This window comes from Cricetulus griseus, chromosome 3, assembly GCF_003668045.3.
Source record: "Cricetulus griseus strain 17A/GY chromosome 3, alternate assembly CriGri-PICRH-1.0, whole genome shotgun sequence".
Lineage (NCBI taxonomy): Eukaryota > Metazoa > Chordata > Mammalia > Rodentia > Cricetidae > Cricetulus > Cricetulus griseus.
This window is the reverse complement of record NC_048596.1, coordinates 278,652,046-278,779,659: the sequence shown is the minus strand read 5'-3', so window position 1 is coordinate 278,779,659 and position 127,614 is coordinate 278,652,046. Positions and strand designations below refer to the sequence as shown.

The window sequence follows — 127,614 nt, the reverse complement described above, 5'->3', positions numbered from 1 at the left end:
TACTCCTTTGACACACCAGCCTTTTCAGATAGTTCTTTAGAGCCAAACCCTCAGTGTCCGAACTCAAACTCCTCTCATTGTTAAGACTTGCCTTTTCAGGCAGGCTGGTAGATCGACACATAGCCAATGCTGTTTGTCTCCCTTTGCAGGACAGCTGGAGGCACGAAATGTCTATGTAGTCTTTATTGCCATCAACTTACCCTCCTTGGAGCCTTCATGATTTCTCAGAATCGCTCATGACAAAATGGAGGGTGTCTGCTCTTTTTTTCTTGTCTGCCTGCTTCCTTTCTGTTTTAATGGCTATCCAATCTTCTATGTAAGGGAGGGCCCTGTGGTGTGGGTAGAGTCCTGATGAGGAGTAGTGGTCGCTCTTGGCTATAGAGTCGAAAGAAGTTTTCTTGCTAGTCTGGGGGAGTGTCACGCAATCACACCCCTCCCACTGGAAGCCTCATTAGAGCCTAAGCAAGTCCTGGGGCCTTTTGGAGGGTCCTGTTCCTCAAACAGCAGAGTGTAGCAACAAACAACTGTGATTAGAACTGCACATTTGTTTCTCTACTGGGTATTAAGTTTGCTTTTAGCAGATTCTCAGCCCTGGCTTTGAGGCCAAATTGAAGAACCAGGCTTTGCTTGGAGTAAATAGGAACCAGATCCACAGATGTATGGAGACAAAAGAGAGTGTGTGGTTGTTGAGATGAAAATCTGTCAGTTCCAGCACATCACTGTGTTTCAGGACTAGAGTAATGGACCATCTGAAGCAATGGGTCTGAGGTAGGCAGAAAATGTCCCCTCAAAAGCTGGAACCTGTGACTGCCTCCTCCCATGACTGAAGGGACTTTGCAAGTGTTTGGTTGAAGAGTCACAGTTGGTGGCTGGGAGTAATTCTGGAGTATTCAGGTAAGACCAACACTGTGGGGAGCCACAGCCCCAAGATGGTGCCTGGCTGGATGCCAGGGAGACCGAGCTTAGCTGTAAACAAGCCTTATTTGGAAGCGCTTAGTGGATCTGGTGTGCCTCCTCCAGCTGTGACCTATCCGGGATTGCCAGGGGGCATGAGTTAATTGGGTAATGAGCTTGCTATCCGGGATTGCCAGGGGACTGGGAGGAATAGAAGCTGAGATAAGAAGTAGAGAGAAGCTGAGGTACAAGGTTCCTGAATAAACTGCTTGAAGAAGAGTTGTGGTCGTGTCCTTCTTGCTGGTCGAGACACAACACAAGCACAAAAGTCCTAACAGTGACAACACCCTCTTAAAGAGGAATGAGGAGTAACTGTGGAAGCAGGGTTAAAAGACCCTGAATTACTGACCCAGCAAGAAATGTGTGCATAGACCCTGCAGGCAACTGGATTTTAGTTTAGCCCAGCGACACTGCCATCCCACAGAATTATAAATAAATCTGTGTCATAGGGGACTGGCTCTTGTGGTACACACCTTAATCCCAGGACTTTAGTCAAGGCCAGACAGATAGGTAGGTGTACAATAGAGAGTTCCGGGTCAGCCAGAGTGACAACAGTGAAACTCTGTCTGACAAAACAAACAAAAAAATGGATTGTTTTAAGACTTTAAGTTTGTGGTAATGTGTTAAGCCAGCAAAGACAAAGCTGATACAACATTCATCCCTTAACTTGAGGAAGACTTTGCTTTGATTGACAGACCTACCAGGCCCTACTCCTGGACAGCAGACAGGATCCAATGACCATCAGGCGGCGTTAGCAAGTAAAGAGAAAGAGGTTGTGATGACGAAATGTCAACATGTCTGGAAATCAGCTGCACCTGGATGCTGGGCTCCGACAATTCAACAGGGAAGACAAAGGAGAAAAGGGCTGGAGAAGGAAGCTCAGCGATGCTCACACCTACTAGGATGCACACAGACACACAATAGAGGGACAGCAGAAGTTTAAAAATTCTAAGCGTAGCCAAAAAGAAAACAAGGAAACTTGAAAAGGAGTGGTTTGGGGCTGGAGAGATAGCTCAGAGGTTAAGAGCATAGGCTGCTCTTCCAGAGGTCCTGAGTTCAATTCCCAGCAACCACATGGTGGCTCACAACCATCTGTTATGAGATAATGGTGCCCTCTTCTGGTGTGCAGATAAAGAAAAGAAAAGGAGTGGTTCTCAGTAGAGATGAAGGAGCTAGCTCAGCCAAATGCCTCAGCACCTAATTACACAGACCTGCTGCACAACAGGCTCAAGAATCACTGGTTTAGCTCACCAGGAAGCGTCTAGAAACTTTTTTTGTGTGGGATGATATTTAATAGAGATTTGTAGCTGGCCCAAGTGCAGACAGTAGGTGTCTGTGGACAGCTCAGCCATAAACAGGGAGCCTGTATCGAATACCCCCCTAAAGCTCACAAGATTGGACAGATTCTAAGGGTCAAAGATTGGGTAGGGTTGAGGGTACAGCTTCTTCTGGACATGACAGTGTCATTGCTCTCACCAACCCGCATCAGCCACGGTTGCCTGCACGAGATCAAGCCAGCCAACATTCCAACCCCGAAGAGCTTGAGGGCTGGTGGGGGAGGAAAAGTCAAACTTGGAGAGTTCATCCCAGCATGGATGATGACATTCCCATAGCTGCATCAGATTGAGTTCCTGTCTTGGTTGACTACCTGGTTTATATGCTCTACCACCTCCTGAGCCAACAGTCAGCTTGGGTAGAATTAATGCAACCAAAAGGGGACTGTAGGAAGGTGTGGCTGGTACCTCAGGTGAGGGTGAACAGCTCTCCCTCCCCACCCCTCTATGAGGTAATGTTAACAGGCTGGAGCTTGAGGGCGCTGACAAGTAGTCACGGCTGCTCGGATGAAGATCTAATAATAGCCCTTCTGCTTGAGGACAGCATTCTCCATCTGCGACTTCCTCCATCTCCTACAGTCTTTCTGCCCATTCTTCCTCAATGGCCCTTGAGCTTGGGTGGCTGACTTAAGTCAACGGGTGATTTCTTCCTGCTCATTGCACTGTGTTCTAACAACTGTCACATCGCAGTTTGACCAAATGTGAACATCTACAATGACAATCACTGAAGCCGGGTGGGGGTTCTGATGGCAGTCACACGCTGCCCTGCGTGAGAAGGTATGATCACAATGCAATCTGACAGGGGCATCGTATCTATTTAACAATAGAAGCTTCCCTACTATGGCTATGACCTCGCCAGCCACAGGTTTCTGTTTCATGGAGTATTATTTTCAGATGTGTTACTTTTGTTTATGCTCTGAATATTTGTTTAATGATGCAAAGATGTGTTGGATTAAATAAAATTCACCTGCAGAAGGATGGGTCAGCAACTAGCTGACAGGAAGTTGTAAGGGGTGGGGGGAGCCAGTGGAAAAGGGTTTTTATAAGGAGGGGCGAGAATGAGCACTTCTTGGGAGGCCCGAAGAGGTGAGCTGCTTGCTATTCAGCCTCTTTGGGAAGCAGGATTCTACCTCAGCCTTTGAATCTTGAGCTCTTTAGGGGGACAGAGATTTAAGTAAGTTTCCTTAGTAGCTTTGAAAGAATCAGGTGCCTAAGGGAACAGAATTTCCTCAGGCTTTGACTCTTGTGCCTAGCCACTGCTGGTAACTGCTTGGAGTTACGATTGCTGAGTAGGATAGCCATGGCTTAAAAGCTGGTCACAATTAAAAAAGAAAAACAATGATTTCTGTGTGTGAAAACAAGGATTCTCACTTCATAGTTAGAGTGGGGGAGACTCAGATTATTGAAAGTCAAGAAGTTTTTTGCAGAAGTTGGGGGTCAACCCTGAATGGCAGGTGCTCTGAGTCTCAGAGCGACCAGCTCACAACCAGACACAGGAGGCGCCTTCCTTTGTGAATAGTAATGAAGACACAGTCTCACAAGTCATCACATTGTGGGCCTTTTACTCAACAAAACCCACACGTGGTTCATCTCCACGCTTTCATCCCATGGTAAAGCTCTTTAGAGCCATGACCTTGCAGGTAAGCCTGGCTGTTACTGCTCTTCTACGCTATAAACTTGTAGTTTGTGTGTGGGGGTGGTGGGGTGGGTAGCTTAGCAGAATTGGGAAGGCTGCTAGACTAACAGGTATTAGCAGGGACCTATTTTCATTTGTAACTGGGCCTAAGCTGCCTCAAGGCACCTTGGAACAAGAGCTATCAGGTCCCCTCCCTCCCTGCGACCTTACGGCCAGGGGCAAGTGGCTGGATGCATCCAGAACAGCTTGTGCCAACATTGTATCCGATAACACACCTTGCCTGGCATGCTAATAGCATGGCATGAAGAGTCCCCAACCTAGCCTGGGGTGACAATGTTCCTGGGGCAGCCTGCACAGTGCCTTCGAGCACTACAAATGCTAGTCAGCTGACTCCCCACTCAGTCCCAGTTTGGTTTTGAAGGACTTAAATATTAGCAAAAAATATAGCCCAGAAACTGACCAAGGCTACTACTATGACTTAGTGCCTGGAATTTACCAGCCACCAGCAATTACTCCCTTACAAGGCCATAAGATAACTGGGTACCAAGAATTCCCAGATGGCCACCCTCCCCGAGGGGCTCATGAAGGAAACAGATTGCTCCACGGGCCAATGTGTCAATCATTAACAATTGAGGGTCCCTGTGAAACAAAGAGATAGCTACCATTAGCACATCCTGAGGTCTGCAGGTTTTACAACTGGTGGGGTCAGAAGGCTATCTGATTCCCAGGCCTCTCCTCAAGACAAAGGGCTTCCTAGGAACCCATGACTCTGGTCACATATTCAAGGGACAGAGAATGGAGGCCCCTCCCTAAACTTATGGTTTTTGCCTTTAAAAACGCCTGTGACTGGGGGATGGGGCTGCTCTCTAGCCTGCATGCTGAGAGAGCCCGTTTGTACAAATGTCTACCTTTCATTAAAGCCTCTTGCTGTTTGCATCAAGTTTCTGCCTCCTCCCTGGTGGTTGGGGTGGCCGCAGTCCTGGGAAAAGATTCTGGAGGCCTGAGCTTCCGGGGGTCTTACAGTTTCTCCATGTCCTGCAACCACACCGTGCAGTCTTCAACCACAGGGTCTTATACCTTAGTTCCAGCATGTGAACCACAGCAGTGACAGTTATCTGTATTGTTTTGGTGGCCAAGCACCCTTCAGAATACGGAGCACCCTGACAGGCACTCCTTGGAAGTCAGTGCACGCTGGTCACGTGACTCTGAATTAATAGCCTATGGCTTCAGAGAGGTTTGTCCACCCACAACAGGTCTTTGTGTTTTCTAATAACACTGGTAGGAGTGTCCTTAACAACTTCCCTATGCTCTGAGAGAGTCCTGTCTAGAAAACGTTGTCTCAGTCACTGTTCTATTGCTGTGAAGAGACACTGTGACCAAGGTAACTTATAAAAGAAAGCATTTAAGTACTATTTGTAATAGCCAGAACCTGGAAGCAACCTAAATGCCCCTCAACTGAAGAATGGATAGAGAAAATGTGGTACATTTACACAATGGAGTACTACTCAGTGGAAAAAAACAAACAATGGAATCTTGAAATTCGAAGGTAAATGGATGGAACTAGAAGAAACCATTCTGAGCCAGGTAACCCAGTCACAAAAAGACAAACATGGATTTTAGACATAGAGCAAAGGATTACCAGCCTACAATCCACACCGCTAGAGAAGCTAGGAAACAAGGAGGACTCTAAAAGAGACATACATGGTCCCCCAGAGAAGGGGAAAGAGACAAGATCTCCTGAGCAAATTGGGAGCATGGGGGGAGGGGAGAGGGAGCTAGGAGAATGAGAAGGGGAGAAGAGAGGTGAGGAGGACATGAGGGAGCAGGAAGGTTGAGTTGGGGGAAGAATAGAGGAGAGCAAGATAAGAGATATTATAATAGAAGGAGCCATTATGAGAGAAATCAGGCACTAGGGAAATGTCTGGCGATCTACAAAGATGACATCAACTAACAATCTAAGCAACAGTGGAGAGGCTACCTCAAATGCCCTCCCCTGATAATGAGATTGATGACTGACTTATATGGCATCCTAGAGCCTTCATCCAGCAGCTGATGGAAGCAGAAGCAGACACCCACAGCTAAACACTGACCTGAACTGGAATCCAGTTGCAGAGAAGGAGGAGTGATGAGCAAAGGGGGTCAAGACCAGTCTGGAGAAACCCACAGCAACAGCTGACCTGAACATGTGGGAGCTCTTGGTTCCCAGACTGATAGCTGGGAAACCAGCATGGGTCTGATCCAGACACCATGAACGTGGGTGTCACTGAGGCCTTGGAAATCTACAGGACCTCCTGTAGTAGTTCAGTACTTGTCCCTAGCATAGGAATGGACTTTGGAAGCCCATTCCACATAGAGGGATACTCCCTCAGTCTAGACACATGGGGGAGGGCCTAGGACCTATCCCAAAAGATATGACTCTGAAGACCCCCTATGGAAGGCCTCACCCTCCCTGGGGAGCAGAAAGGGTATGGGATGGGTAGGGTGTTAGTTGGGGGGGCAGGGGAGGAGGGGGGAGAGAGGGAACTGGGATTAACATGTAAAATAATTTTGTTTCTAATTTAAATAAAAAAATGGAGGGGAAAAAAGCATTTAATTGGGGCTGGCTTACAGTTTCAAAGGGAGTCCAGGACCATCAAGGTGGGGGCCATGGCGGTGGAGCAGTAGCCAAGATCTGATGTCTTAACCACAAAGGGAGGAGGAGAGCTGGGAACTGAACCTCAAAGTCCAGCACAGTGACACACCTACCCCAACAAGGCCACACCTCCTAATCCTCCCTAACAACTGGGAAGCAAACATGCAAATGCATCAGCCCTGTGGGGGCCAGTCTCATTCAAACTACCACAAGTTGTTTATTGGAAAGATAAAAACGGGTGGGGGTATGGATGAGGTCATCAGGCACTGCTCAGTTGTTTATTGTTGTGGGGGTTTAAGGAGATGTTCAGAGTGAACCTGCTTCCTCACCCAGATAGGGAAACTGGGAACCCTTGAAAGAGATTCTGCAACTGTTCTCAAACCCCAGCCACTTATTAAAAAACGTGCAAAAGAGCCCCGCAGCCCCTGGAGAGACGGCTCAGGGGTTAAGAGCACTTTCAGAGGTCCTAACTTCAATTCCCAGCAACCACATGGTGGCTCACAACCATCTGTTATGAGATCTGGTGCCCTCTTCTGGCACGCACTGTATACATGATAAATAAATAAATATTAAAAAAAAAAGTGCAAAAGAATCCCAGCACTGGGGAGGCAGAGAAAGGATCTCTGTGAGTTCAAGGCCAGCCTGGTTTACAGAGCGAGTGCCAGGACAGCCAGGGCTACACAGAGAAACCTTGTCTTGAAAAGACAAAACAAAACAAAAAACCGTGAGGATAATACCAGTGTTCAGAGCCAGAACCCAGGGCCGTGCACCCCAATAGCCAGCAACGGTAAGTGCAGCCAGAGAAGCAGAGGCCGGAGGGACACCACGAGTTCGAGGCCATCCTTGGGCTGCACAGTGAGCCAGGTCCTGAAAGACAAAATCCTGCTTCGCCGCTACCTCGGAGGTCATCGTTTGCGGTGTGGCGGGTGGGTGGGCGGGGAGGCGATGGCTCAGGCCTGGAGGACTGAGCGCAGGGCGGCTCGCACAGGGCGGCTCGCACAGGGCGGCTCGCACAGGGCGGCTCGCACAGGGCGGCTCGCACAGGGCGGCTCGCACAGGGCGGGGAGGAGGGCGGCGCCGCGGGGCTGGGGCCTGGGCTGCAGCTCCGCCGGAAGTGCCCGCCCGTCTGCCCGCCCGCCGGGGCTGCTTCGGCGGAGAACGCTCTCGCACGGCGACCGGACCCGGCGCCCCGCAGCCCGCAGCCCCGCAGCCCGCGGCCGGCAGGTGAGCGCCGCGCCTCTCCCGCGGGACGCAGCGCGGGCAGCCGCCTGCTGCCGCCGCCTCCCGCATCCTCCTCCACCCTTCGCCATCCCCTCTTCTCTGTCTCTCCCGCCTCCCTCCTCTGCCCTCCCCGGCAAACCCTGCAAGTGGCCCGCGAGTCCCCGGGGTCGCCCGCCACAGGCAGCCGCAGCCGACTTTCTGGGATGCTCCTTGCCGGGGTGGAACTACCTAACAACTTGTTGCGTGCTAGAAGCGCTCGCTGGGGTTTTGATACTCTTCTGTGTTTAAAAATGTTAACGATTACTTTAAAAATGTAAGACAAGATTGGGAAACAATCCCAGTTTTGATGAGCCCCTTTCTAGCGATTTATGCATGGTGAATTGGTTGGGAAAGTCACCAAGGGCTAGCCATTTCCAGGTATCGCATCTCGAAGTCTGCTGTTTTTTTTTTTTTTTTTTTATTTAGCTTTCAAGGTTTGAGGCTTTCTTTGTCTGGTTACGGGGTCTCAGGGCCCTACTTTTTTTTTTTTTTTTTCCATACTGAGGAATGTTCTTTAGAAGTGGGGTAAAATGCACACCAGTTTGATGAACTGTTCAGCGGTGATGGAGTGACTGACCATGGAGTGAATGATGAATGGCCATCGCTCGGGTCAGATTTGACGGTTTTATTTCCGAAGGTGATGGCCGGGGTGCCTGGGAAGCTACAATCAGTAGTGTTGGGTGTTAGGGCATTGCAACTCATGCTACTCATCTTAAGAAAGAGAGGCTCAGTCACTTCCCCTTGTAAATAGAAAACAATAGTCGGTAGACTACTGAAGACTCTGTCAGGGCAGACACTCCTGAAAGTTTTCATGGACAGTAAGTTTCATTCTTAAGAAGTGTAAAGAAAATATGTTGGTTTTTTAAGGCCTAATTCTCCCTCTTAGGGAGTGCTTATTATGTTTTCCCACATTTAAATGAATAAGTTTTGTGCAAAAATAACAGAAATGTTGCTTGTAGGGAAGCCTGTGTGTGTATGTGTGAGTGTGTGTCTGTGTGTCTGTGTGTGAGAGTGTGTGTGAGTGTGTGAGTATGTGTGTATGTGTGTGTGAGTGTGAGTGTGTGTGAGTGTGTGTGAGTGTGTGTGAGTGTGTGAGTGTGTGTGAGAGTGTGTGTATGTGAGTGTGTGTATATGTGTGTGTGAGTGTGAGTGTGTGTGTGTGAGTGTGAGAGTGTGTGTATGTGAGTATGTGTGTGTGTGTCTGTGTGTGTGTATGTGAGTGTGAGTGGTGTGTATGTGAGTGAGTGGTGTGTGTGTGAGTGTGTGAGTGGTGTGTGTGTGTGAGAGTGTGAGTGTGTGTATGTGTGTGTGTGTGTGTGTCTGTGTGTGTGTGTGTGTGTGTGTGGTGGAGGTGATGAGACACTGTGACCTGTTCTGGCCTTAGGCCTTGAAGTCCGTGTGCTTTTTCCTTACTGGTGGCAAGTCTGGCTATTGATGGGGATGGGAAGGGTTTACATGTGTTTGTTTTTAGGGGTAGGGCACAAAGAGCAGGGAGCTCTTTCTATGTGTTTCCATGGCCACCTCCTGCAGGGAAGGCCTGCCAGTGTCCTGTTCAAAGTGCCAGAGTAGTAAAGATAGGACCTGGGAACAGGCCCCTGTGGGGCAGTTGGGGTGGGGGTGGGGGAAGGGAGTTTGGGCCTGAGGAGCAGCCCTGCCCCTGGGAGTCCTGGGTGCTGAGGGGAAAGAAGGGAGGTTGTGAGCCCTTTGCTTTTCCCTCGAGTTTCTTTACATGGTTGTCACTTTTTCTTCCTTTAAAAAAATTCAGGGTTTAGGACCTAACATGAAAAATAACATCCATAATTTCTTTTAGAAAGCAATTCTTGATTGGGAAAAGAAAAAAAATAAAGGTAGGAGAAGTGGCCTTAAAATACCTTTCCTGCTGGGGAAATGGCTCTGGAGTGTGAGTGCAGGAGCTTCGCCCCACCGTGAAAAGCCACATGTGCCCTGCGACCCCAACTCCCAACTGGTTGGACAGGACACAGACCCCAGGAGTCTCCACACAGCTGGTCCAGAAGAGTCAGTGAAATGCCCTGGCTCAAAAGTGAGTGAGAGATCCACAGAGGGGGAGATGCTGCACATGGAGGGGGCACCCCCCACATGTGTGCACGCCAACATGTGAACATGCATAACACACACACAGCCCCCCACATGTGTGCACGCCAACATGTGAACATGCATAACATACACACAGCCCCCCACATGTGTGCACACCAACATGTAAACATGCATAACACACACACAGCCCCCCGCATGTGTGCACACCGACATGTAAACATGCATAACACACACACAGCCCCCCACATGTGTGCACACCGACATGTAAACATGCATAACACACACACAGCCCCCTGCATGTGTGCACACCAACATGTAAACATGCATAACACACACACAGCCCCCCACATGTGTACACACCAACATGTAGGCATGCATAACACACATATAGGCTTTAGCTTTAATCTTGGAAACCGAAAGATTGAACACTTTAAAAATTCTGTGACAGTTTCACACCTAAAAAATCCCCACAGGATCCCAGGCTTTGAAGTTACTGGTGGAATTAGTTAGGGAAAGACTTGGCTTGAAGTTTTCAGGTGTTTCGATCCCCAGAGTGACTGGGATCTGCGTGCCTGACACAAATGCTCACATAGACTGTTACATGGTGACGGTAGCTTATGTCTCAGTCTGATCATTTCCATTTCCAAAGCTGGCGCCCCCTCCCTGTATGTGTTTTTACTTCTCTATAAACGACGTGTGTGTACTAATTACCCTCATGTTATTTCACTTTTAGCTGATATTGCTGCCATGTCAGTGGGGGGTTAGCGCATGCTTCAAATCTTTCACTTAATTTGGGACCATTTCCTGTGGGGTCTGCTTATATCCTGGGGGTTTTTACTTAGTGCAGGGCTCATGTTCAGAGCCTGTGCCTCGCCTGGCCTATTTTTGTGCTGCCTTTGTAAGTTTCATTTGTGGCTTTTACGTCCACCCTGACTGCTATTCCTTGTAAGGGCTCCTGCAGTTGAAATCCGCCCACGCACCCCACTGTAGTTGGGATGTGGCTGTCTGCCTCCCACCCTTCAGGCATGCCAGTGACTTTCTGACAGGGGGACCTGCCTGCCGGGGATGTCCACTTGTGTTTTACGATCTTGTCATACAGTTGGAGGGAAACCGTGAAGTACGAGTGCTTCACGGACAGTATGCATGCATGCACACTGTATGCAGGTGTCATGGCATGTTCATGAAATGCATTGCTCCCCTGTGGCTGGATGAGAAGGAACGTTCTTCTTCCTACCTCAGTGTCTTGTCACCCTCACCCTCTGGGATGCAGTGCCCCAGGAGACAGCTGGACTTCGGCTTAGGCGGTTGTCACATCTGATCCCCAGGAGGCATGGTAGCACTTTCTCCTTTCCAGAGTTCTGTGGTTAAACCTTTCGGGTGAAGGTGACAGTTTTCCTCGATACCCTCTTTAGGTTTTACAGCCGCCACAGACAACAGTCACCAGGTGAGCTGTTTAGTTTTTTTTTTTTTTTTTTTTTTTTTGTGTGTGTGTATGAATTTGGCACAAGCTGGGGCCTTCTGGGAAGAGGGAACCTCAATTGAAGATTTGCCTCCATCAGATTGGCTTGTGGGCTTTATCTGCGATGCATTTTCTTGATTAAGATTGATGTGGGTTGCTCAGGCTCACTGTGGGCGGTGCCGTCCCTGGGCAGGTGGTCCTGTATGGTATTCAGAAGCAGGCTGAGCAAGCCATGGAGAGCAAACCAGAAAGCAGCATCAGTTCCTGCCTTGAGTTCTTACCCTGACTCCCCTCAGTGATGTGGGAACTTTATAAGTTGAGTAAACCCTCAGGAGGCAATCTAGGACAGCAGGGTTATCTCACAGAGTGGTCTGCAGGTTCCAGTTAGAAACAGGCTCTCAGTTAACCATGCTAAGATGGCAAAATCTCTGTCTCTTTGGGGTAGAGGCCTTTCTCTTCTGCCTTCTCTTCTTCGGGAGGTGGTGACTAGCTCCTTTGGCGTGAAGGGGGGCAGCTTCCCCACTTCCTGGTGCTGGCACTATGGCTGCATTTAACAGGGAAGGCGTAAAGGGCTACAAGATGCAGCTCTAAGGTTTGCTAAAGTTGCAGTCTTATCTCTTTCTTACATGGTATTTATTTTCATGGTTTTGCTCTTATATTAAAAATATCTTTGTTGAAGAAGAATGAAATTAGAACAATGGGGGAACAATTCTACACCATATAACTTATCAGTGTCTTTGCTTTTATGCATTTGCCATGTATAGCTAGGAAAACATTTTCATGGACTGGATGGTTTTAAGCTTTTTATTTTCCAACAAAACAGAAACGTACTCCACTGGCTGTTCTGTAACGTTTTCAGTCTATAGTTTACACTGATGATTTTGTTTTATAGATTAACACTTTAGATTTTACTCTTTCTTGTAATTCCCTGTGTTGGTAAGCTCAGCTAGGCGATTCTTCTCCACACAATACTGGCCAGGGCTATAGTCCTTGGAAAACTCAACTTGGGAAGCTGAGACTTCATGATGGCTCGTTGGCTGTTACCAGATTTAAAAATTGTCCTGCTCATTTCTTAGCAGGGACAGGATTTTATTACCCTAGTCAAGTAATTGATTGGTCTGGCTTTCCTGGAACTGGAGAGCTGGTGTTTACTGTCTGTTCCTTTCTGTGGCTGGCATTGAGGCAGCAGACAGGCTATTCCTTATCCACCCTAGCCACGCCCCCCACACTCCCTGTGCCCCCTCCACACCCTCACACCCCTCACGCCCCCCCCCCACTACTGCTGCCCATATCCTTTCTGCATCACTTTTGCTAGGTCTCAAAGAGACAGGGCTGCTCTGGGCTCATTCTGATGGATACACTGGCCTTGCCCACCCTGCAGAGACTTTGATCAATGCAGAGATGAGCCTTAGACCAGGAAGCTGCTTTAAACGGCTATATCTGCTCTTCTGCAAAGAGTGAACAGAAAGCCTGCGTACAGGGGGCAGACAGCTAGCTGTAGGTCCGGCTGTTGGGAAAGGCTCTTCTGTGTAGAGGGGCTTTGGTGCAAACGCTGGAAGAAAGCCAATCAGTCACAAAAGAGCTAGGAAGATCAACAAAACCTCAGCTCCCAAATGGCAGGGAAATACAAACATTTCTCCAGAGATAAATGGGTCACTTTCTTTAGTGACTCCCTCACCAGGGCCATGTTGGCCCTATCTGGAGGGAACTGAGGAGAAGAGGTGTGGTCTCCAGCCTTCCTTAGCATCACCGGTCTCTGTGTCTGCCTGAGTCTTGAAATTGAGTGTGTTTGCCTTGAGTCAGAAAATTTGCATTTTCAACAATGGGTAACGATGACCCATCGATCACACTGAAGAACTGTTAACCAGGGTCTGGAGAGGTGGCCCAGTGGTTAGCAGTACTTGTTGCTTTTTCCGAGGGCCTGGGTTTGGGTCCCAGCACAGCATGGTGGCTTACAACCATCCTTAACTCCAGTGCCAGGGGATCTGAAGCTGTCTGCTGACCTCTGAGGGCGCCAGGCACTCACAAGGACAGGCTTTTCTTGTCCTTCCCTAAACAGTGTGGCTCCTGGGAGGAGTGTAGGCTAAGCCATTCATGATAGGGATTGCACCCTAAGAAGCGGTGTCTGCCAGGGTTCGTGGCATAAAGGGTGACTGCACGGTAGTGTTACCTTCCTGGTGGCACAGCACTTGTAAACACAGCACACACTGAAGCCAGGACTGTGCTGGCTAACACTTTCTTATGCACACAGGGTAGGGTTGTTTTGCCAAAGAGTCTTACTGTTTTGTAGCTCAGGCCAGCCTAGAATTTGCCATCCTGCCTTATTTATCTTCCCGAGAGCAGGGATGACAGGCATGACCCACCATGTCCAGGTGTATAGCCATGTTTTTACATCTCACTTTCTGGAAACTATAAACATCCAGAATTTGGGGAACCCTGGTTTACCATTGGGGGAGAGAAGAAAGCCACGTCCATGCTTCCTGGTGACTTCATGAAGGAAGTTAACTGGACTTGGTGGATTTGCCTTGCATCTCTTTTAGAGGAAGTTTGTGACCGTGTAATGATTGTTAATGTTTAAGCCCCACAATGGTCCTATTCAGGTTTCTGATTAAACCGTTCACTTCCGTCTTATATCTGGAAAGCAGTTATAGAAGCTGTGGTCATATCAGGAAAGCCACGCTTACAGAAAATGCCAGCTGTGGGCTGTGGACTGAGTTCACTGACTCAGAGGCAGCTGGAGACAGGGCATACTGATGTTTTACACTCAAAAGTGATGCAATTGATGGTCGGAGCCCCTGAAGAGCTTGGTGCTGCCTGGGCAGGATGTGCTCTCAGGATGTTGGCGTTTGAACTAACTGCTCTGTGGATTGCTGTCTGGGTATGGGTGGGGCCTATCCTGAGGGTAGGGACAGGGGTGTGTTATTTCTGCTTTGGTGACTTTGTGTCCTAAGCAGGTTTCTGTTGATGTGAGAACACTGTGGCCAAAAGCAACTTTGGGAGGAAAGTGTTTATTTGACTTACGGGTTATAGTTCATCACTGAAGGAAGCCAAGGCAGGAACTGAAGCAGAGACCATGGTGGAGAGACCATTGGCTGCTGACTGCCTTGCTTCCCATGACTTCCTCAGTTTGCTTTCTGACACTACCCAGGACCACCTGCCCAGAGGTGGTGCAGCTCATAGTGAGCCGAGTCCTCGTGCATCACCTATCAATCAAGAGATGCCCCACAGCCTTGCCCACAGGCCAGCCTGAAGGAGGCGTCTCTGCCAGTAGGTTCCTCTTCCCAGGTGAGGAGAGCTTATGCCAAGCTGACAAAAAAAAACTGACTGGTGAGCATGGCTAGCCTGACTCTTCTCATTTGATTGCTCAAATGTATTTGGTTATATGATTAAAAATCTGTGCAAAAGTGTGTTTTTTTTTTGTTTTGTTTTTTTTGAGGCTGGTTTCTTCGTGTAGCCCTGGATGTCCTGGAACTCACTGTGTAGACCAGGCTGGCCTTGAACTCAGAGATCCACCTGCCTCTGATTAAAGACCTGTGCCACCACCACCTGGCCTAAAAAAAGGAAAAATTTTAAAATGGGAAATACTTAGTGTGTCTGATAGGTCATCCCTTGTTCTTTGCTCCCTCCCTCTCTCCTTCCTTCCTTCCTCTCCTCTCTGCCTTCTTTCCCTCCCTCCCTTCCTTCCTCCCTCCCTCCCTCCCTCCCTCCCTCCCTTCCTTCCTCCCTCCCTCCCTCCCCCTGGCCAGCACTTGGGAGACAGGAGGCAGTTGTATTTCTTTGAGTTTGAAGCCAGCCTGGTCTGCATAGTGAGTTCCAGGACAGCTAGAGCTGCATAGAGACCCTGTCCAAACAGACCACCTTTAAATCAAGGTCTCTATCCGCACTGCCTGCTTGGTGCTGAGATTCTAACCCAAGAGCCTCATTTGTGCTAAGCACAGTCTGCCATTGGGCTACATCCTCAGGGTCCCTTCTGTTTTCTAAAAGAAGAAAGTAACTTTAGGCACAGCATACTGGCTGCTGATGCCCGCAATCCCAGCACTCAGGAGGCCGAAGCAGGAGAATCACTGAACTACGGAGTACCACCCTGTCTTAAAAACAGACAAAATTATCTTTTAAGAAAATAGTAACTCTTCCAGAGCGAGTGCAAGGATAGGCTCCAAAAGCTACAGAGAAACCCTGACAAAAAAAGAAAGAAAATAGTAACTCTAACCAGTTGGTTGAAGTTTTAAGATACAGTAAAGCCAGTGAGTGAGCATCCACAGCTTTTTCATGGCTTTTCTGATTTATGGAGACATTTACCCTGTTGTGGTGTCTGTAGTCCCAGCAGGTGGGTAGCTAGGACTGGAGGCTACGGAGTTCAAGGCCAGCCTGGTCTGCACAGTGGAACTGTTCTCCCAATCCCACTGCCAAAGACTGAGACTTTTTTTTTTTTTTTAAAGATTTATTATGTATGCAATGTTCTGTCTGCATGTTCACCTGCAGGCCAAAAGAGGGCACCAGATCTCATTTCAGATGGTTGTGAGCCTTCTTGTGGTTGCTGGGAATTGAGCTCAGAGCCTCTGGAAGAGCAGCCAGTGCTCTTAACTGCCTAGCCATCTCTCCAGCTCACCTTTCCTGCCTTTTTTTTTTTTTTAAAAAAACAAAAAACAAAAAACAAAAAAACAAAAAACAAAATAAAACCACAAAACAGTTTTTATGTTCACAGCAGGGAAGCCTGGACATGGGAGGGTTGCAGAGTTTAGACAGTTTAGATTTTTATAGTCTAAAGTGGGCCAAAGAAAAGTGAAGAATCCTGTCTGTTGTCCGTGTCCTCTGTGGCTGATCAGTCACTCAGCTGTGTGGCCTTGCCAGTCAAGCGTTGCCTCTCCCTCCTTGCAGCTGCTTTTCCACCTGAGACCCTTGTTCCCACCACAAGCAGGGTGGTTCTTGGCTTTGAAGTTTGCATGCCTTCCTGGGCGGTCATGCCCTAGTCTACAGTCAGGAAGGAGTTCCTTTTTCTTGGGGTTATTGTGTGAACATATTCTGCTGTGGCCACACTCCCAAGCCACCCACTGGTGACGTTTATCAGCCCTGCCTCAGTGGACATCGGAGTGAAAGGAGAGCCAGCAGCAGGCGCAGGGTTAGTCACTTCCGTATCACTGTAACCAAAGCTGTGGATGGAAACAATGAATCAATTTAAGGGAAAGTTTATCTTAGCTCCTGGTTTCAGGGGGATTTCAGGTTCTTATGGTTCCCAGCTCATCTCAGCCTGACTGCACATCTGGCTTCCATCCTGCTCCTGGGAAGGACAAGTCCTTTCTACGTGTGACATTGCGCATGATATAATTAACTCAAACCAGTTCACACTCACTTCCAGCGTGGCGTTCCCGAGTTGCTTATGGAGGCTTCATTGGGGGTGGCAGCTATTATGTGAGGGTGAACGACCAAAGCCTCCCCTGCTCTCTGGATAGCCTGGAGAGTGTCTGATTTCTCACAGATGGGGATACAGGTTTTGTTATTCCTGGTTGCCAGCGTGAGTAACCTCAGATTACACTGGAGATGTGAGTGCTACGATGCACCCATTATACAGATGAGCAATTTGGGAGTCAAGAGGCATGGTGCCGTGTTGAGCACTGAGTGGTGTCAGTCCACAAGCCTCAGCCTGGAGCACTGACCTCACCATTCAGGCATGTAGACCTGTGGCTGTGGGTAGTGGCTCTTCATGGAAGGGTCCATGTGTGATGGAGTGTATGAGTCAGAGGCTCCTCACGTTTGCCTTCCTGTGGTCTGACGCTTTGGGGATGGTAGACTTAGCATGCAAACTTGTGTGTTTTTATTTGGCAGATTCTCAGCCCTGGTTTTAAGATGGTGGGATTGGGAAATGGGCGTCGCAGCATGAAGTCTCCGCCCCTTATCCTGGCTGCCCTGGTGGCCTGTGTCATTGTTCTGGGCTTCAACTACTGGATTGCAAGCTCCAGAAGCGTGGAACTCCAGGTATGTTGTTTGTTTCGAGTGTATGGAATCCATTAAATGTTTAAAGTAGCTGGATGACAGCTCCATGGGCTCCTGAATCACTGTTAGTCAATGCCTTGGGTTCCTGTAGCCCCCACCAATAGTACTTGAGGTCCCAACCCCCTCCCTGGTCTCATGCCCCAGCCCAGTACTGCTTATTCTGTGACTATTGAGTTACAGTGCCTGTTGAGCACTTGGGGAGGCCTGCAACGCTGACCTACAGCGATGGACTGGATACCGCCCATTCAGTCCACTGGCGAAACCAAGGACCCTGTGGACATTCATTTTAGGTTAGGGGCCAATTCTGGATGAGGCCATGCAGTCCTGATTGTTGTTGGCTTGGTTTTTGTCAGCTTGACACAAGAGTCTTCTGAGAAAAGGGAGCTTCCATAGATGGGCCTGTAGCCAAGCCTGTGGGACATTTCTTCATTAGTGATTGACGTAGGTGAGCCTGTTCCAATGTGGGGTGGTGCCCATCCTGGAAGGAGAGAGGAGTCCCTGGGCAGATAGACTGTAGTTACACAGAAAGTGGCTAAACAGACAAGACGAGCAAACCAGTAAGCAGTACTCCTATGTTCTCCGCCTCAGTTCCTGTCTCCAGGTTCCTGCCCTGACTTCCCTCAGTGATCAGGACATGTCAGCCAAACAAGCCCTTTCTTCCCCAGGCTGCTTTTGGTTCTGGTGTCTATCATATCAGCAGAAACCTACCTAAGACACATACTGCTGACAGACTTGAAGTCCTCTGAAGCCTCCTCCTTCCTAGGTCATAGTTGCTGTTTTTGCTCTGCCAATCTAGTCCTGCAAGGAATATGCTCATCCGTCCCCTAAAAGTCTTGGTCATTGGCTGCCTCTGGCAAGTGTCTGATTAAAGTATGTTAGCAAGTCCCCACCTTGTGTCCCTCGGGTTAGCTTGCACCCACCACCCCTTCCCTTGCTCTGTTCTTTGCTGGGCTGTAAGCTTCGGTCCTGTGAGGTCTTTGTTGAGGGAGCTGGCATTATCTCTGCCGATGATATGGACCTTGGACTTCAGGGCTGTGGTCTCCTTGTAGACACGCATTGTGGAGCTGGAAGGCCGGGTCCGCAGGGCAGCGGCAGAGAGAGGAGCTGTGGAGCTGAAGAAGAACGAGTTCCAGGGCGAGCTGGAGAAGCAGCGGGAGCAACTCAACAGGATCCAGTCTAGCCATATCTTCCAGATGGAGAATGCCAACAGGTTGCACGAGGACGAGAAGGCAAGGCCCATGTCCCCACTGCCCTCTTCCGAACCACACGGTCAATGGGTGTAGATTTATGTAATTGCATGGAGGTGTGAGCATGCCGGTGTGACTTTGGGTACCGGCCCCCAGCTCCAGTGTTCCCAGCTGACATGTTTGCAGTGTCAGCAGCAGGGTGGGGGGGGGGAGACTGTGAGCAGAGTAAGGGGCAGGGAGGAGTGAGCAGAGCAAGGTGGCGTGGAATCTCCAGCTGCTGGCATTTGCCTGCTTTCTTTTCTGCCAGGCTGTGTCAAATACTGGTCCTAGACAGATTTGTGTGTGTGTCTTCAGAGAACTCACACACACAGAGAAGAAGCAGCCTATAAACCAAGGAGGATACGGAACATACATGCAAAAACTAGTCTCCCTAAGGTCTAAAAAATACCATCAATCCATAGAACAAAAGACCAGTGCCCTCAACGATTTCTTTGAATGGAAGGTATAACTACAGAATTGGGAGAGGAAGAAACAAAGGCTGTGCAGGAAAGGACGAATGCAAATTAAATATGAAATGTACTTTTAGGCAAAAAATAAAAACATCACACAGAGGGAAGGTATTGCTTTCTAGCACTTTCAGCAAAGGGACCCAGCACATGGCTGTAAGCCGCACCTTAGACGAGCTGTGACAAAGGCCTCCTGTTCATCAGTGTGCCTCATCCCCCGTGGTTTTTCTGAGGGTTATCCAAATCTAAGAGGGTGGAAGTCATTAGTGTACATCAAAGCCATGGCCACTTACTGTCCTCCTGGTTTGCTCTGTGTCGCACTCCCTCCCTGGCCATGGCTGCTTTGTTGGGAGGAGGCTTTGTGAGGGCTTTGTTCTCAGGTCCCAGTCCCAGTGACAAATGCCCGGAGAAATTGCTTCATGGAGCACTCTGTTCATGGAGCACTCTGTTCATGGGGGACTCTGTTCATGGAGGACTCTTCATGGGGCACTCTTCATGGAGCACTCTGTTCATGGAGCACTCTGTTCATGGGGGACTCTGTTCATGGAGCATTCTGTTCATGGAGCATTCTGTTCATGGAGCACTCTGTTCATGGAGCACTCTGTTCATGGAGGACTCTTCATGGAGGACTCTGTTCATGGAGGACTCCGTTCATGGGGGACTCTGTTCATGGAGCACTCTGTTCATGGAGCACTCTGTTCATGGGGGACTCTGTTCATGGAGCACTCTGTTCATGGAGGACTCTGTTCATGGGGGACTCTGTTCATGGAGCACTCTGTTCATGGAGGACTCTGTTCATGGGGGACTCTGTTCATGGGGGACTCTGTTCATGGAGCACTCTGTTCATGGAGCACTCTGTTCATGGAGGACTCTGTTCATGGGGGACTCTGTTCATGGAGCACTGTGTTCATGGAGCACTCTGTTCATGGAGGACTCTGTTCATGGGGCACTCTGTTCATGGGGCACTCTGTTCATGGAGCACTCTTCGTGGAGCACTCTGTTCGTGGAGGACTCTGTTCGTGGAGGACTCTGTTCATGGAGGACTCTGTTCATGGAGGACTCTGTTCATGGAGGACTCTGTTCATGGAGGACTCTGTTCATGGAGCACTCTTCATGGGTGACTCTTCATGGAGGACTCTGTTCGTGGAGGACTCTGTTCATGGAGCACTCTGTTCATGGGGGACTCTTCATGGAGGACTCTGTTCATGGAGCACTCTGTTCATGGAGGACTTTGTTCATGGAGCACTCTGTTCATGGAGGACTCTGTTCATGGAGCACTCTGTTCATGGAGGACTCTGTTCATGGAGGACTCTGTTCATGGGGCACTCTTCATGGAGCACTCTGTTCATGGAGCACTCTGTTCATGGAGGACTCTGTTCATGGGGACTCTGTTCATGGAGGACTCTGTTCATGGGGACTCTGTTCATGGAGCACTCTTCATGGGTGACTCTGTTCATGGAGCACTCTGTTCATGGGGGACTCTTTTCATGGAGGACTCTGTTCATGGAGGACTCTGTTCATGGAGCACTCTGTTCATGGAGGACTCTGTTCATGGAGGACTCTGTTCATGGAGCACTCTGTTCGTGGGGGACTCTGTTCATGGAGGATTCTCTTCATGGAGGATTCTGTTCATGGAGGACTCTGTTCATGGAGCACTCTTCATGGGGGACTGTTCATGGAGGACTCTGTTCATGGAGCATTCTGTTCATGGAGGACTCTGTTCATGGAGAACTCTGCTGCTCCCTTGGTTCCTGAAGGCAGGGCAGCAGCTCAGTCATGGTACAGGGAGCAGATGGTGCCTCCTTTACCCATTTATTCCATCCCAGCCCCTGGCCTTTGGCATGGTGCACCCACATTCGGTATGGCCTCCCCCTCTTAGTCAGTCTATGTAGAAAGAAGCCACGCCTCTAGCCACACTCTCAACTCTTACTAGTCTCCTAGGCATCTCTCAGTCTAGTCAAATCGTCAGTCAAGGTTCGTTGTCACTTCACGCTGATCCTTCCACAGCATTCTTCCCGCTCCTCTCAATAGTAGCAGAGATTGAATCCAGGGCTTGTCACGGGCTCCCTGCTCCACTTTTTCAAAATGGTTTTAAGTTTTGGAATAGTGTCCTACTAAGTTTCCCAGGCTGGCCTTGACCTGACTGTGTAGCCTAGGCTAGCCTTGAACTCAGTGCTTTTGTCTCAGCATCCTTGATGTTAGTGTTTTTATGGAAGATGTGGGCACAGCTGTCACTTGGGGGGAGATCTAGACCCACGGGCCAGATTCTCCCTTGTTTTCAGCCGCCTTCTTCCTTCTTTGTAGACACACTGTTTCTTCATGGCTCTACCTGAAGGTGGGGTTGCTGAGGGGCCATCTTGGTCTGGGAAGGAAACTGAATGGTGGGGACACGAAGGTTCTGTCTGCCTTTCCACCGCAGTCACTCCCAGCCCAACCCTTTGTGTCTGTGCTGTGGAGACTGACATGCCAGCTGGCTCTGTTTGATAGGCCTGCTCCTTCTGAGGTAGTCTCGCTAAGGAGCAATGCCCTGTGGTGGAGTTTTCTTAATGGTAGTTATGTTGTCTGTCTGTCCTCTGCATCATGGTAGCCAATAGTAACCTGAGGCAATCAAATGCTTGAGTGGGCAGAATTTAATTTTAACCAATTGAAATAAAATTGTCAAATATGGTCAGTGGCTGTATTGGCCAGCATAAGGGTGGGTGATTGATGAGGAAGTTGACTTGGGCTGAGGTTTTGGGAGTCATGTTCCATGAACAAGCAGACTCATGGGTGGGTCCCGGGAGGTTCTTAGCTTTCCTTCCTTTCTCTGTGAGGGTCACCCTCGGCAGGCACCTGCTCCCCTAGAGTCTCCCTGCTTGCTGCTCCTCTGCTGGGTTACTGGTCAGGTCATCATGCTATCTGCTGTTTGTGCCTCCCCGTGGGGCTTGAACTTAACCTGAGTTCACAGGAAAAAGACTTACAGCAATATGTGCTGTCCCAGACTCTCCAGGGCTCAAAGTCTACATAACTTTTAAAGGATTGCCCATAGGTTCCTGTGCCGCCACATTTTTTCTAGTTCCCAAGTCACCCCGAGACAGAGGCTGTGGTCTGAGATCTCCTGTTTTGTGGCATCAAACGTAGATAATCGGGCACTCTCAGCCTTTTGACTTTTCCTAAGTGAACGGGTTTGTTTGTTTGGTTTTTGAGACAGGATTTCTCTGTGTAACAGCCTTGGCTGTCCTGTAGCTTGCTTTGTAGACCAGGCTGGCCTCGAACTCTCAGAGATCCTCCTGCCTCTGCCTGCTGAGCGCTGGGATCAAAGGTGTGCACCACCTCATCTGGCTAGTAAAGTCAGTGTGATAAACCATATGATTCCTTTAAACAAGTTGACAATGATGTTGAACTATTTAAAAAAGATTTACATATTTTATGGGTATGGGTGTTTTCCCTGCATGTAAGCACCACAGCTATGTGCCTGGTATCCATGAAAGCCAATGCTCCTAATGGTTGAGCCATATGTTGAGCCCTAAACTAAACTGTATTTATTCAAACTTACTGGGATTGGGGGAAGTGACACCGCCTGGAACCTCACTTCTTGTCATTATACCTCTCACCAGATGGGCTGCCTTGCCCAGAGTTTGGTCTTGGACCCTTAGCACTGAAACCAGCTTACTCAAGAACCCTTGTCGTGGACCAGGGTGTTGAGTAAGTGTGAGCTGCCACTTCAGAAGCTCAACGGGACCCAGCAGTAATCTCAGCCTGGGGGTTCCACCCACATTTTATACATTTAGGGACAGGATCCTTGTATCCCAGGCTACCCGAGAACTGTCTGTCCTACTGCCTCTGCTTCCCAAATGATGGGGTTACAGGTGGTTAATCATTACCCTGGGGGCAAGAATGAGAGCACCATAATTCTGGAGCCAGATTTGAAGCAAGCTGTATTAAATGCTGACCAGGACGATGGTCAGGTCTGTACCAAGGAATCCCAGAGAATGAATGATGTGAATAACATTAGCCCAGTACTTAGAAAGCAAAGCCTACTTCCCGCCAATTGGGCAAGCGTACACCCTGACGTATCTTCTGCCTCTATGTGGTCAAACCCATCCTGTGCAGTTGGTGACAAACACTCTTGTCTATAGGAGTAAAAACATGTGTCTTGTTATCTTTTTTTCTTATTCAAATTCGTTATTATTTTTTATCAGTTAAAAATTTCAGTTATTTTAATACCACAGTTTCCCCTCCCTCCTCTCCTCCCACTTAGCCTCCCACCCCCACCCCACCCATCATACCCACCCCCTTCCCATCCACTTCTCTGTCTGTCTCTGTCTAGAAAGGGGTGAACCTGAGTTCACAGGAAAAAGACTTACAGCAATATGTGCTGTCCCAGACTCTCCAGGGCTCAAAGTCTACATAACTTTTAAAGGATTGCCCATAGGTTCCTGTGCCGCCACATTTTTTCTAGTTCCCAAGTCACTCCCAAGGGCATCAACAATGCGTGTCACATCAATTTGAGGCAGGACAAAGCTCCTTTCCCTGTATCAAGGCTGGGCGAGGCAACCCAGCTTAGGCGTGGCTTATTATCTCATGTGAACAATAGCCCCCAGCATTTCAGGAGGTTATCTGTCCTGGGGCAAGTGGGGTGTACAGGTTAGAGGCATTTCTGTGTTACACATTTCTTAAGCACAGTAATTTAAATTTAAATTTTGTTGTGCCTGAGTCACAAGGATCCCCAAAGAGACCAGGGAGACCGACCACCAATGCAAATGCACAAGGTTTATTAATTTTTTTTTTTTAAATTCTACCTCAGGAGGGACCCTGTCTAGCAAGCTGACACAGCAGCCTCCGGAGGTGGTGAAGTTCCCTGTCACTGCTAGGTTTTAAAGACAAAATGTTACAGGATTACATCAGTAGGTACGGGTTGGTTTCTGATTGGTTAACATTTGGGAACAATCAGAAGAATTTCTCAAAGTCATATTTTGGCATGAGATACCTGTGTACCAGGTATTCTCACTGGTCAGTGCTGAGAGGGAACATTCTGTGGTTTCTATGGCTTTGTCTTGTTACTTGCAGGTGGTCAGTTGTTCATAGATACCAGTAGTTTTTAGAACTGTGTCCTGGAGACTATAGGGGTGGTTTTGATCTCCCCTGGAGTTTCTTTTGTGTACAAACAGTTCCCAGGAACCAAGTACCTAGGAGGCTGGGGAGCAGTGAGGGGGTCTGGAGTTTCTTTGTGTTCAGTTTTGGCCCTAGGCTCTGGGAGGCCACAGGATCTGGAGTTTCCTTGTGTTACAGGCCTGTGGGTCTTTTCTGTAGCCTGTCATGGCTTGTAAAGTAGTATCTGAGTGACAGTCTGGTCCCTTCATTCCTAGAAATGAAGCCTTTTAGTTTAGTTTACCCCTTTCAATTAAAACTTCAGCCTTCACAAGGTGTGCACAAACTATGGTGCCTGACACCCAGATACTATTTGAAGATCATAATAAATTATAAAATTGGGTTGTGTCTGCTCCTTCCTAGTCTCTTCATTCTCCCTGAACTTTAGTGGTTGGCCTTCTAGCAAGTATTGCTGAACTTTCTCACAGCCGTAGCATTTGTTATGTTTGCTTTTCAGCCATTTACTCAGGTCTGCTGTCATTCTCCTTGTAGGCGGATTTCCTTTGCGGTCCCTGTTGAGTTCAGGCCTAGTTCATTCCTTAATATGACCACCTCCTCCCTCCTTAAACACAGTTTGCCCAGCCACACCTCACCAAGTGACCTTCCTTGTTTTCAGTTTATCTCTCTTGATAGAGAGTTACAGTGAGCTGCTCCCCGGGATCTTGGAATCTTAACACTTGTAGTATTTTCCCAAGTATAGTCGAGGTCCCATTATTGAGTTGTGACAGGAATTTAGTACATTCTGCTCACACTCAGAAAATGAAAAATGATGAGCTGGGCGGTGGTGGTGCACGCCTTTAGTCCCAGCACTCAGGAGGCAGAGGCAGATGGATTTGAGGCCAGCCTGGTCTACAAGAGCTAATTCCAGGACAGCCTCCAAAGCCACAGAGAAACCCTGTCTTGAAAAAAAAAATAGAAAGAAAATGAAAAATGATTGAATATTGAATATATATATTAAATTTGTTTTGTTAAACCATTGTTTACTCTATGAAAAACTGGGTGCATGTGTAAATGTTTGCACTGGTTCCCAAGGTAAACTTTGCCTTGTAAGTTATGGATCAAGGAGCCTGGAAGATTTAAGAAGAAATCCAGAAAGCTGACTTTCTGGATTATATAGGAAATCTATTTTTCTAGATTTATTTATTTATGTTCTGTTTGTATGAGCATCTTGCCTGTATGTATTTATGTGTACCACTCACATGCCTGGTCCCTGTAGAGGTCAGAAGGCATTTGATTTCCTCGCTCTGGAATTTGGATGGTTGTGAGCCACTGTTCAGGTACTGGAAATAGAACTCCAGCGAAGGCTCTTAACTGTGGTGCCTGCTCTCCAGCCCCATGAAACTGACTTTGGCGTGCTGTCTTGTGTCCCAAAGTGATCTCATTGTCACCGTTAAGGCTCTTAACTGTGGCGCTTGCTCTCCAGCCCCATGAAACTGACCTTGGCGTGCTGTCATGTGTCCCAACCGTTTGCTTTGAACACCTTCCCAACATCACCTTAGTTGGCCCTCAGGTTTTTTATTTTTTTATTTTTATTCTAAATATTTTTCATATGTCAATCCCTTCCCCCCCCCTTAGTTTTGATAATATTTCATTCTTCCCTCACTGCCTTCCTCCCATGTGCCTGTCCATTTAGGTTCTTTCATGATGTTCACTGGCACTTAATAGAAGCCCAAGTGTTTGGTTACTCAGTGATTGTAGATAACTTCCATTCAGTTTTCAAGGAAGATGAGATTTTTCTCAAGTATTTAGGCAATATTTAGATGAAATAGTCTTTTCCTAAATGAGACGGAGACACAGAGCAGCGTAAGTTGGCAGAGTGCTCAGACAGGAATGTGAAGGGCAGGTGGGATGAATCCTTGCTGACCGGTTGGTTAGTTTGTTAGGGGAATATATATATATATATATATATATAATTAGCAGGTGTTGTATAATAATATATATATATTAATTAGCAGGTGTTGTTGGCAGCCTTGTCTAATCATTCCTCCCACAAATAATCTTTCCTACATTGCTGACACTCACATAGAAAGACAAGTGGCTGTGTTCTGAGAGCAGATTTGGAAATAAGATGCAGCCTATCCCTTGGCCAAGGCATTGACCAACCAATACGGTTCTGTGTATCAAGTCCCAGAGACTTGGCTTTGATCTTTTAGTAGTCCTGGTTGAGTATGTCTTATCTAAAACGCTCAATACTAGAAGTGTTTCCAGTTTGAGATTTTAAAATTACCGCCCCCCCCCTTACATAAGTTTCCTGGTTGAACACCCTTAAACTGAAAATCTCAAATCCTCCAAAACTCTTGATTTATTGAACATTACCGTTTTGCATTTGGCACGATGGCACATGCATGCCTATTGCCCCAGCAGTTGAGGCTCACTTGAGCCCAGGAGCTGGAAGCCAGCCTGGGCAGTGCAATGAGATCCCACCCCAGAACACTTCTTTAATACTTTAGACTTTTGCTCTTTGGACTAGAGCCACTTAGCATATATATAAGTTTAGGTAAGAAAGACCAGCTGAGGGATGTAGCTCAGGAGCAGTGCTTGGCAAGCATGCTTGGGGGGTCTCAGGTTCAGAGACAAGTCTCTAGAAAGTAAATCCCACTGTCCACTTTTGTTGTAGAACAGTCATTAATTTTGTAGAATCCATATTGAAAGAACCCTCACAACAGTCTAGTGTTAACTCACTTTCCTCAGTCCCCAATAGTGGGCTGCTGTTTGCCATAACTGTTTGGTCATTTTAAACCCTTCAGGCTGACTGGGTGTAAATGTTGTAACCAGTGTCTACGTGGTACAGGCCTATCATTCCGTCTGGGGATTCATGTTTTATGTAAAATATAGAATTTCCCAAAGACTCTCTTTTATTTTCAAAGATAAAACACTATTATCTCAGTCTTCAAAGTGGCATACCTGAGATAAAAATCTGTATTTATTCAGAACCATTGGCAACCAGATTAATTTTAATCTTCTCAGTTACTGGGTTGGCTCACCCTTCTCATCTCAGGCCCAGCCACCAGCACAGCCTCCAGCCCACAATGTTGCTTCTCGGAGCAGGTGACTATTTTGAATCAAAGCTTTGCATTTGATTTAGGTGAATGGACATAGCCACACTCTGGTTTCTGTTCCTACATCTCAGGTTCTCAGGTTACATAGAAGCAGTGGTTAAATCCCTGTTGAGCATACTTTGTGGGAGAGGTTGTGTTTCCTGTACTTCTGTTGGCTGGAGTGCTCAAAGGTGTTGCTGAAAGCCACCCGAGGACTTGGCCATGTGTCCTGCCACTGCACCCGTCACCTGAGAGCTCACTGCAGGACTTGCCTGTCTCCCCCACACCTGCTTGGCCTCCTTATACTCACATCCAGCCAAGAGGAAGGCCTTTGGTCTATGTCTGCTAGTCCCGCCATTACAAATGATCACAAAGTAAGTGGCTTAAACCGTATAGCGTTTTCCCTTCCACATTTCTCCAGGTGTCAACAGGGTCCTGTCCCTAGGGACTGCAGGGACAGCCTTCCTCCTGTCCCCGAGCTTCCAGACATCCCTCGTACGCACGTTACTCCAGTTTACTCCTCCTCCTGAGCTTCCATGCCTTTGTCTCTCTGTTGTGAATTCCAGGCAAATGGGATAGGGGCTTTTGTTAGCCTCTTTAGTTCTGTGTGGATGCACCGTGTCTCTGAATGCCCTCGCTTACCGGGTTCCAGGTGATAGGGACTTTTAGATAAATGTCCCCATCCTTGCTGTGTCAGCAGGGCCACCCCCACAGAACTCGGTGTGAGAGCCACTAGTGAGGTGGGCCACCTGGGAAGGGTGTTACACCTCTGCCGTTGGGAACAGTACTATAGGGCTTCATTGTAGCCATATTTTTAACCCACCAGTAAAATACTGTCCCTCTGTGTGTACATGTCCATGTGTGTGTGCACACGTGTGCACTTGTATTCATGTGGAGGAGAATGGCGGTTAATGTCCTGTCTCCCTCAATCACTCTCCCAGCCCTTTTTTGTTAGTTTGAGTTTTGGTTTTGTATTTTTGGTTTTTCGAGACAGGGTTTCTCTGTGGCTTTGGAGGCTGTCCTGGAACTCACTCTGTAGACCAGGCTGCTCTCAAACTCACAGAGATCTACTTCCCTCTGCCTCCGGAGTGCTGGGATTAAAGGCGTGCGCCACCACTGCCTGGCGAGTTTTTGGGTTTTTTTTGTTGTTGTTAAGATTTATTTGTGTGTTTATGTCTCTCTGAGTGAGTGTATGTGTACGTGTGTGTGTGTGTGTGTGTGTGTGTGTGTGTGTGTGTGTGTGTACATGTCTGTGCAGAGGGGACGCCACAAGAGGGCTTGGGGTGTCCTCCTCTGTTGTTGTCCTCTGCGTATACCTTTGAGGCAGGGTCTTTCCCTGTCCTGGGCTTGTGTTTTGTCAGTTAGGCTGGAGGTAACAAGCTTTAGCAGTTGTCTGTCTGTCTGTATGTCTACCTTGGAGCTGGGGTTACAGGAGTGCATGTAATATACATGGGACTACGTGGGAGCCTGGTTTGTCACACAGCTGCTGGGACCTCAACTCTGGTCCTCGAGATGGTACAGGAAGTCCTCTCACCTGCTAACTCTCTCTCCAGCCCCATTTTTTTTGGAGGCAGTCCTACCCAAAACTTACTGTGTGGCCCAGGCTGGTCTCAAACTCACAGCAATTCTCCTGCCTCAGATCTGCAAGTACTGAGATGACAGGCATAAAACATTATTTCCTTTAAATAGGTGCATATAAGTGTACACATGAAAATTTGTCTTCATTTGTCTTATATTTACTTATTTTTAGTTTTGGGGTGTAGTCCTTTAAGCCAGCCTCTGGAGTGCTAGGGTTGTAGGCATGAGCCACCAATCCCGGCTTAAAACATGTTTGTAAAGACGTAAGAGGTCGCAGAGCCTGAGGTTCTCATATACAGAAACTTGTAAATTACTCACTGTGAGGCTCTGCACTGTTTCCCATGGTCGGTTGAGTTCATTCTGTTATGTTTCTGTCAGGAGGCTGATTTGGGGTCTGGTGATCTCCTGAGCAGGAGACCCTGTCAGGACAAAGGCAAACCTTCCTGTCAATTGCTCTGTTAGCTTGCCAAACCTTAGTCAGAAATAGCTTCCTAGTTAATCAGTGTCTGTGTTTGTGGTGTCCCTGGCTAGGCTGGTTCCTGGCAGCTGTGTGTTTGCCTTGACATTCATGGATTCTGGGTACTTGTTAATTAGCCTGAAGGCACAAAGCAAATCCTTAGAGTATATTTCCTTTGTGATGGAAATAGAGTTCCTGAGGGGAGACCAGGGAAAGAAAGGGCTGGGAAGAAAAGATCTGAGCTGGATGGAAAGGAAGCCGCAGAGGCCTGCTCATCCATCCAGAGAGAGCTGCTCACAGAGAGAGAGAGCTGCTCACAGAGAGAGAGAGCTGCTCACAGAGAGAGAGAGCTGCTCACAGAGAGAGAGAGAGCTGCTCACAGAGAGAGAGAGCTGCTCACAGAGAGAGAGAGCTGCTCACAGAGAGAGAGAGCTGCTCACAGAGAGAGAGAGCTGCTCACAGAGAGAGAGAGCTGCTCACAGAGAGAGAGAGCTGCTCACAGAGAGAGAGAGCTGCTCACAGAGAGAGCTGCTCACAGAGAGAGAGAGCTGCTCACAGAGAGAGCTGCTCACAGAGAGAGAGAGCCGCTGGTGAACCCTGGGCTTGAGCAGTGGGAGGCAGACAAGGACGGGGCCTCTGGCGGGAGACCATCCCTCAGTTTCAGCATGCTAGGGTCCACTGCGGTGCTGCCGATGTCCTGATTCTCTCTGTGTGTGACGCTATTCCTAGGGTGACTGAACAAATGTCTACTCGCCCCAGATAGGGAACCGGCCACAACCCAAAATACGGACACCAACAAAGTCCACTGTGGCAGACCTGTGAGTTTTACACTGGTTGCTCACAGGAGTAGAAAATGATTCAGACAGCTTTGCTTCTGCAGGGGAACCACTCATGCACACGTGTGTTTCCTGCTGGCATGAAAACCTGGCTGGGAATGAGTGTGGAAAGTGGAGCTGAGCTTTGCAGCCTGTCTGTGCATGATAAAATGTGCCTGGAGCACACGCTTTAGTGGTCCATAGCGTCCTCTACCAGACAGCTGTGCACGGTCTGAGTGCACTTTTTCCTACTGCACTTGGAAGAGCCTGCTGGGCTAGAAGTGGGTGTGGCAGGATGTCCCACTGCTTGTGGCTCTCCTGAGCAGAGGGTGGTGGTGCTGTGCAGAGAGGAGCCCTGGGGCCCTTCCCAAGGGTTAAACCAGGAAAGACTACGAATTTGTACACCAAGACTGCCAGGCCTGGAGTTCAGACTTGAGGGTTGTCAGGGGAGCCGGACAGAAAGGTGGTCCCAGAAAGGTCAGGGGGCTCCTGAAATGCCTGAAGTAAACGGAAACATTGAAATTAGACGGGAGGATTGAGATAGGGCGGCCGGAGGGACCCACAGCTTGTCATAAAGGACAGTGACGGAATTGGGGCAGAGTGAAAGCAGGTTAGTATAAGCCCTTGCAAGTATGTCTCCATATGGGGAAGAGCTCGTGTGAGCTGCGTCAGACAGCATCCCCTTCCTCAAGTGACAGGTGACAGCAGCCGTCATAGACACAGTCACCATGGTCACACCGAAAATCCAGCAATTCCTTTATGTAAACTCTTCAGCCATTGCTCACCTGTCTGTGAATTTGCTTAGCCTCAGAGTCTTCTCAGCACTGACCAGCTGTGGTACCACAGTGTTCCTGTTTCAGGGGGCCGTGGTGAAGGCAAGAGTGTTTGGGGTGAGCATGGATTTCAGCAGGATGTGGTCACTGAGGGTATCTACTGCTTGCTGCTCAGCTTCCTGCTCTCCTTCCCGTAGCCTCTGTGCTGTCCGTGGCACAAGCATTTGTTGAACACTTAAAATCTTTGGGTGAGATGTGCTGTGACCACAGTGTTGAGAGCTCAGAAGTTTATTCTGAAGACAGAGAAGTATTTCCTTAGTAATTTTTGTTGTAGATTACATCTTGAAATAATTTGGATATGTTAATGCAAACCACATTAAATAAAAATAAGTATTATTAAATTGGAGTAAAATGTATGTAAAACTCCCTATCCTGACCATTTGAAAAAGGCCAGAGAGACTGCTCAGCAGTTTGGAGCAGTTAAGAGCACTGGCTGCTCTTACAGAGGACCTGGGTTCGGTTCCCACCACCCACACAGCAGCTCACAGCTGTCTGTAACTCCACTCCCAGGGAGTCACACCCTCTTCTGACTGCTGTGTGAGCACTATGTGCAGACAAAACACCTGTAAAATACAGATAAGTTTTAATGTATCGGACAGTGCTGCGGCTGTACTGTTGTTGTTTATAGTGTTGTTCAGCTATCACACACATTTCCTATCTCTCTCTCCAGCCCTGAAGTCTCTCATCAACCGTCTGTGGTTTGTTCACTTTGGATCTGTACAGGGTCCTTTGTGTCTGTCTTCCCTCCCTGAGCCTTGTGCTTCAAAACCCTCCATCTTGTCCCTGTTGGAGAGCTTACTCTGAAACACTGAGCTAGTTTTCCAAGAATCTCATGCAAAAATAATTTGTTTCCAGACCAGCATGACTGGGATAAGCTTGTATGTGTGATAGCTAACAGTTTAGTTCCTATCTAATTCTGGTGGCACTGTACCAAAATCACTCAGAATCAAAGTATGAACTGAGTTGAATGTATTAATATTTAAAAATAACTGTAGGGCAAAAACAGCCAAAGCACTTTATGTGGTTGTCTGAACGAATGAATGTTCAGATGCCAGTACTGTTCCAGATACTGGTATGATGTATAAAAATCATGGATGCAGTTTTCCTTTCCTTATAGATACACCCCTCCCCAAACAAACAAGCTAGGAAACATTCTCAATATTCTTAAAAACAATTCAGCATTTTCTGTAAGTTTAAAATTCTGTGCAGAAAACTTGGTGGCACCTTATGGACGCATTTTCATGTTCTTCGGAGGCCATGATCTTTTGTTCATAAGTAAGCAGGAAAGGTGAGAAGACGTTTTCTTTGGCAGGATAAAAGCCATGCGGAAGCAGAGGTAGCTTCCGACTGCAGCAGTTCCCAGAAGCAAGGTAGCAGGGAAGGGTGAGCTCAGCGAGGGACATCTGTTCACCTCAATGTGCAGTGGACCTCTGTGTCACAGAGAACACCGACTGCACCCAACCTCCCTCCCCTCGCAGCAATGGAAACTGCCTTCCTTTGGCTTCTCATCTGAATGGAATCCAGACAGTGATGGTGCATGACTTTAATCCCGGCACTTGGAAGGCAGAGGCAGGCGGGTCTCTGTGAGTTAGAGGCCAGCCTGGTCTACAGAGTGAGGTCCAGGACAGCCAGCACTACACAAAGAAACCCTGTCTTGAAAAACACAAACAAAAATTTCCTTTTGTGACTGGCCTCTTCTTTCACTTACCCCCAAGTCTTAGCGGTTCACCTGTGTTGTTCATGTGTGCTGTGATCTCCTGCTTAAAGGCTCTGCAACATGCTGTCTGTACTCACACTCTCTAGGATCACACCTCACCTCTTGGCTGTGAGCCTCGCCGCAGTGAATGTGGGTGGTCTGAGGGTGCTCTCTGAATTCTTTTGCATGTATGTATGTTGAGGGATCAGGGACAGACTCATCCATGTAGATTATTTAGCAAATGCTTTTTTTTGCCCAGAGCAGCAGGAATTTTGAGCTGGGCAAGTCCTCTTCCTAGGGTGGACTCTCTTGGCCCCACAGTCTCCTCATTCTCTCATCATTTTACCTGTGTAAAAGAAACACTTATCTAGAAAAGTGTCTCCCTGGTAGAGCTATTTTACTAATAGCACTCTTGGGACTTCTCTACCATTGCCCAAATTACTCCCAAAGCAAGCACAGGGCTCAGCTGGATCTCATGTCTCGGCATGTGTTCCTGTCTGCATCTCTCTGCATGTGTTCCTGTCTGCATCTCTCTGCATGTGTTCCTGTCTGCATCTCTCTGCATGTGTTCCTGTGTTCACCTCTCAGCACACATTCCCATGTTCCTGAATGTTGCTCAGGAGTCTGCCTCTTTAGAACTTTCCTCTGTCCAGGCTCAGGAGATGTAGAGGCCGTGTCAGAGGAGGTTCTGGAGGACATGGGAGGGGGTGGGGAGCGGGTAGGAGCTGGCAAGTTGGCATCGAGAATGGATGAAAGTGCCCGTGTTAGCAGCATGTTGATTAGTGGAGTACTAGTTTGTTGGAGATGATGTGGTAACAGGCTTTCATGTTGCCACCACACTCATCCTGTGTGTGTGACTGAGTAGCCTTTGCCTGTGTGCTGCACACTCATCCTGTGTGTGTGACTGAGTAGCCTTTGCCTGTGTGCTGCACACTCATCCTGTGTATGTATGGTTAGTGTTGTCTCCTTTCTCTCATGTTTCTAATTATTTTTAGCATTGGTCCTCAATTATACTGACCTATTATACATGAGAGAGATTGTCAGGGAAATTGCTTCATGGGGTTGTGGAGGCTGGGAGTCCCAGACCAGCTTCCCTGTGAACTGGGGATCCCAGAATACTGGATACTGGGAGACTAGTTCACTCCCATGTCTGAAAGCCCCAGAGCCAGGAATGACGGCTGCTAGCCATAGCCCTGGAGTCCTTAGACCAGACCAGGCTCTCGACTCACAGCTGTGACTCAGGACTGTGCCCCATGTCCCATATCCAAGAGAGCCAGTGGAAATCCTTTGTCCTGTTTGCTCTCCCCAGCACCAAGCTCACTGGATGGAATCCACCCATTTTGAGGACAGGTCTTATTCTCTGGGTACACAGCTCCCACCAGTTTGCAGAATAAACACCCAGGAACACATTAGCATGTCTCTAGGGACTCCTCAGGCTAACATCACAGATGCAGTCCATGAAACTTGTCTGGCTCAGGTTGCTAGGCACTTGCAGGGCAGCTGCTGAGAGCCTGCTCTCTGGGGTGTGTCTGGTGTGACTGTTGATATTGAGCCACTTGAACAAAGTGTGTCTGGGCCCACGGCCCATCTCCTGCCATAGGGTAACGACTTGTCCAGCTCCTCAGGCTGTATGTGAGGTGCTGACAGCATCGTCTGACCCAGAGTCCTCAGCGTGTGCTGACTTCTCACCCAACACTCACATCTCTCTCCTCCTCTTTATTGTGTCATGGTTCCCTGTTGCCTCCCCCCCCCCCCCCACACACACATCCTGACTGGATGGGACTGTATCAGGAGCTGTCTGGGGTCTGCAGGCCAGGGAGAGGGAGAGGCTGTGCTGGTTGGGAGTGGTGTTTGGGAACTAGAATTGAGGCATCCATTGATCACTTCTGGGGTGGCTGGAAAGAAATGCGTAAGCAGGTACATTCCTTCACTGTGGATGGACAGCCGCAGAGTGCGGCTCCCCGAAGGCTGGCTGGGTTGCTGCTGGCTGGGTGCGGCTTCCTCCTGTGACCATGCTCTGAGGGCTGAGTTGCTCAGGTGAGCTGTCTGACTTGGCGGTGTTTGTCTTCCTTGCAGGCGATTTTAGTGAATAATATCACCACAGGCGAGAGGCTCATCAGAGAACTGCAAGGTAAGCCCCCTCCTGCCAGCCCAGCAGCTGCCCTGTCCCGACCGCCTCATGTGGCTCTGTCACTATAACCTTGTGTTAGCAGTAATTGAGCCATCCTTAGTGTAGTTTTTTTCCTGTCCTTATAAAATATCACTGTGACATTGCCAGGTATGGCGGGCACAATTCAGACCTTTGGTTTATATATCTTTAACAAATACTGGGAAGGGTGTGCTGAGTACGGGGCACTTGCCCAGCGTTAACAAGACCTAAGGTTCAACCCCCACCACCGAGTAAGTAATGGAATCGGATGAGCATTCCTAATCCAAGACTCTGAGCACCAACCTGTGGAAAATCCCACATCTGACCTCAGGCCAAGGTCAGAACACATAAAATTATTTAAAACTTTGTATGACGTGATCTTCAAGCTGTGTCTATAAAGCACATATGAAAAGGAAAAGGCACTTGCTGCTGAGCCTGATGACCTGAGTCTGATCCTAGGACCCACACAGTGCAAGGAGAGAACCTGACTCCCACAAGTTGATCTTTGACCTCCAAACATGCCCAGTGGTGCACAAATAAATAAAATGTAATAATGAAAAATAGGTTTTAATAGACATTTCAAATAGGATTGAGGTGCAGGTTTCTGTGGGGGAGAGTTTTGGTGGTTGGTGTTGTGATGGTGGGGGAGGGGCTGTTCTCTTCCCTTTTGCTCTCTTCTGTGCCATTTGTGCAGAGTGTGATTTTGTTGTGCCTTGTGTGTCTGAGTGTCACGGCAGCCACACAGAGACCAGTGAAGTGATTTGTCGTTTTGGCTTAGACCAGCTGAAGGCTCTGCAGAGGAGTTATGGCATCCTGCAGCAGGACATCTTTCAGTTCCAGAAGAACCAGTCCAGCATGGAGATGAAGTTCACCTATGACCTGTGAGTGTGGCTAGGGATAAGTCCTGCCCCCTGGGAGGAGGGTCTGGGTTCTGCTCATCAAAGGCCAAGGACAGAGTCCAGCTGCTCACTCTGCCTGTCACAGAGCTGGTATTCCATATGTATAGCGTGTGAGAAGAAACACATGACTTCTGGGACATATGTCCTTTAGAAAACCAGGATTCTATTTGGTAAGTGTCAGCCAGCAGGGCTCATTACACGGGTAAGAAAGGTATGTCTGTGTACATGTATGCGTGTGCACTCGGGTGCCGGGGTGTGTGCATACAGGTGGTGCTTGGAGGAAATGAATCGTCACCGTACCTTAACATCTACGTATCATAGACTTAATAATACAAAGCTCAGTAGTACCAATTACCTTGTCAATCTGAACACTTAAAAAAAAGTCAGAAGTGGAGTTGGAGAGGTGGCTCAGTGGTTAAGAGCACTGGCTGCTCTACCAGAGGCCCCAGGTTCAGTTTCCAGCACCCACATGGCAGCTCACAGCTGTCGGTCACTCCAGTTGCTCTTTCACCTACAGTGGCTTCTCAGTCCATGCTCAAGTCATTTGCACGGCTGCAGCCACCACACTAATAGTTTTTAAATTTACTTGCCTTATGCATACAAAATTCACATAGCTTCAAAGTGCTCATCATTTAAAAGCTATTTGGGATTCCTTTCCTTCCACAAGACACTCAGTGTAGGTTTAGCTTGTCACTAGATGTACATTGACAAATTCCTTGCATTCTTTCTTGTTTTATTTTTGAAATGTGTAGCCCAGGCTAGCCTCAAGTTTGTATAGCTCAGACTGGCCTGGAACTCATGATCTCCCACCCAAGTGCTGAGATCACTACACAGTTCTTCCTTCCTAACTGCTTCCCAAGAGTTAGGCTGGGTGTGCAGTCCCCAGCAGCTGAGGGTAAATAGGTGCCTCGCACGTGCCAGCCTCGTAGAACACCCTTGTTCTTTTGAAGTACCAGTGTCTTGCCTGATTTCCTGATTACTTCAAAACCCAATCCTGCAAAAAAAAAAGTGTGATGTCTGGAGCACATTAATGAGTGTCATAGCAACAGGGTATGTGCCCAGCACTGCACCAGTAGGCCGTGGCGCTGTGTGAACACTGTGGTGGCCTTGCACTGAGATGACTACAATCTCACTTGTCTCGCCAAGACACCATTATGTATCACGTGACTGTTACGTTGTTGTGCCTGCATAACTGCAGAAGACATGAGCAAACACTCAGGAGGAGGACTGTGAAACCTGTACCCACCTCGTGCCTGTTCCTTCAGAGCCTGGGCCGTATCTAGAGACGTTTCTCTCTGACTTGAAGGATAGTGCTACTGGAATCCATTGAGTAGAGGCCAAGACACTGCCAAGACAGATCCCACAATGAAACTGTGTCTGGTTCCAAACACTCACAGTAAGCTTGGGAAACTAAGTGAGTGAAAACCAAACATTTTACAGACAAGTGTGAAATGCCCTAGACTTACAGCCTTCAAAAGCTCATTGAAGCCAGTATTTCCTCCAAATCAGTAGCCTCACTTGCTAAGTGTTGACTCAAGATTTCAGCCTATCAGAAGTCAGCTTGGGGCCAAAGGGAAAAGCAATGGTCCCAGCGAGGTCAGTGGCTGTGATGCTGCCCTGGGCTGTATGTGTGAGACACTTGTTTCTAAGAGGCGAGCAGTCTTGGTGTGGTGGTAGGTCTGTCTGTCTGTCTGTCTGTCTGTCTCACAGGTTGTGCTTTGGGGGCCCTGCTGCAGATGCAGGAAACTCTGGGAAGTAATGGCCAGATATTGTTGTAACCTAGAAAGAGATAGCTGTCCTTAAGTCTCCTTGAATTAAGAGATCTGTGTGTTTGAGAATCTGAGGAAAGATGTAAATACCTTGTTAGCAAATTTGCAATGTGTATAAAATTGCACATTGAGGAATTGAGAGCTCTTGACCAAGTCTACAGCTGCCTAATTAAAGCAAGCTTTATTGAAAACTGACCAGGAAGTTGTCCACACCTGGGATTCCCAGAGAACGGCACTGAATCTGGTGCTCACAAAGGCAAAACCCACAAGGCTATAGTACTTCCCACTTTTGTTCAATCAGGGGCAAGCATACAACACGTCCTGTGAAGTTGGGACAACCAACCTTGTTTACCCAAGTACAAAAAAACATGACTTCTTATCTTACATGAACAACAGCCCCCAACATTTCAGGAAATTATCTGTCCTTGGGCAAGTGAAGCTTACAGGTCAACCTTAGCCCCCACAGTCCCTGTCATTAGTGTTAGACGCCCGGAAAACTCAGGTATCCGGGGTCCCAGGACACGACCACGGTCACCCCAATCACCAGGCAGATTCGAGAGCTTGATGCAAACTGCATGAGGCTTTATTGTTTTTTAACGAGCTAACCCCATATTAGCTCGGGTCTTTCACCCACCCGTCATGGGGGATGGCTCGAAAAAGACAGCTCGAACCCGCTGCGTACAGATCTTTATAGGGCAGTGTAAGGGGAGTGTCTAGGGGTACACACAGGCTCAGGATTGGTGTGCCTCTAGGCTTGGAGGGCTTGCCCTGTGTTGATTGGCTAACTGGTTGTTATGGCCCATAGGCCCTCCCAGGGTGGTTGCTATGCAATGTGCGTCATTGCTGTGTGCTTGTTCCGTAAAGTACACCCAGGGTCGTGAAGCATATCGCCACCAGCTAACTTCTGATTGGTTCCTTGTCATGAGGCAGGCACCTAACCTCTAATAACTAAGACAAGGTCATAGAGCATGTGTTACTGTCATGGCTGCCGAAATGGGGAGCTGGTCCCTTCAATTAGTGGCCTAGAGTTGTGTGCCTCTTTATTAATCCCTGAGTATCTGCTTGGTGCACATGTGTAGGCAGACTTTCTCTGTCCCTCCTGCCAGCTCCCAAGTCACAACACGAAGACTTAATTATGAAAGCTCAGCTGATAGATCAGGCTTGTTTCTGACTAGCTCTTATAGCTTAAATGAACCCATTTCTATTAATTGACTTTCTGTCTTGTGGCTTTATTCCCTTTGCTCTGTATGGCCCATGTTGCTTTCCTGCCTCCTCCATCTCTGGCTGGTGACTCTCTGCATCTCTGCCCTTCTTCCCAGCATCCTCTCTGCCCCCCAAATCCTGCCTAGCTATTGGCTGTTCAATTTTTTACTAAACCAATCAGAATGACACATCTTCATAGTGTGTAAAAAACGATCATTCCACAGAATGAAAGAGCTAGCCTGGGGCGTTCCGGGAGGAGTCACACTGCCCCAGTCTCCATTGTCTCTTAGGATGTGAGCTTCATGCTGGGAGGTCTGCTCATTTCCTGGCTGCTTTTGAGCTGGAATGTGGGGTGTGGATATTATTTGCGTGGCTGAGAGTTGGAGGGTGGCCCTTCCTGGCTGCTTCAGTGCAGTTCTGGTAGCTGAAGCTGGTACTTCCCCTCCGCAGACATTGAAGTTGAGGAGTGCAGGAAGGCCTGCTCGGCCATTCCTTAGACAGACAGCTGCTGTTTCTTTAGTCACTGTGTTCTGCCCCTTTTGCTAGTCTGTCACCAGCAGTTTAACTGACTGTGGGAATCTTTCCAGGGAAGTTTTTGCTTATTTCTCACCTGTCTGAGGTTCCTGTTATCACCCGGGTCCCTTCTGCCTATGGACTGTTATATCCAGTGATGCTCTGAACTGCCAAAGGGTGTGCTCCACTTTGGGGACTGAGGATCCAGAATGCTTCCAACTCGGAAAACTGCATAGAAAGAGCACAGCAGTCTTCTGTGAACTTGAGTCTGTCTCAGCTCTAGCAGCAACATGCACCTCTTAGCTTTCTCATTTGCTAAGCAAGTGGTTTTAGCTCTGCTCTGCCCTTGCTGAAATCCTCTTAAATTCCAAGTGGAAGGCTCCAGCCTCCAGTGCATCTCAGGTGAAGGCCTTTGACAGCCATATGACCTCCAGTCAGTCTGGATGCTGCCCAGAGTTCACCCATGTCCCACAGGTTAAAGGACACAAGCTCTTAAGACAGGCCAGTCACAAGGACTGTGTGTCCCCCAGCCACCCACGGGATGGTTTAAAAATTCAGGGATACCTGCCATACCCCTCGATACTTTGCCAGAACAGCTCACAGAACTGAGGACAACTTTACTCACTACAAAGCTTTCATTACAAAAGGTGTGATGCGCGGACAGACACAAGGAGAAGAGTTCTAAGACAAGGTCTGGGAATGGGGGCTCTGTCTCCTATGGAGACAGGGCCCAACCCTGTATCTGTGTATTTCTAGCCCAGAGGTCATGAAACGCTATGGTCTAGAGATAGTAGCTGGGTTTGTTAAGTAAGGCATGACGGATGGCACCATTGTCCACACGGGTGAACACTCCAGTCCCCTTCACCCCCCAATGAGTCATCTCATCAACATTACCACAGGTCTGGTCCACAGATCTCATAGGTGAAGATGCTCTCAACAGGAAATCACAAGATTTTAGGCACTTGTACCAGTAGTCAGTGTTTTGTAGGTGTGTGGTATTTAAAGCAACGTAACAAGCCTAGAGTGTACTTACCTGCAAGTTTCTTTCCTGCCATCTAATACTTAACAAGTCCTCATTTCAGACCATGTCCAGAGTAAGAAAGGGCTGTCCTGTCTCCTGCTGCGTGGATCGTGGGTGTGGGGTTCAGCAGGGATGGAGGGAGTGCTGGGGACATCCACCTGTCCTTCCATTTGCCACCATCAGGAGCCGGTGTGTTAACCGGATGAAAGAGGTGAAGGAACAGTGTGAAGAACGGGTGGAAGAGACGACCAGAAAGAGAAATGAAGCAGTGGTTTCCAGAGATGCGGGTGAAAGAAATGACCAGCCTCAGCAGGTGATCTGAGTCTGTTCTGGCCTCGGTGTTCAGGGGGTACACCTCCACTCCTCAGCTTTTGCTCCACTGACCTGTGTCTCTGTTCTCCCCATGGGTGTGGTTCCCTGTGGTACAACAGAGCAAAGCTTGGTGCCAAGATGCCCAGACCCAGCCATGTATGCTGCCCCAAGCTCAGAGTCCTTGTCTTTAACATCCCAGCCCTGTGTGGAAGAAGCCAATGCTATTTGGCTGTTTGAGGCTGTCGATTTCAGGCCAGGGTCAGCCTGGCCAGTGGTAGGGCCCATAGTACTGTTCCCACACACCTTCTGATACCAGAGCATCGTCTTTGCAAAGGGTGAGCTTTTGCTTTCACTGATTTTTGTTGATTTTTTTTCATTTTAATTAATTTATGAGTATATGTGTTTTTTCTTCTACTTACTTTGGATTTAGTTTGCTAATTTACTTGAATCTATGGTTTGGTGTTTGACATGAATTTGGAGTTCTCAAATCTTGATCATCTAGCTGTTTGTCTTATCCTGGTTTGATCACTACATATGTGTGACATGTAGAAGTTGTCCCCATGCTTCTAGCCTGAGTATGAGTGGTCTTAGTTGTCCCACAGTCTCAGGGATTTTCTTTCATTGTTTGCAGCCTTTGCTCTCTTTGTTTTTCACTTTCATAGGTTTCTATTTTACCTCAAAACCTGGGAAATTCTCCCTTGGCCATAGCTAGTCCACACACAAGCCCAACAAAAACTTCATTTACGTACAGCATTTTTATCTGGTAGTTCTTCTTTTCCCATAGTTCCTCTCTCCGCTTCATTGTCTACTTTACTCATGGGGCTCTCTACACATTAGCCATGTTTGGTAAGTCAGGTATCACTGTGCCTGGTTCTGATGTTTCCTCTGTCTCCAGATTGGCTTTTGCCTCACAGGGTGCCTTCTAATTTTTTTACCTGGCCATGGGACAGGATATGCTTCACAGAAGGATCTGTTATAATAGGCTGTCTACCGCCCACTGTAAGGTGTGACAAAGGGGAGACTCCATTTTGTTTGTCTAGCTGTAGGTATGAGCCTGTGTTTTGGATTATGTCCTGCTCCTCAGCACCCCCATCAAGTGGGACAGCCACCTTCCCTCACCCTGGTTGGCTTCTCAGGGTAACCAAGGGAATGGACATCTTTTTGAACACCTGGGAGTGCTAATTTCCATGTATTTGTGACTTTCTCAAATTCCATGTCATATGATGGGAGCATCGGTGTATGGTTTGGGCGGGTCATGCAGTCACTGGGGGCAGTGTGGCCAGCTGGTGGCACTTCTCTTCTGTTTGATGTCAGGCAGACAGGGTGGGCCTGTCCCAGTGTCAGGCTGAGTGCTGTAGACAGTTGGTCAGGTAACTTGGTTTATTGGCAGGGTTACATTTTCCCTTATTTCCTCCCTTGTTGAGTGTGTTTTCCGGAGGACCTGGACTTTTAACCACAGTCTACTAATTGTGTCATTTGACAGGGTAGACCGTGGTGTTTGAGTTAGGGGTTCTTACTTGCTGGTGATTCAATGAGTGTCCCATGACCGACTCTTGTAGTTCTGTGCTTATTTCAATTCCAGGACCTCAAGCCTCAGCCCAAGCTTCAGCAAATGGTCCCGCCAAAGGAACAGGTGCCACAAGGGAAAGGGGATGTGCCCACAAACAAGTCCCAGGCACCAGCCCCCAGTTCAGAGGTGTTGAAACCACATAAACAGAATGGTAAGTGGAGACAGCCATTGGTTATGTCCTCCCAAACCCAAGCAGCAGTGTATGGTTTGGGCAGGTCGTGCAGTCACTGGGGGCAGTGTGGCCAGCTGGTGGCACTTCTTTTGGGGCCCTCGATGGGGGACACAGGCTTCCACTCTGTCTTATTAACACCTTGTCCTTGTCAGCTGAGTGCCGAGTTCCTTGGCAGCTCTCTAAGAACAGGTACAGAGAGCACTTTAATCCAGGGTACCAGAGGATTGTGGGATTTAAGTGCGGAGACCAAGCTCTCAGTGGCTGGTGTGCCTGAGCTTCCATGGCTTGTCCTAAACAAATGACTATGAGAGCCTAGCACTCTGCCCTCGGGGTGTCAGGGTACCTAAATCCATGTTATTTTCTGATTTTTGTTTGTTCGTTGGGTTTTGCTTTGAGACAGGTCTCTATTTAGATCTGGCTGTCCTGAAACTTGGTATGTAGACCAAGCTGGCCTTGAACTCACAGAAATCCACCTGCCTCTCCTGTGTGTTGGGATCAAAGGTGTGTGCCACCACACCCGGGAATTTTCTGCTACTTAATCTGAGGATGAGCTGCAGTACGGAACCCTGTGGTATGGAGTGGAGGCCAAGGAACAAGCTCCCAGCCAGCTACCCCAGAGTATGTAGTGCACCCGGTGGCCACTCTTTCTGGAATTAAGTGGTGACACTTCATTTTGTTTTTTGCTTTTGTTCTGAGATAAGTTACAGTGTAGCCCAGGCTGGCCTCAAACTCTCTATGTAGCCAATGCCTTGAATTGACTTTGCTGCCTCCATCTCCCAAGTCCTGGGATTACAGGTGTGCTGCATGCATTCTTTGTAGTTAATATTACCTTTTTTTTTTTTTTTTTTTTTTTTTTTTTTTTTCTGTTTTGTCTGAGGCAGAGTATTCCAGGTTGGTCTCAACTGACTGTATAGCCCAACATTCCTAATGCCGAGACCCTTTAACACAGTTCATGTTGTGATGATCCCCAGCCATAAAATATTTTTATAACTATAATTTTGTTACTGTTACAAATTGTAATGTAAATAGTTTTGGAGATAAAGGTTTGCTAAAGGGGCGGTAAGAACCACTAATGAGCCAAAGCTAGCATTTGATCTGATCTTCCTGCCTCTGCCTCCGGAGTAATGGGATGATAGGTGTGTGCTCCAAACCCAGTCACAGCTAGGCATGGTGGTGCATGCCTTTAATCCCAGCACTCACTCTACAGGCTCTGATGGCAGGAGGATCTTTGCGTTCAAGGCCAGCCTGGTGTACAAAGTTCTGGGGCAGCCAGGGCTACACAGAGTAACCCTGACTCAAAACAGCAACAAGAAAAACCAAACAAAAACAACAAAAGTAAAGAGTGCTCTTGCAATCATCTATGTTCTATGCACAGAGGAAGCCAGTGAGGTTCAGGGTGGCAGTGAGAAGCACGGTCTGGGACCACAGAAGGCATCAGTCCAAGAACTGGCCCCCGTGAATGGCACAGTTGTAGGAGCTGGGAAACTTCAGACCACACAAGTGCCAGTTGACTTGTTGGCCAGGCCTCAGAAGGATTCTCAGGACCCTGAGCGGGACCAGCTTGTCATCCAAGGGCGGGAGAAGCAGCATCCTGCTGAAGGTGGGTGGCTCTGTGGGCTCCCAGGCTTCCTGCCAGCCATGTGGCTTTCTTCATTTTCTCAGCATTGGACTCACCTTGAATTTCAGCAAATGGCCTTTATAACTTGTTCACTCTTTAATTGTTTTCCATTATCAAGAGGGAAACAGGAAGGGTAGGTAGTGCAAAACATATATTTTATTTTTCAGAAATAATACAATGTCAGTGGGACTCTGTGGGTGTCTGACACCTTGATATGGGTGCTTAGCAGACAAAATGTTGCCTCGTGTCAGTTGGCCACCTGTGTGTCTCTCCTTGCTATGTGCTGACGTACTGATAGTGCCTGGCAAGTGACTGAAGGGGGGAATGAGGGTTGTTAGTGCATGTGAGGGACTATGTGACAGGTGAGTCCCACCTCTCCTCCCCTCATTAAAGAGTGGAGTCTTCCTTCAACTAAGAATCTTGGGTGTATTCTATTGCCTTAAAGATGTGGAAACTCCCCATTTCTTGGTGCCAGGAGCACTCATGATGACACAGGTGCTCCTGAGTGGACCGATACCAGACCTGAGGAATGTGTCTGATTCCTTCAGAACAGTGTGTCCTCTGCTGTTCTGGTTAAGGGTACATTTTGTCAGCCCCGTGCTGACTGTCATTGCTCAGAGACTTGCCCCATGACTATAGCAAGATGGGGGTCATGATGGGAGGAGGGACCCCACTCTGGGGGCACTCAAGTGTCTGACTACTGGACGTGCACTCACAGCTCAAGGTAGCATGAGCTATTGCTTCCATGCGCAGCAGCGATGATCTCGTGGAGGACACACCGGTTGAGAACTGCTCTGTGCAGTGTAGAGATTTTCCAGGCATTCCTTTTCAGAAAGGTGTCCTGTGCCCTCTCGTGTACACACACCTCAGATGCCGAGAGACTGTCGGCTCTAGTCTGAATCCTGTGCTTTGTCCAGGACAAAGCATGATCATGGACAGTCTAATCCTGTACATGGAATGCAGGCTCGTGGTACTTGATCCTTCCCTTTCTTGGAGTCATTCTAAGAAGCCACTGTCATTTCCCATCATTAACCTATTATTTCTTCAAACAGTGCTTTTCCTTAATCTTGTTGAATGCCTTTCTCCAATAGGCATTGAGTTTCTCAGTTTTCTGACTGAATCATGGCTTACTTAGGAATTTTTTTTCCTTTTTTGTGTTAGGAATGAAGCCCACAGCCTTTGTGTGCTAGGGTTCAGTCACCAGAGCTGAATTTTCTAGACTCTGTGTTGAAGGGGCATGTTTCTGAGTACTCTCCATGGCATTTGTACTGTGAAGAAGTCCATGAGTCAGGCTGTTTTCTGAGGCTGGGGTCTGGTAACAGCCTGTACTGGTGCCCGTGTCCCAGTGGCATCAAGAATGAAATGTGGCTGTCTCGTGTGCTGGCTTTACAGAGAGGGACCAGCAGAACCTGGGCGATGAATATAACATGGATGAAAATGAAGCAGAGTCTGAGAGAGACAAGCAGGCAGTCCTTGCAGGGAACGACAGAGATACATATGGTAAGACAGTCGTGTAGAAGTGGTCACCTTCCATCCTTTTCTGTCTTTTCTTTAATTAATGATAACACCATAATGCCCTAAGTAGCGGCCAGTTCGGGGAGATTCTGTTCTTTCTTTTTGGTTTTTGTTTTTTTGAGACAGAGTTTCTCGGTATAACAACTTTGGTGGTCCTGACATTTTGTGTAGTTTCTCCATTCCTTGCTGTAGTTGCTCTTGGCCTTTTAAATTACACTTATCTGTATAAGCACATGCATGGCACTGTGCGCACATGGAGGTCGAAGGGCAGCTTGTCAGAGCCAGTTCTCTTCTTCCATTGTGTGGGATGTGCAATCAAATTCAGGCAGAGTTCACTTTTGGCCCTGTATTTATACACACCTATGTACACAGGCATGTAATTACAAATAAAATGTTTTTAAATCTTAAAAAGTAGCAAAAGGATTCCCATGCATCTTCTCTCCAGTCCCCAAATGTTACTATCTTTAGTAATTACAGTCCAGTTGTCCACATGAAGAAATGTTGATGTCATACACTACCTACCTAATACATAGATTTGTTTAAATATAGTGAATGTCTGTCCAACTGATGTCCTCTCTGTCATCCAGGCTCACTCATGCTCCACAATTACTACCCTGCCTGTTTTGTGTCTGTAACTTACCACTCCATTTTTTGTTTTTCAAGACAAGGTTTCTATGTGTAGCCCTGGGTGTGCTGGAATTCACTTTGCACACCAGGCTGGCCTAAACTCAAAGATTTCCCGCCCCTGCCTCCCAAGTGCATGCTGGGCTGGGATTAAAGGTGTGTGCCACCATGCCCAGCTCACTCAATACTCTTTTTTTTTTTTTTTTTTTAAGATTTTATTTATTTATTAAGCATACAACATTCTGCTTCCATATATATCTGCACACCAGAAGAGGGCACTAGACCTCATTGTAGATGGTTGTGAGCCACCATGTTGTTGCTGGGAATTGAACTCAGGACCTCTGGAAGAGCAGTCGGTGCTCTTAACCTCTGAACCATCTCTCCAGCCCTCACTCAATACTCTTGATCATATTTTCAAGTGCACTGGCCTAGTCCGGTAGACAGTCCTTCAATTTGGATGTCTGATTCAACAGTGTGTTCTTGGAATTCAGTGTTTATCCTGCATGTCACTTGTTTCAACAAGGAAATTTAGGGTTTCTAGAAGGAGAAGCCCCAGTTTGAGTTTTAAATTATATTCATTTACTATATAGGTGATGATTTTTGAGGCATAGGGATTAACATGTTAGCAGGAGAAACACTAAGCAATCACAAGGTATCTCCATCTTTCTTTTGCATACATGCCGACCACACTGTCTGTCTTCTGGTTCTAGTGTAACAGCCCTGCAGTTGAGAACCCCGCTAGATGTCTGGCTTTGTGGTGGAAGCCTGTGATCTTTGGTCCTTTATACCAGGTGTGCAGAACACTCTGATCTTGTGCATTGCTCCCTGCAGAGTGAGGAGCAAAGCACAAGGATAAAATGAACAGCTTAAGACCTTGCTTGCCCTGGGGAGAGAAGGTGAAAAAGACATTCAACATGGCAGGGATTAAGCATGGCAGTTACACTGGCTTCTAAGTTTTGTGACGTTTGTGTATTTGTGACAAAGGACTGCCAATACCCCAGGTGGAAGCTTAAACTTCAGCTCTGGAGGATGGGCTTTGGAGTAGCAGTTTCACTGGAAGTTGCAGGCAGGTAGCTCTGGGAAGGAGTGTGTGCTGTTAGTGCTAACCTGTGGAGAAGGTCATACGGCACAGTGGTGTTTTCAGGGGCTTTCAGCTGTGGTCTGTGGCACACTATTAGCTGTACACATGGTTTCTCTTGCTGTCTTGACGGGGACACTATTCTAAGCTAAGGTATTGCTGTGGAAGATGAATTCTCTTTCTGAAAATTCTTTATTTTAAAGATTTATTTATGTATACAATATTCTGTCTGCATGTATCTATGAAAGCCAGAAGAGGGCACCAGATCTCATTACAGTGGTTGGGAGCCACCATTGGTTGCTGGGAACTGAACTCAGGACCTCTGGAAGAGCAGGCAGTACTCTTAACCTCTAAGCCAACTCTCCAGCCCATCTTTCTGAAAATTCTAAAAATGGACATGAAGTGAGACTTTCCCAGGCTGCTTCTCCAAGTGCTTAATAACTGGAATACTGTTTTTTGTTTTTAGTTTTTAATGCTGACGATCAGAAGAGAGGCCCAATAAATTTATCCAATGGGGATGAAAAGCAGCAGAGTCTCATCCAGAATCAAGTAGAAGTCCATATTCCTCAACAGGCCTGAACAGAGATCCTACGAAGACTCAACTGTGAAATGGACAAAGTAAAATGGGCATTGGCTGATGATTACTATGGGGTCTAATCAGTACATTTTAGCGAAGAACAATGGGACTGTCTCAGACAGTTTGGGGCTTCTTTTAAAGAGTCTACAAAGGATGTCAAAATTGGTTAAGCTTTCTTCACAGGTATTTCTGGAGCAAGTTGGGCAACACTGAAAAGAGAAAAGAGGTGGTCCTGTATGGGGCAGCAGAACCTCATCATTCTGCAGTGTAAGACAGAGCAGCCTGTAGGCCAGCTTCTCCCCCTTTTTGTGCTGCTGCTTGCCCGTGTCTGTTCACTGGTACCAAGAATGGCTCATCTCTCCTGTACATACTTGATTCTATTATTGATGGCCTAGAGCTCTCACTGTCAGCATAAACACCACTGGTCAGTTTGGACAAATCTCAATACAAAGCTGTTCTGTGCAAGCAGCAAATAGAGACAGCCACAACACCTGGTTAACTCTAGGACTCAGAAGGCTGGAGCAGGAAGACTGCTATAGGTTCTGGGACAGCCTGAGCTACATAGTAAATTCAAGTCAGGTTGGGCAAGAAGGTAAGACCTGTCTCAAAACACCAATCAAGGGCTTTCTTTCTTTCTTTCTTTCTTTCTTTCTTTCTTTCTTTCTTTCTTTCTTTCTTTCTTAAAGACTACTGGTTTGAACAACCTGTTATTCTTTTGATGTTCAGAACATTATTAAGTTACTCAATGTGAGTACCTATGGTCTCTACCTTGCTTTCTGTTTGAGTGGGCAAAGGGAAATCTCTAGTAAGGCACTGCCCCTCACCAGCCAAGGCTGGACTGGGCTCTGGACAACAGCTGCATGGGCAGCCAAGACGCTGGGGGAGCATCGCAAGGACAGAGGCCCAGGGACTTGTGTTGCCAAGGTAGTCCAGGAAGAAGGGCTGGCTGCTGTGGGATACCCAGGTTAAAGTTGGGGACGCCTACAAAGGGAAGAGAAACACACCAGCAGCCTTGTTCTCTGTAGTTTATGTGTGGTTTGAAAAACGCACAGGCTTCATGTAGTTCACAAAACCTGCTCAGTGGGTTCTAACCAGTTGCAGCTTGACTGCATCACCCCGAGGACTCCTGCTTCCCGTGAAGCTCTCTCAAGAGGGAGGCACTTCTCAGGGTTTGAGGTCATCTGCTGTTAAACAGAAACTGCCCATGTTGCACCTGACCCAAGCTGACAGTACTGGAGAACGCCTAGTGCCTTCTGGGGCTGGCTAAAAAAAAATCCTGCGGTCTAAGTGGAAGCCCAGGTGGTCCAGTCTTCCTATCCCATCATTCCTCTCTAAAAACATACATTTCATCTGCCGTGGCAGGTGTTGGTCGTCTCTCACTGCCCAAACAACCAGATTGGGTTCTTTTTCCACCCAGATTTGACATACAACCCTGTGTTTAGACTGCAAGGTCCTCAGATGTAACATCTTCACCATACAGTCCTTCTACTTCAAGGTTCCATACTCAAGAGGACTCTATTTTCTCGTGCCCCATTTCCTGTCTTAGCTTTAGTTCTGGTTTGAAGTGTAGACAGTGCTGACAAGCTGTGATTTCCTTTCAACAAGTAAAACAGGTGAGAACACTTTGGCCTCAGGGCTCTGAAGTTCCAGGCTGCCTAATGTCCATGCTTGACAGCTGAGCCAGACCACCTCTACTGGTGAGACGTCTGGCAACAACACCTTACCTCCGTCTTCACGAGTGTTGTGACCAGGTTCACTCAGGCATGTTTCAAAATAGTCCTAGGAAATGTTCTGACAAACGAAGGTGTCCTTGAGAGCATCTGCCTCGTGTGTGCGCGTGTGTGCATGTGCGTGTGCATGTGCGTGTGCATGTGCGTGTGGCCCTGCATTGCATCCTCAGCACCACTAATAAGTGTCAAGAGAGGATACCGAGAACTCAGGTTCCTTTTTACCATAAGCCAGGTGAACTGCCAATGACCTTAGGCCAACTGGAGAACCAGGTTAAACTTCATGGTAGCTCATTGTGCTTATTAGCACCGCCCCCAAGAGGACAAAAGAGGAACCACAGGCTTAGACACCTGTCATGACACACACCTGTGCAGAAGAGTGGGCAGCAAACAAGGATGGAACAAAGCCTTCGTCTTCGAGGGCTCAACTGGAACAGAGGCACGCACCACATCCAACAGACCCAAAGCTCAGCAGTGTACACGCTTCACCTGCTGCCAGCAGCAGCCGACACTGCAGTGTGATGTGGTTCTTAACTGCATGGTTGTGAATCCTGACAAACCTGTGTCTCAACACAATCGCCATGTTCTTTAGAAGTCTCCCCGAAAAATCTATTTCAAATTTCACCAGAATCTAAATGCTTAATAAACTCATGTTTCGGAACTTTCTCTGATCAGTTTTTTGAGGTTGCCTGGTGTTTACAGGGTGGTTTGGTGTTTACGAAAGGGTCTCATGTAGCCCAGGCTAGTCTCAAGCATAGTTCACAGCTGAGGGTAACTGAAGTCTGGTCCTGCTGCCTCTGCCTAAGTGAGTACAGTGCCACAGCCAGCTTGGATAATTGTGGCACTGCTCGATGGTGATGTCCACACCACAGTTCTCAGTGCAGCACCCATGCTTTTTTTTGTCAAGAAATTTATTAACCTTTACAAACACTATTTCACTCAATCATTCATTAAAAAATGTAATAAAATCACGTAATGTTCACCAATGCATTCCAGCCCAGTTACATCCATGGAGTATAATAAACCACTTTAAAACAGTAGTTTTCATTGCCACCAGGTAAGGGTGTTTAAAAATGAAAATCTTCCTTATAACAAGCTGTCATCCAGGAAATCCGCCTTATGTCACTGTAGGTCCCCAGAGTGGACACGGCCCATTCTTTCACACCAGCTTCACAACAGGAAAGTATTTGTGAACAGAGAAATCAAATTCGGGAGGAACCTATGAAGAAATCCAGAAAGCCAATGAATATATCTGCGAATGTTCAGGTAGGGTACAGCAACTACTTTAGACGTCCTGAGTCAGAGATAGGGCAGTACAAGAGAGACTGGCCTAATGGCAAAAGGCAAACAGGGAAACAACATCCAGACCATCTGTTATCTTCAGAGAAAGTTAAAGGAAAATGGGTTTCACCTGGAGACTGCACTCAGCCAGATCAGGACAACAACACAGTTTACTTTAGGGTTCGAGTGAAGAGGCAAAGCTACACACAACAGACAAATGCTACGAAGCTGCATCAGAGGCTGGCCTGGGACACGGCAGATCTTATTTATCAGTGTCTGAAACAGTCATGGGGCTGGGGAAATGGCTCAGTTGGTACAGTGTTTGCTGTGCAGGTATGAAACCTTAAGGTTTGAGTCCCAGCACCCATGTTAAAAAGCTGGGCATGATAGCACACACCTAAAATTCTAGTGAGGTGGAGGTGGAGGCAGCTCCACCTTGGGACTTGCTGGCCAGCCATGTTAGCTAAATTGGTGAGGTCCAGTTTAGTGAGCCCTGTTTCAAAAACTACTAAAGATCAAGTGAGGACAGGCCCAATGTCTTACCACATACCCTGCAGTGAAATGGCCAATGCATCTATGCGTGCACACCTATATACACAGCTTCTAAGTATGGAAGCATACTTCTCCTCAAAAGTCTGCTTTATACATTTTCTTTTAAAATATTTTATTCCATTTATTTTGTATGTGGGTGAGGGCCTGTTACCATGGTGTGTGTGTGTGTGTGTGTGTGTGTGTGTGTGTGTGTGTGTGTGTGTGCTGGGGAGATGTCTTTCCATCTGCAGGGTAGGTCCCAGTTGTCAGTTGTCACACTCAGGCACCCTGACCCACTGATCATTTTGCCAGCTCCTATTTCTGAGTTCTTGACACTCTGGCTCATAGTTTAACTGCCCCAAGTTGCAAGTAATTTATATGGGATCAGGAGAAAAAAAAAAGAAAAAAGAGTTCTAAGCCTCAAAATGATTTGAAGAAAAATGGTGATCTTTGCCTCTCAGCAGCTGAGCCCCACCCTAGGATGACTCTCACACAATGCGGTGACCTTCTAACAGCACACAGGGAACGCTGCACTCACCTTTGACTCTTTCTTGTGTCCTCCTGCTAAAAGCTTCATAACCACGAAGTTGGGCTTGGCGACCTTGAGGATCCGACTGACCTACAACAGTTAGAGTGCTCAGCGTCACTGCAACAACAGGCAGGAGCCATGGAAGCTGACGCTGTGCTGCAAGCCCCACTGGCACCTCCCACCCACCCACCAATCGTGAACCTTTACTCGCTGCCTGCTCAGCAGTCAGCAGTCATGGTCAGAACATGGAGCAACACCTTAGCTTTACCACTTATACCAAAGTTCTCTCATCAGTGAGGTCCTCACCGTCATCCTCACAGAGATAGAGGTGAAGACTCTGCCAGCCCCGTAAGAACTGCTTTGAGGACCGAGTTAATGTGCAGCCCCCAGCTGTATGTTTCATGTTCCACATACAGCTGTGGTTGCAGACACTGAAGAGCACAGCCTAGCTCTGCACTTGGGCTATGTGGCTGTATTTAAATCTTAGAAACACTCCTGGCAAGTAGTGAGTATTCCTGGAGCAGTAACTTTTATTTCTGACAACTGTAGTCTGACAACTGAAGCACATGAATCATAATAATGACGACTGCTCGATTTCTCTTAAGCAAGTTCCCACTGCTGCATTGTTGACCACTGTCTGGAAACAGAAGGATGGGCTGGGCTCTTCCATCCACCTGCCTAGAGGCAGGCAGCAGCTCCATTTAAACATCTAATGGAAAAGGCAGACACACAAGTTCAGAGCCTGCCATGGGTCTGAGCCCAGGGAGTTCCAGGTCAGTCTGGCTACAGGATGACACCTCATCTCAAAAATAAATACATACATAGTAATCATAATCTGGTGTGGCCCACACCACAGCAATCTTGCCACCACGGAAATCAATTCATTCAGCTGCTCAGGCCAAAACCCTTCAAGTCATCCTGACTCTCTCTATCCCACATCAGAAGACTTTAAATCCAAAGAGAAGGTGCCCTGTTGACACACCCCTACCACCTCTCACCTCAGTCACTGCGGCCCACCTCCTGACTTTCACCTTTGCAGCGCAAGTCAGAGTGTCCCCGTATCCTAAGTCACATGTGGCCATCCTCTGTTGATGCTCCTCCCGATTCTGCTCTGCACCTGGGTGCTCTGTCCAGAGGGGTCCATCCCAGCAGCTATGTGACCAGCTTCCCCTTCTAGACTTTACTCAAATGTGTGACTTAAGACACAGCTAGAGATGCACCTCAGCGGCACAGGGTTTGGACAGAGTGGCTGTTTCCTGTTGGGAATCTAGTGGTTGCCTGGCCAAGTTTTGAATAAAGGAATGAAATTTCCACTAAATGAAAGACATCTTCTATTATTAAACCTCCCTCAAATTTTTATAACCACCGTTTTTAGTAGCTGGAGTATATACTTTTTTTTTTTCTTTTTTGGAGACAGGGTCTTACTATGTAGCCATGGCTGGCCTTGAACTCACAGAGATCCTTCTGCCTCTATCATCACATCCAACTAGAATATGATTTTTATGTCTCCTTCCTGCTCTTGTCTCCAGGGCAGTCAGCGTCCCTCTCAGAGGCAAAGGCACTATCAGCAACTCTTAATAGAGGCCACTTGTCATATAATACATGGTTTCCTCTGAATCTTCAATGAAATGGCAGTGTACCACGCACAGTCTAACCTACCTTAATCTCCTTGACTTTATTTATGAGTGGCTGGATTTCGGTTATACTGTTTGCAATTCAAACCCTCCATGTGGATTACTCGTCTATATTCATCACTCTGTATGTGCGCATGTACCTGAAAGGTGATTTCCCACCTATCAATTCATTTGCAGGGTTATAGCCCCCAGGCTTTGTGTGACAGGCAAGCACACTATCTCTGTGCCCAGCACTGGTTATTTCTGACAGACAATGCTAAATAAATCACCCTGCACTGAATTGCATATCAAGGGTTCCCCCAGTGACCAACTCATGTCAAGAGTAACTCCTGCGCTAACAAGGTAAACAGAGCTCAATAACATTGACGGACAGTGTAAACTATTAAATCCTAAATATTAAAGCCTAAACCATGTTTGCTTTCAAAGTTTATTCTGGTCTATCTGTCTTAATGCAACAGCCTTTTTTACTCCAAGTGGTCAAGTATGGAATAATGTTCTCTGGTAACTGATGACATAGTTTTTCCTGTCTGAGACTTGCAATGGACGCAGGGCATGGCAGAATAAGACCTAATACCTTGAACACGACAGAGGCAGAGGCAAGAGATTATCACGCATGAAGACCAGCCAGAACTAAGAGTGAGATCCTAGGGTGGAGAGAAGATACTCAACATGCCAACAAGTAAGTTGGCAAACTTACTTGAAATCCTTGCATCTGACAGTGCTGTCCAGCCAACTCACTATAATCAACACCCACCTAGTGGCAGGCTGTGCTTGCTGTCAAGCGTGTCCACTAGAAGCTCAGTGCACTCACTCTTACCTCACGGTCTGGGTTGGGGATGTTTTCGAGGATCATTTTAGCTTGCTGGAAGTGCTTGCTGGCTGCCACATACAGCTCTGGAGACTGAGGAGGAGGGCTGTATTTATTGAGGTCAGACATTTCCTAAACAGAAGGGAGACTGTCTATCATATTTCATATAAACTTCTTAAAGTTATTACAGAGTTCTTAACAAACTACCCATCCACAGACATTCAACATGTCTCAGCCTGAGCCCTTCTGACATGCACACACCATATCTCAATTATCCTAATGACTTCAACACATCTCACAAGGCCAAATACCTTCTACACCACCAAGACTGCTACTTTAGCGCTTGTCCCACTGGCCCAGCAAGGTGGACTGGTACAAACACTACCTCTCTAGTGTGGTGTCCAGCCCAAGACCTTGCTCCGGCCTCCCCCATAAGCTCACCTTGAACTGCAGGTAGTGTACAGGCGGCGGTGTCATCACGCTGTTGAACGGGGCAAACCTGTGCTCATACCGAACCTGTTCACTATCAAGTTCAAACTTGGGCTTGCGCACCTTGCCGTCCATGTCAAATGCCACCATCGTCTAAAGGAAAAGGGAATGAGAAGCAATGAGAACAAACAGAGAAATCTATCTGAAAAAGTGAACTTGTGCCTCAGTACAGGGGAAAATGTAGCAACTCAAATACTTTTTTCCAGCACCCAAGAAACAGAAATCAGACTTCTCATCCATTTAAATTTATACACTATGCTTTATACAAAGAATTCCAGCCTCCAGTTGTTTCCCCATTACCAAGTGGCCAGCCCTGAAGTCATCTGCATACAAGCGGCATTGCATGGACTGGGGACGATATGTAGGAATATACACATACACGGCTTTGAGAGAAAGGGGGACATGAGAGGAGTTGGAGGGAGGAGAGGGGAAAATGATATAATTTAAAAAAAAAAATTCAGGCTCAGAGGGAACACACGGCCCACTCTAGCACAGCTCATGCTTCCGTTGTTGCTTTTAGAATTTATGTAAAAGATGTTGAAGGAACAAGTTCATATTATCACATAGGCCAGTGGCTTTTCCAGAGTACCCTCTTGGTTTATGTGACCTCAGGTGAGTTACCTCAGATCCTCCCTGAATCGTCAGTACAATTAAAGATTAATGCTCACAGCCTTGCAAAACTTCCCGCTATTGCTCACTACCAGCCACGCCAGAGCCCACCCCCACACATTGCAATCCCAGGGTTTCTAGAGCTATCCACCCTGAAGCAAGGTGTCAACTGCTTATGGACACAACGAGAATGGAATAAGGTAACCCTCAAACAGAGGGAAAACGCAGCAGGTGATGGTAGATGTGGGGAGACACTGTAACCACGCCTCCTAAGGGCTGACTACAGGTGTGCTTAACCATGCCTGTCAGGGTGTGGTCAAGGGGTGTTCAGGATGACGCGTGGGGGATTCTTAAGGTGCTGCAGACACGTGGGAGCCCCTTCTCTCTGGCTACACTAGCTTGCCACCTGTGGGCATGCTCTGGCTTGCGTTTGGGCTGGTGTTTATCTGAATAAAGAAATCTTAGCCTTACGGACTACGGATCATCTTTGAGAGCATGCATCTCGGAATAATCAACAGGTAGACCATGGGCGAATCAAGGGAAGAGGTGACCTTAAATACACGTGTAAGAATGATTGATAGTTAAAGCTGGGCGGTGGCAGCGCACATCTTTAATCCCAGCACCTGGGAGGTAGAGGCAGACACATCTCTGTGAGTTCGAGGTCAGTCAGGTCTACAGAGTGAGTTCCAGGACAGCCAGGGCTACACAGAGAAACTTGGTCTCAAGAAAAAAATAAAAGGAGTTATAGTTAAACAGCAAGTCTTGACTTTGCTACTTACTTTGAACATCCCAGCACACATGTTCTGATAGGCCTGGCTCATTGTGATCTCTCGGCTCAATGGGCGAACTGTAATTAAAGAAAAAAAATCTTCTATACTCTTTTCCCCTTTCTCCTGAAGTCTGTAGAAGAAAAACTACTAAAAACAAAAACTTAAACTTCACTTTGTCTTTCTAAATTTTATCTTACGACCAAAATCTACAAATGACACAACTGACCTGAGCTGAAAAGTTAAACAACCGTGTTCTCTAAGTAGCTAGCATATAGAATTTTGTCAAGAAGTAATAGCAGTCCCTTTGAAACATCTGCTTCCTGGGGTTCTTAACTCTGATTACCTGTCCACACCAACATAACAGCACAACTCAGGGTGGACTCTTTTCGGCTGGTTCTCTAATCTATTCTGCTTGTATGATCCGAGTGTTGCTTCCTGCTCTAAGACTCCCAGTGCACAGCCCTGGGAGGGAACTGAACAGCGCCCATCACTAACACTGGGACTCAGCCTACTTCTAGTTTGTGCATGATAGTGAGAGAAGCACGACAGAGAGAGGCATGCAGCTACTTCAGCTCACAAGGAGCTCTTCACCCACTTAACTCTATTTCAAGTTTACAAACAGTCCACAAAGCCAGGTGTGATGGTGCACACCTGCAATCCCAGCACTGGGCAGATAGGCAATTGGACTGCTGTTCAGGCCAGCCTGCCCAACAGCGAGGCTCTCCCTGTATACGGATCGAGGCATCTACAGCACCTTCCTCTCCCTGAACATGGAACAAGGCCTCTACAGCACCTTTCTCTCTCTGAATATGGAAGGAAGCCTCTACAGCACCTTTCTTTCTCTTCTTTGTCTTTTTGCTGCTACGGCCTTTCTGCTGCTCCTCCATTATCCTCTCCTCGGCCATCTGAGAGCCATCGGCTCGGCTCAGCGTTGACATCAGCCATGCGTACAGGAATTCAGAGAGGTACCTTAAAGGTCACAAAGTATCAGTTAATGGGAGATAGCTAAACAAGACAGCTTTCCCAACACAAGTATTCATAATAATGGAAAGATTTATTATTTCACCTTGATGAGAGGACTGAAGCCACGGCCCCACATGGACAAACTTTGTAATGCTTTAAAAGTTTGTACAACAGGAGGAGGGCCTAGGCCCTCCCCCAAATGATGTGACAGACTTTGAGGATTCCCCCATGGAAGACCTCACTATCCTTGGGGAGTGGGAGGGGTGGGTTGTGGGGGGTTGGTGGGGGACATGGGAGGATGGGAGGAGAAGGAAGGGGGGATTGATATGTAAAATAAGATTGTTTCTAAATAAAAAAAAGAAAGTTTGTAAAACAGTCTCTCTTTTTTTGGTGGTTTGATAAGTGTAGATCTTACAAGAAATGAGCACTGAAAGTGATTTTTCCACATTTTACAGCTTTTCAAAAGACTTCTGCATAATTATCTACATAATGCAAATTAGAAGAATACCCTTAAATATTTTTCACTATCAGGACACAATTCACCCCAGTCTATTAATTACTCTTTGCAAAGCAAATGAATAAAAAAACTGACTCAGAAAGTGTCAAAAATTATTGGCATTATGTAAAATTAAATATCTAGGTTTAGTTACTTGAATTTATTCAAGTTGCACAGTGATGTAACAGGTGATCTTTAACTGTACATTATCTGAGGGCAGGTCGTGGAGGGATGGGATGACATGAAATGTGTCCTTTCAAACACCAGATACTTCTCATTGTTATGAGGAGCTTTATCAACAGCTGCACAGTTATACTTAAGAAGAGCCAGAATGCTGAATTCTGTGACTCTGACCCTCAAATTGCCATCTCTGGGTCAGCAGCAGTACTGCCTGGGAAGGAGCCAGAAATGGAAATGCCTGGCTCCCTCTGTAAGTCTACGAAACTCAGGACTGACTAGCCAAGTGATTAGATGCCATAACAGATTCATCACTTGCTTTTGCTGCACTTTATAAAGGCCTGTAAGCCTTGGGGGTTACATTTATAAGCAAAATAAGATTATTCTGCAAAAATTGAGGAGCTAAATCTGTACTTCCAAAGCCAAGGAACTGTGTAGAAGGTAATAAGCAGCCCACTGCCGTTTGTGTATGCAGAATTAGAATTACAGCAAGCGTCATGTGGAGTTGGCTCAAGTCAGTTCTCACACTCAGCTTGCATAGCCCAGAACGGTCTATCAGAACCTCAACTACCAAATGTGGGGAAAGGAAGTCTTTCCCTTCTCAGGGCAGTGATTAAGTTAAAGGAATTCAACTGTGAGTTTAAAAAGCAAATACACTGAAGTATAACATAGCAAACATAAGGAAAGTTTAAAACTGGCTCCATCCCTTGATAATTCAGAATCATCAGGGTGCTGACTTCAGTTTTCTACACCTTCCCATGGCTAAGATGGCCTCAAATGGCCTCTCCCTCGAAGTCTTTATCTTTCTTCTAGTGAAGGTGTGCAGCCGTAATGTCCCACAAGAAAGCTCCTTCTATCAAGTGCGTCCACACTGTGGGCTGTTGGTGCACAAGTCACAACAAACTGGCCTCACGTTTCTCCACAGGTGCAAATACAAGATGTCAAATTAGCCAGGCAGTGGTGGCACACCACCTTTAATCCCAGCACTCAGGAGGCAGAGGCAGGCGGATCTCTGTAAGTTCAAGACCATCGTGTTCTACAAGAGCTAGTTCCAGGACAGCCTCCAAAGACACAGAGAAACCCCGTTTTGAAACCCCCGCCCCCAAATAGATGTCAAATTAACCCATTTTCTTTTAGCACTTTTCACAGAAATATGAAAACCATGTCACAGCACTGCAGATGTACATTCTGACCTAAGTTCTAATTCTCCAAATAGTTTACCAACTGTACCACAAGTAGAGTAAAAATGCACTGAAGGAAAAGAAATATCTCAGGGGCCAGTGAGATGACTCAGTTGGACAAAGCGACTGTCAGAAAGACTGACAGCCTGACTTAAATCAGGGTTTCTCTGTGGCTTTGGAGGCTGTCCTGGAACTTGCTCTGGAGACCAAGCTGGTCTCGAACTCACAGAGATCCGCCTGCCTCTGTCTCCCGAGTGCTGGGATTAAAGGCGTGCGCCACCACCGCCCGGCAAGCCCGTCATTCTTACGATGAGATGGTGGAGTTGCTTGTAGGATTGCTAGCATGGAGACCCTGCCTCAGCAAGGAGCAAGGAAAGCACCAGCTCCTGGAAGCTGTGTGGACAACACAGAGAGCACCCACTGCACTCTCAGCAGACGCACTAACAGCTGGCTGTTCCCCCCCCCACAGCCCCCGGCCTCACCAGTAGATGTAGTAGTACTCATGCATGCTGTACAGCTCCAGTTCAAAGCCGCTGAGCAGATACTGGATCATAATGCGAAGGTTGTGGTAAAGGACCCAGGTTCCTAAGCAGGCCAGGTGCTGTCTCTGGGGCTCCTGTTTCAGCAACATAGTGTGAAGCGCGGCATCAACCTTCTCTGCCTGTCAAGATAATTTGTTACATTATGGTCAATTATTTAGACAGCAAGAGAACTTGAAAACATGAGCAGAAAAATATAAATCTCATAAACCAAAGGAGTTCTGCTTTCAAATGCACTTCTGGCTAGGTGTGCGAAGTTTTTGTCCTGTGGTAATTACCATTTATCCAAATTACTTTTCAAAATAAACACTCATTTTCGAACAAGTTATTCTTGTCCAGACTAAGTGGGGTATAGGCTTGTAAACCTGCAGTACCATCAGCCTATACCGGAGACAGAGGCAGGAGGATCATGGGAGCCCAGTGGGTAAGAATAAGCCTCACAAAACAGTGAGGCCCCGTCTCACAACAAGCAAGCCTCAATTTGTGATTTCAGTCTTTGATATTAGCAATGGGAACCCCTGCTGCCCACAAGTCAGCTTTAAACTGTTTCACTGTGGGGTGAACTTGCCATGAAACAATGGAGGCAGAGAGGCAGGAGGATCTCTGTGAGTTTGAGTCCAGCCTAGTGTAGAGACTGAGTTCCAGGACAGGTTCCAAAGCTACAGAGAAACCCTGTCTCAGGAAAATAAATAAATAAAGTCTATAAACTGTTTTTTCCATTTCTTCATCTACACTTTTCCTCTGGAGTATAAAACTGCTACATTTTAAATGAAAAATAAGCATATCATAGTGAAAATTTAATCCTCAAATCACTGTTTTGAAGAATTGCTTTTCAAAAGTTAAAGTATGAGAAAAATAGCCCCATATGACTCATGATGGCCTTGAACTCATGATCCTTCTGTCTCACACTCCCAAGTCCAGTGACTGTAAGTATATATTCTTTTACAGATGCATGCTACTCCTGTAATCTATGACTTGCTGAATTTTAGAAAAAGACACCCGACTCTTACCTCATCTTGTAAGGTAGCAAACTCCTCAAGAATGTGACCCAGTTTGTCTCTCTGCCGGGCCCTGTTATGGCCATGGATCTGAACAAGACTACAAAATGGCTGTAACACACAGACAACTTGTTAACTGTCAATGTGAAACTTCTTTATCCCAAAGAAACAATATGCCAGGTCCTTAACCCTTGTTTACACACAGAGGCACATGTGGGACATGTACAAACAATCGCACTGTTCATGCTTCTTACAAGCGTGTCCATTTTTAAGGAATTCAGTATCAGAATTTATAAACAGAAAAAGGTGGTTGTTTGTGAACTATGATTACCTATGGAAAAAAACATTTCTTCAATATTTGGACATCTTCCTGCAATTTCTTTTCTGCTTATTTTAAACTACAAGCCAAGATTACAACGCTAACATTTCCATGGTGCCCAAGTGATGGCTCCCACCTATGGCTCTCCTATTTCTAAGGACTGGAAACACAGCTTCCTGTAGTATCTGGAACACTGCACTAATCAGACAACAGATACATATGGTGAACAGTCTGCACTTAGGCTAACGGTGCTTGTCTTGGTGAGCACCAACAGACTGTCTTTTGATTAGCAACTATTCTAGAAGAGTAAGAGGCACAGGGTGAGCACCTCTCATCTGAAAACTCATCACCCCTCCCCCCAAAAAACCCCGAATCTGACAGAGTCTGATATAGCCCAAGTTGGCCTTGAACTCACCACATAGCTGAGGACTGACTGACTCTGTAGTTGTGATTTCGCTGTCCCATATCCTGAGTGTTTAGGATTATAGGTGTGCATCACCAAATCCAGTTTCCCAAAAATTTTGAATGCTAAAATAACATTGAAAACCCTCCAGACTTGGGAGCATGCTGGATTTCAGGTTTTTGGGTTAGGGATGCTTAACCCACAAATTCTACACAAATACTCCAAAATCTGAAACATGTTTAGTCAAAAGTAGTTTCCATTTCAGTTTAGGTATCTCAGCCTGTATTAACATTTCATTCTTAAAAAGATGTAATTTTTCAGAAAGTAAAGCAATATATCTATGATAATAAAATGCTACAGAATAAAACCTGTCACCATGCAACTCTGCTCCACACCCACACTTGTTCGCATACACGCACACAAGCATGCATGAAACAGAATCACCCCCTAAATAATTGCCTAATTTACTTCTCTGAGAGAAATGTTTAAACAACTAAATAAGAATAACAGGTAACCATCAACCCCCTGTCTGCATTTTTCCCCCCTAACCAAAGACCTGAAAAAAAAGTTTGAAACCTGATTTAAACTAATACTTTGTTTAAATAGAACCCCCTTCATTTAGGCAGTTGCAAGGTAAACATGCAAGAGTATTCTTTGTAAAGTCAAAGAAGTGAAGTTTGTATGTCCATTCACAAACATCCTAAGGAGGAAGTGCTTTCTCAGCCAGGGGTCATGATGTCCCATTTCTGGTCCCTAGAGGTGGTAACAGGTTATTTCATGCTGACTCTGTATGTGAACTTGCCAAGAGCACAGGCCATAAAGCCACTCACTGAAGTAGTGAGAGGAGACAGAAATGTTAGTGTATTCACTAGACATGAGTAAGAGATCAATGAAGGAAAGTATAAATGCATATCAAAGTATCAACCAGAACAACCCAAGTTCTAGTTCTTACCCGAACACAGTGAGTAACAAAGGAGTCGATACAGTCCTTAGCCTGGTGATTGTTATAGAGGCAACACCTGCAAGACAATGTTCACATCACTAACATCAAATTATGTAGCGTAGACACAAGAAGCAGTGATTACTACAGATGCTACTGACAGAAAACACAACCCGATACGTTCCTAAGCTGAGGGACAGTAGCATTAGGTTAGACATGTCACATGACTGTGCTTCCCACATCTGTGCATGTGGTCAACAGGGAAGTCATGTCCTCTCACTGTAAAACACTAGCTGATGTCCCTGACCCAGAGTCTGCTCCCTGGTGAACTGCTGTCCTTGCTCGACACATCTAACTGTGCCTTCCTTGTGGTCTTTAAGGACTAGAGGAGCTACAGAGACTCTAAGGACGAACCATGCAGGGACCAGTGCTGTGGACCTACAGCATTGACGGAAAAGAAGAAGAGGAGCAGAACCCTGACCACACAACAGAGAAGGACAGGTGGCCAGCAGGGAGCAAAGCAGAGCACCAGGGAAGGCAAGGGATCATTCGCCAGAAGACCCCGTGTCTTTAATTGCCAAATAAAACTAGTAGCCTTTCTGGTTCTATGAAGGACCATCTAAGTGTCTGAGGTCAAGGTGTCACAAGTAACCTTTAAGAACGACAGAAAACACTGCCTGACAGCAGAGTGGAACTGGTGAGAACATGAATGTCACAAAGAATATCCGCAGGTGATCTGAAGGGACAGAACAGCACCTGTGTGTCCTGCTGGTTTATGTCAATTTAACACAAGCTGGAGTCATTTTGAAAGAAGAAAACCTGGCTGGGAAAATGTCCCACCAGGTTGGCCTGAAGGGCTTTTCTTAATTGATGACTGACATGGAAAGGCAGCTGGTGGTCCTGGGTGCTGTAAGAAAGTAGGCTCAGCAAGCTGGAGCAGCAAGCCAGTCATCAGGGTTCTCCATGTCCTCTGCATCAGTTCCTGCCTTGAGTTCCCTGATTTCTTTCAAATGATGCAATGTACCTGAGAGTTCCAAGCTGACACAAACCCTTTACTCTCCAAGTTACTTTTGGTGATAGGGTTTATCATAGCAACAGAAACCTGAATAAAGACATTCTAAAAGGGAAAAAGATGAGAGCGAGACAATTCAAACATGCAGTAATATGGAAAATGATGTGATTTGAAGACTTTATGGTGACTTCTATATAGGACTGGGTAAAAACCACATGTGACTATTCTGGTAAAACTGAAATCTTAAAAGAAAGTCCAGTGAGCCAGTGGAAAGTTTCAACCACTTACAAAGGAAAAAGAGAATTCTAACAGCAGTGGGCAGGATAGAACTCAGACAGAGCCTTATGTGTGTGAGGCATGAACCCTGACTTGAGCAGACATGTGGTATATACCTGTAATCCCAGAATTTGAGAGGCAGAGGCAGAGGCAGGAGGAGCTCTGTGTGGATTCAGAACAGCCTGGTCTACGTACTGAAAACCCTACCTCAACACATACAACAACAAACCAAAAACACTACTCCTGAGGTCTATCTGAAGTCTGGCATCAGATTCTTACTTGTGACAATTCTAGTTTACAACAGTGGAACTAGAACTGTAGGTTACCGCACACTACGAAATCGGCCCTTCACGCAGCGGATTCTCATTATGTGTAGTGACTCTATCCTATAAAACTAGTCCTTCCACATGGCTCAGGGGTACACAGGAGTTTGATATCACCTGATCAGAACCCAAGAGTACAAGTGGGGAAACAAATCCTGCAAGTGATGCTTGGACCTCCATCTGCATGCTGTGGACTAACAATAACAACAAACAGTTGAAAAGGCATGAAAGCACATTTCTAATAAGTTATAAGCTTGTTGAAAAAACCAGCCTGCCTCCATCTTCAGCTTAAAAACCACCTTATAGTAAAGACAAACTAGGCTCATTCCTGTTTATGATTAAACCTGTTTCTCAAGGCCTTGGATACACTTTACCAGTAACCTTTACTACAAATGTTCCAGAAATGTCAATCGTGTCTGTTTTAGGGATCATTATGATTAACCTGTTATGCCTCCAGTAATCCTACCTGTTTTACTCAACAAATCACCCTCCTCCTGAGCTTTATAAAAACTTTGTCTTCCTCACATTCAGGGATGCCCTCTAAAATCCCAACCCAGGGGGAGACAGCTGGCTGACTCAGAGCACCCACATAAAAAGTAAGGCATGGCTCCCCACCTTCCCAGCATTAGGGTGAAGTTTGGAGGAATAAAAACAAGAGGCTATCTGGGACTTACTGTCTACTAGCCTGGACAAAAAATGGAGAGACTGCCTCATGAGGACAGAGTACAGAGCAGCAGAGGCTGCAAGACACTCTCCTCTATCCTCTACACATACAGGGTTTACACCTGCAGACAGACATGCACCCCCCCCACACACACACCACACACACACATACAACACACACACACACACACACCACCACACACACACACACGCACATACAAAACACACACACACACACACACACCACACACGCACATACAAAACACACACACACACACACACACACACACACACACACACCACACACGTGCACACACACACGCACACACATACATCCCACAAGACTTTTCTCTTAGTAGCCCTATTCCTTGCAACACATTCCTATTATGAAGCATGTGGCAGCTACTAAACAGGCAGCTAGGTAAGAAATGTGATACAGTCAAAGAGGTTTTTTTTTTTTGGTCTTTTGAGATAGACTCAAGTGGTGGCTCAGGATGACCTCAAACCTTCCTAAGTGGCACAAGCTGGCTTTAACTCACTATACTCCTGCCTCAGCCTTTGCCATGCTGAGATCAAGGGCAAGAATGTAAAGTGACATCCTTATCCTTCCTTTAATCTCAAGAGTCTATGAAGGCTATCACAGAGAGACCCCTGCCTATTCACTCACTGCCTCACCAGCAGTTTGAGGTGTCTATGCCTGTCCTTCGTGTTGTGCGTGCACCCTACCTGTGCACATGAGTCAGTTTTCTTCCTTGTAAACAAGACACCCAATCACTCATTCCCCTCCAAAACCCCGAGCAGCTGCCCACTTACCACAAACTTCACAAAAGCATTCAAGACACACGTGTCCTTCTATACCATCCACACAACCCTTTATTCATTCAGTCAGCAAGTATTCACTACATGCCAGCCTCTGTGGTTGCAGCTAACACCTGTCAAAACATCTGTCTACGTGACACAACAGCCCAAAGCATTTGTCCATGTCTGTGGAGTTCATGTTATAACTGGGGCAACAGAGAGAGCAGCAGTGGTCACAAACCAGGAAACTGTGAAAGAAACAGGGACTGAGGTGGGCTTTCCCTGGAACAGATGCCTGGGACAGCACTTCCCAATGGGGCACTCAACAGACCCAAGTACTAGTTGACAGCACTGTGTCCCCACCCTTCACCCTTCAAAAGACCCACAAGTGAAAACACACACTCCCAAACAGCAAGAGTCAGTCTGACTGAAGCAGAGAGCAGCAGAGCAGTAAGGGGAGGCCGTAGGAGCAGGGACAGGACAAGGATCTGTGCAGAGCACACTAGGCTGTCTAGGCTAAATTACAAAGACCTCTGCCTGTAAGGTACACATGAGATGGAATGACAGCTGTTATTCACAGTCTCCCAGGGACAAATGTGACGTGACACACATAGGGGTCACATTCTCAGGTTCCTTTATCCCCAAGGAGGAAATACTGAGGTTGTAACCCACACTTTCTGCAGAGCTTTCAACAGGACTAAACAAACTCATCTGAGTGCATGCCACTTGACTTTCTTGCCTACAACACTGCTGGCTTTTCCTGGCAACACCTCTAAATACATGTACATGAATACTGATCTCAATGTCTGTCCCCAGGAAACCCAAACACAGAAATCTTCCAGTTTTACACGGCATGGGGCTTGATTTATTTTAACAATCATGTGAGACTGCTAAAGTACTGATATTTCATGTGTGAAAATTCTTCTCACATTTTCATGCTTTTACAAATGCTGAGTGGGTTCTGTGTATGAAAATGACTCAGTTCTTCCCTTTCTGTTGGGGGGGGGGCTACTCATCTTTCAAAACACCAGCTCAAATGGCTGCACGCCCTCATCCCAGCCTCTATGACAAGGAGAGCAGTCTGTACAGAACTGATCTATCTTTATGGAGACTGGCTGTATCTGTAAGGAGTGCAGAGAGGCTGCGTGCTCACAAGCATACACTGTAACACACCTGCTAACACTTACTTGGGGGAGAGCACCGGAGGACTGACAAAGGACCGAAGTGCGTCTTTTACCATATCCTGCATGAGGTGAGTTCCAAAGACCTTTTTGTTATCCACGAGGAAAGTGGTCTTAAAGCAAGAATTAGACATATCAGTGTTACTTCTGCTGCCATATGCAGCTGTCACCACTAAGACAGACAGACAGACAGACAGACAGACACACACACAATCTTCCTGTAAACACTACAGAATACAAAGGGATTAAAACTCAAACACAGGCAGATACTTTTTAAGTCAATTTGTAAACCCTTTTTAAATTTTTTATTTATGTGTCTGGATATATGTCTGTGCACCACACGCACACATGCCTGTGAAGGTCAGAGGAGGTGTCAGGTCTTCCAGGATGTGAGTTACAAATGGTTGAGAGCAGCCACGTGGGTGCTGGGAACCCATCTCAGGTCTTCTGGAAGAGCAGCCAGTGCTCCTAGTCACCAAGTCATCTCTCCAGCCCCTATTAGTCCTTATTTAAGGTGCATTTTGATAGAGATAAATAACATATAAAAAAGTGTAATTCCTAAAGTCAAGAACAATAAGGTAAAGTTGAAGGAGTCAAAAGACTGAATCACAATAGACGTTTGCTAAAAACATAATGCTATGCAATTACTTGGTGACACTGGGCAATCAACTAAATTTTATATATTGGAAGTCTATACAACAGAGGACTGATTTAAAAGAAAATTTCCATTGGTTGCACCAATTCAGGTCAATCATTTTTGCCAATACCAGTGTTGGATAGTGTGCAACCTTTCACCTCATTATTTTGTTCCTTCCAGGCTGCTTTTACTCTTAGTTCCTGTCCCTTCCCACATACATTTGAGATTGTAGACGTGTACCCAAGTGTATGCTGTCATTTTGAATGATATTACTATCAATTTGCAGCACAGACCAATCTGGGGAAAAGTGACATCTTAAAAACATCAATTCTTTCAATTAATAGAAAAGGTTTATACCTTCAGTTATTTAGAAGGTTCCTGATTTTTCCAGCACTATTTTGTATTTTCAGCAGACAGATCTTAAAGATTCTTGTGTACATACCTAGGCTTTTCATTTTTATGCTGTTACATATACTACTTTTTACCTCATATAAAAATCCTTTTAGTTGGGGGGGGAGGGAGCACACATGAACCATGCATGACTCAAGTATGGCAGTCAGAGGAGATCTTTGTGGCTCTGGGGATGGAACTCGGTGGCCAGGCATGCATGACACCTGCAGCTCTCAAGTCCTCATCTCACTGGCTCAACAGCATTGATGACATCGCTCATCTTTTGCTGTGCACTGCAGGTATATGGAGGTAACTTCTTTTTGTCTATAGAGCTTATTAAATTCAACCACCCTTTCTAGTAAGTTCTTTGTAGACCCCTTGGCATTCTGCACAGAAAATCTGCTGTGTGTGTGTAAAATAATTTTCCAGCCACATCCATTGGCCTTACTGCACTGGCTGCCATTTGAGTAGCAAGAGGAAGTGAAGGGATGACAGGGACTGCTCAGCAGACAGTCTCAAGAGGAATAAGTTAATGTTCATCTTGTAAAGCATGGCGGTGGCTGTAGGATTGTCTGTACAGACCCTTTATTAAGAATGTTGTTGTCTACTCCTGTTTCTGTTTTTTTTTTTTTAAATCATGAATTGATGTTAATACTGTTATATTTTTCTTAATTTACTGAGATTTCCAATTGGACAGTAAAGTATACCAACTTTCAAATGCTGAACCATACTTGCATTCCCAGGACTAACCCCACTGGTCATGATGTAATTATACCTCTATATACTACTGCCTTGATACTACACTGCTCTCTGTTATAAGGAACACTGTTCTGTAGCTTCTCGTGTTTATAACGTTAGCTTCGCTTTGTTTTTGACTTAATATTAGTCTCAGATTATAACTCTTCTAGTCTCTGGAAGGGACTATGTAAAACTGGCTTAGAATTTTCATTGTTGGAATGTTTTTAACTATTAATTCAATTTATTTAATAGATTCAGGGTTGTTCAAATTATGACTTAAGTTTTTCGAGTCTTTTGTTAAAAAAAATACATTTGTTTTGTCTAAGAAGTTTTAGACATAGTGTTATGTACAATGCTCCTTTTTCCCAATGTTTCTAACCAGACTTCAGTTGCAATGTTTTCCCTATGGTCTTGGTCAATATTTTACTGATTTTTGCTAACCTTTGTTGTTTCCTTTTTTCTTGTTCAATTTGCCCTTTTTGTTCATCTTGTTTCTGAAGATGACAGTTTCAGTGAGTAACATGTTCTTCATTTTGAGTATGTATGTGTTTGTATGTGGGTGGTATGCACATGCAGGTGGAGGTCAGAGGTCAACCGTAGGTGCTGTTAGCTGGCCAGTTAGCCCTAGCCTTTTCACATGGCCTCTGGGGATCAAGCTCCAGGTCTCATGTATGTGCGTGAGCACTTTACTACCTGAGCCATATTCCAGTCCTAGCCCCTCCTTTAAGTCTAACAGTGCTAAGTGCTTTAGCTGTATGATACATTTTTGCGTACTTTTAATTTCCCATGCTTCCCCTTTTCTACTTCCGTGTGCACGTGCACCTTTGTGTGTGCGTGTGCATGTATGTTTTGCCTGAGTACACATGTATCCACATATGCGCATGTCTGTGTAGACAACTGGAGGCCCCAAGGCTGACTCCAGGAATTGCCCTGGACCACTTGCTTTTCCATCTCACTCACTGAGGCAGGTCTCCAATCACACCAGAGCTCACGGATGTGCTTAGTGTTACTGGACAGCTTGCTCTGGGGATATCCTGTCTCTACTTTCCAAGGCTGCAGGTACACGCAGGTCACCACATGACCCAATAACCCTGTGGGCTCAGGGATACAAGTGCTGGCCTTCAGGCTTGTGTGGCAGGTACACTAACCACGGTGTCACGTTTCTGCCACATTTATTTAATTCAGTGTTTCCAATGTCCCTCAAAACAGGTGTGATCTGAGAGTTATTTAAGTGTTATTTAATTTCTCACTATTTAGAGTTACTTCCCCCTGGCTACCTTCTTCTTCTTGAGTAGCACTTTGATTCTAAACTTGGTCAGAAAGCAAGTTATCTTGTATGCTCACTTCTTACAGAACTCCTGAGGTTTGTTTTGTGGCCCAGCATAGCACCCAAGTCAGTGTTTAAATGGGTGGAGGGAGGGACACAGTAGTGCAGCACTCACACAGGCCTAGACAGACAAAACAATGCAGGATCACCACCTTTAACAACAGCACCTACTTTTTGTTCATCAACCAATGAAAGAGTGGAACTTACTTGCAACAGAGACCTTGAAAGAACACATGGTGACTGTTCACTAAATTCACAGAAAAAGTCCTAATAGAGAAAAAGCAGTATTGTTAGGAGATCAAACAAAAGCCAGGGATGTTTGCATATAAAATATAATATTTTCTGGAAAAAAGTCCTATTAGTGTTAAAATAAAGAATTAAAGGTCAGTTTTATTTAAAAAAATGTTTAATTACACCAAAGGGTTGACTTCAGAGTCTACAAACCCTTTTCAGGATCTGACCAAATAGAAGTGTGGGCATACCCACATAGAATTTGCACACCAAGATAACAGCGTCAACAAGCTAGGTGATGAAAAACCTTAGCTGTTATTTAAAAGTATGGGTGGGGGTGGGGGGACAGGACTAGAGAGGATTCAGAGATTTAAGAGAGTAAATCCTTTCTCTTGTGAGGACCCAATTGTGGTTCCCAGCACATTAGGCGGCTTGCAATGCCAATGCCAAGCGGATGTGACACCACTAGCCTTCAAGGACTCAAGCATCCATGTGCACACATCCACACACAAACACACACATACACATAACTTAAAATAATGAAAACAAACCTTAAAAAAGAAAGTATCACCAATAACTAGGTAACTGGTATTGCTTAGAGTGAAGATCAAGAAATACAGGTTTACATAAGAGGGAAAAGACAAGAAAATGAACAAAAACATTAACATTTAAAATTAAAGAGACAGTGGCTAGCGTATTTTCTGAACCTTCCAATTTTCATATGTATGAATTTAAGTATCTGAAATGGTTAAAGATAGGTATGTGGGTTTTGGGATGCCTACAATAGTGCTGCAGGCTGGCAGTGAGAAGGAAAAAGAGACGTGTGTTCCCAGGTGATGTCACCATGGAAAGCAGAGTCTGAACCCCACATAGCACCTGTCAACAACAGAGATGGCACCAGTTACTGTATCAAAGCCCCAGAACATAACTTTATACTCACCAGAATACAATGTAAGTTCGGTAAGTTCACGACTTCACAGACTGTTTTTATTCTGTCTATTAATCTTGAGAAATAGTTGACCATTTCTTCTCTTTTAATTATTTTTGCATAGCGAGGGAAGGTGGGTGGAAGTAGCCTCTGGTTAACAAGGGGCTCAAAACCCATCATAATTGGATGGTCTAAAGAAGAAGGAGGAAAGTAAAATTTCCAATCAAAACTATTAAATATAAAGAGGAAACGCCCAAATTTTAAAGGCATTTCCAAATTCTAATCACAAAAATCTAGTAAATTTTATAACTGACAACTAATTTTGTATCCATATATAAGTTCAAATGAGATTCAGTAAACTTCATATTGTACTTCTGAGCCACATGATGGTGGCAGAAGTTAGCGCCAAAGCTGCAGCAGCGGAGATTCAACAAAAGCCAGGGCAGCCAACTGAGTCAGATCTCCACCCTGAGAGGAGACATAACTTCTAGACCTGTCTGCAGGGACTCTAAGGCTAACCCAGTTCTAAGTGCAGGGGCCTTCTGGAGTACAACTTTGTGTGAGCTGCACCACTGAGCCTCCTGCAAGAGTCAGGACAAACACAGCTGCTGATTACCTGCACTGGACGAGGAGCCTAAGGGAAAGCTGCTGGCTCTGGGGAATCAAAGGGAAATCAAAAGCCGAGGATACAAGACAGAGCAATCATCTCTTGGCCACTGCAGACTTACACCTTCACAGTGCACTCACTCTGTTCTGCCTCACAATAAGCCCCCCTAGCCTTTACACTACACCATGCGACTCATCTGAATTCTTTTAATGGAGATGATCACAAGAGCAGACGAGAGGATTCCAGAGTAGAACCCTGGTGACATCATCACTGCTCACACTAGTGTACCTCAGGCTTTCTCTTAACCTGGAATTTGAAATGAGATATACAGCCTTGAAGAAGCATTTACACAATCTACATCCAAAGCTGTGCTCATCCACAAACAAGCTACACCCTAAGAATACAGTTTTAGATGTCAGTGAGATGAAACTAAGGCTTCCCAGTTATACTGTGAAGAGTCAGAAACTGACTGACTCAACACCCCAAGCAGCGCTCTGCTGCCCCAGACCTGTCTCACCTTTGCAGCTGCTCCCAGGCCCGGGCTTTCTTCTCTATGAATTATTCTTAGACGAGACAAGTATAACGGCAGACAGACTCAGATGAAAACCCTTAGCCCACAGCTTTCTCCTCACCTGTTCAGTGGACATTTCTATGTGGCATCCCACATTATCTCAAAAGGCAACTGCAAACACTGTCTTTCTCCAAACACTGTCTCTCTCAGAAAACAGGAACTCAGCCTCACCGTCCTGAAGACGGCAACCTCGTCTCCTGCCAGTGCTTCCCCCGCCTTTCACTTCTTGCTCCCCTTTGACGTTGTGTGACTGCTCCTTCACTTCACCAATCCTACTCATTGCCACCTCAACCCTCTGTGTAAAACACAGCCTGAATTTTCCCTATCACAGAAGCTTTCAAAAATGTATTTTTTATTTATGTATAGATGTGTGCCTGCATGAGTTTACGTGAGTCACGTGCAACCAGGAGCCCATGGAGGTCAAAGACATCAGATGCCCTGGAACTGAAGTTATAGACAGTTGTGAGTCACCGGTAGGTGCTGGGAATCAAATCCAGATCCTCTGCAAGAGCAGTCAGCACTCTTAACTCTGTACCATCTCTCCAAACTCCCATGTGTCCCAAAAGTTTTGTCCATTCCCCCTTCTGTACAGTACAGTGCCCTAACAGAGCACTGGGAAGAGCTCAGTGGTTTCCTGAGACTCAACAGAAAAAATCAGATAGCTCTTTGGCTCTATGAGGGCTGTTTTTCTATTTTGTTTGTTTGTTTGTTTAAGTATGTATCGGTGTTTTGTCTACATACATGCCTGTTTGTTATGTGTGTGCATTGCCCGTGGAGTCCAGAAGAGGGCGTCAGATCCCCAGGACCAGAGTTATAGACAGTTGTGAGCTGCCATGTGAGGATGCTGGGAGTTGAACCTGGTCCTGTGGAAGAGCCATGAGTGTTCTCTCCAGTCCTATGAGATGTGGTTCACGAATCCATCACATGTAGGGAGATTATACACACAAATCCCCTTCCCAAGTCACTGACTTTATCATGTTATGTGAGGAAAAAATAAAAAAGCTTTGCTCCCATTTACAATTCACTTAGGCATATCATTATCCCATATACATCTGCACTCTTTAAAAATAATTTTGCTGGATGATGGTGGTACACGCCTTTAATCCCAGCACTAAGGAAGCTGAGACAGGCAGTTCTCTTGAGTTTGAGGCTAGCCTCATCTACAAAGTAAGTTCCAGGATAACCAGGACTACACAGAGAAACCCTATTTTGAAAAAAACAAAACAAAACAAAATAACGACAACAAAAAATTTAAGCTGAGAACTGGGGGGGATATAGCTCAGCAGCAGACAGCTTGCCTGGAATGCATGAGGCTCTGAGTCCAATCCCAACAACACAAACACACCAAACTGGACATGGGTCTTGGTGACAAACACCTGTAATCCCGGCACTTGCAACGCTGTGGCAGGAGAAACTGAGAGTAACCTTTTTTTTAACATAAGTCAGAAATTATCAAGAAATGTTCTTTAGTTCTTAATACACAGACTCTTAGGCCTCATACAAGCAGGCAACTCAATGCGTAACAGTTGTTCCTGCTGCTGTGAGAAGCAATTGAGGAGATGAGAAAGGCTCACCTGGCTCACAATTACAGGTCACAGTCCATCACTGCAGGGAACTCAGGGCAGCACAAACCTGCAGCAGCTGTCATAGCCACAACTGAGAGCAGAGAGAATAAAACGCATGCAAGTTTGCTCTCTGCTCTGCTAACACAAATAAATAAAAGACTGATACTGGGGTTCAACCTGAAGATCAGGGAAGCAAAGCAGCCGGCCACTAGCTCTCACTTCAAGCTCAGGCTGAAAGGGCTGATCCATGCAAGAGCTCTTCACCAAGCCTCAAACTGCTGCCTCTCCTCAGTGTGGCTAGAGAATGAATGACTCCTATTGAATACTAAAGACCCTGCTTCTATCTTTTATACCCCTCTAGTGCTGGGACTAAAGGTGTGTGATCTGTTTCATTTTTAGAATGATTTAATCTCATGTATCCCTGGGTGGCCTTGAACTCAGAGAGATCCATCTACCTCTTAATCCTGAGTCCTAGGATTAAAGGTGTGTACCAGCACCTCCTAGCTTCTGACTTCTGAGATCAAAGGTGTGTGCCTGGCTTCTATGGCTGTGGCTGACCCTGTTTTCTAAATCCTCAGGCAAGCTTTAATAAATCATAAATAATGTGGCACCACATGGCTCCCTTCCTCCATCCTTACATGCTTCAGGACCCAGCCTAGGGAATGGTGCCACCCACAGTGGTAGTAGACACAGCCACCTCAATATAATAAAGAAAATTCCCAGACACATGCCCAAAAGCTAATCCCAACACAGAATTTCAGTAATCACAAGCAAGCTACTTTTATGTATTAAATCATTTTTTATAAACATTTCCCGAACTAGCTGAGTCTCAGAGTTGTGGATATTTTACAATTCAATAATATTAAGACTATAAATGATATTAAGACTATCTCATGGGTTTTAGGGATAATCAGTGCTGCTGTATACTCTAAAATGTTGACCCACTGGTGAATTTTACAGCAAAGATATATCACTCCCATTAAACCTTATTTCACATATAAAATATATGAAGCATCAAATGTCAAGTGTTCTATCCTAAGTGTCCAGAATCTCATGCACAATTCTAGTGCAGTGTGAAGGCAGGCACCTGTGAGTACAATGAACCTCAGGAACACTAGGCCTGCCTTGTGGAGTGAGGTAGACTTTCTCAAAGAAATAAAGAAAGGAGATGTTAAAAAACTAAGTTACTGCTGGCATCATACTACAAACAAAAGACAGGGTATATATACAGAGTCCAACAGTAACAAGATAGGGTCAAGTTTAATCAATTGTTTTCAACATAGACTAAATCTACAAAGAAGCCTAAAGCACCCTTAAGTATTCAGAGGAAATATCGCAAAAGTACAGACAGACTGACTTAAATTAAAGTCAGAGCTAACTGTATAACATGTTTTGATAAAGAAAATATAAGAGCAAACATTGAGAATTACCTCCTTTGGTAGTGCCATTCTGAGCCTGGATGCCATGATGCAATGAAGTGTGGATGGCAGACAGAAGGTCTGCTGCTTGGACCATTAGTTTCTGAGCCTCTGCAACAGCACTGGTCTAGCAAACAAATCACCGAAAACACACACGTTAACTGAAAGACAGAGAAGAGGAGGTTCTACAACAGCACTGAGATCCAGTGCACACTGCGCTAACACACAGAAGAGGAGATCCTCCAACAGCACTGAGATCCAGTGCACACTGCGCTAACACACAGAAGAGGAGATCCTACAACAGCACTGAGATCCAGCGCACACTGCGCTAACATGGATCCTCACAAAGCAGTCACTTAATGCAGGATGCCCAAATCCTGACAGGATACAAAGCATTTCCCTCAAATGTATATCTTATTTGATACATTAAAAAATGAAATGGTAAATATTTCTGATTTACAGTATAAGCTTACTTTTTAAAATAAAAGATCAGAGATATAGTCAATTGTGACAAGGCAAAAAATTCCAATACTATTCAATCATTCACAAGTATGGGGTGGGAGGAATCCAGGAAATAGAATTACCTGATACAGTATTTATCTATCTATAGGTACAACTGTAAAGCAACAATCACTTTTCACAGAAGCATTGGTATGACTGTGGTGCAACTACACCAAAGGTAGAGAACTGTGAGAACAGGGGGGCACTGATCAAAACTGACCCAATTACGGTGATTCTCTTACCTCCTTCTTAGTAAAGGCTATAAGCACTGTCAGCAGCACGCGGGTGAACTTCACTCTGCTGAATGCCGCCAGGCATTGCTGGTGCTGGAAACACAGAAGTCTGGTGAGAAGCAGAGCAACTACATTTTAACATTTGGAACTCCTATGTCTTTGTGCCAGTTACTCACTAGAGCAAACAGGCCTCTACTTGGCTTTTTACATGCTTAGGAAACAAGCCACCAAACACTAGTTAAAAAACAAAGTCTACTCCTCTGCAACAAAAGAAACTGTGCTGCACTCTTTCTTCAATTCAAAGTCAGGACTAGACCATTATCTCAAAAACAAGCAGTTAGCAGCAACTTTTGAGAGTATGGAAATTTTTGATTTTGCTAAGTTTTGAAATACATCTATAATTGATCTTTTTTTTTTTTTTTCAGTTCCTGCTTCCCAGGAATTGTGAAGAGTTTTGAAATCAGATAATGAAAAAAGTTGCATTACCACTCTATAGCTCAAACTAGAAGCTCCTTGTAATGCCCAGTTAAAGAAGTACCATGAAAGGGCTTCCACAAATCACAGTGCAGGTCAAAGAACTACAGCACTGAAGATGGGCTTCTCTGACATTATCTACAGAAAATAAGGGCAATTACTTCTAGTTCAACTTCTGGATCTCTCTCTTCTCCTTGTCGACTTCGAGTACTCTAAAATTAAAAAAAAAAAAAAAAAAGAAAGAAAGAAAATTAAGACAAATACAAACCTAGAGAACTAAGTAAGGAAAGAGGTTAATTTATTGGGCATATACAAAAATATGTGAAAGAAAGAAAAAAGGCTGTGTCCAGTGTTTACCTTTTTCCTATGATTGTTTTATGCGTGTATTTCTTTATAAAGTAGAAAGATCATGAAAAGAAGCAGGTATTAAAACAACAAAAGCAAAACAAAATAACAGTAGGAAAGTATATGGCTCACAATACCACTGTATTTAAAAGTCCCAGGACTCAGGAGGCAGAGGGATCTTTGAGTTAGAAGCCAGCCTGGTCTACAGAATGAGTTCCAGGACAGCCAGGGCTACACAGAGAAACCCTATCTCGAAACAACACCCCCCTCCAAAAAAAACCCTATCAGTTTTTAAAAAGGGCCTGGCTAAGCCTGATGGCACATGTCTTAACTCTAGCACCAACAAGACAAAGGCGAGCAGGGTGAAGTGAGTTCAAGCTCAGCCTGGTCTACATAGTGATTTCCAGGCCAGCCACAGTTACACAGTCAAACCTTGTTTCAAAAAACAAATCAAGCCCTAAATCAAAGAAAAGGAAAACAGACCTTTACTCTCCTTTGCATATCATCTTCCACATCTTTGAGCATTCCTAGAATGAGAACATTAAGTTTTAAAACAAATCAAAATGCAAAATCCACAAAGTATTGTGATTTTTCTTTGTGAATGACTTATACCTGTAACTCGAAGATCTGTCACACTGTTTGCCATTTTAAATCCGTACGTCATTGACTGGAAATCTTCCTAAACAAAAAAGGAGCGATTATGCTCTCGGATAGAAACGTCTCAACACTGCTAGTGACTATTAGAAACAGCTTGTCTCAATACTGCAGGCCTTCCTTGTAGGCACACAATTAGACACCTTGACATTAATACTGCTTTCTGTCCTTGGCTTTAGCTGCTGGTTAGTGGTCTAGAGGTTAAGTACTCTCAAGTGGCATCACTCAAAGAAAACAGCAAAATTGCATTTGATAGCCTGTGGGTTAAACAAAACAAAACAAAACAAAACAAGTTGGGTGCATGCCTTTAATACCAGCACTTGGGAGGCAGAGACAAGATAATCTCTGAGTCTGAGGCTAGCCTTGTCTACAGACCCAGTTCCAGGACAGCCAGGGCTACACAGAGAAATCCTGTCTAGAAAAACCAAGAACAAATCATGGATCTCCAGCCCCTTCTCTCAAAATTTCACTGCTGAGACAATTAAGGGATTTGTTGGGCTCACTCTAAAGAATGAATTTAACATTATCTGGTGGATTATTTCTCCCTGTATTATAATTTCTACAAATATATATAATTAAACCCTGGCAGAATTCTGGGATGCTTAGTAAAAGCAATGAGCATGTGTCTGGGAGAAAGAGCCAAGCATCACCTAAGGAAAGAGACAAAGTGCAAGCCGTACAAAGAGCAGTGTGACACATGCGGCTGAGTCTTCCAGAAATCTCAGGTGCCGTTTCAGAGCCAGCTTCTCCTCCAGGTACAGTGGACACCCTCTCTACCTTCCCTTGGACAGCTTGTTCTCAAGCCTTACACATCCAAAAAGAGCCTGATGTCTACTTTCCCAAATGGCCACTCTAGCTCCACCTCCTAACCCCTGACCACATGTACAGGAAACCTAAATGTCTGACCTACAAGTTTCACCTAATCACTTCTCATATCTCTTTCTACCTTAAGTTGTCATCACCTCTCATTCCTGCTTACCAGATACATCTGTCACCTGCCACAATTGCCTCTGCTATAATTTTCTTGGGGGGGGGGAGGGTTGGTGATGATGGGGTGGGGACAACACACTTTATAGCCCTAGTTGGCTTGGAATTCATAGAGATCAGCTTGCCTCTGCTTCCTGGGTGCTGGGATAAAAAGTATGTACCAGCATCTATGGACTAGTCCTTGTTGTAATGTATTAAACTACCAAATGTCAGAAGTCTCAGCCTCATTCCCAAAGTATGTCTTTAAGAATATCTTCAAGGTATATATTCCAGCCCACAGGGTCAGTCCTCAACTGGCAGTTTTTCTCCTGCATCCCCTCTTAACACACTTGCATGTCCCTTAGCTCACATTAATTCTCCTCCTCACAGAGCCCATCACCACATGACATCTCATTGGTACTTATTTACTTATACGTTGTCCCAAAGAAGATATCCACGAAATTAGTGCTTTGTTTAATCCACTGCTTCATCTTCAGGGCTCAGCACAGAACAAAAGTACCTATTGTTCAGAATGTGTTGATGAATGATTTTGTGCTGAGTGTTTTTTCTTTTTTGGTCAATTTGACACAAAGCTAAATGGATATGGGTAGGAATTTTAACTAAGAAAATGCCTCCATAAGTTTGGCCCCCTTAAAATTGGCAAGTCTGTTGGGTTTTGTCTTGGTTAATAAATGATGTAGGAGGCCCAGCCTCTGTGTGGTGTCACTGTTGGGCAGGTGCTCCCAGGTTGCATAGAAAAGTAGGTTGAGCAAGTCAGTAGCAGCACCCCCACCCCATGCATTCTCCTTTAGCTCCTGTTTCTAGGTTCCTGCCTTCCTTGTGAGTTCCTCCCCTGAATTTCTTTGGTGCTGGCCAGCTTATCTTCAATTCAACACACTAAACTGACTTGGGAAGAGGGACCTCAATTAAGAAAATGTCTCCCTCAGATTTGCCTGTGGGCAAGTCTGTTAATTTTCTTAATTAGTGATTGCTGTGGGAAGGGCCAGCCCACTATGGGCGGTGCCACCCCCAGGGCAGGTGGTGGTCGTAGGGTATAAGACAGCATGCTGAATATGCCAGGAGAAGCAAACCAGTAAGCAGTACACCCCAAGGACTCTGCATTAGCTCCTTCCTCAGCAATCATGTATGACATGGGAAATAAGCACTGAAATAAACTCTTTTCTCTCAAGTAGCTTTTGTTGTTTTTGTTGTTGTTGTTGTTGTTTTGTTTTTTCAAATCACAATAGAAACCCTAAATAAGACTTACTCCACAGCAGGGATCAAAATATAAAACTAATACACGGGGAATATCGTTGACTGTACAAAGTCAGAAGACATCTGCTTCATTCAGAATGAGCTAGCTACTGTTCACTCCATGGCAGCCAGGAATGAACACAAAGCCCATGGAGTCAGGGTTCCTACCTTTTCAAAAGAGAAGTGTGGGTTTTAAAATTTATCAACTATCAAATCTTACCCCCAAAACTAAGCAGGTCAACTGTGAAAAGACAAACAACCTGCTAAGTTTTAGCCAATGGACCTTAAGAAGGCTTTTCTAGGGGAACGTGGCAGGCTCTGTGCATCATTCACAAGAAGTGAGCCTGAGTCGTTGGGGCACTGGCTCCAGGGGAGACACAAAAACAAACTGCTGACACTGACATGCTTGTTCTGAAAGCTTTGTGGAATTATGGACAAACACCACAGCCACACCAGGAGGGCCAGATACTGTCTGTACCCACTATCCAGAGCAGCCTGAATCAGGGCCACGGCAGAAGAAATAGCATCTATTCCATAGGCAGCTTTACAGGGCTGTGACAGAAACTCTAAAGCAAGGAGCTGCAGGACAATCCTTTTGTAAGCTGTGAAGATGCACTGCTCTCATTGGTTTAATGAAGAGCTAACTGGCCAATAGCGAGGCAGGAAGAGGTTAGGCAGGAGAGTCAGACTGAAAGCTGGGAAGAAAGGTGGAGTTGCCAGCCAGATGCAGACGGAACAGAGCAGAGCATGGAGAAAATGAGGTAATGAGCCACGAGTCACGTGACAGCACATACATTAATAAATATGGGTTAATTGAAGTTGTAAGAACTAGTTAGTAACAAACTTAAGCTATCAGCCGAGCGTTTGTAATTAATAAGTCTCTGTGTGCTTTACTGGGGAGATGGAGGCCCCGATGGACCTTTCTACTATGAGGCCAGAAGGCTTTTTCATAACTATTCCTTAGCTATACATGTGGACAAAGGCACATATCATATACACGCATCATAGAACTATCCATCCACAGTAAATTAAGATGCCCCTCGAGCTTCTTTACCTCTTCAAAAACAGCAGCTTTGTTTACTTTTTCCCTTGCGATGTCACAGATCTTCAAAATTCCCAGAGCAAAAGCTTTCATGGCAGGATCCTCTATGAAGTCTGGGTTATGAATGTAAAGGCAGGTAAACACTGTCTGTGCCAGGGAATGGCCTTCTAGCCAAGTAATCTGAGACAGAGAGAGGAGGAGTGAATCAATCACTTACAGGGGGATACAGGTTTGCAAAGTCTAAACTGAGTCAGAGTCCTAGACCAGTATCAGTATAATTAATCTTGAGTTTGGAAAGATAATTAAAGAACAAGTCACAGAACAAGGGCTTGATTTCACTGGCTAGACTGTTACGAAGCCTATATAGGCCGAGTCTCCAAAATGCTTTGGAACACCTAACTTTTCAGATTTTCACAACACAGTACCCCTTCTGCACTGTAAGTCCTTAGCCATCTATGAGAAACACCCTTAAACCTAATAATCCAGTCTACAACATCTTAGTGTCTGATCAAAGTGGAGAAACTATATAGCTTTGAAAGCAAAGAATTCCACAACATAATCAATAAAAACTCATGGCTTAGGGAATTCAGTCTGAGATCTGACCAGGTTTTATGCTGTTTCTTCCATCATTAACAGCAGAACTGTGTCCTTTAGATTATTAAATAAACCACATAAGAGTGTTCTTGTCTCCCATATAGAACTTGCTACTCCAGCAAGACAGAGCTTTCCACAATGAAGATAAACATCTAACCCTATTTCTCCGTAAGTTGGAGGCCGGAAAGCCAACAGGTCAGAACTAACTGCCATCTCACCAAAATTATGCTGGACATTTTCACATATTTCATCCCGTGTTTCTCTAGTCCTTTCAGAAAAGAGGTTATTTTCCTCCTCCTATATGTAAGGAAGCATAGTCAACAAATTTAAATAAGTTTCCCTAGGTTTATACTGTTGCATTTTTACCTAACACTGAAGAACTATGCAGCTGGAGAAAAACATGTTACTAAAAGACAGTGAGACATGGACAAGGAATGATAAAATTAAAGTGTGAACCGAGAATGATGGTTTTGCAGAAGATTTTCCGGATGAAAAACCGTATCTTATTAAAGCCCCTACTCTTGGAAAAAGTCTCCAGAGTCTCACATAGCTGTGCTCAATTTAAAAAAACACTGCTCCCTCTGCCTACTTTTCCTCTCCATCCTTCTACAGTCAGTGACAACCTTCACGCTGGCTCTGCCTCTCTGACAACAGCAGTGCTGCCAACATTCTGGCCAAAGGCCTGAACTCCTCACAATCCCCTACCAGCCTTACTCCCCTGTACACTCCTTAGCCTCCAACCTAGGACATCAGACCCTCTCTGTCCCTGTAACACCACCCAAAACCACTGTCTAGTTGTCAGGGCTGTTTCTCTGCACATCTATTCCCACAATCTTCCCTATTCCTTTAGCAAGAGTGTATTACTAGAAGTAATAAATCTTTCAAGACAGAGACAGAATTCTGTTTGTATCCCTTTCAGCAAAGCAGCCTCAGGCATTATAATAAGATGCTGGAACCTCAAATAAGCAAAACCTGGGTGAAAAACAGCAAATGTCAATATCTAGTGTGTATGTGCTTTTGACACATCCCATTACCAATACTGCCTAAAGGACAAATCAACAAATGCTACAGACAAGTCACTCCATGTTTTTGTTGCAGAGTACAGCTAGTTCATGACAACTGATCCAAGAGCAGCAAAGCACATCTCCAAAGCCAGTCCACACCTCCCTCTGCTTCAACTGTGCTCATCTCATGGACCCTCAAGTGCACATTTCCCTTGATAACTTGAAAACAAAACAGCATTTGGATAATGGCTGTAATCTTATCTTCACTGAAACAATGCACCCATTTAACAGAACACATGACTACAGCCATGCCGGCTGGAAGACAAAGCACTGTTTCTTGTAGCTTAACTTAGCCTGTGACTCTTGTGTCTACTTGCGGAGTCCTAACTCTGCATAGTTCCATATTCAATATGGTGCACACACTTTAATTCAAAAGTTCAGGTAAGCCACAGTTTAATTAATTAGCAGTCTTATTTTAAATCTTACCAAACAGCAAAAACAGGTATCCATTATTCCTATCAATTCAGGCAAGGTGAGATCTTTAATTTTAATGGTGCCATCCTAAAAAGGAGGAAGCATACAAACAGAAAATATTTTTAAAAAGTTATTATGTACACTTGTGTTTGAATTTTAAAAGTAGGTATTTATTTTAAAAAGTCCAAAGAAAACATTAACATCTGATAACACCAAGATACCAACTTAATTTTTTGTTCTTGGGAACAAAATCCTGTTTCTTGTTCTGTCTGTGGTAGTCATGTGGAGACCAGGATGAGCTGGGACTCCTGATCCTCTTGCCTCATCTTCCCAAGAGCTGAACTGACTGTCAGGCTTGTACTACCACACCCAGTGAGATACAGGCATAAAATAAAGTTTTGTTAAACTTTATTTTAATGCACAATTGAAGAAACCACACTATCTTAAATAAGTCTTTATTGTGTCTTAAACCTAAAATAAGAAAAATCAAAGTCTAATTTGAAACAACAAAGGTCTTTATGATTAAAAAGTCAAACCTTTTTACACACGTGTCTCAGGTCTTAAGCCCAGCACTTGTGGAGTCAGGAGAAACAGAAGTTCAAGGTCTTTATCTGACAAAACTGAGTTCAATACCAGTGCACACTACACTACATGAGACTGTCTCAAGAGAGGGAGAAAAGGGCAGAAGGAGGGAGGAGGCCAAATTAGTATAAAGAACAGTCAAAATTACACAGCCCAGGTCAGGACAGCAGTCATATGCTACCTAATGGCTGAAAATCAGTTTAATTCCTTTCTTATTTTTTGAAATATGGCCTCACTGCAGCTTGGCCTCACAGCCATTCTCCTACCCCAGCATCTCGGTGAGTAATGACATGGAGTGTAATGTCTGAGTTAAGCGCACTGAATACACACTGTGAGATTAATTCACAGCATACACAATTGGACAACTCAGAGCAAGTTCATGAGGACCTCAAGTTATTAGTTTCCAGGCTTTAAATGAGACTGATAACTAAAATTATAGTTAATATATCTATTTTCAGACAAAGTTGCATGAAGCCCAGATTGATCTCAAAAATCACTACATAGCTAAGGATAGTCTTAAACTCCATCTCCCAAGTGCTGACACTACAGGGAAGAACCATCATACCTGCTTTAAAGTACTGCTAATTCTTGTGTCTGAGAGGCTTTTAAGAATACAGTTGAACAACCTGTTATGATTTCACTGTTCTTTGTGTAGCTCTGGCTGTCCAGGAACTCACTCTGTAGGTCAGTCTGGCCTTGAATTCACAGAGACCCACCTGCCTCTGCCTCCCGAGTGGTGGGATTAAAAGCTTGCACCACCACTGCCTGGCAGAGCACATTTTAACATTAAAAAGTCAGGGACATAGAAAAATACCTTGATAGCTTGTTCAAAATTGAGAACTTTCCGATTCACTTGGTTTCCAATCATACCAGCATCCATCTTGGGATCCATCATTTCAATAGCAGACATGGCTTCAAAAAGACCAAATCTACAAATAAATGAACCCACAAGATGTTTTTGAACTCAGATTTCTACAATGGTACAAAACTATCAGGGTACTTAAAAAACTATGGTATTTCATGTGTTTATTGTATTGCGTGTATAATTGGCTAAAATTTCTATTTCAATTAGTCATTATTTAGCACAAAAATTCATGTGCTCCCTACATGCACTACCCTCCATGTTCTCAGGCGGAAGGAATGAAAACACCCTACACTCCCTTCAACAGGACGTAGATCAGCAACTTTGGAAGAAAGCGATCAACTCCTGTCTAACAATGTTACTTTCCTTAAGTCATTTTCTTTAACTTTCAGAATAATGCCATCATGTGTAATTTTTTTCATTTTCCATGTATCTTTTTCTGTATGTATGGGTGCTTGTGTACACATGTGTGTGCATGCACGTGTGTATGTGTATGTGTGTGTGCAAGTAAGCTGGAGGACGGGCTCAGGTGTCATTCTTTGACACGAATCTCTTGCTGGCATGGAGCTCACTAATTAAGCTAGCTGTCTGGCCAGCAATGCTCCATTTACCCTCTTGTCTCTGCCTCCCCATCTCTGAGATTTTACAGGGTTCTGGACATTAACTCAGGTCCACATGTTTACAAGGCAAACACTATCCCCTGAGACATCTCCCCAATTGTAGCTTCATTTTCTCCATATCTAATGACTCAAGATAATTGATTTACAAAGTCCAACATTTGGGCAATTATATAATGTAAAACAATCCAGAAATTCTGATTTTTCACCATTGGAAATAGTTACTATTTACTGAAAACTGACTAGGAGGAATTGAGATATGCCCCAAGAGACAGCAGAGGGAAAGACCCTGCTAAAAGCCTGACTGACTAAATTTCTGACGACTACCCCATCACTCCACATCATTTCTGTTAAACAGAATCCACACAGGGCCTGCTGTAGCAGCACACATACTAAAAGCCAACACAAAGATGTAGAAAAGAGCTTTAAGGACAGGTGACATAACTCAGTGGTGAAAAGCTTGCCCAGCACATGAAATGACTGGTTCTTCAACACCCAGTTCTAAAGAAACAAAATAAACTCTATGGAGACAAACTTCCCGCCGTGACACTAATGTGATGGTCAGATTAAGACACTCTGGCCATCTGCTCACAGTGGAGGTCTGAATGTAATTGGCCCCTATAATCTCATAGGGAGTGGCACTATTAGGAGGTTTGGCTTTCTTGGAGTGGGTGTGGCCTCGTAGGAGGAAGTGAGTCACTGTGAGGGACGGCTTCAAGGTTTCCTATGCTCAGGATTCTGCCCAATGTCTCAGTCGACTGCCTGCTGCCTGCAAGCCAAGATGTAGCCAGTACCATGTCTGCGTGCACGCTGCCATGCTCCCTTCATGATATTGGACTGACTCTCTGAAACTGTAAGTGAACCACCACCACAAGGAAATGTTCTGCTTGTAAGAGCTGCCATGGTCATGGTGTCTTTTCACAGCAATGAAAACCTAAACTAAGACAGTTGTCAATTAACTACTTATCTCACCTGGGAAGCTGTTGCAAATTCACTGTTCTCAAGCTGACTTATCAAATAAATATGCAACTTGGATCCAGCCAGGTGTTTTTAAAGTTTTCCAGATTATTCTTTGCATGTGAAGGTTTTAAGAGCAAATTTTAGCCTCTTTCCGCTCCTCCAGCCAATCAGACAGTTCTAATTGTATCTACTTACTTACTCAAGCTTTTGTGGTCCTAACCTTGAAGTGGCCTGGCCACAGTGTGTTTCCAGCACAGTGGGGGAATCAACAGAAAACTAAATAGCCAGTACTTCCTTGTGAGTCACTGGGGAATCTTCAATTTTCTTCCTCACCAGCATTCAGTCATCACTAAAGCTACCACACTAGACATACAGCTGACAGTTTTCTTCAAGAGACCCCACATTCAGTATGTCCACCTTCATGAAAAGGGTCCCACAGTGTCATGTTTCACGTCCTAGCCAGGCCAGCCACTCAAGATAGCTCACCTGAGCTGAGATTGTATTTGTAACTCATTTTCACAGCTTTGAAGCATAAATTGACTTGGACTTCAAAGAGCAGTCTACACAAGAAAAGAGATTCAATATTACACTATTTCAAAGGACACGGGTACTCACAGCTTATCATGAAGCAGTTCTCCCAACTTCAATTCTAAAAGAATCAAAGTGAAAAGTTACTTGGGTAATATCACAATTAGGTTTAAGTTTCAACACTAACAGGAAACACTTGATTTTCTGTACAATGCATTTTCTAAGGTCTGGTTATCACAGTGGTGCTTTCAAGATCATTATAAAGTAGGCGAAGAAAAGAAAACAAGACTGAAATTAAAAGCAAATGACCATCTTAATATCCCAGTAAGAAATACAAATTTAAAAATCATTTTTAAAGTTAGTAATGAATGTAGTTCACCATGTTCTAAACTTTTCCACAGAAACAACTGTCACCTCTCTGGTTGTTTTTAAACCATATAGGATCATCATTTAGTCTTTGTTGTTACAGGAACAATGTTAAAATCACATTTAAAGATTCAATTTTTTTTAACCATTAGGATCCTTTTGAAAATATATGTTTTTATAATGGGATTTTTCTCCTATGCTCATAAACCATAGACTTGGTCTTTCATAATGTCACATATCTCAGAATAACCAATTGTGTGACTGAAATTGTTACTATTCAGAGAAGTTATTGAAAGTTGAATTTATTCCTGTTATTTTTTTAGTCTCCTGTTTGTTTTTTGTTGTTGTTTGTTTTTTGTGATAGGGTTTCTCTGTGTAACTCTGGCTGTTTTAGAATTAACTCTGTAGATCAGGCTGGCCTCAAACTCTCAGAGTTCTGCCTGCCTCTACCTCCTGAGTGCTAGGATCAAATTGTGTGTCATCACCACCCAACCCTCCTCTCCTCTCCTGTTAACTATTATTCTCACATGGTTTATTCTTCCCTATGGCTTTATAAATAGCTGTTTTTCTCTTGAGCCTAAAGGATTCCTTCGGGTATCTTCTGTAAAGCTGGCTTGGTTGTTATTAAGTCCTTTAGTATGTTTTAATTTTGTTTTCCTTCTTTATGGCAGGTAGCTTTGCAGGCTGTAGTCCTATGGGTTGGTGGTTATTGCTCAGTGTCTTTCCAGGGTCTCCTGGCTCTTAAAGCCTCATTTGATGAGTTTATTGGGGCCTGCCTCTGTATTCTCTCTTGACACTTTCCGTGTGCTTCTTTGCTTCTGTATATTCAGTGTTGGCGTTAAAATATGATGAGGGAAGATTCTTTTTTGGTCTTGTCTGTTTGGCCTTCTATATATGGATTAGTGTCTTTTCCTAACTGGAAATTTTTCTTTTGGTGGGGGGCGAGAAAGGTTTATGTGTGTGTTAGTGTATGTACACGTGTGCTTGCACACTCATGCAGATGCCCAAGGAACCCAGAAAAAAAGTATTGGATCTCCTGGAGTTGCAGGCATTTGTGAGCTGGGAACCAAACTTGGGTCTCCTGAAGAGCACACATGAACTCACAGGCATGTCATAGTATGTGTACACAGGAAGGTCAGAAGGTGAGTTGTGGGAGGAATTGCTTCTCTCCCTCCACTGCATGGGTTCTAGAGGTTGAACTCAGATTGTCAGTCCTGGTAGCAAGCACTTTGAACAGCTAAGCCATCTCACTGGCTTTTTTTAAAACTGTTAGGATATTTTTTGGAAATACATGTTTTTATAATGAGACTTTTCTCCTATGCTCATAAACCATAGATTTGGTCTTTCGTAATGTGACATGTCTCAGAGTAACCACTTGTACTTTCTTATATTGCTTTATTACTTTAAACTTCATTTAGAAGGGGAGGGACACAGCTTGCAGGGATCAATTCTCTTCTCTCCTGCTGTGTGAATGAAAGGAAGTATTTAACTGGTAGCTCTGGGAACTTTAGCTTCAGAGAGTTCAGGCCCATTTCCATCATGTTGGGAAGCATGACAGAAGTAGTAAGGCAAGGTGCTGAAGCAGGAGCTGAGAGCTTACATCTCAGTCACAAGTTGGAGGTACAGAGCTAGCAAGAATGAGCCTGGTGTGGGCTTTCGAAACCTCATAGCCCACCCCCAGTGATACAACTCCTTCAAGGTCACACCGAATCCTTCCTAACCCATCCACCAACTGGGAATCAAACATTTAAATACATCAGCGTCCCAGTGCCATTCTCATTCACAGCATCACAAACAGGAATAGGGCCTGCAGAAATGCTAACTATGGCAGTGCCACCCCGTGCAAGTGCTGCTGGGTGCTGTTAAGAAAAAAAAAAATGAGATTGATGACTTCTCTTTATGCCATCCTAGAGCCCTCACCCAGTGGCTGATGGAAACAGAGACAGACATCCACAGATATACAATGAGCCGAAATCGGGAATTTAGTTGAAGAGAGGGAGGAATGAAGAACGAAGGGGTCTGTATCAGGTTGGAGAAACCCACAGGAACAGTTGACCTGAACAAGGGAGAGCACATCGACCCCAGATGCTGTCCGGGAGGCCCGTACAAGACTGATCCAGACCCCTGAACATGGATGTCAATAAGGAGGCCTCTGCACTCCAGGGAGCCTCTGGTGATGGATTAGTATTTTTCCCTGGTGCAAGAAGGGACTGTGAAAGCCCATCCCATATGAAGGGTTACACTCTGGCCCTGGATACATGGGGAAGGGCCCAGGACCAGCATAGGAAGACTTGGTGGATTTTGCAGAGCCCCAGTTGAGGGCCCTACCCTGCCTGGGGAGTGGTGGGTGGATGGGGTGGGGGGTGGGGGGTGGGGGAGGAGGGATGGGGGTGAGGGGAGGGAGAGGGAGAAGGGACTTGAAACAAGCTTGTTCCCTAACTAGAACTAATAAAATTTAAAAAAAAAGAAAAAAGAAAAAAAAAAAAAGCAGGTTACGTCAGAAAGGAGGATTGGCATTGAAGACACTCGTTATGGAGTTTGCCTTCAACATGGCAAGATTAGCCATTTGGTCAAGAAACTGCTCTTGCCTGGACTGTTTGTTGCTGTATAAACTGGACATGCAGGACCCACAAGAAAGTGACTGCTGAACTTACAGAACAAGATGAACAGTCCTAAAGGGTTCCTGCTGAAATGGAGAATTGTGCCAGACACACTGTGGCCTATGGGCTGAAGGTGGATGCCCCAATGTTACAGAGGAACTTTGGGTGACTGTCCAGGTAGCAAGATCTCTCTGTCAATTCTAGAGTTTACATATTATCCTTCTGTGGTCTTTGATGGAGTTGAAGACAGATAGTTATGGTTATAGTTTTCTTCAGTTATTATAAAAGATAAGTTACCCTTCTTTTTATTTAGACAGAAAAGAGGAGATGATGGGGAGGTCCTTCTGTGTATGTGATTGTCTTATTGGTTGATAAATAAAGTACTGTTGGCCAATAGGGAAACAAGATAGGTGGGGCTAGGAGTCAAGGAGGATTCTGGGAAATGTAGGAGAAAGCGCAGAGTCATGTGAGCCCAGGAAGACAGGACACTTCCGTTGGTGTCCAATAAGATAAGTCTTATAAAATATATAGATTTATGATAATTAAGACTGAGCTAGCAGATGAGACATTCTAGTCATTGGCCAAGCAGCATTAGTACCTAAAAACAAAACAAAAAAACCCGGCTTTTTTTGTGGGGTGGGGAGGTGCACACCTTTAATCCCGACACTCCAGATGTAGAGGCAGGTGATCTCTGAGTTTGAGGCCAGAATAGTCTACAAAACAAATTACAGGACACCCTGACTCAAAAGAGAGGGAGAGAGGGATCATGCAAGCAGCACTCCTCCATGGGTTCTGAATCAGTTCCTACCCCCAGGTTCCTGCTAGCAAGGTCCTGATGAGCTATAGTCTGTGAGGCAAAATTAACCTTACCCACCAAAGTTGCTTTTGGTAATACTGTTTTATCACAGCAACATAAGCCCCAAGACAATTAAAACAAACCAACAAAACAAAACAAAACAAAAAACCCTTTCCTTTTGAATCCGAGTGTTTGCCTGCAAGTACAAGACATGTGTGCCTGAAGCCCATGAATGGCACAAGAGAGCATCTCAGTTTTTGGAACTGGAGTTACAGATGTTGTGGGCCCCTATGGGTGCTGGGAACCAAACCCTGGCCCTCTTACAGGAGCAGTCAATGCTCTTAAACCACCGAGGCATCTATGCATCCACTCCCAATCTTATCAGATCTCTACATTTTGCTTTCTGTGGCTATGATAAAACACTGACCAAAAGGAACTTGGGGAAGAAAAGGGTTTACTTGGCGTATAGGTAGAGACAGTCCACTAGAGGGAAGGCACACAAGAACTCCAGGCAGGAACATGGAAGAACAGAACCAGAGACAGTAGAGGAGCACTTCTTTCCAGCTCGATTTCTTTGACTCACTCAGCTGCTTTTCTTATACATACACCCAAGCCCACCTGCCTAAAGATACAACTGCCCACCATGAGGTAGGCCCTCCTACACCAAGCAGATAGTAAGAAATTGCCCCTCAGATGTGCCTGAAGGTCAATCCAACTGAGTAACTTCTCAACTAAAAATCCCTCTTCTCAGGTGATTCTACTTTGTGTCAAGCTGACAAAACTTAGCACAAGACTCAAAGAGTTTGGATGTGGTCAGCGGTACAAGTATCCAGGGTTTCTCCCTACACAAGACCAAGGTAGGATAAAATAAACAAAAGGCTACCCTCCCACCCCAACACACTTTCATAGGAACAGGAAGTCGCTGGGATAATCAGGGAGGAAATCACAGAAGAGCAAGCCCACCAGTCTGGGCATGGCCATCCCTACAAGCACTCAAATTAAAAACCAGCGGCTGGGGAGATGGCTCAGTGGGTAAGGTACTTACCCCAACACCAATAAATAACAACATCAGAGCAGACATTAAATGAAAGCGATTAAAAGAACAATGCAGAGAATAAACCAAAGAATTGGTCCTTTGAAAAGGATAACAAGATTGGCAAACCTCTAGCAAAACTAACACAAAGAAAAGACTCTAATAAAATCAGTGATGAGAAGAGGGCTGTTACAACAAACTCTAATGAAATCCAGGTCAAAAACTTATATCCCGCTGGGCATGGTGGCATACGACTTTAATCCCAGCACTTGGGAGGAAGAAGCAGGCAGATAGATCTCTGAGTTCCAGGCCAGCCAGGGCTATACAGAGAAACCCTGCTCAAAAAAACAAACCAAAGCAAAAACAACCTTACATCCCACTAAGCAGGAAACATCCCCCTCAGACAAAACAAACAACCAAACAAACAAAAACAATGGATTAATTTCTAGATGCATGTCTTACTGCCTTAGTAGACACATGAGTAGACATACAATGAGTAGAAGCTCTCTGGGCAGAAAAGGAGAGGATTTATTAGCGTTCACATCCCAGTCAGTTTCTCACAGAGGGAGCAGAGGCAGGAACCAGAAAGGAGTGCTGCTTACTGGCTTATTCCATTGCGCATGGCTTGCTCAGCCTGCTTTCTCACACAGCTCATGCCCACCTGCCCAGGGGTGGCAGTGCCCACACTGTGCTGGGCCATGCCACATCATTCATTAATCTAGAAAATGCCTCACAGACCTCACAGGACAATCTGATGGAGGCAATTCCTCAACGATATTTCCTCTTCCTGGGTAAATTTAGGTTTGGGTCAAGTTGACAAAAATTAACCAGCACATCTACTAATATTAATTATTGTGAAAGTAACATTTCTAAAAGTAATATATAATGAAATCCCCACTAAATTTCCAATGACATTCACCACAGAACTAGAAAAAGTAACCCTAAAATTCATGTGGAAACACAAGGTCACAAGTAGACAAAGCAGTTCTCATCACAAGAACAATACTGGAGACATTACAACACCTATCACAGCCACAGTTCGAAAGATAGCATAGTAACAGAAAAAAACTGACATTTACACCAAAAGATGCCATAAGTAAACCCACACAGCTGTGACTAATTTTTGAATTTACGTATCAAAAACACACACTGGAAAAAGGCAGCTTACTCAATAACAGCACTGGCAAAACCAGTACCAAATCAAATGAGCATTGATTTGCAGAAGAATGAAATTAGATCCTTATCTCTCACCCAGTACAAAACCCAGCTCAAAGTAGAGTAAAGACCTATTGCAAAACCCACAACACTAAAACTGATGGGGACAGACACCCCAGATATAGGTGTAGGCAAGAACTTTCTGACTAGAGCACCAACCACACAGGGAAAAGCCCCAAGAATGGGCAAAGAAACCGTCTATAGAGGGAGCACAGCCTACAAACTGGGAGAAAACCCCTAGCAAATCATTCTTCAGACAGGGGCTAATATCTAGAAGAACTCCAGAATTAAACACCAAAAGAATAAGCTGTCAAACAAGAAATGGGATAATGAACTGAACACTCCATTTTCAAGAGAAAACAAGTAGTCAGTAACTTCCAAGAATGATAAGTAACCTTCATCCTCAAGGAAATGCAAATTAAAACTACTGTGCAACTACATTTCACCCTAGTCAGAATGACTACTGTCAAGAAAATAAGCAACAGCAAATGCTGGCGAGGATGTAAGGAGATCCAGAACCCTTACTCTGCTGTTTGTGGGAGTGAAACCTGGCATAGCAACAGGGAAACCAATGTGGAAGATCCCAATGAGGGAGGGAGGGAGAGAGGGAGGAGGGAGGGAGGAAAGGGGGGAGAGAAGGAGGGATGGACTAGAACTACCACACTACCCTTCTGCTAGACATCTGGGCATGAACCCAAAGGACTCTTCCTCTCACCACAGGGACGCTTCCATTCACATTTACAGCAGCAAGGGAGCAGCAACCTGTGTGTCCACAGAAGAACACACCCTGAAAATGCAGACGGATACATTGCAATTCTGCTCAGCCATAAGGAAAAAAAGAATTCATAGGAAAATGGATACAAGTAGAAAACAAGCTATGTAAGGTAACTCAGGTTCAGACAGACAAACACCACGTGTACTGCCTCACACGGGAATCTTGGCTTCCAGTTTTTGCATGTGTCATGAAACTAGAAAAGGATCCACAGAGGGGCAGAAAGGGTCTTTAAAGAAAGGAGCTTCGGAGGGCACCAGGACGTAGTGACAAGGCAGGAGTGGAGGGAGCGAGGAGTGATGTTAACTGAACATGTATGAAATGGGATAAGGAACATTATTCTGCATGCTAGTTTTTAAATTAGTGAATTAAAAATTTTACAATGAACATTGAGGAGACTACATGCTCAATCTCAGGCTCAAAACCCTACCCACTGCCAATAAAACAAGCTCAAACCAATTAAACAAAACCAATGGCACTGAAGAGTCTCGCTAAAACTAAAACAGAATTATTCGGTATCACCAAAACACGAAACAATCAATGAACTCTGGCTCAAATGGTTTACCTCAGTCTAGGGTAATTTCCTCACCTTCACTTATACAAGTGTGGCCTCTCCTTTCATATAACAATTTTCCCACTCAGATTCATGAAAGCAGCCCTCTTACACAGATTACTTCAAAAAACAAAACAAAAACCACACAATGAAACATGTGAACCATTTAATCACCCAAACTTTTGAGCATAAAATCTACCACATACCATGTATATCTCCTTCTGGAAGACATACAGCAGTAGACATATAGGGGGACTCCCCTCCACTAACTGAGACACACTGTAACTGGACGCGCAGTTCAAACAGTAAAAGGGATGGCGCATGACACACCACCTGGCTTATGCTTAGCTGGGTTCCTTTATATCTGGTGCTGCACCAAGGCGTCGCTGCTCTCCTTCAAAGCAATATTCGAAACCACCGTATTGGACTGGGAATGACTTCCATAACATCGGAGCTTACCCCTCTTACCTTTAACCTGCTTTTTGTTTGCTTTTTCTTATCCTAGCACGAGTGTATCCCTATGCCTTTCCTCATTCCAACATCTTGAACTCATCCCCTAGAAGTTCAAGCTCTCCCTACTACTTGCTGTTTTTTCCACTCATTCTCCAGCCTCTCCCTTAAACAACAAACACGCTTTCACATTTCTGATCACTTATAAACGCTGACTGCTTGGAAGAGGTGATTATTTGTTGTAGAGGGACGTCGCTACGTTTCTCAGAAAGATCTTGAACTCCTAGGCTTCAACTTTTTGAGTAGCTGGGACAACAGGCACATGCCACTGAACCCAGTTATTCCCAAACATTGGACCTACTATGTGCCGTACACAGCTCTATATTGTAGGGTCACACACATGATCTCTGCCCTTACCAAACTTACATATCGTGGTGGGCAACTCTGACAATAAGCAACAAACATCTGCAATGATGGTTTTTGACAGACTGAACACTGAAGCAAGTAAAACCTGGTGATTCCACTGAGGTAACTCAGCTGATCTGCTGACAGGGGTCTTTTGAGCTCTTCACTGGGAGGGTGATGTCACACAAAACTGAACCAACTACTTGATAGTCTGATGCAGAGTAAGTTAAGATAGAGTAAACAAAACTCACAGAGCTCGGGCAAGGCAGCTTTGCACTCAATGAGATAAGGGTGACTGGAAAGGATAGAGCACTAAGCAGGGTCTGGAGCTTAGGAGACCCTGCGAAAGGCATCTGAACTGTATTCTACTCCAGTAGGAAGCCATCAGAGGATCTTAAGAGAGTAACAGGAAGTCATCAGTTTTAAACTTCAAACATGCAACAAGTCCTTTGCCCAACACAGCAAGTGCTGCCACAGCTAGACAACACTGTCATGTTAGCTTCTTTTTCTTTTTCTGGTGAGAGAGGATCTCCCTCTCACTCTGTAGCCCTAGCTGGTCTAGAACTATACTGACCAGACCTTGATCTCAGAGATGGGCCTGCTTCTGCCTCTGGATTGCTAGCTGTCATGTCTTATCTAACCTCTTAAAGTAAGAAGAATTTAAGGGAAAGATGGCTCTGCAAGTTAAGAACATCTGGTGCAAAAATCAAGGGGACCAGAGAGTTTGAATTCCAGCAACAGCTAGGATCCCAGAAAAGGCCTGTAACTACATCTCCAAGGGATCCCATACCTTATCCTGGCATCCATGTACACAATGTATACAAATACCTAAATAAGCAACTTTAAAAAAATGTCTCAACATCTGAATTTAATGTCTTATCAAATATACACTGGCTTTAAACCAAACTGAAAATCAGAGAGCAGAGTGAGCCTCTGACATCGAGGTCTTCGATTGTAACCTCAGCACTCAGGAGGAGCAGGGATCCAAGGTCACCCTTCACAGCAGACTTCTCTGTCAGCCTGGGCTACAAGAGACTTTCTAAAAAACAAAACGACCACAAACTTGATTTAAAAAAAAAATCACAGGGTTGATCCGTTTTGTATTAAATCAAGATAAGTTGAGAAAACACAAATACGATTTTACTTTATCCTGCCCTAGATTTTGAACCAAACTCAAACTTACCTCGACAAGCATCTTCAAAATCCTGGGTGATGTCCACCCAACTTGTGTTACTTTTTTCCATTTTCTCAGGGACACCGAGCTCCCATGCCGAGTCGTCGTCTACGGCGGTTTTCATAACCATCGTGCCTGCGAAGGGGACACTGGCGTGAGACTGAGGACGGACAGGGTTTCGGCAGGGCAGCGTCTTCAGGACTACCCAAGCTCTGGGCGGAAGACTCCACTCCTCCACCCCGGAGGCTCGACCCCGCCGAGTCGGCGGGATGGAAATGCACAAGACTGACGAGCTTTGTGCAACCGGAGCTCACGTTCGCAGCCGCCAGGACTCCCGGCTTCTTCTAACCGGCTCCCCGCGGCTCTCAACGCTCGCCCGCTCGCCCGCTCCCCGCAGCGGGGCGAGCGTCCCTCGTCCCCACAGACCCCGGCCCGGGGGAGCGCGGCCGAGGCGGGACGTGTCTACGCGGCCCTCGTCGCCCGGGGGAGCGGCGGCGGGGAACCGGCCTGGGCCGGCGCATCCCGAGGCCCGCCACACGCGAGTTCCGGGGTCCGGCCGGCCACACACGGGGCCGCCCCGGGTCCTTCGCCCACGGCCACCCGCGCCCCACGCACCGTCCGCGCCACGGAGACGCCGCCAGAGCCAGAGCCAGCGCCAGAGCCGCCGCCCCCTCCCCGCCGGCAGCGTGCGCGCATGCGTACGCCCCGGGCCCGCGGCCCCGCCCCCTTACGCTCGGGACTCCGCGCTCCGGCCACGCCCCTCGCTCCCTCCGCTAGACCACCATCCCCGGAGAGAGACGGGCGTCCTCTCCTCTCACGGGAGACCGGAAGCCGCTCTCCATTTCCTTCCCCTCCGGTAGAGTCCTGGCCGGGGAGGGGACCCGGAGAGGGGCGGAGCCTGAGGGCTCCGTAGCCCGCCTCACCCAGCGCAGCTTCCCGGAAGACTCTGAAAGGTGACTCCGGGGTGAAGGGGAGAGGGGCGGGGCTTCCGGTGGGGAGCGAGCCGCCATGCTGCTCTTTGGTGGTGGAGCCAACCGACCGGATGTGCGTCTTCTAATGGTGCGGGGACGTCGTGAGGGACAGGGAAGCAGCCTCGCCGTCGAGCTAGCGGTTGTTCTTCAGACTCAGACGTCTTTCAGTGTTTCTCCTGAAGTCAGACCTCAATCAAGTAGATTTCCTGTGGGTGCTGGTGGAGCTGGGGGAAGAACCCGGGTCCTTGGTTAATTAAGGAAAGAAACAAAAAAGGAAGGACGTGGGGCTGGAGAGGTGGCTCAGTGGTTAAGAACGCTCTTCCAGAGGTCTTGAGTTCAATTCCCAGCACCCACGTGGCGGCCCACAACTGAAGATCTGACAGGCTTACACAGACAGATGCAGGCAGAACTCCAAAAGCCCAGAAAATAAGAATAAATAAATTAGAAAGGGACGTGTCTGCCCCTAGGTGTGGTGGAGGAGGAGGTTTGCTGTAGGTGTGAGGGACAGCGCAGCCAGAGGCGGAGACATCTGGGAGAGTCCAGAGTGAGCTCGACCCTACCTGGGGGGCCCTGGGAGGGGAGGGAAGGGGGAAGATGAGGAGGGTGAAGGATAAAAAGGACCTGTAATCAGGATGGCTGCTGGGTTACAGACAAGAGCAGCCCTTGGGCTGGAGAAGTTTAGGGTAAGGGTAACGGTATACCAGCCAGGAGGACCCTGAAACCGGGAGAGACTGAGGGATGCTGGGAGGGAGAGCCTGTCAGTAGCACCCCAGCCATTTGTCCTGGGTGTGAGACCTGACACAGAATAGGAGAGTATTCCTCAGTCAGTCATCGAGCTACATCTTCAGGCTTCATGTTGAGTACTTAAATTGTTTCTGTTTCTCGAGCTAGAGTTTCTTTGTGTAGCTTTGCAGCCTATCCTGGCACTTGCTCTGTAGACCCAACTGACCTCCAACTCACAGAGATCCACCTGCCTCTGCCCCAAGTGCTGGGATTAAAATGTATTTTCTACTTTTTCTTCAACCATTCCCTCTACCCTTGTTTTTTTTTTTTTTTTTTTTTTTTTTTTTTTTTTTTTTTATGGAGAGACTGGTAAGTTTCCACTCCTCCATGTTGAACACTTTTGCGATCATAGTGTCTGAACACACTGGATCCCAATGTCCCTTCTTATGTATTGTGAATGGGCCACACAGCCTCCCTCATGCTGGCCAAGTGGTCTATCACTCACTTGCATCTCCAGCTCCCTTTAGTTTCAGACAGGGTCTTCTGATGTAGGCCAGACTGGCCCAGAACTTGTAAGTCTCCTGCCTCACAGGCCTATACCACCAAGTCCAGCAAGTGGCAGACTATGTCACTTGCAGGGTTGTTAGAATCAGAGTTTGGTAAACTGCAAAATTACATAACACATCACTCTTTCCAGTGTTTGGATATCTTCATTGTTAAGTGCTTCTTGTCTATGCTACTTGGCTCAACACAACAGGGGGATTAGTACTTTATTATGTGGCTGGCTGTGTAGCTGGCCTCTGGTGTCCTCTCCTTTTCTTGTCCCTTGCTCTTCTTTCCTTTTTCTTTTTCTGGCCTAGATTTGTCCTCCCGAGCCCAGATTTCTCCACCCATTTATTGTTTCCATGCCAGCCTCAACTACCCTCTCTCTTCTGTCCACTTATTGGATGTTTAGCTCTTTATTAGACCAAGCAGATGTTTTAGACAGGCAAAGTAGCACAACTTCATAGAGGTAAACAAATGCAAGTTAAAAGAATTCAACACACCTTTGCATCACTAAACAAATATTCCACAGCGTAAACAAATGTATCATACCTTAAACTAATATTCCTCAACAATGGGAAACCAAGATTCGCCGATGTTTGTTAGCTCCCAGACCCTCCTGTAGCCTCTTTCTGTCACAGCTGCTTCCTGTAACGAGCTGACAGGCCATACCCAGCAGCAACCTTTCTCCACTTACAGCTGTGCCAAGACCACCACCACCACCACCACCACCACCACCACCCCTTGTGGAAATGGGCTTTTCCAGATAGCAATGTCCTAAACAGATAGACTATAGCTGGCAGGACTCTTAGGGGACATACTAATTAGGCCCATTGCTCTTCTAGACATCCCTTGTCTAGAAATGTGATGTGAAAGAATTGGAGATGTGAAAGCCATAGACCTTTTCTACCTTCAGATCTGACTAGTTTTTTAGACTGGAAAGTTTAATTGGAGGAGAACCAACACATACAGGTCCAGGAGTAGCCCTGTTTGTGTCTCAGAAATGGAGCTATCAAAAGCAAGCGTGTGTCTACTAAACTGGAGTGGCTTCAACTGGAGACAAATTTTGTCTTTGAATTTACACAGGTTGGAAACTAATCTTTTAAAACTTCCTTGTCCTTTACATGAGCAAGGCAGGTGTGTACGCCTAAGAACCTTGAAATCATTTACTTTAAAATAAATATTTCACTGAGAGTAAATAGTAGTTTCTCCGTTCAGTGCACAGTGTAAATTTTAGCATCTGTGACAAACTGTATTGTTATAACCTCTCTCTCTCTCTCTCTCTCTCTCTCTCTCTCTCTCTCTCTCTCTCTCTCTCTCCCTCCTCCTCCCTCCCCTCCCTCCCTCCCTCCCTCCCCCCCCTCTCTAGCCAGACTTTCTTTGTACTACCAGCTTCCAAATAATGACAGGGAGAGTTTTATTAAGTATAAAAGTTTGACCTTAGCTTAGGCTTGTTCCCAACTAGCTCTTAAAACTTAAATTAACCCATTCATATTAATCTACGTTCTGCCACATGACTCATTACCTCTCCTCAGTACATTATGTTTGTTCACTTTCCTCCACACCTGGCCGGCAAATCCCATCTCTCAGATTCTTTCCCTGAGTTCCTCTCTATCCCCAGAAGTTCCGACTATCTTCTCCTGCCAGCTATTTGCCATCCATCTCCTTATTAAACCAATCAGAAGGTGCCTTAGGCAGGTGAGGTAAAACAGAGACTTTCACACAGTGTGATCAAATATTCTGAGACATCTCTCTGCAGGTGGAGCCCAGTAGTAGAGCATTTTTCTGAGCATGCCCAAGGTCCTGACTTCAATTCTAAGTTTCAAAACAAAAACCCCCAAAACTCCCCACTTTTCTCTAGGAAGGAAGGAAGGAAAAAAAACAATAGTTAAGAAATAAACAAGACTGGGCATTGTGGCACCTGCCTTTAATCCTGGCAATCTGGAGGTAGAGGATGTAGCAGGATCTGTAAGTTTGAGGCCAGCCTGGTTTACATGGTGAGCTCTAGGCTTGCCATCGACACATGAGACCCTGTTAGGAAAAATAAAAAAGTAAAATCTTATTACTGTCAAAGTACTTAGCTAGTGGGTTCTCATGTACAAAGGTAGGACAATGCCTAATCCTTAGTTGACTCATTTGTTCTAACCTTTCTTCATTAAGTCTGTTGTTGAATAGCAAAAGATACAGAATATTGAGGTTTTTGTCTTACAATTTGCTCAAGTTAGGTCTTAATTAGAAAGGTACTTGGGCATCTTTCTTTCTCCCACAGGCTCCTGAAAGGAAAGACAGACTGCTTCCCCAAACATCCTATCTGTGGAGCCAGGGCTCTCCAAATGCTAGCTGCACCTAGTCTCTGACTGGAATCAAGAACAGTGTGCTGTTGTTGGGGATGGGAGGACTGTGTCCAAGTGTACAGTGAGGGGGGAAACCACATGCCTTTGGGTGCATTCTTAGATCGTGTCGATCTTGTTTATATTCAGAGTCAGAAAATTTTTGGAACTAAAAGGCATGATTCAAAACTCCATAAAGCACATTTACTCATGAATACCCAGTGAACCCCAGAAATATAGTCTAAGTCAACTTTAGTAATTCTCTTTGCCTCCCAAAGTGGAACAGTGGGAAAAATCCCTCAGTGGAGTTCACCAGCCCTGAAGTCTGCTCTAGTTCAGTTTGATTTGGTAAAATAATGATTTTTCATCCTACCAGGGTTGTTGCTCTGTGTGGTATAGAGCATCCCAGTGCCTACAGACCCCTGGGAATGCCCACTGCCATAGCTTCACATCAGAATTATATCACAGAACACTGTCACCTCCATCTCTTAGACCAGTACCCTGGGAGCCTCAGATGGGCTTCATGATGGTGTGTTAGCATATGGGAGACTCCTATGCTAAATCTCTGAAAGCTTTTAGTAATATTTGGAATCACAGTTGGAGTTCTCAAAATGGAGCACATGCCAATGTAGTACTTTTACTATTAACCTTTAATTTATTTTTGAAACAGTCTTGTGTAGACTAGGTTGGCCTGGAATTGCTATGTAGCCCTTGATCACAGCAACCCTCTCCATCCCTCTCCACCCCTCTCCATCTTCCTAGTTCTAAGAGTTTAGGTATGCACCTCCACAGCATGAATGATGATTTGTGCTGGGGATTGAATTCAGGCTTAATGCATGCTAGGCAAACACTACTAACTACAGTCTCAGCTCCCCCTGCCCCTCTGACAGGATAGGCAATGTAGACAAGGCAGTATTGAGCTGCCGATCCAACTGTCCCTGAGTGCTGGGATTGTCAGTGTACCACCAACCCAGCATGATCTCTTCTTTTCAAAGTAGTGTCCAGGGCTGTGAATATGACGTCCGTGGTAAATCACCTGTGTAACACGCTTGAGTCCCCAGGTTTAGTTCCCATCACTGGGAATGTCCACCAGTCCTAACCCTGTCAGTACACAAAGATGTGGATTACACTTGTTGTAAAATAAGTCTGCAGACATGCCTGTTCCCACCCTGCCCCAACACAGATAGAGAGACGTTAGCGCTGCTGTGATGCATGTGAGGTGTGTGCACTTCGTCAGGACTTCTAGAAGCTTCTCAAGCCAGCTCTATGGACACATTGGATGCATGTGAACGGGCTACGCAGGCAGACTTCTTACAGTTTAAAACTGCCAGATTGGCAGTGGTGGCACATGCCTTTAAACCTAGCACTTGGGAGGCAGAGGCAGGTGGATCTCTGTGAGTTCTGGGCCAGCCTGGTCTACAGAGTGAGTTTCAGGACAACCAAGGCTACACAGAGAAACCCTGCCTTGAAACTAACTAACTAACTAAATAAATAAATAAATAAATGCATATAAGTATTTATCTTTTAACAATTAAAATGTTAGTGTTGTGTGTTTTATTGCAGTAACATTCCAGTTCTTGTATGTTATTCTGAGGTCTTTGCTCCCATTGAAAGTCAAAGAGAACTGAGCTCCCCCCTTTTTTTTATTATTTAAGACCTTTATTAACAGGTGCTTGCAGTGGGAAAAAAGTCAAGTTGTGAACTTTTATTACAAATTAAAAATGAAGTTCTTAAAAAAATCTCAATTTGACCAGATATGAAACATAAAAAAAGGTGTATTGAGAAAAACCTTTACAAATAAAAAAAAAGAAAAAAAAAGTTTGTCCTTACCAAAAAGAGACATCTTAAAAATAACAAAAACATCCTGCTGCATAGAAAATGCAGATAGTTCTAGTGTATCTGGTCAGAGCTCCCAAGGAGTTCCAAGAAACCACATGAGGGAGCAGAAGCTAGAGGCACTGCTGGCCCCGAGGCCACATCTCACAGGGACCTCAACGACCAGTTGAGCCCCAAGGCTCAGCTTCCCTTCAGTGACTTGATGTGTTGCCAAAGAGCACATGCCACCAACCACCAAAGGGAGAACAAAGCAACAGCAGAGGCTGTTTAAAACCTCCTTTCTTCCCATTCAGCCTGAGCAGAGACTATTCTCAACTTTCTGTACAACTCCGCATCTCTCCTTAATGCCAGACGGATACTGGGATTGTGCGTGCTGCCAGCCCAGAATTCATTTCTAAAGTGATTTTATATTGTTGCAGGGTGCCAGCCAGCATAAATACATATCCGCATGCACATATAAAACATTTTCCTATTTTTGCCTTTTATGTTAATTTGCAGAGACTTTGGCCTGGGATCAATCTCGAGAGTTCTGATTTAGCTTGGAGGTTGGAGGGATTACATGTTTTTCAGCACAGGAGATGAGGGAGTGAGAGAAGATAGTTTTGAAGGAGAATTTTAGTAAAAATTAAAAATTAGGAGCCAGAGAGATGGCTTGGAGGTTAAAAGCATACTGGTTTTGGAGAGGACTGAGTTCGGTTCTCTTGTTGAGCAGTTGGTTCACCACTGCTTATAACTCCATCTCCAGGGGATCTGATGCCCTCTTCTGTCCTCTGTGGTCGCTGAGGGCACCTTCACACACAGGTACAATCTACACACACACACACTTAAAAATAATAAAATCTTCTAAATATAAAAATTAGTTATATATTAGTTATTAGTCAAGGTTCTCCAGAGAAAGAAAACTGATAGAATGAACCTGTTTGTCTGTCTATCCATTTATCCATCCATTTATCCATTCACCCATCCATCCATCCATCTATCCATCCATAAAAATGCGATTTATTAGAGTGAATAAATAAATAAATAAATGAATAAATAAATAAGTGGTCCAGCTAGTCTAACAATGGCTGCCTCCCAATGGAGGTTCCAGAATCTGGTAGTGTTCAGTTCATGAGGCTGGATGTTCAGCTGGTCCTCAGTATATACCAGAGTCCTGGAGAAGTTGGCTCTAATGCCAGTGAAGGAGTAGACTTGCTAGTGAGAACCAGAGCCCAGAGCAAGCAGCCAAAGAGCCAATGCCTCCTCCTTCCCTGCCCTTTATACAGGCTGCCAGCAAAAGGTGTGGCCCAAAAGATGGATCTTCCCACCTGAAAGTATCTGTATTAAAGATTTATCTTCCAACCTCAAAGATCTACCTCCCACTTCAAATGATTTAACCAAGAAAAAAAAATCCCTCACAGGCGTGCCAAACCATTTGGACTTCAGGTAACTATAAATGTAGTTGACAAACCAAGAATAGCCATCACAAAAATCTATTTAAAGTTTGGCTTTGAGGATGGTGTCTCTGACCAAATTGTGCACAGGTGAGTGGACAGGGTGTCTGTTGTGGCTCTAAGTGTCACAATGATTTTAAGTCAAATCTGAGGTCATGTAGTCAATGATTTGAAAATTCAATGTACTATAGGTTTTTCCTCTAGTTTGAAATTTGTAGTGTGTGTGTGTGTGTGTTCTTCATTTTGTTCTTCATACAGTTCTTCATTTTGTAGTGACCCCTGTCTTAGTTTGGGTTTCTGTTGCTGTGAAAAGACGCTATAACCATGGCAACTCTTATAAAGGAAAACATTTAATTGAGGATGGCTTACAGTTTCAGAGGTTTAGTCCATTATCATCACTAATATGGGTGGGGCATGGCATTGTATAGACATGATGCTGAAGAAGGAGAGTTCTGTATCTTGACCCATAGGCAGCAGAGGGAGAGACTGTAACACACTGGGCACACTGCTCATATCTTGAGCATATGAGACCCCATAGCCTGTCCCCACAGTGACACACTTCCTGCAGCAAGGCCACACCTCCTAATAGTGCCACCCCCTATGGGCCAAACATTCAAACATATGAGTATATGGGGGCCATAGCTATTCAAACCACCACAACCCCAACCATAAAATTATTTTATTGCTACTTCTTAACTACAATTTTGTTACTGTCCATGAATCATAATCTTATGAATCTGATACACAGCATATCTGATAACACCACCGATAGACTGAGACCAGTGGCTCTAGAAGGATCGGCTCACATGGGTTCCAAAGACCAAATAACAAGTCCTCGGGGGGCAAGCACTTTACTAGCTGAGCTAGTATCCCAGTTTGTCTTCCTGATCGTGTAACCAGCAAGTGGCTGAACTTGGATTGTACTTGGATACGTGACTACAGGTCAGTTTGATATTCAGGGATTTGAATGAGTAATGCCCTCATGGACCAACATACTTGAACACTGGGTCCTTGGTTGGCAGTTCTCTTGGGGCTGGTCGTGGAAACTTTAGCAGGTGGAGCCTTGATGGAGGAAGTGTGTCACTTTGATAATTGCTAGCCTGGCCCTACTTCCAGTTTGCTCTCTCCATGTTTGTCACTGAAACTTTGATTTCTAGGCTTCCTGCTCCAGCTGCCATGCCTGTTGCCACTGCTAGGTCTTCCTTTATGGACTGAGTTTCTCTCCGGAACCATAAACCAAACAAAAGTTTTCCTTCTATAGATTGCTATTGGCATTTTACCACAGCAATAAAAAGTAAGTGATGTAGGACATTACTTAGAAATTGATTTTTTTATCTTGGGCTTGAGTGATGGGTAGGTTAAATAGACGCCGAGGTTTAAGCTGCCCCGTGAATTCATTTTCCTTAAAATGGGAACCACACATTTGTTGTTGTTGTTATCTGTTATACCACCTATTTGTTGGGGAATATTTCTTTACACTGTGTGAAAAGAAATGTGTCACTGTGATTAGTTTAATAAAGGGCTGAATGGCCAATGGCTAGGCAGGAGATAATAGGAGGGACTTCTGTGGAGAGAGATCTCTGGGAAGAAAAGAGGAGGAAGAGATTGTGTGAGGGAGACATGGTGGCTGGTGGGACAAGGTGGCAGAGGTTACTTGGAAAGCTTTATTTGGGGAAGCAAAGGCAGTGGGGAAGGGAAGGGAGAGAGAAAGAAAGAGACAGAGAGAGACAGCAAAACAGTGGCCTGCCTCCTCAGAGAAATGACAGAAAGAGAGAACAGAAGTGGGCAGAGTTTGCCTCTTAAAGGGACCCTCGCGCATGTGCACAGAGCCAGGACACTGCTTGCCTGCACAGAGGCGGCACAATTTGCCAGGTCTCAAGGGGTGGGGCCAGGCTTGCCCGGATTACAGCAGAGATGTCCGTGAGGCTCTGAAGAAGTCAGACATTCGGTATGGAGTGAGGAAACCCAGCCATGTGGCTGAATGCAGATTAATAAAAATGGGCTAATTTGAGTTATAAGAGCTAGTTGAGAAAAAGCCTAAGCTAAGTCCAAGCTTTCATAATTAATTAGTCTTTGTGTCATGATTTCCAGGCTGGTAATCCCACAAAAGAAAGTCTGACTACATCTACTGAAATGTATGTTTCTGTCTTCTTGTTGAGACAGTCTCCATCAGTAGGTAAGGCAGGCTAGCGTCAAACTTGTGCCAAGGCTCTTGCCTTAGCCTGTCAAGTACTGGGGTCACAAGCATTTGCCCCCAAGCCTGACAGTTTCAGATTACTTTCAACAATTTAGTCAAATCATATAACTGCTCTAAATTTGAAAATTAAATATTGAGATATTTCACTCTTCTTTCCATGTAGTTAGAATTTCATACCCTAAGTTGATAGGGCCAACTGACTTGCCAGTAATTTATGTTAGTGTTAAAAATGAGGCAATATAACTAACTTGTCAAATATATGTTAAAAAGGCTGAATTCGAAACATTTTTTTCTGTCTACAATATTACCATATTCCTTTCTTCCCAAAATAAAAAGCACAGTTTGGGATTCATAAGCTTAATTTTTTCGAAGTTTTGTTGGTATTAGAAGGAGTAAGTCTTATTTTTAACATAGAATTCCTCAGAGTTATTATTATTATTTAGACTAAGAGTCTAAATCTCAGTAAATGGTCAGCGTACAATACACCCTTGAACCCTTTAACAGTCACTAACTCAGCAAGTATGCTCATTTGCATTTCTTCAAGAACCAGGGAATAATTTTGCAGGCAGACTACCAAATAGTCTGATAAGCCTGTTTGACATCTTTATTTGGCAAAAGCAAAGGTCTCATGACACAAGTGGATAATTGATTCTTATTTGTAATACAAAATGATCTTTTCTAAGTAGAAAACCACTCTAGCCAGGTGGTGGCTGCACACGCCTTTGATCCCAGAACTCAGGAGGCAGAGGCAGGCGGATCTCTGTGAGTTCGAGGCCAGCCTGGGCTATAAGACCTAGTTCCAGGACAACCTCCATAGCCACAGAGAAACCCTGTCTCAGAAAAAAACAAAAAGAAAAGAAAAAGAAAACCACTCTAAACCCGAGTTCTCTTGAGTATCCTTAGTGTGTTTGAAAGTATCCATGCAAGTTAACACTTCCATAGAACCCGCTGTTCCACTTTTGTCGTGTTGAAGAGCTTTTCCTCTACAGTGTTGCTGATATAAAGAATGAGGAGTGATAGCTCCGTTTCTTTTCTTCTGAAAACTTTTTAAGACATCTAATTTTAGACCTGCATAATCCTTGGTAGTGTCTAGACGTCAAAATAAGTGTGCCGTTGAATTCAAGACTGCAGCTTCATCCACTTACTCACCAGGGATGTGGACCATCCTGCCTGGCTCATATTCCTATACCGTGGTTGCCATCCCAGAGGCACGAACTCCACTCAGTGAGGGAAATAGCCCATCAGAATCGGCCCTTCAAGGAGACTGCCCTGTGGTCCGGGGTTCATGAGTCTAAATACGAGTAGTCAGAGTCTCCCAGGGGCGAAGTGTGGGGCTTTTGCAGGGAGGAGTTGATGCAGAGGCCATGGAGGATTGACTGCTTCCTGCCTTACTCAGCTTTCTTACTGTACCCAGGACCACCCAGGACCCCACCCACAGTGGGCTTCGATTTCTCACATCAATCATTAATTAAGAAAATGCCCTACAGCCTTACCACAGTCTGATCTTATGGAGGCATTTTCTCAGTTGAGACTCTTTCTAATCAGATGACTTTAGCTTGTGTTGAGTTGACATATACTAGCCAGCACAGGGGACCTGAGGGCCGTTGCACTGTGACTAGAACAGAAGCTATCACAGGGGACCTCAGGGATGTTTCATTGTGGCTGGAGCAGGAGCCAGCACAGTGACCTCAGGGATGTTTCATTGTGGCTGGAGCAGGGTGCTGAACAACCAGAGAGAAATTAAACCAGCTCATGTCAGTTGCACATGGACTTGGAAACAACAATAAGCAGTTTTAATAGTGGACGTCATTTCTCTCATCACTTACGGATCTGATGCTTAGGGGATGGTTTTGCAGCTCTCAAATGTAAAGCTTGTGACGCCCCAGCTTGACCTCTCAGGGAGGAAAGCGTGAATGAGGAACAAGCTTTAGACTGCGTAGTTACATTTTAGGAGGATGGAAAAGGCCTTCTGACCATGTGCCGCTTTAGTGGTTCCATAAACTTGAAGACAAGGGTGTGGTCACGCCAAAGCGTAGACCTTTCACTGTGACACTTGCCCTCTTGGTGGCAGCACCCCCTGTTATGGGGAAATGGCACACTTGGTCAGTGGTGTGTCTGGATGTCTCATGGGAACAAATCTCATTTTGCCCACAGAGCAAGCATGCCCATTCTTCCAGACTGAGATCTTACAGAGAAAACGTCTCACCTGAATTCCACCCAGAACAATTCTCAACCTAGAAAATGGTCTCCTAAACGACTGTAATTATGAGCATCTTCCAGACGCGGCAGAGACCGCTAGCTACTCACAGGTAGTGCATGCCACCTCCGCCCGCAGCACAGTGCGACAACGCCCAACCTTTCTCCAGGTGAGATGTGACAATGTGACTGATTTTAGCTGATGATGTGGTAATGGAAGCTCTGGTGCATCTCAGACACCGTGACCACCACTACTCTTATAAAGGAAAACATTTAACGGGGCTGGCTCACAGTTCAGAGATTTAGCCCATTGCCATGATGGTAAGAAGTATGGTGGCTCTCAGGAAGACATGGTGCTGGAGAGGTAGCTGAGAGTTCTACATCCGGATCAGCAGGCAGCAGGAAGAAAGTGCCACACTGGGCCTGGCTTAAGCATCTGAGACCTCAAAGCCCACCCCCAGTGATGCACTTCCTGCAACAATGCCACACCTATTCCAACAAGGCCACACCTCCTAGCAGTGCCACTCCCTGAGCCTATGGAGGCCATTTCCATTCAAAACACCACAGTCATGGACTGACACTCTAAAACTGTAAGCAAGTCCCCCATTAGATGCCATCTTTTATAAATTGCCTTGGTCATGGTGTCTCTTGATAGCAACAAATCAGGAACTAAGGCAAAAGTGTGTGCCAAGTGGCCCCTTTCCACTTCTGCCAACAGGTTGCTACAGGGAGACTCTAAACTAGAGGTAGAGTGGAAGAGCCTGGGTTCCAGAGTTACCTGGTGGGCAACATCTGCACCCCACTGATCTGCACAGCTGCAGGGTATGAAGTTGCCTTCTGCTGTCAGCACCTCTGCATGTCCCAGGCGTCCCCATCTCAGCAGCTGTAGCCTACTCTAAAATGACATCTGATAAACTATTGTTCTGGAGAGAGTGATAAAATGAATGTTTCTGAATTTTCACCTGCAAAAATAATGGCAATAAAAACAGTCAGTCATTAGATGTAAGATCAGGGAATAAAGTAAGAAATTAAATTTCTAACTTGTGCAGATGTTTTGTTCTATGGCAGTCTTACTGTGCTGCCCCCTCTGCCTCAGCTCCCCAAATAATTGGACTCTAGGTGAATGCTACCATGTCTAGTCAAAATGTTTATTTTTTAAGAAGATTGGAAAACTTATCTTTTTATATTTCGTACGCTCTCAGTTTTTTATTGTATAAAAATGGTTTCCAGATACTGAAAAAGAACACTGTAGGTTTGTGTGGGTTTGATTATTGTTGTCTTAGTGCGGGGTGTTTGATGTGAAGCCACAGCTATGCCAATCACACTTCCTACCACCGAGCTGCTCTGACCAGCCTCGTGAAGAATGATTTTTATAAGAAAGAGGAGAGCTAGCCAGGCATGGTGCATGCCTTCAATCCCAGCACCCAGGAGGCAGAGGCAGACAGACCCAAGTTTGAGGCCTGCCTGGTCTGTAGGGTGAGTTGACACAGAGAGACCCTGTCTTGAAAAACCAAAGGGAGAAAAAAGATAGAAAGGAAAGGCCATTCATTTGTCCATTGTGAGTTACAGCATAGGGCCCTACCTCTTAGCTTCTTCTTATATGATTATACTAACATATTAATTCAATCATGTGCACCCTTTTGTCTGATTCCTTCTCCTCCAACTAGTCCCCTTTCTACTACTTCTTGTGTGTGTGTGCGCGCGCGCACGCGTGTGAGTGCACATGTGCGTGTGTGTTCCAATTAATTTAGTTTAGGTTGCCTACAGGAGCATGAGTAAGGCATCATTTCCAGGAGCATGGATGCCTTACCAGTGCCTACAGGACTGAAGAAAATACCTGCCCCTCTCCTAGCAATAGATCTTCCCTCTTCCTGGCAGGTCCAGTCTTGTGTAAGCCATGTGGAGGTAGTCACAGCTGCTATAAACTCAAGGGTGCAATGGCCATGCTACATATGGAATACAGCATTCCACAGCACTACACCGCACCCTACAGCTCTTATTCTCCTTACGTCTTGTATAATGTTCCCTGAACCTTGGAACGAGTGGTGTAGATGCCCCATTTACAGACAAGCGCTGGGGAGCCGGTTATTCTCACCATGTTGACAAGTTACGAGACTCCATCCTTATCATTATCCACAAGCTTTTCTGATTGAAGCCGATGACAGTGCAGACGTAAACATAATCACACTATATCCATTTAGCACAATCACAATGGTAGCTTCCCTACTAGGGCCTATGGCATCCAAGCCACAGGTTCCTAACCGGATTTACAGTACCAGATGTGAGTTATCCAGTGAAGACTAAGCCTAAAACCCAACCAGAAGGTAGTGGTTATTCCCATAACATATGTGACATCATTGCTCCAGTGTCGTATCATGTACCTATTTGGTCGGTAGTGTAGTATATGCTGGGATCATAGCTGAGTGACATTGTTGATGACCACCCCATCCCTCTCCCCTGCCCCTGCCAGCAACCTGCATTCACACAGGTTGGCACTATGAGGGTAGACATCAGGGTCAGTTTTCTTCTGTTCTAATATTAAAGAAACAGGATTCACGCACGTCTTATTTGCTTTTATTGTTGTTGTAACCATGAAACTCTAACCAGTCATCTGGTCTTATGGAATCCTATCCAACACAGATGTGAGTTTTCCCCTGGAACTTTAGCTTGCATAAAAAAGAATTACAGTAGGTGCTAAAGAGATGGCTCAGAAGTTCAGAGCATTTTCTGCTCTTGCAGAGGAACTGGGCTCAGTTCCCAACCCCTACGTGGTGGCTAGAAGTACCTGCAATTCGTTCTAGCATATCTGATGCCTTTTCCTGCAGGTACCAAGCACTTAGATGGTACACATACATGAGTGTATACAAAACATTTATATACATCATACACATAAAAGTATTTTTTTTAAAAAAAGGGATGAACAATTGTCACTGCAGTGGTTGGAAAGGGTGGGTACAGGAGAAGCAATGAGATTGGTCAGTGGTAAGTTGGCACGCCTCAACACAGGATGTAGGGCAGAATGCCCCGTTGAGCATTACTGAACCTACCCCAGGATGGGCTTACGTACTGACACGTGAGTGATGACTCTCCCCGAGTAACTGGATTGCCACTAAGGATGCTCAGTCAGGCTCATGATTGTGAAAGCCCTTTTTCCCCAAGCCTTCCCTAATTGAATTAGACTCTTCCTGGCAGTAAAGGCACCTGGGACGGCCTGACTGGAAGGATAGTTTTGCACATGCTGTGACTTGGCTCTTCAGCTGTTCTGGGATGTTTGTCTGAGCTCAGATGATGGGGTCCCCTTAGATGTGGTCCTTTGACCTTCCTCTATGGTTATGTGATGGGAATGAAAGTCTCTGGAAGGGAGCCACGCTGCTGCAAACCCTGCAAGGCTGGTTGACTGAAAGAATTTCAGTCATTATGGAGAGGTCAAATGTGGCAGGTTCAGGGCCAAACTACAGTTTATCTGGGCTTGTCCGTGTTTAGCCTCCATATTAGACATTCCTTTCCTCTCTGAGCTAACGTTCCTGTGACTATCCGGCAAATTCCTTCTCTCCCTCTCTGTTTCTCTCTCCTCTCGCCCTCTTTTTCTCTTCCCTTCTTTCTTCTCTTCCTCTTCTTTTTTGAGATGGTGTCTCACTTCTTAGCTCTGGCCGCCCTGGAACTCCCTATGTGGACCAAGCTACCCAAGAATTCACAGAGATTCACCTGCCTATGCACCCTAAGTGCTGGGATTAAAGCCATGCACCCCTACACACACAGCCCAGTGAAGCTTTTTGAAGTGTGTTAGCTTAGTAGACCCCTACATTCCACCAGTTCCAAAGCTGAGAGTGTCATCAGACAGTATGTGAGACCAACTTTCCTCTAACCATCTGCCTAATGTTTCCATCTGTGCATATGAAAAGTGTCTTCATTTGTGGCCTTTGTTCTGTTTTTATAAGAACTTCTTGAAATTGCTTGCTCATTGGGATTTGGGACTTGGAGTACTCTAAAAGTGTTTCCGAGCCATGGTCACTCTTATTTGGCTCTCTTACAAACTGTCTCATCCCTTATGAGGTAAAAGCTGGCTTTGGGTTTTTATTTTACCTATTGATTTTTTTTTTTTGCATCGACAGTGAGAGCTTATCCTAGTGCAGGCTGGTGACCTTATGGAATTACTCTGCTGGCTACCACTGCTAACTCACAGGGAAAGCCCTCAGGACTGGGCCGCATCACCTCCATCCTGTTCTCAGAAACTTTGGTTCATTCTTCAAACCCCACAGAATCTAAGGCAAATTCATTAGGAAAGAAAATGCTGTCATGTATGTGCTGGAATGTAGAGAGAATGCTTTCATGTATGTGCTGGAGTGTAGAGAGAATGCTGTCATGTGTGTACTAGAGTGTAAGAAGAATGCTTTCATGTGTGAGCTAGAGTGGAGAGAGAATGCTTTCATGTATGTGTGGAGTGTAGGAGGGAGAATAGGATGAGACTCAAGTCTGAAAGAATGTTAAGAAAACTGTGTAAAATAAGCAAATGAAGAGACAGTTGGCAATGAGAAAGGCTAAAACCCTCTGCTACAGCCAATTAAAGCCAGCCACTAGTGTAGGTACAGGGTCACTCCAGAGTGCCCGAAGGTGACTTCTGGCTGGTTTTATTACTAAAACACACAACCCTGGGTGAAGATTCACAGTGCTAATGAGACATACCCCACATAAAAATTGTATCTAGACCTACACCTGGCAGCTGAGCATATGGGAAAATCGTGTGCTAAGAAAATGCCCCCCAAAGCCCTGTGCCTTTGACAGAAAGGACCCCATTCTCTGTACAACAGTATTGAATGAATTATAGAACTCTGTTGGTTTTGGGCTACTTCTTCTGCCTTGAAAGTGTCCCCACTTACTGCTTCTCCTGAAACCTTGTGTCTCTGTTCCATTCTTTCTTTGGGGACACATGTTCCTGGAACTTTTCAGAGGTGTCCTCCAAACCCTGCTATCAGATGACACAGATACAACGAATAAAAGGAACGTCACAAAGTGAAATCTGTTTTCTGCTGTCTAACCTCTGTCCTTGTGGCCTTTTATTTACTTCAGACCCAGAGCCTGCATGTGGCACCTACCCAGGCTCTGAGACACTCCACCACAGTGGACCCATTTCCTTTTCATTACCGTTATTTCAAAATTGTGCTTTTAGCCAAGGCATAGCTCTTACAATGCCTACAAATTCATTTGGCTAATTGTAATTTAGCTTCAAGGCAGGGCTTCTAGGCTGAGGAGTTTAGTGTCTGGCTGTATCTGCTGCAGTGCAGATGTCGTGGGGCAGGCAGTTATGTAAGGTTTCTTTATATCAGCAGCTGTTAGACGTTTAAGAGGAAGTGCTGCGCCACTGCTTTTTCATAGCTCTGCCCTTTTCCAAGTTGTTCTTTGTTTCAGTTAAAACTGATTTGAACCAGAAACACCCAGTTGCTTTTTAAAAAATTTATTTTCATTTTACGAGCATTGTTTTGCCTGCACTAATGTCTGTGTGAGGGTGTTAGATCTTGGAGTTACAGACAGCTGTTAGCTACAATTTGGGTGCTGGGAATTGAACCCTGGTCCTCTGGAAGTGCAGTCAGTACTCTTAACCGATGAGCCATCTCACTGGGTTGAGCTCCTACTTAGTTGCTTTTTAAAAAATATGTTTTAAAAATAATTTGTTATTTTAAGTATACTGGTTCTCTGTCTATGTTTATGTAAGGGAATCACATGTGTACAGTGCCTGTGGGGGCCAGAAGAGGGCATCAGATTCCCCCTAGAAATGGAGTAACAAATGGTTGTGAGCTGCCATGTGGGTGCTGGGAACAGGACCCAGGAACAGGTCCCTCTTAACCACTGAGTCATCTCCATACCCAAACCAATGGATTTTTTTTAAAGTCCTTCAATTTATGATTTTTTTTGTTCTGTTACCATAAAAACCATGATGAGCCAGTCAGTGGTGATTCACACCTTTAATCCCAGAACTCAGGAGGCAGAGGCAGGTAAATTTCTGAAGTTGAGGCCAGCATGGTCTACAGAACAATTTCCAGAACAGTCAGGGCTACACAGAGAAACCTTGTCTCAAAAAACCAAAACGACAACAACCATCCAACCAACCAACCAACCAAACAAAAAACCAACATGGTATTTGGGATAACATGAGTCTGTTCCTGGGAGGTAAAGGGTACAGGGTGTAGGTGTAGCTGTGTGTGTGTGTGTGTGTGTGTGTGTGTGTGTGTGTGTGTGTGTGTGTTTAGACACCACTGTTTTTGCATATACAAAGTAAGAAAGAAAAATGATCTTGAGCCTCCTATTTCCAGAAATATGCTGTCTCGACACTGGCTGAGAAGTCTTTATAAATGTGAGTGTCTTATGCACATGGACAACCCAGTCGCTGTCTTTGTTTGAGGAGAGACCCCCGTTGCTCTTGGGTGCAGAATCTCTCTTCATTTTATTATCTCTTAGCTGTGTTCATTGGCTTTGCACTCCTTATAGGGTGACCCACTGCCTTCAGTTGTAGTCCAATAGCTGATATTAGCATTGCCTAGGAAACACAGACATGTATTGTTCTGTACAAAATGGTAATGTCTTATATGATTTTTGAAAAAACTGGGGGGCGTACTTTAATCACAGGAAGTAGAACTGGTCATCCAGGTCTAACTGTTTGGGTGCAGTTTTATCACAGACACGTGAGTACAGCATTATTTAAGAACTGTCCATCTGGCTTCCAAGAATGATGAGTCATGGCGGGGAAAAGGCTTGTAAGCACCGAGCTCATCGCTGCTCAAAGGAATGTCTGCAGCTTGTCCTGTTGTCAGTGAAGGGACCAGCTCCCCATTTCGGCAACCATGACAGTAACACGTGCTATATGACCTTGTCTTAGTCACTAGAGGTTAGGTGCCTGCCTCGTGACAAGGAACCAATCAGAAGTTAGCTGGTGGCGCTATGCTTTACGACCCTGGGTGTACTTTATGGACAAGCACACAGCAATGACGCAAAGCATAGCAACCACCCTGGGAGGGCCTATGGGCCATAACAACCAGTTGGCCAATCAACACAGGGCAAGCCCTCCAAGCCTGGAGGCACACCAATCCTGAGCCTGTGTGCACCCCTAGACACTCCCCTTACGCTGCCTTACAAGATCTCTCGGGAGCCCCTAGGAGCGGTCTTTGCTAGCCATCTGCCATGGCAGGTGGGTGAAAGACCTGAACTAACATGGGGTTAGCTCGTTAAAAAAACACAATAAAGCCTCATGCAGTTTGCATCAAGCTCTCAAATCTGCCTGGTGATTGGGGTGACCGCAGTTGTGGCCTGGGACCCCAGATACCTGAGTTTTCCTGGGGTTTAACAGTCAGTGTCTCCCAGGGACAGCTAGCCAGTCTGTCTCACAGGACCAGTCTGGAGGTAGTTAACTGTAGTTTCATGAAAACCATAAAGGTGCTCTCGGTATATCATCAAGACAGGAGCAGAGTCCTGATAGAGTCTTCAGGGAGAATAGATTCTTCTAGTGACCTTCTTCCTGCAGCAAGGCCCCACCTCCCAAAGTTTCCTCCATCTCCCAAGAGTGCCACCAACTGGGGAAAAAGACTCCAACTTAAGAGCCTCTGAACACATTCCAGATCCAAACTGTAATACTTACCATCGTGAGAACCCAGGAACAGCCCCATGGAAGAGAAAAAGAGGGCAAAGTGCAGAGCCTCTGCACTTTTTGGTTATACTGCCCTACACTTCCCCATGTCCAGCAGCCAGGTGGCCTTTGAATCTTATCCTTTTTTGTGCCTTACACTGGACCTTAATCTTTCCCTTACATTGATCACTGATGACCAACTCTACCTTCTGTCTCATTCTGCTCCAAGGCTGTGTGTTGGAAGGTGGAAAAGTTCCAACCTGTTACTTGCCTGGTTGGTACCCCCAACAACCAAGGCTTCCTTTTGGAAGATATCCAGGAGCCCCCAGCCACCCACCATCTCATTAGCATACAAAAAGATACAGCATTTAAAAGGCTGAAAAAGTTTTAGGAAAGCTCTAGCAAGAACCAAGGGGAACAAACAGCAAGATACAAATTTGTTATTGTGACATCACATGTTCTTGAATGCATTTCCTGTAAGGAGTCTTACGTGTACATGAGTCATTCTGAATTCCAAAAGTAAAAGGGAGTTGTGGAGGTATTTCACCGGTGTTCCAGAATTTAAGGCTAGTTGAGCTTGCTGTAGGCATGCAGGAATCCTAGGAATCCCAAGTCTAGAGTTGTCTGGGGAAGAGGAGATTCTTAGGGAAGGAAGGGTTGATATGTTTTTTAGACAATGCCTGGGTGATTGATAGACAATATGCTTAAAGACATTGTCTGAGAAAGAGAAACGTTTAGCTGGTTTACAAGCAGGCATGAACAAGTTGCTGAGCCATTTACAACTAGATGGCAGTGCTGCTGGACAGTGGTTCCAGAGTACACCAGTAAAGGGAAACCTTTTGGTGGGAAGAACAGTTAACCATTTACTTGTCTTTGTCCAGTGTTAGAGCTGGCCAGAAAGATGGCTCATGCCACTTCACTCACAGTTACAAATGGTTTGGCCTGGGGGTCAGAGGCATGGAGGGAATAAGAAAGTCTGGTGGCAAGGAGATCAGGGAAAGAGGTCTGTGCATGGGTGGTTCTCTCTTGAATGGGCACTGATGGTTGTATTTCATATGGAAGTGAAAGATTAAATGGTTTTTGTAAGACCCCCGGAAGGTCAGGCCTCCAAGATCTCAGCCCAGGACCTCGGCCACCCCAATCACCAGGTGGAGTCGAAAGCTTGATGCAAACAGCCCGAGGCTTTATTCTAGTTGTTTAACGAGCTAACCCCATGTTAGCTTGGGCCTTTCATCCATCCACAATGGCGGATGGCTAGGAAAGACAGCTCGAAGTGGCTGCATAGAGATCTTATAGGGCAGCCTAAGGGGAGTGTCTAGGGGTACGCACAGGCTCAGGACTGGTGTGCCTCCAGGCTTGGAGGGTTTGCCCTGTGTTGATTGGCCAACTGGTTGTTATGGCCCATAGGCCCTCCCAGGGCAGTTGCTATGCTTTGTGCGTCATTGCTGTGCACTTGTCCATAAAGCACACCCAGGGTCGTAAAGCATAGCACCACCAGCTAACTTCTGATTGATTCCTTGCCACGAGGCAGGCATCTGACCTCTTAGTGACCAAGGCAAGGTCAGACAAGTACGTGTTAGACTGTCATGGCTGCAGAAATGGGGATCTGGTCCCTTCAGAAGCTTATAAAAGGGGGTGCACTGCGGTGAAGGTAAGTAGTGGCCAGGTTGATCAGCCATAGAGATGACCCTTTGCCCAGCCATCACTGTATGAGTCCCAATGGACCTACCATGGCCAAGGCAGAAGGTATGTATGAACTCAGTGACACAGGTTCACTATTACTAAGACTTACTTTGGTGAGGGCTGCTGTCCATATGGTGATCTGACACCAGCCAAGACCCCTAGTCTACCTGCACAAGCAGCTTTGAAACACTTATCTATATAGTGACCCTAACCAGTGCTCCTTCAGGGGGTTTCACAGGGAAGTATCTCCAGCGAAATGTCCCATGTCCTCACCACCAAAATCTTTCCCTAGCACTCTGCCAAGTTGATTTCCAGCAAGTTCCTGAAGACATAGTAATTTCTGTCAGATTTCACTGACACTGCACTGTAGTGAAGTATTTGCCAACCAGTGAGTTACAACTGTCAGTCCTGTCCGGGCTTGCAGTCCTGGTGACTGATACAGCCATGGAATAAATTCACTCTCTCATTGATTTGAGTAATTATTGCCCTGAAATATCTACCCCATTGTGATGAGAAAAGCGAAGATATGGTCTAATTCAGAGAGGATGGATTCGTTCGTTCCTGCAAGGAGACTTTGTCTAAATTTGTAAATAATGTGGTACAGTGTTTACCTAGCATGCATGAAAGCCACATGAGCATGGCAGTCTACACCTTTGGTCCTAGCAATCAGAGGGTGAGGCAGGAGGATTGGAAATCCAAGGTCATCCCTAGCTATTTGGTCTGCATCCACTCTGGGCAATAGGAGAGCCCGTTTCAAAAACAAAACAAAGCAAATCTGTGACAGTTTGCTAAGCTGAACATGCTAATTTAGAATGCATTTTCTTTAGAATTTGTAAAGTCTAAATCATTCTCTGGACAGCTTGCAGTGTAAGATTGTGGCAGAAAAGACTGATGCATAGATGAGACTTTCCAGGGTCTGCCTTTAGGTCAGCTTGGCCTTTTGCTACCTTGGTTACGTAGCTGCTTGAGAGATTCAATAATTCACATTTGCAAATGCTTCATAATTTATTGTTTGCTTTTACATACTTTATACTTTTTAATCCACTTAGCAGCTTTCAAAGTTATTAGCGATAAACAATGAACTTTCATTGTTCTTGTTTAAATACTATATGCATTTTGCAGAATGTATAAGAAATATTGAGGGCTAAAAATTTTTGAATGCCCTATAATGATACCACTAAGTGGTAAGTATTGCTAAAACTTCTAATGTATATTCTTCCAAGCCTTTAACAGATAAGGATAGATTTTTGTAAGTATAGCATCATGATAACATACTCATATACATAATGAAAGGTCATGCATATGTTTTGTGAATTCACATATATATTGCTGGCATGGAGCTCTCTATATAGACCAGACTGACCTTGAACTCAAAGAGATCCACTTGTATAGTAAGAAATTACCAGTACGGAGTCAGGTAGAAATATAAGGGTATTTAATAGGGAAAAGCCTTACTTACAGAGCGAACCAGCCAGCCGGTGGTAGTCTGTACAGCAAGAAGCAAAGAGAAACCGAAACCGAAAACGCAGTCCCCCTACTCACTCTGACCACGCCCTCACAAGCCCTCAGGTACTCTTGTAGCCAGCCCCTAAGAAGGCGTGGCTACAGCTTCCCCTACACACTTGCCTCTGCCTCATTGTGAATGCTGAGATTAGAGCCAGCCACCACACCAAGTTCATGTTCGTAATTCTTCGGAATTATAACTGTCTCACAGACCTAGCTGCTTTGCTCTGTCTTGGAAACTATGCTGCCTCTCACCCCAGACTTCCCTCTGAGATAGCCTTGGGAAGAACACTTGCAGCCCCTCTGTAGCCTGCCCTCCCCCTTGCAGAAGACAAATAAGTTTGTAGTCCTATCTGTTGTTTGCTTCTGTGCCCCTTGGCATGAAGCCAGGCTAGATGACACAGTGTAGAGTTTGTCTGCCCCCTAAAAACCTGTAAGACTGAGGAACCCCCTTGTTCTCTGCAACTGAGGGGTCTGTTTTTCCCCTCAGGGCCTCTGTCTTGGTGGCTGTCCCTCCTGCAGCAGAGCCCCTCCTATTGTGGGGTTATTTCTTTCTCCAGCTGCAGAGGCTGTCTTATCATGGGCCTATCTCTGTCTCCCCCCCCATGTAGAGCCTGTCTTATCATGGGCCAATCTCCCCCCCCCCCATGTAGAGCCTGTCTTATCATGGGCCTATCTCTCTCCTGATAGAGCCTCTGTTTTCTATTGTGGGGCTATCTCTCTCCTGAAGCATTAATCTCTCTAGATCTGATAGGAAGACCTGTCACCTGTTGCCTATGGGATATGCTCAGCCTCCTTATTGCTCTCACACTTCACAATTCTGGGTGTCCATGGTTTTGAGACCCTCTCCTTATAAAGCTCATTCTGAAGGGTAACTTTGTGTCCGTTCCTTTCTATGAAACTATCTTTTCTTTTAATAGCAAGAATGTTATATTGTTAAGAATGGAAAGAGAGATGGGCATGGTACCACACATTTAATCCCAGTGCCCAGCAGGTGGAAGGCTTAGCTCTGTTAGTTCAAGGCCAGCCTGGTCTACAAAGTGAGTTCTAGGTCATCCAGGGAAGGAAGCTGCATTACCCACAGTATTGAAGTGGCAAGCAGCTGCATAGGTACAGAGGCCACACATTTCAGTGACTATGAGGACAATTTAGAACTTGTGGGCCTCGAGGTTCGTATCAATTGGAGGGAAACCTTCCTTAGTTTTTTTTCAATTTAATTTATTTCTTATTAGTTTGTATGTTAAACTAATAAAGAAATATAAAATATAGAAAAAATGATAGCACTTACCCATTCTGACCCTAGCAAATTATAGAAAATACAAGAGTATTTTTCTTAAAAAGTAAAATAGTAAACTTGGCAGAGTTCTGTGGTAATAAATGAATATTTTGGTACTCCATGTAGGATTATTCATCCAGACAGTTCATCTCCTTTCCCACAGGGCACATGAGGGAGTGAGAGGACAACTTGCTGTGGTTCTCTCCTTCCGTCACATGGGCTCAAACGATTGCATTCAGATCCTGAGGCTCTGTGGCAGGTGCCCTTACCACTAGCAAGCTGGCCCTTTAAAATATAAGAAAAAAATAATTCTTCTAATGATCTCCATTTCCCAGTTGTTTCCTTGGACCACAAGGATAACCTGCTTAGTTGTCAGGGACACTCGAATTCCATTCTACAAATGATGGGAATAACGACAGTATAGTGGTTGATAGTTATGAACTCAGTTTTCTGGCCCCAGATACATCTCATTTGCAGCTACCAAATGGAAAACATTTGCGACGGTACAAGATTTTGCAACTAGATCCATTCCACTGTGTGCCATGCAAGGGTTGTTTCTTCCATTTTCCAGCTTGGCCACATTTATTTAGGTTCAGCTCAGGTTATCCATCTTGTATTTCTGTTCCATGGCCCATTTGTAGTAAATTCTTGAGAATCTAGAGTTTAGACTGACAGAGGGCAGTTTTTATTTTGTCCAGTGTAATTATTTTTAATTTCCCCAAAGATCTCCAGAAGATTGCCTCTGACTTGTCCAGGTGCTCAGTAAATTTGTTGATGTTGAATATGATGAAAAAACACATTAATCCTGCAACTCCCAAGGACCTGTCAGGTCACAAGTGTCAGGGTCAGCCTTGCTCCCTTAACATTTCTGTGCTTCACACAGGACTTTTGGTGAGGCCCATGGCTGTTCTACATCTTCCAGCTACCGTTCCGTAATTAAGTTTGTTGCATTTTGTAAGTCACTTTATTAAAGGTTTAGAGGTAAATTAGCAAGAGGGAATGTCATTCTCTTTCCACCACTTAAATTGAAATAAGTAGACGCAGCCCTGCTCAGAAACATCTGATGCCGGGGTTTGCTCACCGGATTGGAGCTTGGCAGCGGGATCCAGCACACCCAGACACTGTCGGGGGCCCCGGTGGCAGTTCTGCCTCCATCCACTGGCCCAGGTAGGCCAGGGTCTGTCTCCGGTTCTGACTCAGAGAGATCCAACACATCCAGACACTGCCAACGCCCAGGTAACAGTGCCACCTCCATCCATGACAAGAGGACAGACATCAGAGTATTGGGAACTGTTTGCATCTACCAGAAGGGAACCTTGGTCCCATACCCACCAGGAGAGGAAGAGACTCCTTCTACACCCACCAGAAGAAAGGATGAGAAGAGGTCAAGGTAAAAGCACATTCAACAACAGAAAACCCAGTATGACACCACTGGAGAGGAGGAACCATACACCAGCAAGACCTGAGCATCACAGTGCAGATGAAGCAGAAGAGAATGACCTTAAAAACATCTTCACGTAAACGATAGAGGACCTCAAAGAGGACCTGAGAAAATCCCTTAAAGAAATGGAAGAAAAAACAAACCAAAAAATACAACAGATCTCTCAAGGAAACAGTTCAAGACCTAAAACTTGAAATAGAGACAATAAAGAAAGCACAATCTGAGGGAATGCTGGAAATAGAAAAACTGGGTAAATGATCAGGAACTACAGATGTAAGTATAACCAACAAAATACAAGAAATGGAAGAAAGAATCTCAGGAGCTGAAGATACACTAGGAGAAATAGACTCATAAACCAAAGAAAATCTTAATTCCAACAAATCCCTAACACAAAATATCCAGGAAATATGGGACATCTTGAAAAGACCAAACCTAAGAATAACAGGTATAGAAGAAGGTGAAGAAATCCAACTCAAAGGCACAGAAAACATATTCAACAAAATCATAGAAGAAAACTTTCCTAACCTAAAGAAAGACATGCCAATGAAAATACAAGAAGCCTACAGAACACTAAATAGACTGAACCAAAAAAAAAGTTCTCCTCGCCAGATAATAATCAAAACACCAAATATACAGAATAAAGAGAAAATATTAAGAGCAGCAAAGGAAAAAGGACACATAACATATAAAGGCAGACCTATCAGAACTATACCTGACTTTTCCATGGAAACTCTGAAAGCCAGAAGGTCTTGGAAAGATATTCTACCTACACTAAGAGACCATGGATGCCAGCCCAGACAACTATACCAAGCAAAGCTTTCAATCAATGTAGATAGAGAAAACAAGATATTCCATGACAAAACCAGATTCAAACAATACATATCCACCAATCCAGCCCTCAAAAGTTCTGGAAAAAACCTGCAACCCAAGGAAGTTAACTACAACCTGAAAAATATAGGCAATAGATAATCCCACTTTACCAAAAGCCAAAAGGAAAAAGGGATAGAATCCCTTACACAATTTTGCCACCATCACCAAATCCAAAACAAACAAGAATGAACAATCAATGGTCATTAATATCCCTCAACATTAATGATCTTAACCCGCCTATAAAAAGGCCAGCCTGGTCTCCAGAGCGAGTGCCAGGATAGGCTCCAAAGCTACACAGAGGAACCCTGTCTCGAAAAACCAAAAAATAAATAAATAAATAAATAAATAAATAAATAAATAAATAAAAAAGAAACACACCCTAACTTCAAAACACACCCTAACTTCAAAGACAGATGGTACCTAAGAATTAAAGGTTGGGAAAAGATTTTCCAATCAAATGGACCCAAGAAACAAGCGGGGGTAGCAATCCTAATATCCAATAAATTGGACTTATACTAAAAATCAATCAAAAGAGATGAAGGAGGTCACTTCCTACTCATCACAGGAGAAATCCATCAGGATGAAGTCTCAATTCTGAACATTTATGCCCCAAATACAAAGGCATCCACATTTGTAAAAGAAACTTTACTAAAACTCAAATCACACATAAAACCGCACACACTTATAATGGGAGACTTCAACACCCCACTCTCACCACTGGACAGGAACACCAGACAGAAACTTAACAAAGAAACAAAGGAACTAATAAAAGTTATGGCACAATTGAACTTAACAGATATTTATAGAACATTCCATCCAAATACAAAACAATTTACCTTCTTTGCGCCACATGGAACCTTCGCTAAAATCGACCACATACTTGGCAACATAGCAAACCTCAACAGGTACAAAAAAATTGAAATAACCCCCTGTATCTTATCAGACCACCATGCTTTAAAGTTAGAATTCAACAACAACATGAATTACAGAAAAACTACAAACTCATGGAAATTAAGTAAAACCCAATTGCACAATTCGAGGAAGAAATAAAAAAAGAAATTAAAGATTTCCTAGAATTCACTGAGAATGCAGACAAAACATACCCAAACCTATGGGAAAGTTTGAAAGCAGTGCTAAGAGGAAAGTTCATAGCGCTGTCACAAGAAGAAACAGGAGAATAATCACACTAGAGAATTAACAGCACAAATGAAAGCTTTAGAACACAAAGAAGACAATACACCTCAGAGGAGCAGACGCCAGGAAATAATCAAATTGAGGGCTGAAATCAATAAAATGGAAACTAGGAGAACAATACAAAGAAGCAATATAATGAAGAGTTGATTCTTTGAGAAAATCAACAAGATAGACAAACCTTTATCCAAACTTACCAAACAGCAGAGAGTGAACATGCAAATTAATAAAATCAGGAATGAAAAGGGGGACATAACAGACACAGAGGAAATCCAGAGAATCATCAGGTCATACTTTGAAAAGTTTTCCTCAAAATTTGAAAATCTAAAGGAAATGGACAATTTTCTGGACAGATTTCACCTACCAAAATTAAATCAAGAACAGATAAGCAACTTAAATAGACCTATAATACATTATGAAATAGAAGCAGTCATCAGAAGTCTCCCAACCAAAAAAAGCCCAGGGCCAGATGGCTTCAGTGCAGAATTCTACCAGAAATTCAAGGAACAGCTAATACCAGTCCTCCTCAAAGTATTCCACACAATAGAAGCAGAAGGGTCATTACCAAACTCTTTTTACGAGGCTTCAATAAGCTTGATACCCAAGCCACACAAAGACACAACTAAGAAAGAGAACTACAGACCAATATCCCTCATGAACATTGATGCAAAAATTCTCAATAAATTACTGGCAAATAGAATCCAAGAACAAAGCAGAGAAATCATCCACCATGATCAATTAGGCTTCATCCCAGGGATGCAAGGATGGTTCAACATAGGAAAATCCATCAATGTAATCCACCATACAAACAAACTTCAGAAAAAAACCCCACATGATCGTCTCACTGGATGCCAAAAAAGCCTTTGACAAAATCCAACACCCCTTCATGATAAAGGTCTTGGAGAAATCAGGGATAACAGGAACATACCTCAACATAATAAAAGCAATATACAGCAAGCCAACAGCCAACATCAAATTAAATGGAGAGAAACTCAATCCAATTCCTCTAAAATCGGGGACAAGACAAGGCTGTCCACTCTCTCCATACCTCTTCAATATTGTCCTTGAAGTTCTAGCTAGAGCAATAAGACAACAAAAGGAGATCAAGGGAATAAAAATCCCAAAGGAAGAAGTTAACTCTCACTATTTGCAGATGATATGATAGTCTACATAAGTGACCCGAAAAACTCTACCAGGGAACTCCTACAGCTGATAAACACCTTCAGCAAAGTGGCAGGATACAAGATTAACTCAAAAAAATCTGTAGCCCTACTATATACCGATGACACATTGGTGGAGAAAGAAATCAGAGAAACATCACCCTTTACAATTGCCACAAACAACATAAAATACCTTGGGGGTAACACTAACCAAAAATGTGAAAGACTTGTACCATAAGAATTTTGAGTCTCTAAAGAAAGAAATTAAAGAAGATACCAGAAAATGGAAAGATCTCCCATGCTCTTGGATAGGTAGGATCAACATAGTAAAAATGGCAATCTTGCCAAAAGCAATCTACAGATTCAATGCAATCCCCATCAAAATCCCAGCACAATTCTTCACAGACCTTGAAAGAACAATTCTCAACTTTATATGGAGAAACAAAAGACCCAGGATAGTCAAAACAACCCTGTACAATAAAGGAACTTCTGGAGGCATCACTATCCCTGACTTCAAGTTCTATAACAGAGCTATAGTCCTGAAAACAGCTTGGTATTGGCACAAAAACAGACAGGTAGACCAATGGAATAGAGTTGAAACCCCTGATATTAACCCACACACCTTCAAACACCTGATTTTTGACAAACAATCCAAATATATACGCTGGAACAAAGAGAACATCTTCAACAAATGGTGCTGGCATAACTGGATGTGGACATATAGAAGACTGCAGTTAGACCCAAGCCTATAGCCATGCACAAAACTTAAGTCAAAATGGATCAAAGACCTCAACATAAACCCAGCCACACTGAACCTACTAGAAGATAGTGGGAAATACCCTTGAATTAATTGGCACAGGAGACTGCTTCCTGAACATTACACCAGTAGCACAGACACTGAGATCAACAATTGATAAATGGGACCTCCTGAAACTGAGAAGCTTCTGTAAGGCAAAGGACACAGTCAGCAAGACAAAACAACAACCCACAGACTGGGAAAAGATATTCACCAACCCCACTTCTGACAGAGGGCTGATCTCCAAAATATACGAAGAACTCAAGAAGCTAGTCTCCAAAACACCAAACAATCCAATTAAAAGGTGGGGTACAGCACTAAATAGAGAATTCTCAAGAGAGGAATCTAAAATGGCTGAAAGACACATAAAAAAGTGTTCAACATCTTTAGCTGTGGGTTAATATCAGGAAAATGCAAATCAAAACAACTCTGAGATACCATCTTACTTCTGTCAGAATGGCTAAAATAAAAAACAAAAACAAAAACAATGACAGTTCATGTTGGAGAGGATGTGGAGAAAGGGGAACACTTCTCCACTGCTGGTGGGAGTGCCAACTTGTACAGCCACTTTGGAAATCACTATGATGACTCCTCAAGAAATCGGGAATCAGTCTACCACAAGATCCAGCAATTCCACTCCTAGGCATATACCCAAAAGAAGCACATTTATACAACAAGGACATCTGTTCAACGATGTTCATAGCAGCACTGGGAAGTAGCCTAGATGCCCCTCAACCGAAGAATTGATGGAGAAAATGTGGTACATTTACACATTGGAGTACTACTCAGCGGAAAAAAAAAACAAAAAACAAAAAACGATGGAATCTTTAAATTTGCAGGAAAATGGATGGAACTAGAAGAAACCATTCTGAGTGAGGTTCCCCAATCACAAAAAGACAAACATGGTATGTACTCACTCATATTCGGATTTTAGACATAGAGTAAAGGATTACCAGCCTACAATCCACACTGCCAGTAAACACGGAGGACCCTAAGAGAGACATACATGGTCCCCTGGTGAAGGGGAAAGCGTCAAGATCCCCTGAGCAAATTGGGAGCACGGGAAGAGGGGGGAGGGAGCTAGGAGAATGAGAAGGGGAGAAGAGGAGGGGTGAGGAGGACATGAGGGAGCAGAAAGGTTGAGTCAGGGGAAGAATAGAAAATAACAAGAATGGAGATACCATAATAGAGGGAGACATTTTAGGTTTACAGAGAAATCAGGCACTAGGGAAATGTCTGGAGATCTACAAAGATGACACCAGCTAACAATCTAAGCAACAGAGGAGAGGCTACTTTAAATGCCCTCCCCTGATAATGAGATTGATGACTGACTAATATGCCATCCTAAAGCCCTCATCCAGCAGCTGGTGGAAGTAGAAGCAGACACCCACAACTAATCACCAAACTGAACTGGAATCTAGATGCAGAGAAGGACGAGTGAAGATCAAAGGGGTTCAGACCAGCCTGGTGAAACCCACAGAAATAGCTGGCCTGAACTTCAGGGAACTCTTGCTCCCCAGACCTGTTGCTGGGATACCAGCATGGGACTGATCCGGACCCCAGGAACATGGGTTTCTGTGAGGAAACCTCAGAAATCTCTGGGACTTCCTGTAGTAGTTCAGTACTTTTCCCTAGCATAGGTGTGGACTTTGGGAGCCCATTCCACATAGAGGAATACTCCCTGAGCCAAGACACACGGGGGTGGGCCTAGGCCCCATCCCAAAGGACACGATAGACTCTGATGACCCCCTATGGAAGACCTCACCATCCAGGGGAGCAGAAAGGATATGTCATAGGTAGGGTTTTAGTTGGAGGGTTGGTAGGGAAGGATGGGAGGGAGAAGGAAACTGGGACTGTCATGTAAAACAATCTTGTTTCTAATTCAAATTAAAAAAAATGTGGGAAAAATTGAAATAATAGAACTGCATGGGATACCTGTGAGGTATCAGGTTGATTGAGCAATCCCAGGTAAGTAGATATCATCCTATACTTACACTGACCTACATTTGATGGGTCTTTGTTTTTTAAACATTCATTTTGTGTATGTGTGTGTGTGGTGCTTGGCATTGAACTCAGGTTCTCAGACATGCAGGGCATGTGCTCTATACTGAGCTTTGTCTCCCTCTGATTCCTTATGTTAGTCTACATATCACCTTAGAGTTCACTGCCAAAGGAAGAGGGTGTTCTCCACTTTAGGGTTACGTAATTATTGAATTAGAATACAGAGAATCACAGAGAATACAGTTGAAAAATGAAACACATTAACCACAATGTGAGTGAGGTTTCAAAATTATTTCACTGCAGCTATTGTTCATTTAGGATGAAAGCAGACCTGTGGGGTAGAAAGGAAGTAGAGGAATTGAAAGATTGAGATTTGCCTTCCACAGAGTCATTCTGGGAAGAGATGGTGACTACCTCAATGGAGATAAAGGAGAACCCTGGAGGATCTGCTCCTGCGTGGTGCTCTGGGTGAGGGTTTGGAAACAGCTACAGGTTATGAAACCCGAGTGCTCAAACTGTGTTAAACTCTTGTGTTTACGTGTGGTTAAGACTGTAGTAGTTGAGGTCAGGAACTCACATGGCTCCCTGGGTGTGCATGTGTGTTTCAAGTTGTTATAACAGCCAAACACATCACTCATTTGCAGATTGTGTGTTTGCAATCATTGCAAAGCTAAATGACACTGCCATTTACCTAGCAGTATGGGCTAATGTTCTGAGCCTTTGTTCTTCTGACCATTAACAGTCCTTTGCTAAAG

At 45.2% G+C, this 127,614-nt stretch overlaps 2 protein-coding genes and 1 long non-coding RNA gene across 7 annotated transcripts; 2 read left to right on the top strand and 1 right to left on the bottom strand.

The window, feature by feature from the left end:
- The first annotated feature begins 7,673 nt into the window (after positions 1–7,673).
- Positions 7,674–49,973, top strand: LOC100772389 (Golgi membrane protein 1). Of its 2 annotated transcripts, XM_027409698.2 has the most exons (10): positions 7,674–7,780; positions 17,154–17,303; positions 18,371–18,550; positions 34,638–34,692; positions 35,489–35,591; positions 40,299–40,428; positions 42,010–42,148; positions 43,545–43,769; positions 45,180–45,287; positions 47,471–49,973. In XM_027409698.2, the coding sequence occupies exons 2-10, from the start codon at positions 17,175–17,177 to the stop codon at positions 47,581–47,583; spliced, it is 1,182 nt and encodes a 393-aa protein (XP_027265499.1). In that variant the 5' UTR covers positions 7,674–7,780; positions 17,154–17,174; the 3' UTR covers positions 47,584–49,973. The 2 variants fall into 2 exon arrangements, with proteins under 2 accessions (XP_027265499.1, XP_027265500.1); XM_027409699.2 differs by lacking the exon at positions 43,545–43,769.
- Positions 49,974–50,241: 268 nt separating this feature from the next.
- On the bottom strand, positions 50,242–95,950 carry Naa35 (N-alpha-acetyltransferase 35, NatC auxiliary subunit). Of its 4 annotated transcripts, none has more exons than XM_027409695.2 (23): positions 95,826–95,950; positions 95,104–95,229; positions 85,818–85,851; positions 83,578–83,692; positions 82,194–82,268; positions 80,122–80,289; positions 76,806–76,872; positions 76,677–76,720; positions 76,010–76,060; positions 75,384–75,467; positions 74,653–74,767; positions 70,492–70,670; positions 69,528–69,587; positions 66,235–66,341; positions 61,988–62,054; positions 60,326–60,424; positions 59,259–59,437; positions 56,792–56,928; positions 55,969–56,036; positions 54,533–54,673; positions 54,101–54,223; positions 51,659–51,739; positions 50,242–50,527 (listed from the first exon to the last, which is right to left on the bottom strand). In XM_027409695.2, the coding sequence occupies exons 2-23, from the start codon at positions 95,222–95,224 to the stop codon at positions 50,468–50,470; spliced, it is 2,175 nt and encodes a 724-aa protein (XP_027265496.1). In that variant the 5' UTR covers positions 95,225–95,229; positions 95,826–95,950; the 3' UTR covers positions 50,242–50,467. The 4 variants fall into 4 exon arrangements, with proteins under 4 accessions (XP_027265496.1, XP_027265495.1, XP_027265498.1 ...); XM_027409694.2 differs by lacking the exon at positions 95,826–95,950 and adding an exon at positions 95,710–95,808; XM_027409697.2 differs by lacking the exon at positions 95,826–95,950 and adding an exon at positions 94,880–94,959.
- LOC113830921 lies at positions 95,910–108,564 on the top strand. The gene is made up of 3 exons (XR_003484180.2): positions 95,910–96,047; positions 107,282–107,493; positions 108,042–108,564. It is a non-coding gene; the product is annotated as an uncharacterized LOC113830921 (long non-coding RNA).
- The last annotated feature ends 19,050 nt before the right edge of the window (positions 108,565–127,614 follow it).

Coding starts and splice junctions, on each gene's coding strand:
- LOC100772389 (XM_027409698.2), top strand. CDS start 17,175: ATGGTGGGATTGGGAAATGGGCGTCGCAGCATGAAGTCTCCGCCCCTT. Junction 18,551..34,637: donor GGTTGCACGAGGACGAGAAG/GCAAGGCCCATG, acceptor TCTTCCTTGCAG/GCGATTTTAGTGAATAATAT. Junction 43,770..45,179: donor GAAGCAGCATCCTGCTGAAG/GTGGGTGGCTCT, acceptor CTGGCTTTACAG/AGAGGGACCAGCAGAACCTG.
- Naa35 (XM_027409695.2), bottom strand. CDS start 95,224: ATGGTTATGAAAACCGCCGTAGACGACGACTCGGCATGGGAGCTCGGT. Junction 75,468..76,009: donor ATCCAGAAGTTGAACTAGAA/GTAATTGCCCTT, acceptor CTGTGTTTCCAG/CACCAGCAATGCCTGGCGGC. Junction 56,037..56,791: donor GACAAAGAAGAGAAAGAAAG/GTGCTGTAGAGG, acceptor CTTTAATTACAG/TTCGCCCATTGAGCCGAGAG.